A 144179-nucleotide genomic window follows, 5' to 3' on the forward strand; every position below is an offset into this window, starting at 1 on the left:
TGTCTTCTTTTTTAATTAGGGATTAAAAAATTAAAGGAGCTGTCTGAGATTACAAAGACGTAAATGAGTTGAAGTTGGGACATACCTCCCACTGACCGGGAGAGAGGGACAGCACCTGGAATCTGGGACTGTCCTGATGGATCCAGAACCATTGGGAGATATGTAGATGTCTTTAAACACTTATTGTCTGGGATGTTAGAGCACTAGGAGCGCTACAGCTGTGTCCACCCTTACCTCGGTTTGAGTTTAGTTAAAGGGGTTCACCAGAATGGCCACCGCTGCTATACTTTGTGCAAAATCCAGCCTGGCTGGATCTTCTAGTATTAGTGAAGCCAGCGACGTAACATGAAGCCCCCAGGCCCTGATACAACATCTGTACCTGGCCTACCAACTTTAATGTATTGTTTATAGTACTGGTCTCCACATATTGGGAAGAGAGTCCTTCTGGGCCCCCAAGGCTCCTGGGTATGACTACATCCTCTGCACCCCCTAAAGTTACACCTCTGAATGTAGTTATGGTCACCGCCGCAGAAATCTTGTCAGGCTGATACACAGCCTGAACAGAAACAAATGGGGTTAAGGCCAGCCTCATCTCCCCTCACACCCAAATCTACCTCCTGGAGCAGGGAACCCATCAAGGATCTTTAGCGGCCATTTTTACAATACCTATAGATGCGAAATGAACTCCAGGATCTTACTAATAGGATATGGGTATGTATCAGGGCTAGTACCCTGACAATTGGTTTTGGTTTTCCTTTTCCAACTTCTAATAAAATAAATTCAGCCACTTACCAGCAAACTCTGGACAGGCTGCAATTCATAACATAACCACTGGATGGCTACCTATAGACATAGATAGGATAGACATCCTGTGACTGGGTATCCCAAAATCATGCTATTTTTTTTTCTAAAGAAAAGCTGGTCATTTCACGCCACACATCTCAGCCTATGTTAAGCCAAGAGGCAAGGAAAGGAAAGACATGTCTTTATTCAGAAGACTATTATACAATTAAGTAACAGTGTGAAGCAGTCCAGGAAGTGACTAATGATCAGCTACACATCTGTCTGGCTGCCATCGCTCTGTGAAGTCCCTGCCTATAGCAATGATGTGTTATATGTTGATATAGATCCTCTCATTGACTTGTCTCTAGGTGAATACCACCTGAGGTACCTCCATAATCGGGTGTCAGACGCATCGTCATAACCCCTGGCAGATTTCCTTGCTACTTGCAGACAATGTTTCAGTAGAAACCTGAGGCGAGATAATAGCGTGCAGTTTGCTGGCACACAGCAGGAGAGAAATCTTGCCTGCAGCTCAGAACTGAGCCAAGACTCCAGCACATTTATCAGATTCCACATGTAAATCTCCAACCAAGGACATTTAGCAGCAAGTGATGCAGTACAGGACACACCCGAAACACGTTAAAACGGGCTCTTTTCTACTGCTTTCAGATCCATGGTACATACTGTACCGGATATGACGTTTTATTACATAAGATATTTGAAAAAAAAGTTGTAGAAAAAACCCGGCAGAAATGCATTGCTGGTTTTTTTCATTGTATTTTCCTCTGCGGACTTTCTGCCACTCTTATACCTTATGCCAGCGTTTCCGCAGGTATAATTGACAAGCTACGATTTTCAAGAACCCAGGAGTTTTTGAAAACGTTGCTTCTCCGCTGCAGATTTTTCCCTGCAATGTGTGGATGGGATTAACCAGGATCCCATTCACTTTGCTTGTACTATAAAATGCTGCGTTTTTTACAACGTGGGGCTTAAGCCTAAAGGGGTTTTTTTATGCCTATTACGGCCTCTTGCAAAGAACCGTAATGGTTTGTTACTATCCGCAATCTGTAAAAAAAACATGTCCGCATGTCATCTGCAATCACGGATCTGCAAAAAGGGTTGTCTATGTCGCAAATGCGGGCAAAAATAGGACAGGCCTCATAATTTGCGATCCTTGTATACAGCAAGAACAAAACTATGGTTGTGTGTATGGTACCATGGAATTGAATGGGTCCATACTTTAATAAACCACGGTCATGATAATCTGTCTTTAGGATAGGTCGTCAACCGAAATCGGTGGGGATTTGACAATCAGGGGCTATACCAATTGGCTGCCTCTTCACTACTTACCAAGCATCACTTCACTTTAAAGAGAAGTTACTTTGTGACCAGAACCCATCATATCAACCCAGCCCTGCAGATAGATAGGTTAACTCATCAATTGGTGTTTTCCTCTTCAGAATCAGTTTCTCCATGGACGGTTTCCTGTCCACATGACTCGTGAAAACACCACACGGAAAGCACACGGACCCGATTATAGTCTATGGGGTCCATGTGCTTTCACTGCTCACTGCTTGTCAATGTGGACTCCCCGAACGGATTACCGAATGCAGACGTGAACCGGGCCTAAGAAGAATTGTGAATTTCTTTTAACTAGGTGCTAAAGCCTGCTTAGTTAAGTACAAAGGCAAGGCAAACACCACATGGGAGTAAAAAGTGCTGACACAGTAAATTGTAAGGCGTGGCCACTCTTATTACACAGCTATGAATGCACGTCTAGTGCTGCCGGAATAGCAATAGCATTTAGCCTAGCATAATTGCATGCCATACTGTGAGATGCACTGGACATTGGCTAAATGCTAAAAATTACATTGATTTTTGGCAGTGCCTCACTGAATAGGAAAGAGCAGCCCGCTGTGCCTTTCAGTACAGGCAAAAAATGGACAGTCTGGGGTCTGGGAAGATCAGCGAGGAGGAGGGGGGGTCTATGGCTACACTTTCCCTCGACATACACAAAACATGATGTGAACACAGTTAAATTAGACATTACCAGAATTGATTATTTGGGATAAAAGCTGAAGCCTTGGACATCAACTCTGGAGACTTGTGACCGCCACCTAGTGGACATTTCTAGATAAGGATATTCCATGCTGAATCAAATTACCTTGAAGGTCTTCAGTTCTTAAATAAAGACAAACAAGTTTTACAAGTGTCAAGTTTCAATCTTGATTTTATCCCTCCTGAAGAACTGATGCAACGCCTGGGAATATTGTGCACTCTGTTTTAGGGTCACCGGTGTCGATAGATAATATGCATTTCATAGGCTGTCGTTCGGCTTGTTCTACCTGAAATGCTGGAGCTGGCATTATTCTGTTCGCTCCATTGGATGAGATCCCATAAGATCTGGCGCTGGTTTCAGATACTTTGCCAATATGTGTTCGAGAAGTACAGAGAAGGACAATGTCAACCAAGTAGACGAGGTCTATACGACTATGGTAAATTATTATAATCCACGTAGGTGTCAGAACAGGGGTCAATAGCATGAAATTAACTATAGCAACCAGTACCAGGCAGCTGCTACAAAGGCAAATAAAATTTTGTTGTGTGTGAAAATGGACTTAGACACACATGATGAAAACATTGTGGCTGGTTTATCAAGACGGGCGTTTTCCATACTAGTCTTGATAATCTCGGCCATTTCCATAGATCGATTTTTGTGCAGAAAAATATTGCATCATGTGCATGAGAAATAGAATTGTTCACTGGCTTTAATGCTCGACAGAATCCCATGGTGATTAAAAAAGACATTACAGAGCTCGGAAGCATCAAAAGAAATGCAATGGACAGAATAAGAGAATCAAAATTAGGGTTAGTTTAGATTAGAAAATCTATAGGTGTAAGGACAACTATAAACTATAATGTCCTCCTCCAGCTGCCACCAGTTTAATGCCCCCCTCCAGCTCCTCTCAGTTTAATATCCCTCTCCAGCTTCCCCCAGTTTAGTGTCCTCTTTGAGTTGCTCCCAGTTTAATGCCCCCCTTCAATTGCACCCGTGTAACACTAAAACCCCCACTGATACTCACCTCTCCTCACTCCGCTGCTGCTCTGTAGAAGTCTCTGTACCGGAGGCTTCAGGGAGCTGCAGGAACGATGTGAGTGACATCATCAACAGATGCTGGGGCTGGAGCATACAAGGGTAGAGTGGGGAAGCAGGGAGCAGACGGCTCCTCGTTCACCACTGTATTCAACTCATCTGTGTCCTCTGGATGCAGATGAATTGAAGTCAGAACATAACTTCCGCTGAGCGGGACAGGACCCAAAATCCGGGACTGTCCCACTGCATCTGACACGGTTGGGAGGTATGTGTAACTACATTACTTTATATTTCTAGCTTATCACATGTACCTACTGTAACATCTCTGCCTGTTCGGGTCTCTGCGCCACCCTCTGCTCGCGTGCTGCGGCGCAGGAGGTGTGTGCAGTTTGGTTCATGGCTTAAAGTTTTTGGTCTCACTGTGTGAACACAGCTCTAGTGCTATGATTGTATTTGTACCACAACCGTCTTCTGCTCCTCTAATGGTTAATCTGGCCTTGCCCTGTGATTGACAGCCTGCCTTCCTGTCAACTCCATGGGCGGGTTCTTCCTCCCTATTTAACCTTAACTCTCATTCACACCTATGCTTGCTATTGCCTTGTGCATACTCGCTCCGTACTGTCACTATTTTGCTTGCTTTCTTATCCTTGACCTTTGGCTTTCCTCACTGACTATTCTTTGGACTCCGTTTTGGCACTGCATCGCTCGACTGTTACTGACCCTTGGCTAGCTGACCTCTCTTTCTTGTTGTCCGTCTTGTCTCCGTTTTGTGTCTCACCTATACAGGAAGGGACTGTCTTCGTGGTTGCCGCCAATTACATAGGATAGGGCCTGGCAATAGGAAGGGACAGTTATTTATTATATTATTATATTATTATTGGGGGCTTCAGCTTAGGGCTCACTGTCTCTTGTGTCCTGTCCCAGGGTTCAAACAGTTACTGGAGAATTGCTGTCCTAGCAATTGCCTAACACCTACTCTGTATAGACGCGTTACTGAGCACAGTGTTGGATATTGGTGAGCTATAAGACTGTTACTGACTGTGATCTGATGTGCAGACTTGTTATGACAGGTTGTAAGACACCCTATAGTCATAGTCACACCACATAACTGCAGCCAAATACTGTGGCTGTGTATAAAAAAATGTCAAAAAGATTTACAAGAGATTCATGATGATTTTTTTAATGAATGTTTTTGAGATGACATCATAAAATAATCATATATCTTTAACAATATATCCCCTGGCTCCCAATTTTGCAAAGACCGGCCGATGCTGTGATGTGTAGTCCTTGCGATGCGATTTGTTTAATAAGGGACCAATTCTATAAAAAAAAATATGAAGGGTTTGTCCAGGGATTGGAGCAACCCCTGGAATGGCCAGGGAAGGGGCGAAATATATAAAAAGCAGGATCGCCTTTCCCCAGTGCTCCATTGTACAGTGCAGTGCCGGGGCTGAATTACCAGAAGTCCTGAGCCTCACCTGGCCACTGAGACCAATGGAGATGGACCGGTGATGTCACTCACGTATGTCACCAGTTCCATATCAGAAACCACTGAGGCCACTGATTGGTCTCAGCGATCAGATGAGCCTCAAGGCTTTCAGAAACGCAACTCCAGCACATGATAGAAAGAGTACTGGCAGCAGACAATGGGGCATCGGGGAGGGGGGGGGATATCATGAACAAAAGTCCGTGGTACACCCTCCCCTGGATTTATGTGAAAGGACAGGAGAATAATAAAATCATTTTCTCCTCTCCCTGCACTGTCAGCTGCTCCTGTTCTTCTGCACGCTGGTTAAAGTGAGAGTGTGAGTATAAGACCCTTCACTTTAACCAGTCATATCTCTAAATTTATGGACAGACATACTCTTGGTCTTGTTATAAAGCCAAGATCGCGGCTATAGTCCACACAGCTCCGGAGTTAGAGTAAAGCTGGGTTCACACGGGGTTTTTTGAACCCGTGTCACAATCCGGCTCAAAAAACCACCTCCCATTGAATTCAATGGGTTCCTTTTTCCGCGAGTGGTTTGGTCCCCCTCGGGGAAAAAAGAAGCAACATGCCCTTACTTGAGGTGGAATCCACTACATAGTCCTCGGCGCGAACATTCCCTCCCGACTAGGCCCATTCATTTGGGCCTAATACGGAGCGGAATGCTGCGACTGGATGCCAATGCACTGTATGCACTGCACCGGCATCCAGTCGCGGCTAGTCATTTTTTGGACCGGATTCTGAGGCGGCCTCCACCTCAAAATCCGGTCCAAAAAAACCTGTGTGAACCGGGCCTAAGAGGACCAGCCACCTCTCCTGATATATCTGTTTTAGTAATGGATGGAATAGTTTGAACACTGGGCATTGCCATTCTCCTTGTCATAGGGGTGTGTCCCTACAAAGTCTGTAGTATCAGCACTGATTGGACAGTGCCAGACTGTGTAGAGACACCCCCCTCCCCCCAGTTGGTTGCAGCCAGTTATTAATTTATAAATTCCAGGAAGAATAACGGAGGGACATCACTATGTAGATATAAGAAAAGATGATCCAGAATAGTTTTTTTTTTCATGAAGAATACAAGTATTTACTAGAACAGACTTGTCGGAACAGCAGACAGGTTCTCTTAAAAGCTCCATATCACATGACTGAGTGTGTAACCCGTGGGGGTTCTGATTTTTAACCAAGGTCGCTCAGATAACATACAAATGCCTTCTGTCTTACATTGATTTAATGGGCAGGTTCTGTTTACAGTCGGGTGAACCTCAGAAGATTTGTTTCGTCCTGTGATCAGATGAAGTAAATCCCCGGTTTTGTCCCAACTTGTTTGGATAGAACCAGGATTACATTTATAGTTGTGCTAAAAAGTTTACATACCCCAGAAGATTTTTTGGCCTTTTTTCAGAGAATATGAATGATAACACAAAAACTTTCTCTCTCTCCTTTCATGGTTAAGGGGCGTTCACACTACCGTCGGTGTCTGACAGGTAGTGTCCGCTCCTAGTGTCCGCTCAAAATCTGGCACGGACATTAGGAGCGGACACTAGCTGTGTCCATGACACCTGTCATTTATTTAAATGGGCATCGGGTGCGTTCTTTTGCACTCCGTGCCCTTCCTTCACTGTCCGCATGTAAAGATGTCCGACTTCTCAAGCGGACAGAAAAACCCTGATGCCCATTTAAATAAATGACAGGTGTCATGGACACAGCTAGTGTCCGCTCCTAATGTCCGTGCCAGATTTTGAGCGGACACTAGGAGCGGACACTACCTGTCGGACACCGACGGTAGTGTGAACGCTCCCTTAGTGGTTGGTTGAAGCCATTTATTGACAAACTTCTGTGTTTTCTCTTTTTAAATCATAATGACAACCAAAAACATCAAAATTACCCTGTTAAAAAGTTCATATACCCTGGTGATTTTGGCCTGACAACATGCCCAGAAGTTGACACAAAGGGGTTTGAATGGATACTAAAGGTAATATCCTCACCTGTGACCTGTGGTGTTATGTGGGCCAGGCTTGTGTCCTTATGTGTCGCAACGCAAGCCTCGGCTCAAGTGTTGTCTCTTCCAACATTGCAGATGGCCGACATCAGCAGGGAGTTGGTTGGAGCCCAGGAGAGGTAACACTGTTTTTTTTATGTTTGTATCCTCCCCTGGCTCTCCGAATATTAAAAGACCCCAGAGTATAATAATTATTCATACGTGGTCCACAATGGGGCACAATATTGTGTGCAAGGGTCACTATGGGGCATAATACTGTGCGCAGGGGTCACTATGGGGGATAATACTGTGTACAGGGGTCACTATGGGGGATAATACTGTGCGCAGGGGTCACTATGGGGGATAATACTGTGCGCAGGGGTCACTATGGGGGATAATACTGTGTACAGGGGACACTATGGGGCATAATACTGTGTACAGGGGACACTATGTGGCATAATACTGTGCGCAGGGGTCACTATGGGACATAATACTGTGTGCAGGGGCCACTATGGGACATAATACTGTGTGCAGGGGACACTATGGGACATAATACTGTGTGCAGGGGACACTATGGGACATAATACTGCGTACAGGGGCCACTATGGGGCATAAAACTGTGTACAGGGGCCACAATGGGGCATATTACTTTGTGTAGGGGCCACTATGTGGCACAATTCTGTGTGCAGGGGCCACTATGGGGCATAATAGTGCGTACAGTAACAGGGGGGGAGGAGTCGGTCAGGAAATAGGTGGGGTCAGGAAGTAGGTGGGGGGGCTCATGTTAAAAGTTTTCCACAGGACCCCGCCATTCCTAATCACACCACTGGATTCAAGCAACCAGTAGCAGAAAAAGGAACCCATTGAAGTCAATGGGAGGCTTTTTTTTCAGCGCTGAAATTCCACACCAAATTCCTCACCATTTTCCTCCGTGTGAATAGACCCTAAGTTTGTCCGAGATGATTCCCACATTGTTCAGTTGAAAATGGAAAAATTTGGAATATTTGAGTCGAACCCACCTTGTTGTGAATCGCTTTGCTCGTCATCTCTAATTCCAATCTTTTCCGATGGATCTGAATGATTTATTCCATAATGGAATGGAGCAGAGCATCGAACCCTCTCAGACGGCACAATTGGTCGAGGACATGACGTCTTACTGCTACTTTTACTTATCTAACAGCTGGAGAGAATCGGTATAGAACGTTACTGATAATTCTCGCTGCGTTTACCTAGTAATGAGTCAGAGGTTTACACAAGTTGCAGTCATCGCCATTTCTGCCTATTCATTCTAATCTTGTTTGCAGATGTTTTCAGGCAATTTGCAGGACACTCTATAAGGGCCTCTTAGCACATAATAATGTATCCAAACACCAAAAAATTGGTTTGAAAAATTCTCCTGACAAAGACTTGCGTCATTGCGATCCCTGGCGCGTCATTGCTGCCTATGAACAGGTCATGTCATTATAAGCTGCATTTACCTTTACAGGTGGCGGAGCTTTGTATGGCGGTATAACTGACTGGTAGATTTGTTAAGAATATATTAGAACAGGCTGTTATATCTCCAATGGTAATGCCGTGTAATTACCTTATATTCAGTTCTGTGATATAATCTACAAGTAAGATGGAGTTTCATTAATTTTTAATGGTGACTATTTGTAATCCCGGGCACCTTCAGTAATTCCCTGGAATCCGTAACTTTAAAGGGAATACGTTGCACAAGTAATTTCATTTAAAATAAATATAATTATTATTATTATTATTCTAATATTTATGTACATATAGTATAGTAAATGTAAAATTTACATATTATATACATAAGCCTCTGCCTGCAACTTCGTCTGCGACTTGTTGGCGTAAATCATCCGCCTATATTTAGCAAATTGCTGCCGTCGATGGTTTGCCTGCTTCGGCATTTCGGCAGTTGGTAAGCTGTCCTACTGCCGAACTTGTTCCTCACACCATGCCTGTGATTGTTCCGGCATCTCAGCAGCTCGCTGGGACACCACATTAATGAGCATGTTCTTGGCGTTCATGATCCGCATGCTCCAGCGTTTCGGCAGCTCTCAAGTTGGCCTGCCGCTGAACTCGTTCCTGGTGCTGTGCCCGTATTTGTTCCGGCATCTCAGCAGCTCGCTGGGATGCCATATAATGAGCGTGTTGTTGGTGTTGATGATCCGCATGCTCCGACGTTTCGGCAGCTCTCAAGCTGGCCTGCCGCTGAACTTGGTTCTTGCACTGTGCCTGGGATTGTGCTGGCATCTTAGCACCAAATTTATTGCTGCTGTAAATGTGGGAGGGTCAATGTCCCTACTAGTGACGACATTCAAAACCCCTCCCATTTCCCCCTATATAGAACTGCCTGTGCCCAATCTGATGAAAGGTCCTCTTTAAAACTGAAACCAGCGAAGAGAAAAGTCCTCCTTGCTGGACATCTCTCCAACGATTTTAGACACAGTCTCTAACGCAGATGTGAATCCAGCCTTACTTATATAGCACCAACATATTCCACAGCGCTTTACAGACATTGTCTGTCATGGTCCCATAAACAAACTACATTCTGTATCAATATGTCTTTGGAGTGTGGAATGAAACTTGGGAATTATAGATGACAGGTAGCAGAGTTACATGGTGGGGAATTATAGATGACAGGTAGCAGAGTTACATGATGGGGAATTATAGATGACAGGTAGCAGAGTTACATGATGGGGAATTATAGATGACAGGTAGCAGAGTTACATGAGGGGGATTATAGATGAGAGGTAGCAGAGTTACATGATGGGGAATTATAGATGAGAGGTAGCAGAGTTACATGAGGGGGATTATAGATGAGAGGTAGCAGAGTTACATGATGGGGAATTATAGATGAGAGGTAGCAGAGTTACATGGTGGGGAATTATAGATGACAGGTAGCAGAGTTACATGAAGGTGAATTATAGATGACAGGTAGCAGAGTTACATGAGGGGGGATTATAGATGACAGGTAGCAGAGTTACATGAGGGGTATTATAGATGAGAGGTAGCAGAGTTACATGATGGGGAATTATAGATGAGAGGTAGCAGAGTTACATGATGGGGGATTGTAGATGACAGGTAGCAGAGTTACATGAGGGGGATTATAGATGACAGGTAGCAGAGGTACATGAAGGTGAATTATAGATGAGAGGTAGCAGAGGTACATGAAGGTGAATTATAGATGACAGGTAGCAGAGTTACATGAGGGGGGATTATAGATGACAGGTAGCAGAGGTACATGAAGGTGAATTATAGATGAGAGGTAGCAGAGGTACATGAAGGTGAATTATAGATGAGAGGTAGCAGAGGTACATGAAGGTGAATTATAGATGACAGGTAGCAGAGTTACATGAGGGGGGATTATAGATGACAGGTAGCAGAGGTACATGAAGGTGAATTATAGATGAGAGGTAGCAGAGGTACATGAAGGTGAATTATAGATGACAGGTAGCAGAGTTACATGGTGGGGAATTATAGATGACAGGTAGCAGAGTTACATGAGGGGGATTATAGATGACAGGTAGCAGAGGTACATGAAGGTGAATTATAGATGAGAGGTAGCAGAGGTACATGAAGGTGAATTATAGATGACAGGTAGCAGAGTTACATGGTGGGGAATTATAGATGACAGGTAGCAGAGTTACATGAAGGTGAATTATAGATGACAGGTAGCAGAGTTACATGAGGGGGGATTATAGATGAGAGGTAGCAGAGTTACATGAGGGGGATTATAGATGAGAGGTAGCAGAGTTACATGATGGGGAATTATAGATGAGAGGTAGCAGAGTTACATGGTGGGGAATTACAGATGACAGGTAGCAGAGTTACATGAAGGTGAATTATAGGTGACAGGTAGCAGAGTTACATGATGGGGGATTGTAGATGACAGGTAGCAGAGTTACATGAGGGGGATTATAGATGACAGGTAGCAGAGGTACATGAAGGTGAATTATAGATGAGAGGTAGCAGAGGTACATGAAGGTGAATTATAGATGACAGGTAGCAGAGTTACATGAGGGGGGATTATAGATGACAGGTAGCAGAGGTACATGAAGGTGAATTATAGATGAGAGGTAGCAGAGGTACATGAAGGTGAATTATAGATGAGAGGTAGCAGAGGTACATGAAGGTGAATTATAGATGACAGGTAGCAGAGTTACATGAGGGGGGATTATAGATGACAGGTAGCAGAGGTACATGAAGGTGAATTATAGATGAGAGGTAGCAGAGGTACATGAAGGTGAATTATAGATGACAGGTAGCAGAGTTACATGGTGGGGAATTATAGATGACAGGTAGCAGAGTTACATGAGGGGGATTATAGATGACAGGTAGCAGAGTTACATGAAGGTGAATTATAGATGAGAGGTAGCAGAGGTACATGAAGGTGAATTATAGATGACAGGTAGCAGAGTTACATGGTGGGGAATTATAGATGACATGTAGCAGAGTTACATGAAGGTGAATTATAGATGACAGGTAGCAGAGTTACATGAGGGGGGATTATAGATGAGAGGTAGCAGAGTTACATGAGGGGGATTATAGATGAGAGGTAGCAGAGTTACATGATGGGGAATTATAGATGAGAGGTAGCAGAGTTACATGGTGGGGAATTACAGATGACAGGTAGCAGAGTTACATGAAGGTGAATTATAGGTGACAGGTAGCAGAGTTACATGAGGGGGGATTATAGATGACAGGTAGCAGAGTTACATGAGGGGGATTATAGATGACAGGTAGCAGAGTTACATGGTGGGGAATTATAGATGACAGGTAGCAGAGTTACATGAAGGTGAATTATAGATGACAGGTAGCAGAGTTACATGAGGGGGGATTATAGATGACAGGTAGCAGAGTTACATGAGGGGGATTATAGATGAGAGGTAGCAGAGTTACATGATGGGGAATTATAGATGAGAGGTAGCAGAGTTACATGGTGGGGAATTATAGATGACAGGTAGCAGAGTTACATGAAGGTGAATTATAGATGACAGGTAGCAGAGTTACATGAGGTGGGATTATAGATGACAGGTAGCAGAGTTACATGAGGGGGATTATAGATGAGAGGTAGCAGAGTTACATGATGGGGAATTATAGATGAGAGGTAGCAGAGTTACATGATGGGGGATTGTAGATGACAGGTAGCAGAGTTACATGAGGGGGATTATAGATGACAGGTAGCAGAGGTACATGAAGGTGAATTATAGATGACAGGTAGCAGAGTTACATGGTGGGGAATTATAGATGACAGGTAGCAGAGTTACATGAAGGTGAATTATAGATGACAGGTAGCAGCGTTACATGAGGGGGGATTATAGATGAGAGGTAGCAGAGTTACATGAGGGGGATTATAGATGAGAGGTAGCAGAGTTACATGATGGGGAATTATAGATGAGAGGTAGCAGAGTTACATGAGGGGGATTATAGATGACAGGTAGCAGAGTTACATGAAGGTGAATTATAGGTGACAGGTAGCAGAGTTACATGAGGGGGGATTATAGATGAGAGGTAGCAGAGTTACATGAAGGTGAATTATAGGTGACAGGTAGCAGAGTTACATGAGGGGGATTATAGATGACAGGTAGCAGAGTTACATGAAGGTGAATTATAGGTGACAGGTAGCAGAGTTACATGAGGGGGATTATAGATGACAGGTAGCAGAGTTACATGAAGGTGAATTATAGGTGACAGGTAGCAGAGTTACATGAGGGGGATTATAGATGACAGGTAGCAGAGTTACATGAGGGGGATTATAGATGACAGGTAGCAGAGTTACATGGTGGGGAATTATAGATGACAGGTAGCAGAGTTACATGAAGGTGAATTATAGATGACAGGTAGCAGAGTTACATGAGGGGGGATTATAGATGACAGGTAGCAGAGTTACATGAGGGGGATTATAGATGAGAGGTAGCAGAGTTACATGATGGGGAATTATAGATGAGAGGTAGCAGAGTTACATGGTGGGGAATTATAGATGACAGGTAGCAGAGTTACATGAGGGGGGATTATAGATGACAGGTAGCAGAGTTACATGAGGGGGATTATAGATGAGAGGTAGCAGAGTTACATGATGGGGAATTATAGATGAGAGGTAGCAGAGTTACATGATGGGGGATTGTAGATGACAGGTAGCAGAGTTACATGAGGGGGATTATAGATGACAGGTAGCAGAGGTACATGAAGGTGAATTATAGATGAGAGGTAGCAGAGTTACATGAAGGTGAATTATAGATGACAGGTAGCAGAGTTACATGAGGGGGGATTATAGATGACAGGTAGCAGAGTTACATGATGGGGAATTATAGATGAGAGGTAGCAGAGTTACATGATGGGGGATTGTAGATGACAGGTAGCAGAGTTACATGAGGGGGATTATAGATGACAGGTAGCAGAGGTACATGAAGGTGAATTATAGATGAGAGGTAGCAGAGGTACATGAAGGTGAATTATAGATGACAGGTAGCAGAGTTACATGAGGGGGGATTATAGATGAGAGGTAGCAGAGGTACATGAAGGTGAATTATAGATGACAGGTAGCAGAGTTACATGAGGGGGATTATAGATGACAGGTAGCAGAGTTACATGAGGGGGATTATAGATGAGAGGTAGCAGAGTTACATGAAGGTGAATTATAGATGACAGGTAGCAGAGTTACATGATGGGGGATTATAGATGAGAGGTAGCAGAGTTACATGTGGGGGGATTATAGATGAGAGGTAGCAGAGTTACATGAGGGGGATTATAGATGACAGGTAGCAGAGTTACATGAGGGGGATTATAGATGATGGGGAAAACAATTCCCCATCATGTAACTCCAGTACCTGTCAAGAAAAATATAATTCACAAGACAGAAAAAGTCTCCTCATGGTACAGTAATAGGAGTGTATCACTGAGGAATTATACATGACAGGTAGCAGAGTTACGTTATGGGGAAATTCTTTGAAATTTCACATATTTATCCATAGGAGTTATGGTTATGCCATGAAAAAATAGAGCTTAAATTGCTGATTATTGGGGGTCTGAATTCAGAGAACCCCCTCCCCACTAATCCTGAGAGCTTTTACTCCTTTTGTTAAGGTAGCTGCAGTAAACGCTGTCATTGACTTCAATGGGAACCCCGGATCAGTGCTGTACTTCAGTGATTTCCAGCGTTTCCATTGAAATGAATCAGGAGTTCACCTGTATACACCACCGCTACATTCACAGTGGGGATAAAAGAGCCCCCGTTCTCAGAATTGGGGGGGGGGGGGGCTCAGCAATTTATCATTTAGGATAGAGGAGAAATATTCTTAATACTTTAAAAACTTATTTTTTATTTTAAACTTTTGTTTTTTTACTTTTTTCAGGTGGACCTATGAGTATTTAATGGGATCACAGTCATTACTGACGGATCTCTGTTGTGTAATACACTTCAGTGTGCAGGGTACAGGCAACTTAGTATGGACTCCTTGTGGGGCATTGTCATAAACATTTTGGGCTAAACACATTTTGCAGTCTCCTGAGGGTTCGTCATTTCTAATTTAAGATGAAATCCGATCAATCTAATAAAAATTCAGCTTTATGAACTTCCTCGAGAGCAACGGGATAGTGACAGAGCCATCAGACAGATTTTTTTCCTGAACAGCACAGAGCAGCCTGCAATGTATGAGAATCCAGGCAGACTACAGAGTAAAATGATTTAGAAAATTTTTAACATGTATGACAAAGGGTTTAGCCCAAAATACATGCACTGCAATAAAAAAGATTCACAAAGGAGCCAATAGGCAATGTATTATTTTCCATGCATAGCGCTGTCCTGTAACTGCGAGTGATGCAGGTAGGGGTCCTTGTGCGCGTTGTATTTCTGCCAGCTTTGGTTGGTCCTGTATTTACTCAGTACTTCTAAAAAAAGTCTGGCACAAGAGCGCTGCTCTGGGGCACAGTTAACCATTAATCACAGCAGGGAGCGGTCCTGGATGGTAATGGTTTACTTTCTCTTTGTCGTATAGGGTGTTACCTCTACAGCAGACGTTTGCTTTACATAAAGCAGTTAATAGACGCGCTGTAGAAGAGTCGCACACACCCTGTGCAGGATGGCGGGTATCTGACCAGCCTGTCCGCCACTGTACAACATATTACAATGCCAGGAGTGAAAGACTGTTAAATCCATCTTCCTGTTGGCTCTCCAGTTCAGTGTTTACTTGCATAGACCATCTTACAAGGATCTCCGCTCTTTTTATAGCTTCCTAAATCTTCTACAACGGTCCTATTAAGTAAAAGTTAAGAATTGTGGTGTTATATACATATATAACACAAATCCAAAGGGAAGTTGTCACAGCACCAACCATTGGGGAGGTACGCGGCGCGATAGCACCTGGAGAAAACAACAACAAAAAAAAAACTCTTCCAGTATCTTAAGAAAAAGATGGTGGTTCTTTAAAGGGATTTGATCATTAAAATCACATTTTTTCTCGATCACATGTAGGAATATTCTTAAGAAAGGTTATTCTTCTCCTACCTTTAGATGTCTTCTCCGTGTCGCCGTTCGGTAGAAATCCTGGTTTTCGTCAGTATGCAGATGAGTTCTCTTGCAGCACTGGGGGTGGGTCCCCAGCGCTCAAACAGCACTGGGGGCGTCCTCAATTCTGCAAGAGAAATCTCCAGCGCCGCCTCCATCTTCTTCAGGAATGGCCTCTCTGCACGTCTTCTTCCGGAGCTGGATTCAAACTTCTACGCATGCGCATTCGGCTCTGCCAGCGGGACACGGCTTCATTGACCCCCATTGCCCAGGTTATATCACCACTAGCCAGCTACTTTGCAAGTACAGAGAAATGAGGAAGTTTTGGCTTTGGAATTACCAGAGCTGATGCTATTGGATAGAGCTGGTGGGAAACGCTCCCGGCCAGAAGGAGGTCAATCCCGAAACAGGACAAGTGGCAAGACTATCCAGGAGAGTGACACCACCCCCATGTCTATTGATTGGTAATCTGCATACATTCAGCGCCATAGTTAATTTTTTTTTTTACCAAACTAATTTACCCGTCTACATGACATGGCCAGGACAGATTTGTATCCACTATTGCAATAAAGGCCAGCAAGCAGACACCTTAAAAACCCTTTGTGATACAGAAAGTTCTAGTGAATCTCAATAAATTAGAATATCATCAAAAAGTTCTGGACTGTTGCTCAGTGGTCCAAGGTGTTTTCAGATGAAAGTAAATTTTTCATTTCATTTGGAAGGTCCCAAAATTTGGAGGAAGAGCAGAGAGGTTGCACACAATCCAAGCTACTTGAGGTCTAGTGTGAAGTTTCCACAATCAGCGATGGTTTGGGGAGCCATGTCATCTGCTGGTGTAGGTACACCATGTTTTTTTTTTTTGTTTGTTTTTTTAGTAGATTGTGAGCCCCACATGGAGCTCACAATGTACATTTTTCCCTATCAGTATGTCTTTGGAATATGGGATGGAAATCCATGCAAACACAGGGAGAACATACAAACTCCTTGCAGATGGTTTTTTGCCCTTGGTGGGATTTGAGCACCGGGGCTCCAGCACTGCAAGGCTGCAGTGCTAACCACTGAGCCACCGTGTGGCCCCAATGGGTCCACCATGTTTTATCAAGACCAAAGTTAGCGCAGCCGTCTACCACTTCACTTCATGCTTCCCTCTGCCCACAAGCTTTTTGGAGATGAAATTTTCATTTTCCAACAGAACTTGGCGCCTGTCCACACTGCCAAAAGTACCATGACCTGGTTTAATAACCACAGTATCACTGTGCTTGACTGGCCAGCAAACTCACCTGACCTTAACCCCATAGAGCAGGGGTAGGGAACGTACGGCTCTCCAGCTGTTGCAAAACTACAACTCCCAGCATGCATACTTGCTCTGCTGTTCTTGGAACTCCCATGGAAGTGAATGGAGCATGTTGGGAGTTGTAGTTTCACAGCAGCTGGAGAGCCAAAGGTTCCCTACCCCTGCCATAGAGAATCTATAGGATATTATCAAGAGGAAGATGAGAGACCCCAGCATCCATGTCGCATTGATGCCGCCATCCATGAAAAAGGAGCCCCCACCAAGTATTGTGGGCATTTACTGGACAGAATTTCCATTTGGCCACTTTTCATTATACAAATACAATGATCTATTTGCTAAAACTGGATTTCTCCTTTAATTCCATTGTCACATTCCTACTATTTCCTTGTATACTGTAAAACAGTGTGTTTAGTATAAAGATAAAAAAGCAAAATCTGCCTAAACCTTTCACTTGGCTGCAATGAGGAAGGAGAAAAATCGAGTTTTATAGAATATGTTTACCCACAAAATCCAATTAGTTGAATACATCAAATCTTCTGCTTTCTATCTGAAACCCTCTCCCGGCTGTGTGAACCTGCTGCTAATAACTACGCCAGCTCCGCGCTCTTACTTTACTTGACTGCATTCTCTTCATTAAAAGTTTTCCCCTCAGTGACCTCTACTGGTGAAACTCCCACACACAAATCACACGAAACTTCCTTCTCAAACCAATAGCGTCTTTTTTTTTTTTTTCTTTCTTCATATTCTTTAATCAAAAAGTTTAGTTGACGTGAATAGCTGGATATGGGGAAAGCAGGAACTATCATTTTCAGCATGAGCAGATTGCAAAGTTAAGTTTGAACCCTACAAAACCAAGGTTCAGCTAGGCCTCCATCTTCTGGCCCACCACCTCCAGATCATGAAAATCCTATGACATGTACAGAATGGTGTCACAATCCACCGCCGCCTCTGTATAAAGATATACTACCTATATCGGAATACAGCAGAGACTGGATTTGTTTATGCAGAGTACGGGGTACATGATGACATCAATGTTTGCAGGTTCTAATTGGAGGAAGTTGACAACTTTGTTGTTGGACGACATTGTCTATAGTGTAAGGGTCGGACAAACGGGCACAGCCTAAGGGAGGCCCCACATGACGGTGTGCGTCTGGACGGCAGCCATTGGTGGGTTTGGATGTTAAGGTGGGACCTTTTCAAATGTAGTTGTGTGGTGGACCTTTAGGAAGAAAAGCTCATGAACAGTAACGGCGCACACAGTGAAGAGAGCATTGGGGAACAACGTCTGGGAACGTTATTTTACATGTGGATTCATATATTGTATGTGGTTAGGTGGGCAGTCACGGCAGCTTGGCGGGGGTCCTCGGAGTTGGGCAAGTAGGATGTGGTTGGTGGGGGAGCTTCAAGGCTCTGGACTCCCCAATGAGTGGCATTGATATGCTCGAAATATTTAGATTGGCCTAAAATTGGGGAATCTTTTAAGATGGGATTCCTTCACCTGGTAAAGGTGACATGGTGCCTCCAAGCTGGGTGAATGGCTGGAGGTAACTAACAACAATGGGTAACAGGCCAGCTTGTGGACTTCAAGGACTTCCTTAGACATGGCGATGCTCAGGGAATTTGTTTAAATAATTTGTTGAACTAAGTTATATGTCTGTTTGTAATAATGATGGCTGCTGTGGCCAATTTAATCCATCCAAGTTTGTTGAGTTTTTATTTAGGTACAAGTGGTGTATGTGGATGGAAGAAGGACTAGGCGCTACGGTGTCATGGAATGTCGTCTCTAGCCTGATAGCAGATGTTGAAGGACAATAAATTAGGTAAGTAATATTGTACTTAAACCTTTGTTTCCATGTACATTAAGTGGCTTATTCTGTGAGCTGAGTGTGCGTGTTTATTGTTGAGTTTGGAGGAATAGTTTTTAGCTAAAATAGTGTTTTATGTTTAAAAAAGCGAGAGTGAGAGCGCTTCTTTACAAGCCTCGCCGGGTCACTTGGCAATAGGCTTTGGTCATATGGAGATGGGGTTATGAAGGGGTTGGATTTTAGTATTTGGCAGGTACTTTGCGGTGTGGAAGCCGGAGGTGGCCAGACCGGAGGACGTGTGCTCCCTGAAGTTAACATAGCAACGTCACCTAGAGTCATTTTTGTGGTGCAAAGCATCATGGTGGAGAGCCTGCCTTCTCATCAACTGTATGGATGGGAAGGCTCTGCGTTGCAATAGTGAAGTGGAAATGGTGAATCGCTAGACACCGAGGCTGGATACTTTGAGTTAGGCCACACTGCTATAGTAACTAGAGATGAGCGAACACTAAAATGTCCGAGGTTCGAACTCCATTATAGTCTATGGGGGGAAATGCTCGTTTCGGGGGTAGGCAAAATTCGATAACATTATACTTACCAAGTCCACGAGTGACGGTCGGGCTGGATCCTCCGTGCAGTCTTCTCCCGGCGCAGCGTTCCCCCGTCTTCTTCTGGCTGAAATTCACTCTGCCTAGGCATTAGGGCCTAGGCAGAGCCGACTGCGCATGCTAAGACTAAGGCCAGTCCACCACCCTGCAGACTGGCAAAAAAAAAACAACGGCCCGGTCAATACAAGTGGCCTGACAAGGGCTTTGCCGGATGACTGCAACAAAAAAAACTGCGTTTCCGCAATGTGGGGCCTCAGCCTAATAGAGTTTTTTGGAGGCTGATTTTGGGGCAGATTCAGCGTCAAAATCAGTGCCAAAAAACTGTGTGCACTGACCCTGAGGCTAAGGAAACGTAGCTTTTTTGTAGTAGATTTTGCTGCATTTTTTTTAAGCCAAAGCCAAGAATGGCTACAAAAGGAATGGGAAATATATAGGAAGTTCTTATATTTCTACCTTCAGCTCAATGCACTCCTGGCTTTGGCTCAAAAAAATGCAGTAAAATCTACAACAAAAAAGCTGCGTTTCTGCAATGTGGGGCCTCAGCCTAAGGGTGAGTTCACATGTGCGTCCGGATTCCGATCAGGGATTCTGTCCCCGAATCTGCTTGAAAACATGGAGAGAAAAGTCCTGGAAGAAAGTCCAGGAAGAAAGAAGTCTTTGCAGCAGCGAAGACTGGTGAGCAAGGGACATGGGAATACCCTTTTAAGACTTTTCCTTAAAGCATTGCTTTATCAAAACTGCTTTGTTTGGCCGCTATCTTAATTTATTCACTTCATTGTTTACACTCCGTTTCTATGGCCCTTGGGATTATCTGCTCATTTGTCAAGTGATGTAGCTGCCTGCTCTCAGAGGGGGAGGGAGGGGCTGGGAGCAGCTCTGAACTGTTTGAGAAGCTCCGCTACTTAAATGACACAGATAGGGAAGGTGAGAGCTCTGGGATTTCTGAGCTCTTATCAGTCGGTTTAATTGAATTTGGCTGATAAGGGCTGAGATAGGGAGTCCAGTACCTCTGTATGTAATGCAAACTGACTCAAATCCATCTCTGTTACATCAGCTTCACACTGTGGTAATTCATTTACAACCAATCCCGTGCAAGTGAAACCCCGCCCACCTATGTGCCGAGAAAAGCAGGAAGTGAAGAGAGCACAACAGCCTGCAGGTTAGTGAACAAGCGTCATGGGAATACCCCTTTAAGCTGGGGACAATCTCTGCTCCCCATTGAATACAATAGAAGGCAGAATCAGGGCAGAATCTTCAAGTGATTTTGGTCCGGAATCCACCTCAGAATCAGCAGCAGCTTCCACCATGTGAACAGACCTTTTGGCTAAGGCCCCACATAGTGGAGTGCAGCAAAAAAGTGCTCCAGGAAAACAGTAGCGGCAACACATTGCGGATTTTCCCACATTGCTTTTCACAGAAGGTCTTCAGAGGTGTCCTCAGAGAACTTTCCACTTCTATTATACATATAGGGAAACTGCCCGTGTTTCCGAGGTATAAATGAGACTTGCTAGAGAACCTGTATGACAGAGAGCCAGACCGCTGCTTTACGCTAGGACCACACATGCATTTGGGTTTCTGTTCAGGGGTCCACTTGGGGACACCCGAATAGAAAATTAATCCGCTTAAAAAAGCGGATGCCCGCAGAAACCCGTGGACCCCATAAACGACAATGGCGTCTGCCAGATTTCCGCCTCAAGAAGAGTGAAAAAAAACGGCGAGAGAAAAACGCTGAATGGCGTGAATGGGGAGCAGAATCCCCCACCGGAGAGCTAGCGCAGGTGTGAACCTAGCCTTAGTGGTTACACATGGACACCAGCAAACCCTGAACTGAAACTGGTGCAGGACTTTTCTCTCTCGTGACGATTTTCAACACTTTCTTTGGCGGAGCCTTTCATAGTGACTCCAATGGAGAAGTGAACCTAGCCTTAGCTATTTCCTAATTTTTTTTTTTCCTGGCTGGACAATCCCTTTAATGCACTCACTATTCTCGAGGTAGAACTATTCTGTTTTAAGCGTTTTATGTATTTTTATATACTTACACCTGTTAAATACCATAATCTATTACATAAAGGGATATGAAGGCGTTGTATACATAATCATAATAATTATCATTTTTATCCGCAGCCTTGCAGAGCTGACTTCCAAAGCGAGGAGCAGATGTTTAGCTATTGTCTTGACCATCATACCATCTTAAAGGTACAACCTTTCTTGGTTCAGCTGGGCATTCCCCTTTAATAAAATATATATTTAGAAGTAGCCTATAAAAATGAAAAAAAAATAAAATAAAAATATATATACATAAAATTGCTGTTCCTGTGTTGCAGCTTATTAGCAGCTAAGGGGTTAAATATCAAGTAAGACAATCGGGCACAATCCTGGTTCCATCTGATGAGGTCACAAGTAATGGTTCCCATGGAGATAAAGAACAGCGCTGATGCAATGTGGAGGGGGCGGATATTGAGTAGGAGGAATTGAACAACATTAAATTCATCTATCAGGGAGTTGTTATGTAGGAGTGCGGTAACCTCCCACATCTGTCAGGGAAACAAACTCACAAAGCCATTCTGAAAAAGTCATTCCTCGCTACGATCACTTACAGAATGGGCCCAGGAAATAGAAACTTTACCCTGAAAGGGAATGGGGGCATGTCACATTAACTGGGCATGTGTTAGATGAGAGACTGAAGAAGGGGGTGCAAGTGTGTCCAGTATATTTACAACTAGTGGGCCGGAGGTTAACACGTATTTACTGGGTTTCGTCACCCAGTACCATTGGAGGGTGTCAATTGGAAAGCAACTGGGCAAGTACAGGAGAAGCAATGCCCTTAGTGGTAATCTGTGTGTAGATAACCACAATCCAGCCCCAATTTATTGAACGTATCACACGACTTGTTACGGGATTCCATCCGAATTTTTGCCCTGTTTTCTGACTCTTGGCACCCCCACGATCAGTCACTTGTCCCTCTGTGGATAGGGGATAAGTGTCTATAGTGCAACAATCTCTTTAGTATGTCACCAGAGTCCAGTATACCAACCCTGGCACATATTGACAAAAACGGTGATATCTCAGCAATGTAGGCCGCGATTCACAAAGGCAAACAACATTTGATTCAGATGCATTGTAGTTCCGCAACAGATGGCGCACCGAAGGTTACCTACCCCTTCCATAGAGTTGTATTTTGTTCTAACTTCAGTTAATTTGACCCCTGGGAGGTCTGTGTGTTGTTGCCAAAATACAAACACTTATATGCAGCAGTTTTTTGGCTGTTTGAATGTGGTCTAAGGAAGGAAACTTCCTCTCTCTGTGTGATTGAGATGTACTACGCCAATCAGGAGCAAATACAAAAACTTACGTTGCTGTTATCTCTCTTCCTTTCTCTGCTGCTACATAAAGCGATGTTGCTTTAATAAAGTACGTCAGTGCACTTCCTCTTCAGCTAAGGGGGCGTTCACACTACCGTCTGTGTCCGACAGGTAGTGTCCGCTCCTAGTGTCCGTTCAAAATCTGGCACGGACATTAGGAGCGGACACTAGCTGTGTCCGTGACACTTGTCATTTATTTAAATGGCGATCGGATGCGTTCTTTTGCACTCCGTGCCCTTCCTTCACTGTCTGCTTGTAAAGATGTCCGACTTTTCAAGTGGACAGAAAAACCCGACATGTCGGGTAGGGTCCGCTCCTAATGTCCATGCGAGATTTTGAACGGACACTAGGAGCGGACACTACCTGTCGGACACAGACGGTAGTGCGAACACCCCCTAAGAGAAGAACTAGCACCAACATTGTGTGTCTGGTGTCATTGCCTTACTGCTAGAACTTAGCTTTACTAATTAGGGCGATGACAGTTACCCAGGATTAATGGTCAGTTGGTCGTCAACACGGCCTCTGACTTCATCACCTCCTTCTCTGGACCTAATGTAAGCCATGGCTTTGCTAGATGCAAGTGTGGATTTCCTCCTTAGGGTGAGTTCACACGGAGTAAAGTGAAATGAAATAGCGCCGCGTATACGATCCAGGCTCCCATTGAAATCAATGGGAGCGTATAAGGCCCGCAAAAACTCACGCGGCGTCTACATGCCACATCACACAGCACTTTACTCTGTGTGAACTCACCCTTATCATGGTTGTCCACACTGCATTACAGCTGGATGCTGTATTCTTAGCCAAACCAGTTTTCCCTACGCTGTGCTGAGGACATCCTATCAGGTTGAAACAGCGCTGTCCACAGCTGGGATTCTGTTCCTTTTAGAATAGATTTACTGGTTTAGCTAAACCCTGCATCATAGCATAAGGCTTGTTGAAAAAGTCATGCATGATGTTTAAGAGGGCTGTCCCTAGAGGGCAGCAAGCAGAGGCATTGTTTTGCCTAATTACATCCTAGAAAACAGATTTGCATATTTCTCATAGTTTTGGTGCCACTGTTGCACACAGAAAGTTCCACCAAATTTGCACTGTGTGATCAAGGCCTTTGAGCAAGAATGTAATATTTTCTACAGAATTAAGTGGCAGTATAAACACTATAACACCAGATAAATGGAAATATTCTTATGACAAGAAGTTGCATATGTAGAATTTTATATGAGTTTTATCAACTTATTAAGACAAGTTTCTAACGGCGCATTTCATTAGCATTAACAGATAGAAGATTTATGCATTGTTCCTTCACAACTGCAGGAAAGGAAATGTGTTAAAATGTCTGCTGCCTTTATTGAACAGGACTGCTTAAAGGGATATGGTTACCGGTTTCATTCTATTTTCTGAAATCTATCAGAACATTTTTGGAGTGTTCGTCGTAGGCTCCGTTCCCACGGAGTAACGCGCCGCTCATTCTAACATGTAAACACGTGTCAGAGTGAGGCGCTTCAAAACAGATCCCAATGACTTCAACGGGTGCCAGTTTACGCGCGCTACCCATTGAACTCAATGGGAGGCTTTTTTACCTATTGCTTTCATTGTGTAGTGCACGTAAGCCGGCACCCATTGAAGTCAATGGGATCTATTTTGAAGCGCCTCACTCTGACACGTGTTTACGTGTCAGAACGAGCGGCGCGTTACTCCGTGGGAATGGAGCCTGAAACACAGGCCATGTTTCCTAGAGTACCACATCTTTGTTTTATGACATCATGACGTGCTACTCTGAAGACTGTCACATTCTTTGGAGGAGAGCTCACTATCAGAAATGTGTCCAGTCAGTGGCAAAGCTACAGAGGACTCAGTGGCTACTGTATATTTGGTACTCCCATTGATCTCAATGGGTTTTTCAAAGCAGAATCTGCCTGAAGAAAGGCCAGGCGCTTTTTTTAAAATTCTTTAGCTGAAAAAATCAACTACTGACTCTCATTGTAATCAATGGGAGATGGTTTTGAGGCAGATTCCGCCTCAAAATCCTTCTTCAAGAAAACTCAGTCTGAACTCACCTGTAGGCTAAGGCCCCGACTGTGGAATGCAGCTAAAAAACGCAACGGAAAAAACGCCACAGAAATGAGTTTTTTCTGCATTTTTCTCTACGGTTTTCCTTCCCTTATATAATGTATAGGGTAAATGCAAGCTTTTCCGAGGGTAAAATTGCCATGCTGAGTTTTTTATCAACCCATGGTTTTTTTTTTAATTGCAGCTTTTCCACAGTGTTTTTTCCCCGCAATGTGTGGATATAATAAGTCAGCATCTCATTCACTATGCTGGTACTGTAAAACACAGTGTTTTTTTTCAGCTGCATTAGGCCGGTGCTCCATTTTGCCAATACGCGGCCGTAGCGGAAACACTGCGTATTGTAATCCCATCCACACATTGACGAAGAAAATCTGCAGTGGAAATACTGCCATTTCAAAAGCAGTCACTTTTTTATAAATCGCAGCATGTCAATTACACCTATGGAAATGCTGGCGGTTTCCATATGGGTATAATGAGACAGAAAGTCCTCAGAGGAAAACTCTGTGGACTTTCTGTGAAAAGTGCTGCGCAAAAAAAGTGATGCGTTTCCCCCGCAGTCTTTTCCGCACCGTTATATGGCTGTGGTTCGCTACGTTGGGCGTTAGCCTTACAGTGGTATTAGATGAGCAGGTTTGGCTACGAAACACACCTATCAATGCTTGCTCTGCCCTGGGCTAATCACACAGGCTGATATAGAGTAGAAGCAAGGGGAGTGATCGCTATAATGATAGCTCACCCAGTATAAACTTTCTTTGTCCATAGACAGCAGAACCCTTAGGGTAAGTTCACACAAGGTTTTTTGGACTAGAACCTGAGGCGGAGGCCACCTCAGGTTCCAGTCCAAAGTACGGGTAGCTGCGACTGGATGCCGATACACTGCACTGGGATCCAGTCGCGCACTCTGCTCCGGATTAGGCCCAAATGAATGGGCCTAGTCGGGGGGAGGGAGCGTCTTCAGCTGATGTCGCGAGGCGAATCCACCTGAAAGAATAAGCATGTCGCTTCTTTTCTCCGGGAGCTGGAACAAACTTTTCTTTTTGGTCAGGATTTTGAGGTGGATATGGCCTCAAAGTCCTGACCAAAAAACCCCTAACTAGACAGAGTGATTGCGTGATTGTCGGCCATAGTAAGCATGCTGAGTAACACTTAGATGAGAGTTCATTCCTAGAGATGAGCGAACACTAAAATGTTCGAGGTTCGAAATTCGATTCGAACAGCCGCTCACTGTTCGAGTGTTCGAATGGGTTTCGAACCCCATTATAGTCTATGGGGAACATAAACTCGTTAAGGGGGAAACCCAAATTCGTGTCTGGAGGGTCACCAAGTCCACTATGACACCCCAGGAAATGATACCAACACCCTGGAATGACACTGGGACAGCAGGGGAAGCATGTCTGGGGGCATAAAAGTCACTTTATTTCATGGAAATCCCTGTCAGTTTGCGATTTTCGCAAGCTAACTTTTCCCCATAGAAATGCATTGGCCATTGCTGATTGGCCAGAGTACGGAACTCGACCAATCAGCGCTGGCTCTGCTGGAGGAGGCGGAGTCTAAGATCGCTCCACACCAGTCTCCATTCAGGTCCGACCTTAGACTCCGCCTCCTCCGGCAGAGCCAGCGCTGATTGGCCGAATTCCGTACTCTGGCCAATCAGCGCTGGCCAATGCATTCTATTAGCCCGATGAAGTAGAGCTGAATGTGTGTGCTAAGCACACACATTCAGCACTGCTTCATCACGCCAATACAATGCATTAGCCAGTGCTGATTGGCCAGAGTACGGAATTCGGCCAATCAGCGCTGACTCTGCTGGAGGAGGCGGAGTCTAAGGTCGGACCTGAATGGAGACTGGTGTGGAGCGATCTTAGACTCCGCCTCCTCCAGCAGAGCCAGCGCTAATTGGCCGAATTCCGTACTCTGGCCAATTAGCGCTGGCCAATGCATTCTATTAGCCCGATGAAGTAGAGCTGAATGTGTGTGCTTAGCATACACATTCAGCTCTACTTCATCGGGCTAATAGAATGCATTGGCCAATCAGCGCTGGCCAATGCATTCTATTAGCTTGATGAAGCAGAGTGTGCACAAGGGTTCAAGCGCACCCTCGGCTCTGATGTAGCAGAGCCGAGGGTGCACAAGGGTTCAAGCGCACCCTCGGCTCTCCTACATCAGAGCCGAGGGTGCGCTTGAACCCTTGTGCAGCCTCGGCTCTGCTACATCAGAGCCGAGGGTGCGCTTGAACCCTTGTGCACACTCTGCTTCATCAAGCTAATAGAATGCATTGGCCAGCACTGATTGGCCAGAGTACGGAATTCGGCCAATCAGCGCTGGCCAATGCATCCCTATGGGAAAAAGTTTATCTCACAAAAATCATAATTACACACCCGATAGAGCCCCAAAAAGTTATTTTTAATAACATTCCCCCCTAAATAAAGGTTATCCCTAGCTATCCCTGCCTGTACAGCTATCCCTGTCTCATAGTCACAAAGTTCACATTCTCATATGACCCGGATTTGAAATCCACTATTCGTCTAAAATGGAGGTCACCTGATTTCGGCAGCCAATGACTTTTTCCAATTTTTTTCAATGCCCCCAGTGTCGTAGTTCCTGTCCCACCTCCCCTGCGCTGTTATTGGTGCAAAAAAGGCGCCAGGGAAGGTGGGAGGGGAATCGAATTTTGGCGCACTTTACCACGCGGTGTTCGATTCGATTCGAACATGGCGAACACCCTGATATCCGATCGAACATGTGTTCGATAGAACACTGTTCGCTCATCTCTACTCATTCCCAATAACTGCCAGTAGAATAGCCCTTTACACAGGTACAGGATGCCCCCATGGACCTCTCCAAGTGTCATACAGAACTGTAATAATCCACTTTATACATAATGTTGCTATGAAGGTGGAGTATTCCTTTAATATGGCTTCACAGCCGAGGTTTCTGCTTGATTTGATGTTTTATTATAATAAATGGATATAATATCAGAAGCATATAAAAGCTTTGTTACCTTGTGATTCATCCGCATAGAAGCTTCTACACATCTGACAACGAGACAGGACTTCCCGGAGTAGTAACCGGACTCTCTCCAACCGCAGACATGAAAAACACATTAATTAGCAGAGATGAAAATTTTATGCGGGGCTCATGGGTAATATGTATATGTGGATAGTCAGCGGAGCTTCACATGGGTGTCACTGAGATAGTGTCTGAATCCTGTGGGCTACCAGAAATGAATCCTCAGCCACAGATATCAGATTCTATCCTTACAGAAAAGCCAGCCACAGTCCTACTCCGAATAGCCACTGAACGTCTATTTTATCTTACTAACTCATATAGGGCCAACGGAGATATAACTTGAAGATCCTGAGCCCCAGTGCAAAACCTGTAATGGGGCCCCTAGCTTGTGCTCAGTGGCATAACTAGGAATGGCGGGGCCCCGTGGCGAACTTTTGACATGCCCTCCCCCCCCCCCCTGACCAACCCCCTCCTAAGCATTCCTGCGCACTCTATTATACCCCATAGTGGCCCCTGCACACAGTATAATGTCCCATAGTGGCCCCTGCACACAGTATTATGTCCCTTAGTGGCCCCTGCACACAGTACTATGCCCCATAGTGGCCCCTGCACACAGTATTATGTCCCTTAGTGGCCCCTGCACACAGTATTATGCCCCATGTTAGCTCCTGCACACAGTATTATCCCCCATAGTAGCCCCTGCACACATTATTATCCCCCATAGTGGCCCCTGCACACAGTATTATGTCCCTTAGTGGCACCTGCACACAGTATTGTATCCCATAGTGACCCCTGCACACAGTATTGTACCCCATAGTGGCCCCTCCACACAGTATTATCCCCCAGAGAAGCCCCTGCACACAGTATTATCCCCCATAGTGGCCCCTGCACACAGTATTATCCCCCATAGTGGCCCCTACACACAGTATTATCCCCCATAGTGGCCCCTACACACAGTATTATCCCCCATAGTGGCCCCTACACACAGTATTATAACCCCTAGTGGCCCCTGCACACAGTATTATGTCCCTTAGTGGCCCCTGCACACAGTATTATGTCCCATAATGAACACCCATAAACAATTATTATACTCTGGGGTCTTTTTAGACCCCAGAGTATAATAATCGGAGACCCAGGGGGAGAAAAACATTAAAAAAACCTCTGTTACTCACCTATCTCCCGGCTCCTACACTGTCGGCCTCTGAAGTAGTCCATCTTCAATGACGTCAGACATCACATGACCCGGGATGCAGGCCCGGCTCATGTGACATCGGACGACTAGGCCGAAGCCTGCACGGATCGTGGAGAGGTAAGTAACAGTGTTTTTATGTTTCTTACCTCTCCCGGTCCGCCAATCATTATACTTGGGGGTCCGAAAAGACCCCTAAGTATAATGATAGCAGCGGTAGCGGCTGTCACCGGGCCCCTAATGTCCCGGGCCCTGTGGCAGCTGCCTCTGCTGCTATGGCGGTAGTTACGCCACTGCTTGTGCTGTATAAAATAATGGTATATTTTATGTCGCAGAGGGACTTTTGGGGTGTCCTTTGATTAGGGCCATCACAGCACTTTACAGATATTGTCAGTCACTGTCCCATATAGACAGCAACAGCAAGGACCTAGGTCCGTGGCAGGGAATCCATGCTCACTGGTAGGCAGAAGAAAACCGGGTCGACAATTCCAAGTAGAAAAAACCTTTTAATGGGGTAAGTATTAAAACAGAAAATCACGACGCGTTTCAGGTCACCTAAAAGCCCTTTCTTAAGTGCAGAGCAACAGGTCACGTCGGGTCAGATGTGTCAAGGACGTGAAGTATATAGGATGTGTAATCTACATTCCCTATTAGTATGTCTTTGGAGTGTGGGAGGAAAGTGGAGTACTTGGAGGAGGAAACCCACCCAAACACGGGGAGAACATACAAACTCATTATGGGCTAGATTTGAACCCGAGGGCCACCATGCTGAGCGCAAACCAGTGGCCTACAGAAATGTATTTAGTATAGAATATATTCATGGTTATAGAACTGTCATATAGGAGGGAGAAAAGAAAGTCAGTACACTCCCATGGGACATTCCCATTTGTTGTTCAAGAATTTTCGTCACCTATTAATCTTTCTTTTTGACATACAGAAAGGGTATATTCCAACAAGCCTGCAAATTCTATATCCAAAATGGATTAAGGATATGTTATGTTTGCAGAACAACCATGTCTTATCGCAGAAGAACATATTCACTGGAGCAGAGGAGGGAAGGATGTGTCAGTCAGTATGGTAATGGAAACAAAAACAGGGGACCCAGGGGATTATGGGTAATAACAATTACCACTACTTTAGTATAACTATTCCAATGTGATGACCTGCAAGGTCAAGCTTGGCCTCACTGATCCAGTCAAGCCGTGTTAGAGACCTTAGTATACCTTGATATACTGGTTGCTTTCCTAGGCACTAGAACAATGTAATAAGAGTTAAATTTTTTGTTAGCTATAATGTGACTGGGTAGACATGATAATATATATATATATAGATGGCACTCTGTTGCCCTCTACAGGAAGTAAAAGCCACAGCACCAAGAGAGTAAAATCCGAGGATGTAGTTATCTTAGTGCCAGGCAGTGTCAGACTGGCCCACCAGAGTGCTAGAGGATTCTCCACTAGGCCCAGGCTCTAAAGCAATAATGGTCCGGCAGAAGACTTCTAAATTTTAAGGGTATTTTTTACAATCTGATATATAGTCTTATTTCCTAAGGTCTGTTTCTTACAGGTTGTTGTAGGGTGGGCCCATAGAATCATTTTATCTGGTGCTCCCAAGGACTCTGATCCAACACTGGTGTAAATGGTCACTTACACTAGGTTCAAACCAGTATTGTGCTGTCTGTCGTTGGGGTCTGTGGGGAGACCCAAATGACGGAGCCCCAAACCGCTGTTTGAGTGGCTACACCGGACACCTTTGGGTGTCCGCCATTTCAAAACTGAAACTGGCGGAGGGAAAAGTCATTGTATACTTATACATAGCAATTTGTTATCCAATGGGCATGATGGGAGAGCAGGTGGATGAAAAAAAGGTAAGGTTAATGTATGAATTTCTTTTTACTAGTCTTAAAGGGGTTGTCCCATCACAAGGATCCTAGCTATACTGCTTATTAATGTGGATGTAAGACTTTTCCTAAATACATTGCTTCAGCAAAACTGCTTTGTTTGTCCACTATCTTACTTTATTCAATTCTTTGTGGCCACAGCCCTTGACTTAGCTGCTCATGAGTCAAGTGATGTATCTGCTGCTCTCAGGGGGAGGGAGGAGGGGCTAAGTGCAGGGGAGCGAGCCTGTGTATCTAGCTATTCCTGTGTCTATACCACGTGACCTAGCTTCCTGCTCTCAGATAGAGGAGAGGAGCTGCTTTCATTTCTGAACGTCTTCTGTTCTCCCAGTTATCAGGCTAGTTAATTCAATTGTGTTCATTATGGCAGAGACAGGCAGTCTCTGTATGTAACACAGAATGGAGTTGCTCCTGCCTGTACTTCATAGTCCAATATTGTGCATATAGTGTTGTTTGAGGACCTTTGATGACATCACAGGCCCTTCAGCCGCCCCATAGGATCACGCTATGCGGTGGGCGGAGCTACATGATAAATTTGGGGGTGGAGCTAAATGGCAGGTTGCATGTGAAACCCCGCCCACCAAATGACACTAGAAACCAGGAAGAAAGAAGGTTTTACAGCAGTGAAGACTGGTGAGTATGCGACGTGGGAATACCCCTTTAATCTAAAATTCCATAAGACAAGGACCAATGTACCCTAGTAAGGGAAAGATTCCACGGATGGGCTTTTTATATTGATGACCTACCCTCATCAGATTGGTGGGGGGTCTGAAATTTGGCAGCCCCTCTGATCAGCTGTTATTAGCTGCCCCCAAGACTGTAACTGTACAGTGTATAGAGCTGGAAACAGACAGCTTCATATACAGCAGAAAATTGCTGCAGGAAAAACAGCAATGTGTTTACGTGGCGGTTTTCCCCCCAGCACTTTTTCATTGCGGCTTGCTATGTGAGGCCTTATTCTGAAGCAGTTAAAGAGGACCTTTCATCAGTTGGGGCACATGTAATATACAGCTAGAAAGCCGACAGTGCACTGAATTCAGAGCACTGTTGGCTTTCCCGTTCTGTGCTCCCGGTGAAGAGCTATCGGTGCCGTAGCTCTTCACCGTTAGAAGGGAGTTCCTGACAGTCTGTCAGGAACGCCCTTCCTCACAGCAGCGCCTATAATTCTTGTGAATGCAATTGCATTGAATTCCTGAGGGTGCTGCGACTGAGACTTTTAGTCGCAAAAAGACTTAGATGTGCTGGATTTTTTCACAGTCACAGGACCCTTGGCGTCATAATGCAGATCTGTTACCGAGAGACCACCATTTAGGTGTGTGGAGTCTTATTAAGCCATTTTGCGCTCCACTGTGCAAAGGAACATGGGAAGAATATGCAAATCTGTCTTCCATGATGTAATTAGGAAGACAGCTGCATGACTGAGGCACTGTCTTCCTAATTACATCATGGAAGACAGATTTGCATATCCACCACTTCTCTGGAATGCTCTACCCCGGACAATCAGATTAACTCCCAATTTCTACAGTTTCAAACGCAAACTAAAGACACATCTTTTCAGACAAGCCTATCCCAATTTCTAACATAAACCCTTCCGTACTATAATTAGAATCCCCAAAATGTAACCCTTCTCTGTCCCCGCTCCCACATTACCCCATGATATGATGTCTTTTCAGGCTAACTTTAACTGTCCAAGCTCCATCCACGTTACAGGACACCACTAGTGACGGCTCATAAAGTTTTGTTTGTGTAATGACAGTCACCTCTATTACAAAATGTCTGAATACTGTATAAGCAATACCGCCCCTGCTACCTCTTGTGTCAAACCCTCTACCTCATAGATTGTAAGCTCTTGCAAGCAGGGCCCTCAGTCCCAGTGTGTGAAGTGACTTTCTTTGTTATGTATCTTTCTGTCTGCATTTGAACCCTACAAATTGTACAGCGCTGCGGAATATGTTGGTAGCCCTAGTCTATTACTGTCAGCTGGCTATATACTATTTCTTTTCAGGACATGACCACTAGTTCTTTCCAGTGATATGAGATGGTTCACACAGAGCCAGCAATTTCATGACTAATAAGGAGCAGGACCTTCCTCTAAGACCTTTTCGGTAGTCTGGAGTAAATGTACTAGTGTGACCCCTGCCGGCCACTATCCTCCCATGTCACGTGACTCTGGGTTGATGACGGAAGTGACGAGTAAACATGAGCGACTAGCACAGAAAACACATGGTCCTCCTCCCGTGCTCTGCTGGTATACAGGACTGCACGGGTATCTTCAGGTGATGTCGTTGGAGAAGCCCTCGGCGTAACTGGAGACATATAATGGACGAGGAGGATACGGTGAGTTCAGAGTAGTGACGTCATAAGGACGCGCCATGTATTGAGTCACGTGTTTATGTGTCGGCTGTACTGATGGAGCGCAGAACGTGTCCGTGTCTCAGTATAGTATATGTGCTGTGTTGTATCGTTCTGTAGAGGACAGTTGCTCGTTTGTGGTTTATATTACACTGCAGGTGATACTGCCACTACTCGATATACAGCCATAGAGTGCCCCTGGAAATAATGAGTGACATAGAGTGCCCTCATAATAAGTGTAGAGGACCCCTTTAAGACTGGTCTCCTGCCATGGAATTCTCATGAAAGAACAAAGCTCCCAGTTTCCAAATAAAATATTACAAATAATTTGGCCTTGCAGAAGTGATCAGAAAACACAAACTCACACGAAGGAAAATATATATATATATATATATATATATATATATATATATATATATACACAGTGGCGGACAAAATGTAATGATTGTAGCGAAAATGATTTCTTGTCTTTTTCCATTTCTATCCTCTTCTCTCCTGACGGGTATTTGGCAATTTTGTACATGATGTTTTTTCAGTCGATTTCGTAGTATGAGGTACATATCATCTGCAGGGACTCAATTTATACGCGTCACATATATTTGACAAAATCCACCGGTGGTGCATTTTTTTTGGGGGGCCGCCGCCATTGTATATTATTATAATATGTGTGTATCTAACACTAGGCTCACATCTGAGCTTCCAGATTCTGTCCCAGATTCTGCATAAAATCGTCAGAAAGAAAAGTCCCATAAGGAGGAAATTGGTGGAAACCTGGTGGTCTCCATTATTTATAGTCTATGGAGTCCACGGGTAACCACTTTTTATCATTGGCAAAAGTCATTTTTAACTAATCACATCTTTGTATAGCCCTTAGGCTATTCCACACAATCTTTTGTATGTAAATCGCCTCAGTAGTGTTTTAATAAGTCCGTTTTTATTCATAATTAGGCCCCAGCGTGCACTGGAAGTTGTCAGCCAGCTCTCCTCTCTATGCTGTGTGCTATGTATAAGAGCAGCAGCCTGTGCTGTATATACAGAAGACAGCGCACGGAGAAGCTAATTAGCCAGTGGTGTAACTACCGCGGAGGCAGCTGCACCAGGGCCCGGGACATTAGGGGCCCGGTGACAGCCGCTACTGCTGTGTTTTTTTTTTTCTTAATAGGCTGTTACCAGCTGGAGTCCAGCCGGTAACGAGCCCTATTTACTTACCAATCCTGGCAGGGGCTGAGATCGGTAAGTGACACCGCGGGTCCTGCAAAGACTATTATTATACTGGGTGGTCTTTGCAGACCCCCGAGTATAATGATTGGAGCCCCGGGAGAGGTAAGAAACACAAAAAACTGTGTTACTTACCTCTCCAGGCTTCGGCCTAGTTGTCTGACGTCTATGACGTCACATGAACCCGGTCTGCTTCCCGGGTCATGTGACGTCCGGCGTCTTTGAAGAAGGACAACGGCAGAGGCCGACAGCGTAGGATCCGGGGGACAGGTAAATAACAGCAGTTTTTTATGTTTTTATTCCCCCGGGTCTCCGATTATTATACTCTGTGGTCTGAAAAGACCCCAGAGTATAATAATTGTTTATGGGTGTCCACAGTGGGACATAATACAGTGTGCAGGGGCCACTATGGGGGATAATACTGTGTGCAGGGGCCACTATGGGGGATAATACTGTGTGCAGGGGCCACTAAGGGACATAATACTGTGTGCAGGGGCCACTGACGAACATAATACTGTGTGCAGGGGCCACCGAGGGACATAATACTGTGTGCAGGGGCCACTATGGGGGATAATACTGTGTGCAGGGGCCACTAAGGGACATAATAGAGCGTGCAGGAATGCGGATGAGGGGGTTGGTCGGGGGGGGGGGGGGGGCTAGTCAAAAGTTCGCCACGGGGGCCCCGCCTTTCCTGGTTAGGCCACTGTAATTAGCATATGAATAAAAACAGACTCAATCAAACACTACTGAGGCAATTTACATAAAACAGGCAGGGTTTCTGTGTTTTGAGTCCTCATGTAGACCCTAAGGACAGAAACCCGAACACTAGTGTGAACCTAGCGTAAACCTTATGTGTTTCTGTAATTGTATTCATTTCTGTTGAACTAGGGGAAAATTTGCAAATTACTAGTATTACCCCGGCCAGCGGGGGTCATACTAGTAAATCTATCTCAGACTGCCAAAAAGGTGCTAAGGAAAAATGGCTGCTCCGCTATATAAACAATGCTACCTCCTATGTCACCCCTGCTACATCTTGTGTCACCCCCTCTACCTCATGGATTGTAAGCTCTTGCGAGCAGGGTCCTTACTCCAATTATGTGCATTGATTTATTACTCTATAATGGCTCATTTTGTTGAATACTTTAACCCTACGATGTGTAAAGTGCTGTGGAATATGGTGCTACATAAATAAAATGTATTATTATTACAGATAAAGCAGCACATTTTTGGCGCATTTCTTGGTGCAAACAGATGTTTGCCAAATTTACGGCATTTTTGCACCAAAAAACTGGCACGGTAACTTTGCCGTTTACTTTAAAGGGTTGTCTGGCTCCAAATTGATTTTCATACTGATGACCTATCCACAGAGCTCTCCAAAAAGAAAGAAGATGGATTAACTGGTCACATTGATGTAACAAAAGATTTAGGATAATATCAGTTATTAAAGGGGACACATTGATTTGTGATCTGTGGGTGTTCCGCTACCTGGACCCCACACAGATCAGCTGTTCTGGCAGCCTCCAGGTGCTGGAAGCTGCTAGTGGAGTGCACACATCACCGTTCCTATTCGAGTAATAGTAGCAACGCTGTAATTCCCTGGAACCACTATAATGGACAGGACGGCTGTGCGGCCCCAATTACTTGTGTAGGAGCCGTGCTGTACATGCTTCGGCACCATTAGGGTCCGTCACGTTTTTTGGCACGTTTTTTACACGTGTAAAAAATGTAATTGAAGTCAATGGGAGTCTTATTTTTACACGTGTATTCTTTACACGTGTATTGTGCCAAAATGAGTGCGCATTTACTCCGTGTGAATGGACCCTAAGGGCCCGTTCCCACGGAGTAACGCTGCGCTCATTCTGGCATGCGTTTACGTGTTAGAGTGAGCGTTTCAAAACGGAATCCTATTGACTTCAATGGGATCTGTTTAATGCGCGTAACACATTGAAATCAATGGGTTAAAGAGCCTCCCATTGATTTCAATGTGTAGCGCGCGTAAGACGGAACCCATTGAAGTCAATGGGATTCTGTTTTGAAGCGCTGACTCTGACACGTGTTTACGTGTGAGAATAAGCGCAGCATTACTCAGTGGGAACGGGCCCTAAGGCTGTTAGAATGGCTGATCTTGTCATGTTCTGAGTTTTGGACCCCCACAGATCAAATTTTGATGACCTATCCCATGGATAGGTCAATAGTATGTAGGATCAATCTAGGGCTGGACAACCCCTTTAATAACTGTGATATCCTCAATGTTCTGTAACACTTAAGTGAATAGTTAATCTGTATTCTTTCTTGTGGGAGAGTTGTGTTTTTTGTTTTTTTAAGCAATTGTCTCAGAAAAGGACCCGTTTTCCAATTTTGTTGCTGCAAGCTATACATTGTCTACCAATACGTATTTGGACCCCTATGGTAGTAGAATAGAAAAACAACATTTATTCCTATCCAATATTTGGTAGACCCCAGCAGATGTTTCCTTACGGATGGGATTGATGGACACAATACTCCCGGATGCCTGGTGACACTCCTGGTGTATGTGAGCCATCTGTTGGGTGCGGTTTCTCTGGTCAGCACTCGTCGCTCTCTATCTCCCAGTTTCGGGGGTCTGCCGACTCGGGGCACATTCCAACAATCACCATTCACCTTCCACTTCATAATCACATAGGCCACTGTCGATTTTGGGTAATTCAGTTCGCTTGCTATGTCCCTTAAGGATCGACCATTTCTGTGGTACCCCACAATTACCCCTTTCTCGAAATCGGACAACCCCACACTTTGTGGCAACTTGCATGCGACTAATGCCAATACTGTTTCCTATACAACAGTGGAAGACGAGACGTACATCATGACAGCAGATATCTTCATTTCCATGAGTGTCCAAATACTTATTGGTAGACAGTGTATAAACATAGGTGCCATTAAAATTACTGTAATACCTGCACCACTCAAGCGGTCACTTTAATTTTCACTAGACTGTCTGAAGTCTCTTGACTATTTCAGTATGATCAGTAGTACATATGGATTTTGCTGCAAAATGTCAAATATCACAGCTGTGCTGGTGTCACTGTCACATCTTCTGTGCTAAAGTATCTGAGGGCAGCATAAGATGATTTTGAACTGGGGGGGGGGGGTGTATAAGTATCTTTTATCATCATTATAATATCAGAACTTCTCTCTGTCTTTAGAGATCCTATAAGGAGCCATGTCCTCAGTGTACAGAGATTCACTGGGGTATCAGTGATGAAGGCAAATTCTACTGCAAGAACTGCCACACCGTCATAGAGGTAGGTGCATTAAATCCCGTGGAAAGCTTCTGTTAGCCCAGTTTTGGTTTCAGTTACATAGATGCATAGTTAACATATTGTTTGATGTAAAAAATAGATGCAAATGGATGGCCATTCATATTATTGGAAGTCAAATCAAAAAATTGGATCCATTTCTGTCCGTTTTATTATTTTTTTTTGACGGACACCAAAGCATGGTATATTGTGATAGAACGGATTCTTTTTTTTTTTTTTTTCTTAAACTGATGTTCATCTGATTGAATCCATTAAACCATGTGAGACCACTGTGAAACAGAAGAAACACTCACTGGAATATTGCTGGTTCTTCAGTCAGCTGATCTGTGGGTGTCCTAGGTATTGGATCCCCCCCAATCAACTATTGATAACCTATTTTAACCACTTCAGTACCAGGCCAATTTGTGGTCCAGGACCAGACACATTTTAGGTTTATTTTGTATGTGCCGTTTTGAGGGCTGTAACATTTTTCTCGTGTGTCTCAGTCAACTAATTTTTGCATCTTTTTTCGGGGACACAGAGGGCTTTATTTTTATTATTTTTATTTTCAAATGTGTTTTAATTTTTTTTTATATCCAGGAAAATATAAACAAAATAGGAGGGAAATTGTGTCTGGTTTTCAATTTATTATTATTTTTTTTATTTAATAACACAAAGTGTCACTGAAAAACTTTATAATATAGTTTTGCCTCTCTGTTACGGTAATTTTTATTTTGTATGGTGTCGTTGGGGGTGGGGCTATAACCTTTAATAACGGCGTTTTATTAGTGTATTATTTATTTATTTTTTATATTGTTATTTTATTTACATTTTTTTTAAAACTTTTTTATTATATTTTTATTTTATTTTGTTTCCAGATTGTGTCCCCATAAGGTGATAAGTGACCTTTGGGGACATCTGATCACTTTTGTTTTTGTACTGTAGGCTGATTTCTCCTATAACTGAGGCTGCTACATTTAACCCCAGATACAGGAGAAATCCAGCCTTCTGCACACTGTATACACAGCTTACTGAGCTGATCTGGGGTCCTGTAGGACCCAGCAGCTTTGCAAGACTCTGCTTCCGGCGGATCACCAGCGATTGAGATGGCAGGGGAGGTAATAAATCTTTCCTGTCTTCTCTCTGTGAGCTCCGGCTGAAGTTACAGCTGGCTCCCAGTGAAAGCAGCTGCACGATCTCCGTGCAGCTGCTGTGTTCTGACTGGACGTACCAGTATGTCCTGTCAGAACATGGCAACCACTTCCCGGACATATATAGTCTATGGGCAGTCCGGAAGTGGTTAAAGATCGGCAATAAGTACATAAATTCCAGAAAGCTCCCTTTGCGCCTAAAGGGGGTGTTATCTCAGTGTCCTCTCAGAACCCCTTCCTATAACCTATATGTAGCCTAATAAGCCATTTACAGTATGAAGGTGTTTATTTGATGAGACGCTTCTGCCTGTTTTAGGCTCTGTTGGTGGGTATCCCAATGTAACGTTCCATTATATGCCACTGCATTGGCATAAAGTAGGGGGCCTATGGTTATGTTTGTTTTATGAGAACAAAAAAGGGGGAGAACACTGAGTGTGCTTATAGTGTAGATGAGTTTGCAATGAATGTTGGAAATAAAAATATACAGAGAAATGGACCAGTTGGTCCCTCACCTTCAGGTGTTGTGAATGAGTTACAACACCAATAGAAGCATAGAGGTTGAGGTGGCTGCAGAGTCCACAGACTGGTCACCAAGGACAAGACGGTAATGGAAGGAAGGAGGTCAGTGGCTAGAGATGGACATCTGCGCTCTCTGGTCCACAGATTGGAGTGTCGACAATGTGACCTTCCTTTGGTTTATGTACTTGAAGATTAACCTATGGGACATATCCAGTGTGTTCACACAGTGAGAACAAAGGCTTATATTTTCATCAGAATTGGGAGACTCTAAATGTATAAAATTTACACTTCTAAAATTGCCCTAATCCCGTTCTAGTGTGCAAAGTGTTACTTACCCCGGATACTGATAAAAGTGCGACTTGGCACCATTGCTTTGATTTCACTGTATATTTTTTTACTTTTTTTTTTGCAGAAAACCAAGGAGCTTGATGAATCTGAAATTTACATCTCGCATGCAAAAGTTCAGTCTATTAACAGGGGATTAAGGAAAGCGAAAAAAAAAGGTAAGTACTAAGGCCGGGATGTTATTGACTTACAGGTAATGCAAAAAATCCATATAGAACATTCACCTAGAAAGGATGTAAATTTGTTGAACAGCCACATATTAGATTTACAACTGGAGTCGTAGTAAGAGTGTAGCTATAGGATGCCGACAGGCTGTGGTTCCTGAGAGACCGATAAGGAACACTGGTATAATACATTTCCTATTGTAAATGGGTATAATCTTACCTATACACAACCTTGGACCCCAAGATGTGCAGTGTTGGACTTTTTACCCTTAAAGGCACTTTCCCATTAGGACAATTTATCCTATATTAACAGGTTAGGGCAGTGATGGTGAACCTTTTTGAGACCGAGTGCCCAAACTGTAACCCAAAACCCAATAAATTATCATGGAGTGCCAACATGGCAATTCAACCTTAAAACTCTGTGGATCCATAATTGCGGACCCCCAAATTACAGTAGTATGAATGGGGCTTTACAGAGCTTGCACTGAAAGGTAAAGGTCTGTACACAGTACAATCTGCCCCACAATGGCCCCCACACACAGTACAATCTGCCCCGCAGTGGCCCCCATACACAGTACAATCTTCCCCGCAGAGGCCCCCATACACAGTACAATCTGCCCCGCAGTGGCCCCCACACACAGTACAATCTGCCCCGCAGTGGCCCCCACACAGTACAATCTGCCCCGCAGTGACCCCCACACACAGTACAATCTGCCCCGCAGTGGCCCCCACACACAGTACAATCTGCCCCGCAGTGGCCCCCCAAAGGATTATTCCTTTATACTCCACAGTAGCCCCCTCCCCACACAGCATGAAATGTTCCACAGTAACCCCTCCCCACAGAGCATGAAATGGTCCACAGTAGTCCCTCCCTAGACAGTACACACACAAATATACCTATCTGAAGGGCCGCCGGGCTTCCTCTCTCCTATTCACTGCGGGTGCGGATTCCCCGTTACTGAGCAATTCTGGCGACCGCACAGGTGCCAACAGAGGGGGCTCTGCGTGCCATAAGTTTGCCTTCACTGGGTTAGGGGATAGGTGTCTGATGGCTGGTGATCTCCCCCTGGGACCTTCAGTGATCACACGGCCTGATCTGTGATGAATTACAGCTTGTGCATATGGCTCACCTTAGATTTCTGTCCTCTTTACTTGTGTAAATCGGTGGATTGTCAGGAGATAAATATATTGCGTTAGACATATATGATGTGTTTATGAATGGCACTTTTTTCTTATTCTCTGTTATTGAGGATATGTTTCCATTTATTGACATTCACATCCTTTCTCTTCTGTTCAGAATGGGGCTGGGAGTGGTACATCTGCGAAGGCTTTCAGTTTATTCTGTGCAAGCAAGCTGAAGCACTTGAAGCTTTGGGACTCGGTCCCAACATTAAGGTATTTCTAAGACTTCACTACTAGATATATTCCTTGCTAAAAACAATATGTCCCTTGTGTTGGGTGCTATCACATGCATTTATCAGTTACAACTGACATACCGTGTTCACACACATTGTAGTTCATTCACAAAGCTTTGCACTATTCTTCCCTGTACTCTGCAAGTTATAGAAGAAAAACAGTACCTCAGTCATTGTGTGAGAAACCCCAGGAGATAATAGCAGAGAATCCCTTTAATGGCATCACATTGTGACCTTTGAAAAAAAATGGGGATTGTTCAAAATGTCCATCTCAGGGGATCCCCAGAGATCAGCTGTCATCTGTGGGGTAACCTGGCAGTAAATGTGCAGAGGACTCCCCTCTACTGGCTCACAGCTACTTATTAGAGTATATAAGAAAGGGTTTCCTAAACTGAACATCCCTGTTGATCCCTTCCTGACTTCTCGGCCTGGTCCGTGGTGTGATCTTTGAGGACCTCTGCTCTAAGGGTCTGGTCCTCAGTTTACCTGCCTTTACAGGACATAGACAGCCCTATGCTGCTATGAGTGCTTTCTCTGTAGACATGTGTTTGGCATGCATTTTAAGCCACCCTCCTTTCCCTCTAAACCATTTCACAATGTTCAGTGAGGCACAAGAACTGTCTAAGACACAACATAAGTGTGATGCAAAGCCTATGTGCAGGTTGGTACAAATAGGGCCTGAATTCTGATACATTTAGCTTAGTAGATCTCCCCAGTACAAGTATATACTCGAGTATAAGCCAAATATTTAAGCACAGTTTTTGTGCTGAAAAAGCCCCCCTCGGCTTATACTTGAGTCAAGCAAAAAAAAAAAAAAAAAATATATATATATATAATTTTTTTTTTTTTTTTTGCGGGTGATCTATGACCAGCCGCAATAGTAATGTATAGAATCTCCCGTAAAATAGTGGTTAAAAAAAAAAAAAAGCTTTAAAAAATATAATAAAAAAATAAAATAAATAAAGGTTCTAAATCCCTCCTTTCCCTAGAATACATATAAAAGTAGGAAATGACGGTGAAACACAAACACATTAGGTATCCCTGTGTCTGGCAGTGCCCGGTCTACTGAATTATATGGTATCTGCAGTGCTCCTGTTCCGTCAGGAAGGGGTTAATAGGAGCACTGCAGATACCCTATATTCAGCCAGGCTGAATTCCACGTGGTGGAAAAAAAACCTCTGTCCTCAAGCTCAGGGAAGGGGCAGACAGACAACCAAAACACCCCCTCCCCTTCCCAGCAACCAGCAAATACTGCACCCAAAAACCATTTTAATTTTTGAAATTTTCCAGTAGCTGCTACATTTCCCCCCCTCGGCTTATACTCGAGTCAATAAGTTTTTCCAGTTTTTTTGTGGTAAAATTAGGGGCCTCGGCTTATATTCGGGTCGGCTTATACTCGAGTATATACGGTAATTAAAAGTGGACAATAGATATGTTAGTTGATCCCATAGACCCCCGTAACATGTATAAAGGGCAGAAGGCATTAATGGGATGTTATTTGTGTACCACAGGATAATGTTATGTGTAATCTGTGGAGACAATACCTCCAGAAGACCGAGCATGCTTACTGCAATAAAACCACTAGTAAAAGGTCGCGACTATGCCTGGTATGTACATGGCTGGACTTCATCCTCCTGAATATATAGTTATGTCCACTTAGTATTAATGCTTGTTTTTGCCCCAGGATCTTGAGAGCAGCGGGGCCTCCTCCTCAGAATTGGAGAGCGAGCCTGAAGGTTGTATTACTGGTGTCACATCTGACTCTGATGTGGAACGGGGTTCTCAGAGCAGTCTTGGTCTTCCTCCTTCAGGAGGATATTCAGGAACTTCAGGTATATTTCCATCTTCTTACTGGCTGTTCTGTAAAATTGCAAAAGAGAAGCTACAGTTATAGGGGTTAACCAAGAGTAATGAAGCTTATCAGTGTATTCCCTGTACTGGTTAAGCTTCATTACTAATATACACGTCGGTGCCCTGGGTCCCGCTTATTACTTTGTGGAGGGCAGCTGGAGAGGTTGGAAGTCTTGTTCCTCTGGCTTCCCTGATCATGCTCTGTCTCTCAATCACATTACTCACTCTGTTGTACTCAGTAGACTTGTGGCCAAAGTAGATAGGAGTCGGTAATGTCAGTGAGTTGGAATGGCTGCCGGAGAAACAAAGGAATAAGAGTTTGATCTCCCCAACAGCCCTCCACATAGGTAATAAACAGGGCTCTGGGGAACAGCTTATGTATTAGTAATAAAACTTAACCTGTGCAGGGAATACTATTGTAAGCTTTGAATTACCATCAAGACCACCCTATAATCCTACAGTGTCGATCTAGAGGAAGACAGCAATCCCCTTATAAGACAAATACCAGTTGCCCGATATTAAGGGAGAAATTATTTTCTGACTCTATACGAAGCAATCCAAATAAATCCCTGGATCAATGACTCGTCTCTAAAAATCTAGTACCATAACCTGTCTTATTATATTTCTTAAGAAAGGTCCAGGCCCCTCTGAGATGCTTTAAAGGATTATTCCCATCGCCACCAAATGGTGCATTTTTTTGCTGTGGATTTTGATAAGGAAGTGCAATAGATTTGCCTCTTTGCATTCCAAATTGTGAAATTCCCAATGCAAATGCACAACACAAAATCGTCGTGTACAGATTGTAAATATCCCCTATTGTTCAGTTTCTGCATCAGGTTTTTTCTGTAACGTGTGAATGTGTTTTGACAAAATTGTATCCACGTTACAGGAACTGTAAAATTCAGTGTTTTTCACTCAAATATTTCTGCAGCAGCAAAAATGCACAGCCCAAAAGTATATTCCAGTAATTTCAAGTTGTCCCCTATCCACCGATCAAGGTAACACAGGTCCTGCTTGCCCCTTATGAAAGGAAGGGCAGGTCGTGCATGCATGTTACTGCTCCATTCACTTCTATTGGACTGCTGGAGATGGTACTCCTCCTCTCTTCTGCAGTCCACCACTGTGGAATAGTGCACCCTGGTGCTCCATTTATACCCTTGCTTGGTTGATGTCTCCAGAATCGTTTTCCAACCAATCAGCAAGCTTTATACTGAATAATGTCAAATTCCTGGAATACCCCTTTTAAGCTGCCTCTTGAATTCAGAGTATCCCGTTTTCTTCTCTGATTGTAACACTGACTTTTACTTTTGTTGCCTTTAGATGCTGAAAGTGCAACTTCAGTGCAGTCGGGGTCCGTAGATGGATGTCTATACATAAAGAAAACACCCTCAGAAAATAAGATGACCATGCCGATGACCCTGGCATTCTGCTATCTCTCATTACTGTGGGTTAGGGCATCAGTCACACTGACTGACTTACTGAGGTAAGAGACAAACGTGATTCCCGTTCACAGTTTTATATTGTCATTTACTTTGCCCCATATTTCATCTGTTGCTTTAGTCTTTTACACAAGTTGTCATATAACACCTCTTTAGGGCTCTGTGCCAGTAGTTGCTATTGATGCGTGTACTGGGTCGAGTGGAAAATTTTCGGCTGTGAGTGATCCGCCTAGGTAGGATCAAGGGCTGGCCCTATACATTAGATAGCTGTTGGCTGAACCAGCATCCAGCTGATGATCTTCCCTCTTGAACCCACTATACACACACTGAGTACCCGTAATTGGATCTCCAATGGTCGTACATTTCTCACCTATCCTGTTTATAGGTGATAAATGTTGTTCCTGGAGAAGATCCCTTTAACTCTATACCACACCATGATGTAATAGTACATCATGGAAGGGGAATAACTTCCAACACCATCACGTACCATTTTGTCATGGTAATGTCACCCGCTCGGCTTCTGTAAGAAACAGCTGACACCCACGTGTAATACCCGTGGATAGAGCTGAGATCCGATTGCGGGTGTTAACCCTTTAGATGCCACCATCAATCATGACTCTGACATCTAAGGATTTTTCCTAATAACCTGGTATCTGTATGGCCTCCAGCGCCATCTCCAGGGTGGCTGTGATCCTTATTATGCAGCACGGGGCTTGATCCATGGCTACAAGTCTGCGATAGCCTCGTAGGTTGGGTTAGTAAGGCTTGTGTAACGGCTGTTATACATTGCAATACAGGTCACTGGTTTATGTCCCCTATTGGTACTTAAGTATAAAAAATAAATAAATAAATCTGCCATAAAATACCCTTATTCCCATGTATGATGTTAAAACATAGTAGATGGCGATGTAGAAACAATAGATTTTTTTGCTCAAATGGATTTTTATTCTGCAAAATTGCAAAGTTGCAGCGACCCATAGAATAAAGCTAACATATTATGGATGTTGTATGACAAAGGGCAGACAATTTATTAAGTTTAAAAGCAATGCTAGAATTACCGGGGTTTTTTTTAGTTTTTTTTTAAAATATATCCCCTTCCTCCCAAAACAGTTTGCAAAATTATTAGTTATAGTCATCCCAAAATGGTGTCATTAGAAAATGCATATCATACCACAAAAAAACAAGCCCCTATATGGCTACATTACCAGAAAAGTAAAAATAGTATAGCTTGTACCATACAATAAAAATATTGCCAAATCTTTAGGACAAAACTGACTGCAGCAGGAAGGGAATGTTTCAGCTCTACGAGCGTATGTAAGGGTACACCCCTGATTTAGTGCTTACGAGGGAAAAGACTCCATTGGTGACCCTTTCCCCAGGATAGAAGCTACTGGCAAAATAATAGTAAATTTGGTGTTCTCAAAGCACTCCGCCCAGCTTACATATTCGCTTTTCACCATCCCCTTTGCATTCATGTCTGGTAAAACTAGTGCTCACTACACCCCTTGATAAATTCTTTGATGGGTGCAGTTTCCAAATTGGGGTTATTCCCTAGGGGATTTCACTTATTGGTACCTCAGAGTCTCTGCAATCATGACATGGTGTCCATATAGGAAACATGTAAATCTGCACTCCAAAAGCCACATAGCGCTCCTTCTAAATGTCCTATTTTTCATTAAATACTATGAAAAAATGTCGATCAAAGTTTACCACTAACATGAAGCGCAAAATCACTTGGGTACCACTATCGCTTCTCGGCCTTTTGGCTAAGATCAAGTGTAGTATCTGTTCTTATCAGAAGCAGAAAGTAGGTGAAACTGCCGGAGAGCGCGGTCCGGGACCGGCCCTGGCAGGAGTAGACCGAAATCTGTGGAGGTAGGAATGGAGAACCACTTGAGGCGTGTTGATGGGGGGTGTGGTCAGTAAGCCGGCTCCGCCAGTGGAGGTGATGGACCCACTGTAGGGGGCTGGCAGAACGCCACTGACGCTGTCAACACGACCACCAGGGGGACAGGATGCTCCCTGGGGATCTTACCATGGGCCGGGGAAGCGCTCGAAGGTCTCTGGTGTCGTGCCCTGGGGGTTGAGTGGCCCCCAGGGTGCCTTAAATCACTGGGCGTGGGAAACCCACTGATTTGGGCACATTGCCTGGCACTAGAATCACACCTTGCAGAGCACACACTCCTTTATGCCTGGTTTTCCAGCATAGGAGAATTTTTATAGATCTGGCGGTAAACCAGGCTCGTATGGGCACTTTACCACTTATATAGATGTTTTTCACTTTCTTTTTGTCACTCGTCACCTTTTTTGTGTGTCAACGAAGGGATGCTGTACCCTTTTGGGACGCTTCCTGACAGTTGTCTGGAGACGAGGCCTGTAATGGGTCTCTCTCCTCTGTCAGTTGACCTGTCCTGGGGAACCGGGGCAGGCGCAGACCTCTTGCCTGAGTCAAGGAGTATCTGGTAGTCCTGAGTACCCTCTTTGGTGGCAGCCCAAGGGGAAAACGGACGTTGGGGACCTCCTGCTTCGGCAGTTGGTCCATTGGTACTCGACCCCACTCGGTCACCTTTTGGTCCTTGTGGGGAAGAGTTAGTCAGGAACCTCCCTTCCCTTTAGGGAAAGGGTGTGTTTTTTGGCAAGCATCCTGGGCATGTTTTTTTTAGTGTGGCACCCACGCTTTTTTCGTGCACTTGGTGTTTTTGATTGGCACAGACGGAGACCTTAAAAAAAAAAAAACAAAAAAAAAAAACTTGGGTACCACTAACATCTCAAAATCACTTGTGTATCACGGACAGAAGGGTTATCGTATGGATCAGTATTTCTCTGTTCATTTGGCAGGTTGGTTTTCTACCATCACATCCCATACTACAACCCACAAGAATGCTTCCCAGAGACAACAAGAGTGTATGGACCAGACATATGGATCTTCGATGTTCAGGTAGGTCTTGTAAAACCCTTGTATGGGCTCTGGTGTTCACCAAGTTTTTAGTCTGAGGGGTACATGGCTCTTCTAAAGATCCTTTGATGTGGTTTTTGTTTTTATAGAAACTGTCACCGTATAATATAGGCAGCATGTTATGGAGCAAGGGGAGCTGGGCAGATTAATGTAAAGTTTTGTGGGAAAAAATTGAGTATAACTTGTTGATAGAGATCCTTGCTCTGTTTGTGTTATTGAGTCCAGTAGGTGGCCCTTGAAGGGTTGTACAGCCCCAAAAGGTACAAAAGTTTTTCACACTGATGACTAGAGATGAGCGAACAGTAAAATGTTCGAGATTCGATATTCGTTTCGAGTAACCCTCAATATTCGACTATTCGAATCGAATATCGAACCCTATTATACTCTATGGGGGGAAAATGCTCATTTCAGGGGTAGGCAGCATTTGATCAAATTATACTTACCAAGTCCACGAGTGAGGGTCGGGCTGGATCCTCCGAGAAGTCTTCTCCGTGCAGCGTCCCCGCGGCGTCTTCCGGCTCTGAATTCACTCTGCCAGGCATCGGGCCTGGGTGGAGCCGACTGCGCATGCCCGCACTACAAGCGGACATGCGCAGTCAGCTCTGCCCAGGCCCAATGCCTGGCAGAGTGAATTCAGAGCCGGAAGATGCAGCGGGGACGCTGCACGGAGAAGACTTCTAAAGGTAGGAGAAGAACCAGCGTTGATTGGCCGACTGTATAGCATTCGAACTTTGAACTTTTCCATTCGAATAGCGAGTGGTACTCGATCGAGTACGAGTATTTTGAATACCGTAGTAATCGATCGAATACCTACTCGATCATCTCTACTGATGACCTATCCACATATGATCTGATGGGTCTGACACCCAGACCCCATCTAGATTCAGCTGTTCCAGCAGGATTCAGGCGCTGGATGTTACAACAGATCCTCCTCTTACAATAGACCATCCATACGTTAATCCCAGAAAACACCTTTAATTTCTTTTAGATGGAGGAGATTTAATACATGGTTATAGAAAGCAGATATTCAGTCTAATGTGATTACATATTAATAAAGAAAGAAAAAAAAAAGCAAAGGGTTAAATAAAAGAATAGACATGTTCTGTAAAAGCGTAGTGACCACCAATGGCAGCCATTTTCTCAGTCCTCTAAGAGGTATGTTCACCTATTTTACAGTGATTTATTAGGAATAAACTATTTAGGAATCCAGTGTGAAAACCCCTGTAGGAGCTGACATACATGTGATATGGTGATCATAGATGTGTGGTAGGCCAAGGTGTAACTGGGGAGTGGTTGAATGGACTATGAGGTCTGTATTGTTATGGACACTTATCCCCTATCCACAAGACAGATCGATGGAGTCCCCCAGTGATCAGGAGGGTAGGGGACCAAAACTCTCAATAAGGCCTCCTTGTGAATGGGGTGCCAGTGCCCCCATCCTTCTGATCATTGGGGATGCGGGTGATTGAACACTTTTCCCCGGTCCTGTGGATAGGGGAGAAGTGTCCATAACATGAGAACCACTTTAAGGGAATGTGCCATGTGGTCATAGTCAGCCATTGACAGTCTGCCTTGTGTGAGGGTGCATACAAAGATCGCTGCCGATCACTAAGTAGCCCCGCCCACTGGACTCCTAAGACCTGAATGAGCAGAGCTATAAATGACAAGTTATGACTATGTTGGAAAATATTCAATATATCAATCTTGTCGGTTCCTTCCTCTGCGGAATAGAAAGCCATTTTGTGTCATGCGTTCACTTTAAAAGTTTGATAGATGTGGACAGCTCTTACAATGGTATATACTGTACTAATATGGAGGAAAATAATCTTCAAATATAAATGAATTAGGTCTTTGTTCACATCTGTTGTATTTTCTAGAATTCTTTAGGAGCCCAACAGATATTTAAAGAGTGTCAATTTTGCAAGAATGTTTTTATATGGTTGCCTATGGACAACAGTTAGTTGTATAGTATATACAGGACAATACAGTTAAAGCTTACATCAGGAGATTGTAATGACCTGTAAGCCGAAAGTGAAGTGGGTTCTCCAACACTTAATTCCTCTGGGTTCCAATGGAGAAAAAAACACAGGTTTCTAGGCTGGTTCTGACCCGATCATGTGATCAGAGCCAGTACCTGGCACCAGAGTCACTGCACCTCCTCATTTCTCTTCCATGTAGGTTACCTATATTATGGGGACTGGCTATACTATTCTAATGATGTATTCATCCAGCCCCTATAGTACAGGTAAGGCCGGCCAGGTTCACATCTGCATCAGAGTCTTCGCCGCAGATTCATTATTAAAACAGTGGAAACCTGGTGGACCCCTTTATAGTCTATGGGGTCTGTGGGTTTCCACAGGTAACCATTGTTTTATCAGACGGGCTGTCAGTCGCTTGGGTCCCAGACGAACGCAAACGACGGAGAGCCCAGCTCTAGTGTGAACTTACCCTAACTAGCTGTGAACGTGCAAGCCAAAACACAATGTGAATAGAGCCTCAAATATACGCCATCCTTTCACCTTTTGGAATATTTCTAGTCTAACAGGAAACACAATCCCTGATGACCATATTATTAGGGTAAATATTTGCTACATTGTAGCTGTCAGCGTTTATTTTGTGACTTTTGACATTTTGTGACAGTTTTTCGCATTCTTTCATTACTTTGTGTTGATTTTTGTCTTCGGTGCGAGTGACAGGCGCTTTATGGCGTCTTCTGCTCTTTTGTTTTATGGCTGTTTTATTTGTCCTTTATTCATGTACTGCGCCCACTCATGTACCTGGGTGGAATGCAAATATTAAATGGAGGATGTAGACACCGGTGACAGGTAGAGACTTAGAAGTATCTGTGCTTCATTTATCTATAGTTTCTACTGTGAACTGTCATTTTTATCAAAAACCTAAACAATAGTACTTAATGCTCAACTACGTAACCCTCATACAGGTGGTTTAGGCTCTATAGACATCATATAGCCACAACTCAGAAGTTTCGTCTGTGACCAAGAGATGCTGCAAGCGTCAATCGATTGTCTTTTCACATGGCGATGCTTTTCATGCAGTGTGGAACTCAAAACTAGTTTGGGATCGTAAAAGGGAGAGAGAGAATGAGATCAACAGGTTGGTGATAAGTATCTGGTGGGACCCCCAACAACCCTGAGAACAGAGCAGAGGCTGGAACTACCTGAGCACTGCTCCATTGTTCAGTGGGGGTCCAAACAATCAGACCCCTGCTAGTCTTCATATAGGGGCGCAGATCTGTCAGAAATTGCCTGACTTTCATCCAGCAATTTCAGTTAAAGGGATTCTACCATTAAAATCAAATTTTTTTTCTCACTAACACGTAGGAATAGCCTTAAGAAAGGCTATTCTTCTCCTACCTTTAGATGTCTTCTCCACGCCGCCGTTCTGTAGAAATTCCGGTTTTCATTGGTATGCAAATGAGTTCTCTCGCAGCACTGGGGGCGGGCCCCAGCCCTTACACAGCACTGGGGGTGTCCCCAATGCTGCAAGAGAACTCTCCAGCGCCGCCTCCATCTTCTTCAGGAACAGCCTCTTCATGCGTCTTCTTCCGGCGCTGATGGTCAAACTTCTAGGCCTCGGGCAGAGCGACTGCACATGCCCGCGGCCACAAGAAAAATGGCCGCTTACACATAGTTTTAGTCCATGGGGTCCTTTGGGCTCCGTTTGTGTCTGTCATAGAATGGACCCGTTATTCGGTTCTTTTGGTCCAGAAGAAGGTAAATACAGATGCAGGTGTGAATCTCGGATAAGTAAGTCAGCCTTATTATCCTAAATACGTCTCTTTTACTTATTAATTTTTTTTCCGTAAAAACAAAGTGCTTTTAACCCATAAAAGATTTTATTGTAGATCTTCTGAGAGCGCCACAAGCCTAGTCCTGTATACAGCCTGACATGTCCTCTCTGCTGACATGAAAAGGACTTTTCATCTTGTCGCTGTAGTCTTACGTCTCCATACACACCCTCCCTGGGAGATGTGCTTTTAACCTACCCAAGGTCTCTCACATCTCTTTGGAGATTATTGGGCTTAAAATAAACCCTTGTGCTTTTATCCGCACGTGTCTATTGTGTCTTTATGACTTAGGAGAAACAAGTGCTTTAAGAAAACTTGATTTATGATGGGTGGAGGCGTAAAGACAGAAAACCAAGGAAAAGTGGATGGGACACAGACGGCTAAGTGGACACCATTTCTGTCCTGAATAAAGACACTGCTAGAGATGGTTGCCTTGGATTGGAGTCAGGTTTTTTTGCGAGAGGACAATGCAGCTTTGTAATATACCTTGTCCTTTTAGCTTTGATATAGTCTCATGGTGTGGTTATGCCTTGGTTTTTGTCATGCCATTGTTTTCTGCTTGCTGCAAAACTGTGACAAACTGACCTAAAAACACATGTAGTTGTCACTGTGGAGCAAAAACTGTGACACGATCGTATGGTGGTGTACACCCTTAGTTTATAAGTAAGAAACATCCCAACACCTGCTAGTCAAACCTTCATAGCACTAATGAAAATTATAATATTATATATATATATATATATATATATATAAATATATATATATATATATATATATATATATATATATATATATATAATTTATTTATATTTATATACTAGCAGAAGGACCCGGCTTCGCACGGGTATATTTCATTTGTGTAGTGGCCCCATAAGAATTGTCTAGTTTTGCACTGGTGTATTTTGCATATCATTTGTGTGTGTGTCCGTAAGCATCTCATTTCGGATATCGGTGAAAAACCTGCGATCCGTTGTTATGGAGACCTGGAGTAAAGTTGTGTGTATGTGACCTTGAGTAACAGTGTCATCCACAGCGCCCTGCCCCTTTAATCCTGACCTAAAGCAGTGAAGAAAAATGGCTGGGTTGCCATGGAAACCTGGAGTAAAACTCTAATATGTGGTACTCCTGTGCAGAGCCGTGTATCTAATCTTCCATTGTGTGGTATTGTGTGCAGTGGTGCGTATCTAATCCTCTGGCTTGTGGTACTGTATGAAGACATACGTATTTAATCCACCGGCGTGTGGTACTGTGTACTGACTTGTGTATCCAATCCTCCGGCGTAAGGTATTGTGTGCATACGCGTGTATCTAATCCTCTGACGTGTGATACTGTGTGCTGACTTGTGTATCTAATCCTCCAGCGTGTGTTATTGCGTGCAGACGCACGTATCTAATCCTCCAGTGAGGTATTGTGTGTAGACGCATGTATCAAACCTTCCCTGTGTGGTATTGTGCGCAATAGCATGTATCTAATCCTTTGGTGTGTCGTATTGTGTGCAGTGGCGCGTATCTAGTCTTCCATCGTGTGGTATTGTGTAAAGACATATGTATCTAATCCTTCGGCGTGTGGAAGTGTGCACAGACGTGCGTATCTAATCCTGCGGCATGTGTAACTGTGTTTAGACGTACGTATCTAAACCTCCGGCGTGTGGTGCTGTGTGCTGACATGCGTATCTAATCATCTGGTGTGTGGTACTGTTTGCAGACACGTGTATCTAACCCTCCCCGTGTTGTATTGTGTGCAGTAGTGCATATCTAATCCTCCACCGTGTGGTATTGTTTACACTGGCGCGTATCTAATCCTCCATTGTGTGGTATTGTGTAAAGACGTGTGTATCTAATCCTCCAGCGTGTGGAACTGTGCGCAGATGGGCGTATCTAATCCTGCGGCATGTGGAACTGTGTGCAGGCGTGTGTCAAATACTGCAGCATGTGGTATTGTGTAAAGACGTGCGTATCTAATCCTGCGGCATGTATAACTGTGTATAGACGTACGTATCTAATCCTCCGGCGTGTAAAACTGTGTGAAGACGCGCGTATCTAATTCTCTGGCATGTGGTACAATGTGTTGAGGTGTGTATCTAATCCTCTGGCATGTGGAACTGTGTGCAGACTCGCGTATGTAATCCTCCAAACATGTGGAATTTTGTGTGTAGATGCATGTATCTAATCCTGCGGCGTGTGTAACTGTGTGCATTGGCACGTATCCAATCCTCCAGCGAGTGGTATTGTGTGCAGTAGCGCATATCTAATCCTGTGACGTGTGGTGCATATCTAATCCTCTGGTCAGCGTGTGGTACTGTGTGCAGACGTGCGTATCTAATTTTCCAGCGTGTGGTATTGTGTGCAGATGCACGTATCTAATCCTCCTGCCGGCGTGTGGTACTGTGTGAAGATGCGCGTATCTAATCCTCTGGTGTGTGGTTCTTTGTGCAGACACGTGTATCTAATCCTCTGGTGTGTAGAACTGTGTACAGACACACATATCTAATCCTTTGGCATGTGGAACTGTGGGCAGACGCGTCTATCTAATCCTCCAGCGTGTGGTACTTTGTGCAGACGCGCGTATCTAATCCTCTGGTGTGTAGAAATGTGTGCAGACGCGTGTATCTAATCCTCTGCCATGTGATACTGTGTGCTGACCTGTGTATCTAATCCTCCAGTGTGTGGTATTTTGTGTAGACGCATGTATCTAATCCTCTGGCATGTGGAACTGTGTGCAGACGCGTGTATCTAATCTTTTGGCGCATGGTACTTTGTGCAGACACGTGTATCTAACCCTCTGGCATGTGGAACAGTGTGCAGACGCGCGTATCTAATCCTCTGACATATGATATTGTTTGTTGACCTGTGTATCTAATCCTCTGATGCGTGTATTAGCTTGGTTATCAGTGTTGGATTATACATGTGCAGTGACTGTGTGTATTGCAGTTGGAATATGTGTGAAGGACTTGCAGGTTTGTTTTGGATAATGGGGGGTCAGGGTCTTGGGAAAGCTGTATCTCCAGAACGGTACGTCCGAGTGAGTTGGGTTCTCGTCTTAAACCTTCCTGGACACCTGAAGTATCTGTGTGCCAAATTTGGTGAAGATCGGTCCAGTCGTTTGGTCACGCATAAAGAACAGACAGACAGACAGAAATTCATTTTTATAAGATAGAGAGATATAATCACAGAGTGGGCCATAAGTATGGATACATCCAGATATGGATACACCCAAGGTCTCCGGATCTCACATCCCTTGGACTTTTATCTCTGGGGCCATTTGAAGGCTATGGTGTACTCCGTGAAGATCCAGGATGTGGGGCACCCTGAGCACATCCTTTAGTGGGTTACTGTCGTTGCTACATGTCACAAATGTATCAATAACTCGATAATGAATAAAGCTACATTAAACATCCGCACGCCATTGTTTTTCTTCTGCAATTCTCCATGTTTTTGGTGTGTCGTATGACCCCCTTCCTATTGAAAAAAGTAAAGTTGAATCCAAAATGGTGGCTTTGCAGATGGCCGCCATGGGCATCACCCAGCCTCGAAAGTTTCCACTTCTACCACGTACTAATGTATATTCCCCCCCCCCCCCCCTTATTTTTATCCTGATCTGAAAACATCTTCTATCTATCTATTTATATACCTGAGGTATTATTAAATGCTATGTTTTATCATTTTCATTGGTGCTTGGTATGATTTTTGCCTAATCTGATGATTAAAGGGATCCTATCATTAGAATCCCTTTTTTTCTCACTAACACGTAGGAATAGCCTTAAAGAAGGCTATTCTTCTACCTTTAGATGTCTTGTTCGCACCGCCATTCGGTAGATATTCCATTTTCCGTCTTTATGCAAATGAGTTCTCTCACAGCACTGGGGGCGGGCCCCAGCGCTCAAACAGCAGTGGGGGCATACCCAATGCTGTGAGAGAAATCTCCAGCGCCGCCTCCATCTTCTTCAGGAACATGCCTCTGTCGTCTTCCGGCCTGGCTTTCAATCTTCTACGCATGCCCAATTGGCTCTGCCCAGCAGAACCAACTGCACCTGCGCAAGGCCATTTTTTTGTGGCCGCTTACTACAAGAGCTTGCATAAGCGGCCATAAAAAAATGGCCGCGCGCAGGTGCAGTCGGCTCTCCCGGGCAGAGCCAATTGTGCATCCGTAAAAGCCAGGCCGGAAGACGATGGAGGCGGCGCTGAAGATTTCTCTCGCAGCATTGGGGACGCACCCAGTGCTGTTTGAGCGCTGGGGCCCGCCCCCAGTGCTGCAAGAGAACTCATTTGCATAAAGACTGAAAACAGAATATCTACGAAACAGTGGCGCAGAGAGGACATCTAAAGGTAGGAGAAGAATTGAGCCTAGGAGCCTTAGCGAACTATGGGTTGTCTCTTCCCAATATGAGCAGACCAATACTATTAACTGCACATTATAGATGGAGGGCTGGTACAGATTTTTCATTGGGACCCTGGAGCATCATATTACACCTGTTTCTTCTCAATTTTAACACGGCGCTGTCCTCGTTGCCTAAAGTTGTGAAAGTTGTGACGTTCCACAGACATCTATACGTTTGATCCTCAGGTTTCCAGGTTTTGCCCACGCTGGGTAATATAGCTGTCTAGTCAGTTGATGAAAGGCTTAGACAATTGGAGCTGATCATGATCTAAGTGTAGTCGAGGTTTTAAAAGGGCATTAAAAACATGAAAAAAAAACCTTTGAAGCCTCGTATGGCAAATAAAAGCATATCCAGGTATTAAGAGACAAAAAGCCAATATAACGCTGAGCTATTTCCTGACTAATGGATGATAAATAAAGAGAACGGGAACAAAAGGATCCTTTATGCCATGTATTTCAGGTCGCAGACAATGGAAATGGGTCTTGGCTGTGAAGGTGCTGTGCAGCCGGTGTGTAGGTCAGTTTGCATAGCTATGTGTTCTTTATTATATCATCTATACATCGCCTCCTCCCCAACATGGTGCCCAATCTATTATGTGCCGTCTGACTAGTGATCTGTATACAGGCAAACTATACTTTAGTCTTGTCCCTCTATGCTTACTTTGTTTGCCTTGGCATGGTGACCTTCAGTTTTAGCGCACATGAGCTCTCAGACCCCATGCATACAATGAAATCCGGGCCGGGGAAATCTGTCTGTTGGCCAGTTTCCGTCGGGATATTGGGCAGGGACTATAGATCACTATAAAGCAAGGTTTCCTGACTGGTTTGGGCCAGGTCATCCATCCAATGTATGGACTGTATTTTTCCTTGTGCTTCTGGACTTAAGGAATGGGATATATTAAGCAGCAAGTGAACAGTCTGTTCTTGAGGTTGATGTGTTGGAAGCAATAAAAATGGAGGAGCTGAAGGATCTGAGTGACCTTGACAAGAGCCATATTATGAAAGCCTGAACATCTCCAAAATGGTAGGTCTTGTTAGGTGTTCCTGGTATGTAGTGGTTAGTACCTATCAAAAGCTGTCCAAAGAGGACAACTGGGGAATGGGTGACAGGGTTATGGGCACCCAAGGTTCGTTGAAGCAGATAGGCAGTGAAGGTTAGCTAGTCTGGTCCTGCTGAAGGGCTCCTGTAGTGGACATTGCCACTAAAAGGTGGTGACTATCTTAGAAAAGTTGTAAAAGACCATGATGGACAGCAGAGAAAGAGATTGCATCAAGGGTGCACTATGGGAAGAAGGCGCTGATGGAAGCAATGTGATGCTTTGGGCTAGGAAATTTTGGTTCCAGACATTCATATGAATGCTGTGCTATGTTCTCACCTACGTTCGGGTTTTCGATCTTTGGATCCGCGTGAGAACCCGAAATATGGAAACCCAATCTGCTTGAAAAACGGTTATCCACATAAACCAGCGGACCCCATAGACTATAATGGAGTCAGTCAGGTTTCCATCCGGATTTCGCCCTAAAAAAGGGGAAAGAACAATACTTGCTTGCAAGACTGAATCGGTGAACGGAATCCAGGTGCAGGTATGAACTTAGCCTTACTATGTACCACCTACATAAAATTTGCTCATTGGTTTGAGGAACATGAGAAAGTGTTCAGGGTGTTGACTTTGCCTCCGAATTCGCCAGATCTTAGTGTGGCTGACCTGTTTTCTTCTGGCACGCCCTCTCTGCGACATCATCTTCCGATTCCGCTTCTTCTGGCTTTAAATGGCACGTATGCCATTGGTGAGAGCAGCCGACTGTGCATGTCTGTGGCCATTTTCCTGTGGCCGCTTACACAATATGATCATGTGTGCGTATGCATGCCATTGGAAGAAGACTTCGCGGAGAGGGCTTGCCAAAAGAAGACAGAGGCCGTCACTGGAGATTACTCTCGCAGCGTTGGGAACGCTTCCTGTGCTGTTTGAGCGCTGGGGTCCGCCCCCAGTGCTGCAAGAGAACTCATTAGCATACTAAAGAAAACCGGGATATCTATGGAACGGCGGTGCAGAGAAGAATAGCCTTTCTTAAGGCTATTCTTACGTATTAGGGAGCAACATTTTCATTTTAATGGTTGAATCCCTTTAAGCAGGTGGCTGATGGGTGTATATTGCATTAGTTCAGCTTTGTTTGCGGAGTAGATGCACCGTGCCATGGTTATGAGCTCTAATTCTTATCTCTATGTATTTTACCATGCTTCTTCCCAGGAGTCTGGGTAGATCGTGTCCCTGCGTACAAAGACGGCACTAAGCTATAAGATTATTATCCTTGTTAAATATTTACACCAGTATAAACAGCGGGAGGCCTGAGAAAACATGCCGGGATGTCTGATGAAATGATAGGCCAGCATAAAGGAGCCCTGAAAGCCTGGAATATTCCTGAATCGCTGTCATTTGCACAGTAACCAGACACCCATGCCCCGTACCCACCGCCAGACGTCGCAGGTCACATGACATAAGACTTCGTGTTTGTTCTCCAGCTGTGGAAAATGTATGTGACCAGGGATCTGTCAGCATTGGGCACACGGCGGCTGTTTGCAGGCCAACATCTAGCGTCTCAATGTGGAGTCGTCACTGAGTGATCCTACGCTCTCCATGTTTTAATATATTTGTCTTTAAGAAGAGTGGTTATCTGTTTCTTCAATTACAAGTGGGAGTTTTTCCGTGGATGATGCTGTTGTGGACTATCTGAGGAACTTGTACAAACTTAAAGGGATTGTTCAGTTTTAGATAATTGTTATTGTCTTTTTTTACTATTCAGAAAAAAAGGATTCCCATTATAGTGGGTTTCGAATGTTGAGGACCTAACCTAAGGGTAGGCCATCAATAAATATCAGTTTGGTAAAGGTCTGAATTCTGGCACCCCCACCAATCGGCTTAGAAAGCTGACTTAGCTCCATACAGCGTGTAGTGGTCAGAAATGGTACTGCAGCTCGTCCTGTTCATTTATCAGAATTGTTAGGGATTTTTTTCACTACACAACCCTTTTCTAGCACTATCATCGTCATCATTTTGCAACTCCGTACTACTGGAATGAACAGAGCAGAGTTGCAATGCCGTACACAAACCTATAGGTGTGGCATTGCTTGAAACACTTTTGTAATCTTGTATAACCTCTAGAAATTACATATTGTTGACATCCTTACGTTCAGTCATCCATATCTTATTGCTGGGGTCCAACACCTGGGACACACATAGATCCGCTGCTTGGGTGAGGTTGATGAAGTCATATTCATTTGTAGTCTGTCTGTAGCTCAGTACCATTCAAGGCAATGGGGCTGAACTGCAATACCAAACACAGCCCTATACAAAGTACAGCACTGTGGTTGGTATTCATTGTGCAGTACTCACCCAATCTCTGCAGTTTCTTAAAGGGGTTTTGCCATTAAGGACAATTCTCGCCGACCCACAGGTATCAGTTCTGTACTGTAGTGGATAAACGGAACCACTGCAATTTATCCTTCAAGCAGAGGAATGGAAGCTAATGTGCAATAACCTGGTCTGGCCACTACACAGAGAACGGAGCTGTCTGCTTCCTGTTCCATTCTCTTCTGAGAACAGCTGATTGATTGGGATGCCTGGTGTCAATCCCTCACCAATCTGATACCGATGACCTATCCTTAGGATTGGTCAACAATATTTTTAGGCTGGAAAACCCCTTTAAATATCATCCATTTTTCGTCTGTTCAGTTTTTGAGTAGGAGCATTCCTGTCATCATGCAAAGCAGCAATGGGGACATCCCCAGCTTATGTCTATTGGTGGGATGACCCCAAAGCCAAGGGTATCCAGGGATAGCGATTAAAGGGATCCGATCATTGGATACCCTTTTTTTCTAACTAACACGTAGGAATATCCTTAAGAAAGGCTTCTCCGCGCCACCGTTCCGTAGAGATCCCGATCTTCTTTGGTATGCAAATGAATTCTCTCGCAGCACTGGGGGCAGTCCTCAGTGTTCAAACAGCACTGGGGGCGTCCCCAAAGCTGCGAGAGAACTCTCCAGCGCCGCCTCCATCTTCTTCAGGAACGGGCTCTCTTCGCGTCTTCTTCCGGCGGTGGCTTCAAACTTCTAGGCCTCAGGCAGCCGACTGCCCATGCCTGCCGGCCACAAGACATTGTCCGCTTACGATACTGTGTAAGCAGCCATTTTCTTGTGGCCGGCAGGCATGTGCAGTCGGCTTTGCCTGAGACCTTGAAGTTTGAAGCCAGCCTCTTTGCATACCGACGAAAACCAGGATTTCTACGGAACGGCGGCGAAAAAGACATCTAAAGGTAGGAGAAGAATAGCCTTTCTTAAGGCTATTCCTACGTGTTAGGGACAAAAAAATTGACTTTTAATGATAGGATCCCTTTAATCCTTGACAACTGGAGAAGGGGAAAAAAATTATGATACTCCCCTGTCCCCGATGCTTCCGGTGTCCTCCTGGCACGTTCCGGTCCTTCTGTTCCAGCGTCTTCTCACAGGTCTCTTCCTGAGTCCCGCTGAAGCTGCTGAATGGCCTCAGTAGTCACATTTTTGTCTGGACAATCCCTTTAAATTGCACATCAGGCTTGTTATTTGGGAATGGATTATTGGCGCTGGTACTTGAGATTGCCGGCAATGAATTATCTGCACATCAGTGCCCTAAAAACCTCGGACCGCCTTTTATCTCCTTAATCTTTGTGGTATTTTTAAGACGTCTCTGATATGTATAACAATTACACCACTTCACGGTTGTTCCATGAAAACACACCACTAGGGGGCCTCAGCTGTTTGTTGCTTAGAAACACAGGTGAATAGCAGCATTGAATAACCTGTATTGTTATGTATGAGGACACCGTCCAAAATTGTTTTCCTTGGTCTTTCCACAGGAGGTGCAGAAAATAAGTGAAAAGACTGAGGCTAGGTTCACACCTGCGCCTTGCTCTCGGTTATTTGGGTCCGCTGAGGGACCTGACAATGAAGAGCCCGACTGCTAAAATAGCAGGTACCCACGGACCCCATAGACTTTAATGGCGTACGCCATATGTCCGCCTATTTATACTGATACCATCGGAGAGAAAAGTCCTCTGTGCAAACGGAGGGTGTGAACTTACCTTTAAACAATTCAAATATATACAGTAATCCTACTAATATTATAAATGTGAAAGTTTGTGTTTTTGGATGTTTGTGAGTTTGGATGTTTGTTCCTCAATCACGCTAAAACGCCTGGACGGATTTGGTGGCAATTTTCCACAAACATAGTTTTCCCTTAGGATTGAGTCACAGGCTACTTTTGGTGCCACTAAACAACATGGCTTCGTAGCAGGAGACTCACAAAAGCAGGACTCCTAGCCCCAGCTATAGACTCACACACACTGCCTGGCATTTCCTGCCTCAACCTGCCTGCACACTCCTTACTGTCACCTCAGGAGTAGCCCTCACTCTACGCGCACACAAAACACATCACATTGTCTGTATCACTACATACACAACACATCACATTGTCTGTATCCCTACATACACACTCACACACACTGCCTGGCATTTCCTGCCTCAACCTGCCTGCACACTCCTTACTGTCACCTCAGGAGTATCCCTCACTCTACTCACTCACATTTACATATAGCTTTCCACTATACAACACATCACATTGTCTGTATCACGACATACACAATACAACACATCACATTGTCTGACACAATACAACACATCACATTGTCTGTATCACAACATACACAATACAACACATCACATTGTCTGACACAATACAACACATCACATTGTCTGACACAATACAATACAACACATCACATTGTCTGTATCACAACATACACAATACAACACATCACATTGTCTGTATCACGACATACACAATACAACACATCACATTGTCTGTATCACGACATACACAATACAACACATCACATTGTCTGTATCATGACATACACAATACAACACATCACATCACATTTGCTAGCCCACCAAACTTTTTAAAGCACTTTTACAGTTTCACACGTCTGTGTCCGCCCAATTCTCAAATCACCGCAGACGAAGTCGCGGGTAAAAGCTAGTCATTTATAATAATACATTTTATTTATACAGCGCCAACATATTCCGCAGCAGGTTACAAATTGTAGTGTACATGTATAGACAAAATGACATTACACAGTAATACATCAATTCACACAGTAGGGCCCTGCTTACAGTCTATGAGAAGAGGTAGCAGGGGCAGCATAGTAGGTAGCATTGCTTATACAGTGTAGCAGCCATTTTTTGACTAAGGTTACTAGGTTGACTATAGTTGACTATGGTGGTCTCTCCCCAAGGAGTGACGATATCCCCCTAACCCTGTCTAAGCCTCTCACCTCTACCAGGTTAGTGTTCTCTACACCGGGCTGACGAGATGCAATAACATCAAAACGGCCGTCCTCGGTTGAGAGACTATACCTGGTAATAATCCCAGCATCATTGCAAAACAAAGGCCTCTTGGAAGGTCGAGCATGATGCTAAAGGGAGCAGCCTTTATTGGGCTATATCACTGAAATTCTGTCTTCCTAATTACATCAGGGAAGACAGGCTTGCACATTCCAGTGAGCGCCCCCTTGCAAAGTGGAGTGCTAAAGGCTTAATAAGTCTCCACACACCTATATGGTGGTCTCTCCCCAAGGAGTGACGATATCCCCCTAAGGTTACTATAGTCATACAAATAAGTAAAGCTTTATGAGCCGTCACCAGCCGTGTCCTTTTATGTACAGATCCAAAGTGTCTGGGGTATACACGGTTACATTCCCATAAAGGCATCATGTCCCGTGGGATAATGTGGGGGTGAACAGAGGAGGGTTAGGTTTAGGGAGCGTAGCTGCAGAAAGGTTTAGATGTGATAGGCCTGCCTGAAGAGCTGTGTCTTTAAGATGTGCTTGAAGCTGTAGAAATTGAATTCATCTGATTGTCCGGGGTAGAGCATTCCAGAGAAGTGGTGCAACTCAGGAGAAATCTTGTATACGAGCGTTCTGATAATAGAGGATGTTAGTCTTAGGTCAGAATGGAGAGCACGGGTTGGTTGATATAAGGGAGGAAATTTAGGGAGGTGCAACATTATGGAGAGCCTTGTGGATGAGGGTAATAATATTTGTGAATAGGCAGCCAATGTAGTAAGTGGCACAGCCTGGTGGCATTGGTGTAACGTCTAGACTGATAGATGGGCCTGGCCGTTGCATTCGGAATAGATTGTATAGGGGAGAGTTTAGTGAGTTATAGTCGTCAAGTTAAGACCGAATCAGGGTGACAATAAGGGGGTGAAGGAACCTTCAGAATATAAACATGTGACACCTAGGGGAGTTGATCAAACATAAAAACAGTGTTACTCACCTCCCCTGTGGCCCGACCTCCGGCACTGCTTCCCGTACTCCTCCGACTTCCAGAGGTGACGTCTGGGACCAGCGCTGGACCACAGGGGAGGTAACACTGTTTCTTATGTTTCTTCACCTCCTGCTAATTCTACTCCGAGAGTTTGAAGAGACTCCAAAGTATAGTTGTAGTTCATTTGTAAAGAACTCCCAAAAAATTTTGGATTAAAAAAAATCCCACAAACATTCATTTCCTGAACCCAAAATTGTTAGGAAATCCCCATGTATGTGAGATTCTTACATTTTATTAGTGTAGGGGACATTATTCTACATGGGGGCCGCTATGTCACTGTTCTCTGTTTCCTCTCTTGCTTTTCCTCTTTGGGGCTTTTTCTTAGTAGAGAAAATCTTATTTTACCAAAGCAGGATCCTAAAATGCAAACCGTTTTCTGTATATTCTCTCTCTATCCATTTCCCTTACGGTGGCGCTGCAAGAGAATGAAGCAGCTGCTGTTTAGTTCCCCTGGAGAGCACTGGAGGGTCCCAACAATACAACAACCTCCAATGATCGCAGAATGGGATTGTAAGGAGTGGGCGACCCTTCCATGTTCTGTATTCCTTCTTCCTTTGCTTGTCCTGCTGTTCTTGGTGTGCGCACTACTTCACAGTTACATAATGACACATATGTTTTTTTTTTTCATATTTACTGCGAATAATCTGAATTTCCAGTCCTTGCAGACAGCAGGTATTTCTTCTTCATACCCGTATAGCATGTGCTGTTGGCGTCACACATGCATGCACATACAATATATGATGATATGACTGGAAGCTTTCTCTTGCTGGTTCTGGACTTTCCAGTTTTTTGATGAACTCCTTTGTCTCGAACATATTTCATTGAACCGTAACCACAGTAATTGTTTTCCTAACAGAGAACTGTCCAGTTTTACACATTTCACGAGCCGGACTTGTAGAACCAGCAGCGTAAGTGATTGTGATGAATGCCGTGCCTGAGCAATAACTATATACTGTGCTTAAGGGGTTAAACAAGTGCCAATTCTCAGTCTAGTACATCATAGGGGAGAGTTACATGTCTGCAGATCTTTAGCTAGTTATCATTGTAAAGATCACTCACAGAAGTGCTACCATCCTGAGAGTCCCTTGGACCCAAGCTGCAGTTTATGGGCACATTGGCCATAGGTAATCATTATCTGATCAGTGGGGTCTCATACTTGGACCATGCAATAATTCGGCTGCATTCAGTGCCGTTCCACTGTATACCAATGTACTCCAGCTTCCAGTCCAGGACCAGCTTATTGGTGCAGGGTCTGGGTGCAGACCCCTACCCATCAGATACTGATGACCTATCCTGTGGATGGGACATCAATGTAAAAACCACTATGGGGCCAGAAATCCCTTGAAATAATAAAATTGTGATTGCCACTAGAGGGAGCTTTCTGTATTCAGGTTCTGCAGTATACCCAGTAATGACACAATATGCAATAAGCTCCCGCTAGTGGAAACTGCAAGCGGCCATATTGCCGTGTTATAAATCCACACTCTACAAATCTCCGAGCACTATAAAGATATATCAGAAGGAGGATGCTGACTGTAATGGTCTATATGGAGTCTGCCATACAGTAAAGGTTACGCTGGCTTACAGGCTCTGTAGGTATTTGGAATGTTTATGAGACATGATAGAAATGTTGACTAGCCTGTTCTGTATTATTGTAAGTGCAGTGAACTCTGCGCTATTCATTGTACCTTTAATTCCTGTCTCAAAGGAGCAGCCCAGTTCTTACGTATAACATTGAAAGACATCCGTCAATTGCAACATAATGATGGTTTCCTTCTGCATCCAGGTTTGACCCTCAAATCATCCAGTGTTAAATGTGTAGGGATCTCCTTGAGGATTACATTAAGCTTGGTTTCATTGCTAGGTCTCATGCAGACTGCTATAAAGAAATTAAGTGATCAAAGATCCCCTATATGTGCATTGCTATGACATTGCACTGGGGCTGCAGCGTAAAAGCGACGCGGACACGGTTTTTCCCACCACATTTTTCACGGAAAGTCCACAGAATTTTCCTTTCTGCTTCAATTATACCTTTTGGGAAACTGCCAGCATTTCCGTAGGTATATAATTGACGTGCTGCGAATTCCAAAAAACGCAACGGTTTTTGAAATCGCATAGTGTCCGTTGCAGGTATTTTTCTGCAATGTGTAGATTGGATTAGCCAGAATCCCATCCACTTTACAGGGACTGTAAAACACCAAAGTTTTTTGGCTAGGTGTCTGTGCTGCACCAAAATCACGGCGTGTGGGGCCCTGCCATCTTTGGGGCTGGTGATATCCTATCCCTAGGATAGGTCATTAATAATAGATCAATAAGGGTCCAAAACCTGAGACCCTCAGCCTTTGGGGAAATACTTCGGCCTCCTCCCTAAATACTGAATATCAGACATTGTGCCGTACATTGTACAGTGGTTGCACTTGGTATTCCGACTTGGTCCTGTCTATTTGAATGGGATTAAGGCGCAAACAGGCCATTTGACCAATAGGCGTCACTGTTCTGTGAAGCAGAGGCCGGGCTCACCCGAGAGCTGCAGCTAATATTTGGGGGTCCAAGGCATCAGTTTGTTTTTATCACTGTATATACTGTTCCTCTGTTATTCCTCCTAAACGTTTATGAGTTAATAGACAACAGGGTGTTAACTTTGATCTGGTGTCCCTACAGAGTCTGCCCTCTTAGCTCTGATTGGGCAGTATGAGAGTTTGCAGGGACACCCCTTCAACTGGTAACTCCCAGCTCTCAGTATAGTCATAAATTTCCAGGAGGAATAACAGAGGACCAGTATTGCACAGAGGTCTAAGAAAATACGCTCCAGAATAAAATGCACATAATCACTAAAAAAGACATGTCAGAAGAGATTTCAGATCCTCTTTAAGGCTGAGGCCCTATGTTTGGAAAAGCTGCTTATTTTGTTGCAGATTTTGCTGCGGTTTTCAAGCTATACCCTAGAGTGACTACAAAAGTAATGGGAAATATATTTTATACTTCGCCCTTCTGCTCAATCCACTCCTGGCTTTGGCTACAAAAAAAAAAAAAACACACCAAAATCTGTAACAAAATACACAGTTTTTCTGTAATGTTGGGCCTCAGCCTAAATCTATAACTAGTGGTGGTCGCTGCCCAATGTCTCCTAGTCAGTGAGCACAATATTCACGTAGTCCCCAGCTGGCTTCTTTCCATTGACGGTGAGTTTCTGTGAAATGCATTTGGTAAGCCCACTGTCGGCATGGGCGAGGCGCTCCCTTTCCATAGTAGCAGGAAGTAGGTGTTTGGGAAGCTCATTGTGCTCAGGTTATACTTGGGAGTAATCTCTTGTGTAACAGAAACTCTAGCTTGTCCTTACCTGTCTCAGGTATGACCTAATCGAGAACACAAAACCCGGCTACATTTTGTGAGATTTCTATAAAACAATTTTTCCCAGCATGTCACAGGGCATATTCTGCTTTCAGCTCCGCCGGTTCACTATAGAATTACCATAGTACAGCTCCATAGGCCTGTGTATCTGCAGTCTATAGCCTGCCCTTATGGGAAGGACAAAAGCTCATGTGTTTTTTTTTATTTTTTATTCTATCGTTTAGAAAGCAGAAATAAAGCAGGTTGTATTCTGTCTATAATATCCTCAATACACATTGTCCCGAAATACAGCTGTTCACTGAAAAGTCTGAGAAAGTAACGCAGAGGCAATGAATAACCGGGGGACACAATACCATACAAGAGATCAAATATGGCAAATCATATTGTGGCCTACCGTATGGGAACGTGTAGAGCCAAAGCCTTCATCATATACTGCCCTTACAGGGCTCATAGCAATGTATCAGGACTCTATTGTAACAAGCTGTGCACCTGTTACAGCAGGACATGATCTGCATGGAATTTCAGCCACTGACGGTGTATTCACACAGGGTTGTATTCGCAAATTTTGGTTTATAGCAATGGTTACCACAAAAGCACAGCAGAACTGCAGTTCTACAATTGTGTATTGGTGAATCACAATTTGACCGTATGGTGTGACTATACTCCAAGTATGTGTGCTTAATATCAAGAGGAAAACTCAAAAACCGTAAGGAACTGATGATCAGAGTGGATACAATTTTAGAGAGGTTGTCCAGTTTCAGACCAATATTAAGAGGCACATATATGTGTGTGTGTGTGTGTGTGTGTATATATATATATATATATATATATATATATATATATATATATATATATATATTCTGTATCAATTCCTCAATTTTCTAGATCTCTGCTTGCTGTCATTCATTGTCCTTAGATATGGTCCATTCTCCTGATATGTAGTCCATGGTCATGTGCTCTATACTCCATGGTCGTGTGACCTACAGTCTATGGTCGTGTGATAGATACACAGGTGCACAGCTCGTTACAGTCACAGCATAGTAATCAGACATCTGCCTGGTAATGAGCTGTGCAACTGTGTGTCCATCACATGACCATGGACCGTATATCACATGACCATGGACCGTATATCGCATGACCATGGACCGTATATCGCATGACCATGGACCGTATGTCACATGACCATGGACCGTATGTCGCATGACCATGGACCGTATGTCGCATGACCATGGACCGTATGTCGCATGACCATGGACCGTATGTCGCATGACCATGGACCGTATGTCGCATGACCATGGACCGTATGTCACATGACCATGGACCGTATATCATATGACCATGGACCGTATATCGCATGACCATGGACCGTATGTCGCATGACCATGGACCGTATGTCGCATGACCATGGACCGTATGTCACATGACCATGGACCGTATATCACATGACCATGGACCGTATATCACATGACCATGGACTGATTTTTATCTACTGGGAGTAAGCAGAGCAAATGACAGCAAGCAGAGATCTCGAACACCCTGAGAAAATGATACAGAAAGTATATTGGAAAATTGTACAACTTTTTATTAACACAAACAATCACATTTGTCTCTTGATATTGGTCAGTGCTGATGCAGCATCTGTACATGAATAAGGCACAGGTGCAGATTAGGGTGAGGGTAGCGCAGGCCCCCTTACACTGGTCATTTATCAGGCCAGTTACCGGCAATGACGGGCGCTCCTAGGACTGTCTCTTCCCAATCTTTGTCCTGCTCAGTCAACCCTTGTGACGGGTGCTTATGGTGACAATAGCCCTTAATAGGACTTAAAATAATTCTTTAAATTCTGTTTTTATATTGACTGCATCTGCATTTCAAACCTGCAGTTGTGCGATGGTCAAACCCGGTTACAGTGCAGTGTGAATAGAGACCAAGTCAATTGTGCAAATATTGCAGAGCTTTTCCCATTCACTTCCATTGAAGTATGAGTCATCCAGACAAAAGTTAGGAAACTTGAATCATGCAAATCATTTACATGACCCTTCTCTGGATGATAAGGAAGTCAAAAATGACAGAGCCAGTGAAATATTCATTGTCATATCGTTATAATATTACATTATTTAAAGGGGTTGTACGGGACTCCAGGCTGTTTTTATAATGATAACCTATCAGGATCTGCCATCAGTGTCTGATCAGGGAGCCGACATCTTGACTCTGATTCAACGGCTATTCTGGCTGCATCCAAATACTACACTGGTTGTAGATGTAGAAGACATTGTTCGATGTATAGCGGCCATGCTTCAGTACCGCAGCTCTGCTCCCATTTAAACTGCAGTCAGTGACTTCTGTTTCCATCAGAGTAGTGGGTTCTGGGTGTTGCGCCCCCATTGTCAGGTCCTGGGAATACGTCATCAGTATGAGAATTGTCCAGAGTCCACCCTAAATAATTGATAACCTATCCTTTAGATTCTTTGTAGCCTGATTCTGTAGTCATGCTCTATACCAGAGGTTCTCAAACTTATTTTGTCTACCGCCCACTTCAAGAATTAATTATTTTCTAGAGCCCCCCCAATTTTTTTTTACTTTACTACATCTTAAGAATCACAATCGCAGTCATTATGTTAATAATTAAATTATGTGTGTCATGTGAAAATAAGACTTGGATTTACCTTGTACGGAGTTTCCTAAAGGACCTGGCTCCTCTGCCCTCAAGCAGCCTGCTCTATATAATAAAGCTTTATCCTAGTGAACAGAGAGACCAGGTCCTTTAGCCCAGTAGGATTTAGACTGCTTTATATAAGAAAGCAGCACTTATTCCACCCCCCCCCCCTCTATCTCACAGCAGGGAGCTAGGTGATGTGTATGTGATGTGTATGTGTGGTGCAGACACAGGCTGGCTCCGTACACTCAGCCCCCACACAGCAGGGAGCTACGTCATGTGGCTCCCTCAGCAATGAGCAGAGGGCCAGGTGCTAGTGTCCATAATGAAGTGAATAAAGTAAGATAGTGGACAAACAAAGCAGCTTTGCTGAAACAGTGTATTTGGGAAAAGTCTTAAATCCACATTAACAAGCAGTATAGATAGAATAATTGTTATGATACCATCCCTTTAAATTAGCCATCGCCCCCCTAAACCGCTTCAACACCCCCCAATCTTCTCTGTGCCCTTTACTGCCCCCCTATAGGCCTCCAGCGCCCACAAGGGGGCGTTATCGCCCACTTTGAGAAAGACTGCTCTATACCATGGGTGGTATTCAATTTTTTAGATCTGTGGGTTTCGGTAGGTTGGGGGAGGATATTGATGGCTCCAATGATGGACCAGAAGAGGGCAGCCTCCGACCCTGCGCATGAACTGACGGTGGGGCAGTCAAGCGCCGCGTGAGAGATCCATCACAGTGTCATATCTGTATATATACTCATATGACGGAACATGAAAATGAAATTCAGGACAGACATGTGAACACTGCCTTATTGACATGAAACGAAGAACATTTACAAGTTTCCTATTTTTACAGAAGTTCTGTCTGCACAGGCTGAGTACATAATAATCCTAATAAAAGCTGTCCACTGAGTGGGGTCTGGCGGCAATAAGGCGCACCATTCACCCCACCCGGTTACTGACCTGTGCTTACATTGCATTAGTTGACATTGTTTCCAGCAGGCTCATTACTCATACCTGTCCCCTGATCCTGGCAGGCTGTCTCTCTAGTAAATGCACTGCTTTATTACAGGGCAGGTTTTTTTGTTATTAGCTGTACCCGTCATTGAAAAGCTAAGGATTATGTGGCGTGGGTGTAGATTATAAGTATAGGCACTAGGTGTAGCCTCCTTACTTGACAGGTACATTAATTTGTTCTTAAAAGTGTCTTCTTAGAATAAGAGAACTGATCTATCAGAGAACGCCTGCAAATCTGCACCTGGGACCCCCTCTAGAAGTCATCTCTAGCCTTTGCTTATGTAGCTCTGGCGAACTACAAGTCCCAGCAAATGAGATCTTCTATAATTGATTTATACATGGATACAATTAGATCAAAATTGTTACAGTGTTATCTAAAAAATTCAAAATACTGGTCCTAACATTAATCCTGACCCCTGTTTCTTTTAAGACTCGAACGTAGATGGTGTCCGTCTCTTCTAACAATTCAGACAGCTATATTATGGCCTCAAGTTATCTCAAACACAGGCCGAATGACCCAAACCAGCTGCAGCACAGAGCCCTATGAGGCTGCTAGTTTGGATTATTAGATACGTGGCTGGGATGGGATTATATGCCATGATATGTCTATCTAAACTAGCCCTTAGAGTGACGTAGTGGAGTGTCACATTCAATATGCAGCGTGGTCTACAGGCAGCATGTTATACAGCAGGAGGAGCTGAGCAGATTGATGTATAGGTTTGCAAAAAAAAAAAAAAATCTGTATAACTTGTATTTTATTGATCGAAACTTCAGTTCTGATCTTAGGAGTCCAGTGGGTGGTCTCACTAATGGCTGACGGCATGTTATAGAGCATAGGGAGGTAACCTGCTTGGTCTATAGATTTGTGGGGGGAAAAAGTCAGTATAACTTGTATTTTATTCATCTAAAACTCTGTCTGTTCTGGATTTAGGAGTCCAGGGGGCGGTCCTACTAAGGGATTGACAGCATTCCCTGTGTATAGTATACATACAGAGATACCTGTCAATCACCAAGATGAACCGCCCACCTGACTCTTAAAACCCCAAACTAACTAAGGTCTATATCAGTAAAATACTAGTTTTTCTGACTACTTTCCTACAAAACTACCATGATTGAGCAGGGCTTCGGACATGGCGACCACATCATATGTCCTCATGCTTGATTGATTGAACCAATGTATGTATTTCTGGTTTATGTGTAACTGGGGTATGTATTAACAGTGTATGTATTATGAAGCCTGGTACACATCTGCGTTCGGTATTCTGTTTGGGTAGTCCGCATGGAGACAAACGCATTGACAAGTGGTGAGCTTATACAAGCACATGGACCCCTTAGACTATAAACGTATCCGTGTATTTTCCGTGCGGTCTCCACATGAGTCATGCGGAGAGAAAAGTACACTTTCCTCTCCACATGACTCGTGCGGAAACCGCGCAGAAAACACACGGACCTCATTATAGTCTATGGGGTCTGTGTGCTTTCAGTGCTCACCGCTTATCAATGCGTTTGGTATTCTGTTCAGAAGTCCCCATGCCGACTCCCCGAAGGGAATACCGAATTCAGATGTGAACCAGGCCTTACTAGTGTATATATTTCTGGGGGTATCACCGGGGTAAGCATTATTAGTGTATGTGTTACTGGGGTATATATTACCTGGGATATTTGGATAATACATCATAAATTATAATGTGACCAGCATTGGACAGGAGGTTCAGATATATTTTATCTCCTGAAGGCAGACCTGTGCAATCCTTTTATGTATTCTTTCATCCTACTAGTTGATCATTGGCTTTGGTTTTGTTAGTATTTTGTTACCTTTCGATGACTTTACTTTAGATATGTTATATTATTATCCCATTCAGTGTTGACTGTTTTCCCGCTACCGTTAGCAATTCTTTGCTTTGTTCCTTTACTTCTTCTTGTACCGTTATGTTGGATTGTAAGTAAAATACAAGAGTGTTTAATGGACTCTTATCTTTGCAGAACTTCCCAGCATACAATGATATTCTGAAGTTGACATGTGACCTCGGACGATTATTACAGTTACCTCGATTCCCTCCAATAATCGAGAGCTGCTATTACCATCCCAATGTGCTCTGTATGAAGTATCTGATGGAAGTCAATCTGCCAGGTATGGCTTATTTTTAATGATGACTTTCGCTCATCCTCACTGTCTCTATAGATATATTGTACATTCAGGAGTCTGGAAAAGCTACTTGACAAGGCCTATAGGGGCAACCAGAATGTTTTCATTCAGTTAGATAAAGCAGACCCTTACACGTTAGATGTATACAGCCGATCTCAGAGGGGTCGTCCACCCACCTAATATGTATGAAGAGCCCCCTAACTTACCCCATGATGCCATATATGTAGGATCTCACAATGGCTATTGTGGACATAAGCTACCATGTGACAATGGCTTATTCCCCTATCCCATTTAGAACACATCACTCACCCGAGAAGTCAGGATTGATATGGAATAAGCAATCGGCCATGGCTATCTAATCTATATGGCCAGGCTTAGAATTGGCTGAATACAATTTTGAATGACAATCGAAAAGAGAAAAACGTTAATAAGGGAAAAATATTAATAATTTTCAGTAAGGAAAAGTGATCTTAAATGTATCTGCGTGAGACTGTCACCTACAACGATGTCTCAGCCTCCTGTCATGTGGTTACGCAAGTACCTGCATATGATGTTAGTCTGAGATATAGGAGTAATGTGGGTGTCTTTGGCCGTAGTGCACAGTGCCGCACCATTGAATTCGCTTGACAGTGATGACAGGCCATGTACAGAATTGTAAAATCTATTTAGTTTTGTATAGAGAAATCTTAATGTTGCATGGTTACATTATTAAGCATTTGGAAGGTCATACCATCTTGCAATCCTGTTTGGCAAGGTCCAATTGCCATTGATGTAAGTAGGTCACTACTGAAAGACCCACTCATTTCTTAGCCTTCTTCCTCTGTCTTACCACTTAGATGCCGTGGTTGCTTTTGACTCCAGCATCTAAGGGGTTAAATGGCTGGGATTGGAGTTATTTCCAGTTCCAGCTACGTCAGCTGTAGGCTACCATGGTCATCTGTGTGTACGGTACTACCCGTATACCAAATTTTGTGATTCCCCCTGAAAATGGATGAACAAGTTACAAACCTTTTCCATGTCAGACTCCTTTGACAAGGGTGACTGTAACTTCCAAGTGCAAAAGATTTCCAGGATGAACACCATAATGAAAGAGATCTAAGGAAAGCTGTCTGACAACATTCACTAGTATTAGGCGCAAGTGGAAGCGCGACATCTTATGTCACGTGGCCATATGACATAAAAGATTTCCATTTTTATTTAATACAGTTTAATAAACCGCAATGCAAACACATTCTGCACGCTCTTCCGCATTGAGGGTTCTGGGAATTTTCCCGTCCTGCGAGCCCCTCGGGCAAGTTGGTTCTGCCCTCTAGCAGAGAATTGTTTTGTTTTGCGCACAGTCTATGTAGTACCAGTGCGAATGGATATTGCAAAGTATGTACAGTAGTAGTAGAGATTCTTGTTAGACTGGAAATGTAGGAATGGAAGCAATTTTTCTTACAGTGAGGAGATAAGTGATAGCCTGCATGTTATGCTTGTTTACAGCACACATTGGTCAGCTCTTGAGTGACAAACAGGTTGTTCAGCTCCTGACATGTTATATATGATCCCCATGGGCCATTACCCCAATGTGACTGATGGCGCGTCCATGGGAGTCTGACATATTGTTGGTAACCTGACCGTTTCCTTGTCCTTGAAGAGTGTATTATATTTGTTACAAACCTTTTTCTAATAACATTATTAAAATAATTTTAAGAATTGACCCCTTTGGCTGTCTGCTAACATTCTTTCAATAATCCTACAGTATATGCTTAGAAAATAATACTTAAAGGGGCTTCTCCACGGAGTCTGTTATAAGTTACTTCCTCCAGGGTTTTTAGGCCCCAAGCCTAGGGGTTCTGGAATGGTTCTGACCTTGGACCATGTGTTTGGAAATAGCCGCCCACTCCTAAGTCACTCTGCCTACTGTAACTACATTAGGGAGAGTGTGTGCCTACATAGGCGTTCGGAGACTTACAAGTCATTCCTGCTCCGCTAGGGATTCTGGGTAAAAAATATGCAAATCTATTCTCCAGGATGTAATTAGGAGAACAGTGCCTCTGTATGCTGCCCTCTAGAGACAGCCCCCTTAACATCGTGCATGATTCAGTTAATAAGCCTATTGACATGATGTGGAGTTTATTGCCAAATTAGTATTTCTATTCCAAAAGGAACAGATTCCCAGCTATGGACAGCGCTGTTTTGGTCTTTTGGACCTCCTCAGCATAGAGCAGGGATACTAATTTGGCAGAGTGAGAGACTATAGACCAGGGTCAGGGGATAATCATACACAATAGGGAGAGTGTGTGCCTACATAGGCGTACGGAGACTTACAAGTCATACATACATATAGAGGCACTGTTCTCCTAATTACATCCTGAAGAATAGATTTGCATATTTTTTACCCAGAATCCCTAGCGGAGCAGGAATGACTTGTAAGTCTCCGTACGCCTATGTAGGTACACACTCTCCCTAATGTGTACGATTCTCCTCTGACCCTGGTCTACTGCCAAGTTAGTATCCCTGTGCTATGCTGAGGAGGCCCAAAAGACCGAAACAGCGCTGTCCATAGCTGGGAATCTGTTCCTTTTGGATTAGAAATACTAATTTGGCAATAAACTCCACATCAGTTCAGTAGGCTTATTAACTGAGTCATTCATGATGTTAAGAGGGCTGTCCCTAGAGGGCAGCATACATAGGCACTGTACTCCTAATTACATCCTGGAGAATAGATTTGCATATTTTTTTACTGTAACTACATGCCACATTCAAATAAACCCTGAAAAACGTGGATGCAAAAAAACGGATGAGGCATCACAGATCTCTCTCAGACTTCAGTTAATGGAGGCATCCATTTAATCGGACAAAAATAGAACATGTCGGAGACACCATTGAGGAGCATATTTGGAGTAAGGCCCTTTTATGCAAAAAAATTGCTCTACAGACCCTGATTGGCACACCACCTTCCACATTGTGTGAGTGGAGTGATGTGGGTTAAGGGGTCTCCACGTCAGCCCGATTTATTACACCTCACAACTCTTCATAAATCTCCGGTTCCCTGCACTAAAGAGAACTTGTCGGGTCGAACTGAGACACTAAATCACAAAGAGCATGGAAAGGCAAAGTGATTTGGGACATTAATTCCCTGGTCCATAAGGTCCAAATTGCCCTGTCAGATTCCCATAAGACTTGTGTACAATTCTGGCAGAAGCCACCTCCATCAAGGCATTTTCCCGGTAGCGACCATTGCAGGGAAAATGGAGTATTACATGGTGACCATTCAGATGAATGTTCATGTAATACAAGTACAAATCCAATCCACAGAAATGGGAGCCGCTACTATTTCTTCCATGGTGTCTATATTCCTTAAAAGGTCATATTTAAAAATGAGTCTCCTTATGAGACATCCGCTTTTAACCAGCTGGTCTTGAGACCAATGCTTTATATAGAAATTATATTATAATGTGATGTGAAGATTATTATTTCTAATAGATTTGTATTGGCCTTCATGACTTCAACCCGACCATGTAGGTAGAATTCAGCATACACTCGATGCCTCACTTCAGCTTTGATATAGAAGTATGTATTATACTGTAAATTGGGAAGCTGTGACATCGTCGCTGTCATCCAAGTGCGTGAAACCACCAAGGCGCACAGTCTAACACCGCAAAGGAAGTCTCCAAACATTCCTACCCCTGTAGTAAAGCCACAAGCAATATTAAGCAATAATAAGATTTCTTCATACTGGTTTTACTTGTTTCAGTGTTCCTAATTTTTTTTATATTTTTATTTTTTGCTTTTTGCCATGTCATTTTTTTAATATTTACTTACTATTCTATTTCTTGATCAGATGAGCTGCATGGCTGGACTTGCTTTGTGGCAGAGAAGACCAAGCTGGACGAAGCAAATATTTTGACATATAATCCTCGCCGCAAAAGGAAAAGATTTATCCCATATGACATACAAGCTATGGCTATAATAGTAGTGGTTCTCAAGCTGATATTCATCCTCGATGATGAAAGTGAATGGTAAGCCACAAAAAGAACACAAGAAACTTTCAGTATTGTTTAATCTCAGCTTAAAGGGATTGTCCAGGAATTAGATGAAGGGTCCTGGGAAAGGTGTGACTTAAAAAAAAAAAAAAAAATACTCACCTCTCCCTGGCACCCACATACATCACCGGTCCTTCTCCAGTGACTGGTGAAGCCTCTGGTTCTTCTCAGCGGTCACATAGGGTGAAAGACTTATAGGGACTGAGGCAGGGACAGGATAGTATTAGAGATGAGTGAGTACTGTTGGGATCAGCCGATCTGAACAGCACGCTCCATAGAAATGAATGGATGCACCTGGTACTTCCGCTTTGACGGCGTCCGGCCGCTTAACCCCCCGTGTGCCGGCTACGTCCATTCATTTCTATGCGAGCGTGCTGTTCGGATCGGCTGATCCCAACAGTACTCGCTCATCTCTAAATAGTATGTTTTGGGGGGGAGGGGGTTAACGTTACACTTGCTCCAGGCCCTCCATATTTTATCCAATTCATAAACAAGTCCTTCAATGACCGTGTATAGGAGAGCTCATTCTTTTTAGTCGGTACCATGTAATGCTTCATTTCTCCTGTGGTGGCGCTGCAGGGTCAACACATAGTCAGGGGACTCCTATAGCGAAAAAAGACAATAGGGACAATTCATAGAGATTGGCGTATGATGTCTGCAATGGCGGCACATGCATCGGGCATATTCTCTGCGTTTCAATGACAATCTACACAAGGTTATTGCTGGTTTAGATTTTTTTTTATCGGCAGATTTTCTGCCTGCAAACGTATCTGAAGGCGCTGGTATAAAGATCAGCTTGGTCTGGCAGAACAAAAATATTAGTAAAAAAATACATTTCAGTAAAAATGAATGAATATAAACTAAGACTGTTTTACTGTATTTACCAGAACTACTAAGAATAATTATTTACTGTCTTATTCTAAGTAAGAAATGGAGAGATTTATCAATAGTGGAGCAGGTTGCCCATAGCAACCAATCAGGTTGTGGCTTTCATTTGAAATTAGGCCCCTGATAAATGAGAGCTGGATTCTGATTGGTTGTTGTAGACATCAGCTCCTTTGCACCAGGCCGCTAAACCATTGGTTACACATGGAGCCTGGTGGACCTCATTGACCATAAAGGGGTGCGTCAGGTGTCCGTAGTCTATCAGCTGACACCGGCAGATGTGAATGTGAATGTAGCATTTATTACGACTTGCATTTTATATGTTAGTCTTAGCAGGAGTGGTACAGAGATGCCGCTAGTTATGGTCAATCCATTGAGCCACATAGGCCACGCCCTTCCCACTAAGCCCTGCCCCTTTCGCCCCAATCTTACGGAGATGGACTTTTCATTTGTTTTGTTGTTCTTTTTTCAATAATGATTAACATTATTAACTGGAGCGTACCAAATTTATTAATAGGCTACATGTGTCTAATAATATTAATAATATTATTTTGGATTTTTCTTCTACCGTTGTCTTTATGACTATACACTCACCGGCCACTTTATTAGGTACACCATGCTAGTAACGGGTTGGACCCCCTTTTGCCTTCAGAACTGCCTCAATTCTTCGTGGCATAGATTCAACAAGGTGCTGGAAGCATTCCTCAGAGATTTTGGTCCATATTGACATGATGGCATCACACAGTTGCCGCAGATTTGTCGGCTGCACATCCATGATGCGAATCTCCCGTTCCACCACATCCCAAAGATGCTCTATTGGATTGAGATCTGGTGACTGTGGAGGCCATTGGAGTACAGTGAACTCATTGTCATGTTCAAGAAACCAGTCTGAGATGATTCCAGCTTTATGACATGGCGCATTATCCTGCTGAAAGTAGCCATCAGATGTTGGGTACATTGTGGTCATAAAGGGATTTACATGGTCAGCAACAATACTCAGGTAGGCTTTGGCGTTGCAACGATGCTCAATTGGTACCAAGGGGCCCAAAGAGTGCCAAGAAAATATTCCCCACACCATGACACCACCACCACCAGCCTGAACCCTTGATACAAGGCAGGATGGATCCATGCTTTCATGTTGTTGACGCCAAATTCTGACCCTACCATCCGAATGTCACAGCAGAAATCGAGACTCATCAGACCAGGCAACGTTTTTCCAATCTTCAATTGTCCAATTTCGATGAGCTTGTGCAAATTGTAGCCTCAGTTTCCTGTTCTTAGCTGAAAGGAGTGGCACCCGGTGTGGTCTTCTGCTGCTGTAGCCCATCTGCCTCAAAGTTCGACGTACTGTGCGTTCAGAGATGCTCTTCTGGCTACCTTGGTTGTAATGGGTGGCTATTTGAGTCACTGTTGCCTTTCTATCAGCTCGAACCAGTCTGGCCATTCTCCTCTGACCTCTGGCATCAACAACGCATTTCCGCCCACAGAACTGCCGCTCACTGGATGTTTTTTCTTTTTTGGACCATTCTCTGTAAACCCTAGAGATGGTTGTGCGTGAAAATCCCAGTAGATCAGCAGTTTCTGAAATACTCAGACCAGCCCTTCTGGCACCAACAACCATGCCACGTTCAAAGGCACTCAAATCACCTTTCTTCCCCATACTGATGCTCGGTTTGAACTGCAGGAGATTGTCTTGACCATCTCTACATGCCTAAATGCACTGAGTTGCCGCCATGTGATTGGCTGATTAGAAATTAAGTGTTAACGAGCAGTTGGACAGGTGTACCTAATAAAGTGGCCGGTGAGTGTATATTGAATTCAATAGGAAAACACCTTAAAAGTAAAAAACCATACACAAAGAAAAAACGCCATATTTGTAAGGTTCTCCTTAATATTTTATTGAATTACCTGTAAAGTCTGGCTACAGTATTTTGATGGCCCTTTTTTACAATAATAAACATTTGTTTTATAAAAAAAAAAAAAATCCGCCAAAAATAATATATATATATATATATATATATATATATATATATATATTATATATATATATGATATATACGGTGTGTCCGTGTGTGTGTGTGTGTGTGTATATATATATATATATATATATATATATATATATATATATATATATATATAGCTATATATAAATCCATAGTATTTAGTGTGCTTTTCTTAGCATGAGCATATCCATAGTAGTTAGTGTTTTTCTATTAATCTAGGGGGCGCTCTAACTTCATTTTCATATTTTTCAGGCAACTAGCAAAACTTGCTCGAAAAACAAAGCCGGCGGAAAACGGTACGGAGCGATGTCCTGTCTGTGCGGTTCATGCCACGGGTGTCTAGGAAAAGATAACTGCACTGACCCCTGCTAAATTCTAAAGGGTTAAACATCTGGCACTCAGTGGAATATTACTGTCTTAGTAGTATATACCAGTTAGTTCCAGTCATAGGAATACATTGCCTCTGGTTATACAGCAAATGGTTGGACCACAAGCTGCAAAATGAGGGCCAACCATGGCGTTCATGACTTTGCTGAGTGCGTTTAGACTGGAGCCACGTCCCACAAGCAGGGACACAGTTGTAAGATAGTCAGAGGCTGTCAATCGAGTGTACACGGGTGGAAATTCAAAGCTAGAGACAGAGCCTTTGAAGAGTCAGGCTCACCCCATTGCCTTATTTGCATATCTGTAGAGACTGCTCTTTTTACGGAAATAGTGCACCTATATGGCTATGTAAAGGTATGATCGTGCTCAGCATAATGTCACCTGCAATGTACTGTGGCTGGTTATATATGGATTTTTATGGTGAGAGTCTCCCTTCAAAGGGATCCTATCATTAAAACGCAATTTTTTGTGAATAACACATAGGAATAGCCTTAAGAAAGGTTATTCTTCTCCTGCCTTTAGATGTCTTCTCCGTGCTGCCGTTCGGTTCACATCCCGGTTTTCAGCAGTATGCAAATGATTTCTCTTGCAGCAATGGGGGCGGTCCCCAGCGCTCAAACAGCACTGGGGGTGTCCCCAATGCTGCAAGAGAAATCGCCAGCGCCGCCTCTATCTTCTTCAGGAACGGGCTCTGCATGCGTCGTCTTCCGGTGCTGGGGGTCAAACTTATAGGCTTCGGGCCTCTATGAAAACCGGGATTTCAACCGAACGGCGGCGCGGAGAAGACATCTAATGGTAGGAGAAGAAGAATAGCCTTTCTTAAGGCTATTCCTACGTGTTAGTCACACAAAATTGCTTTTTAATGATAGGATCCCTTTTAAAGAGGACCTTTCATGTTTTCTGACATTGACGGTATTATACACTACTAGAAAGCTATCACCGCGCTGAATTAAACACACAGTCAGCTTTGCTGGTTTGCACCCTGGTATCATAGTTTTGGCACCGATATCTCTCCACTGTCAGATGGGCGGGCCTTACAGCTCATAATAATCGTTTCTCACAGGCTGGTGATGACACTAGGGTGTAAGGCCCACCCTTCTGACAGTGCAGTGATATCATGGCTGATATTAATGGCACAGATATAACCAGCATCAGGTAACATAACAGCTAAACTAGCAATGCACTTAATTCAGCACACTAGCTTACTAGTGGTATATAATACCGCTGATGTTACTTGAAAGATCCTCCTTAGGACCAACTATGCTTGCCCACAAATCATTCAGCCATGTATAGTCCATATGGCAGTGTGTTCTGCAATCTCCTATCAGCTGTAAAAACCTTCAAAGTGCCAGTGCACTGTACAGCTTTCACAGCATGTTGAGACTTGTAGTCTTAGGCCTTATTCACACGATAAGATATTCCTTTAATAGTCCCACAATGGGGAAATTTCAGTGATACAGTTTCATAGATGGTACAGTAGTATATAACAAGAGAGAAACACATAGAAGCTCATGGCAGATAGAGAAATCCTAGGAATCATAGCAACTAAAAAAGAAAGAAACACAGACACACTGCAGGATCATTTAGTTCTCTGTGCAGATTGATGTTAATAATAATAATTATAATAATAATAATAATAATAATACAGCCGACTTGGTTGTAGGACACGAGGAGGGGGGTCACAGCATGTGGATATAACAAGCAGAAATTTTTTGCAGAAGTGGGGGACATAAGCAGCTATCATGATAACATGTGGCAGTTCCTTTGGTAGGTGGTGAGATCTCCTGCTCACAGCTGATAGTTCGGTATCTTGCATCAGCACTATTGTCCTTTTAACCACAAAAAATGCCCCAAATGTCCTTCATCACAAGCCCTCCTCCTCCTCCTTACCACTGTGTTCTACTGCCCCAAGGAAGTCAGAGACCATCCAGGTATACATGGTGCTGCTCTCTTGCCAAGCTTCCATAACTCCTGGGGTAGGTGGGTGATGGTAGGTTCCCAGGCTGTAACAGAGTCCCACGTGTCCACAGTAATAGAAAGAAATACCAGTCAGCTGTAGCATATTCACACATCAGCAATTGACGCCAGAAATCATCTCCTTGAACGAAGAAGTCCGCATTTCCATGTAGGTTTCTCTTCCATGCCGCATGTTGAGCCATGCTGTCCTAGCTGGGGGGATGGTAACAGGCACATGTGGAAACCAGCTGAACCAGGTCTTGAGTCCATGCTTTACAATGGAAACAAAAGGAACAAAAAACTCCACAGGGTCTTCCATTCGATTTATAGTTGCTAAATTCATAGTGCTAGATTGCTTGGTTACCGGATTCTTGAAGATATAGAGAAAAAGAGTGAAAAAGGAAAGAAAGGAAAGAAAAAGTTTGCTCCCAGCTTGGAGCACTGCATCAAAGGCAGCCAGCCTCTCAGGGGGCGGCGCCTAAAAGGTGAAGAGTCTGTGTGATGTGATGTGTTTTTGGTTTTTTTAGAATAGCCATCACACAGACACTTTTAAAACCTTTGAATGTCAATGGATCTATTCACTTGTCCATCAAAACCCAACATTATCTACCTGTTCTCTTTTGATGGACATAAAGATAGGCTTGTGAATAGCCCTATAGACCTGAATGGGCTTCAAAGGACCAACCGTTTTTCACAAAAGTTAGGTTCGTAAAAACTAGCTCTGGCGTGTGAAGAAAGCCTTAGGCTATGTTCACACAGAGATTTTTTGAGCAGATTGTGAGGCACTTTCTGCCTCATGTAATGTCTGGAGTCTGCCGTCCATTCATTTCACTGGTAGGCAGGGGCTCACAGATATAAAGCAGCAGGATGCCTTTTTTTCTGGTAGATTCTGTGCGCTAGGCCAAAAAAATGCTTCAGAAAAGTTGTGCAAACGTCCTTCAAAAATATCATTGAAATTTACTTAAAAACAGATTTTTATTTATTTATTTATTTATTTATTTTTTTTGGGGGGGGGCGCTTGGCAAAAAACTCTGTGTGAACATTCCCATACAACAGCTCCCTGCTATGACTTGTGTTTAGAGCCTGGTGACTCGGTGAGTATCACGGTTACCAGGCTTTTAGATGGGATTACGTGAGTCATATATGGCTACATTACCTCGCAGGCCTTTGTTTCTTGATGACATTTGTCTGCTTTCCATGGGTAGGACAATATTTGCCTTGCCTCAAATTTTTTTTTTTCTTTCCGCGCGAGTCAGTACTAATACCTCCTTCGTTTTGTCATTTCAGAAGCCACAATATTTGATTTCCGAAAGTGGTACACGACCATGAGATCATGTATGGATGAAGCTCACAAGAAGCTAGAGGAGGAACAGGCCAGGTGTTTACCTAGTTTCTGGTTTGTGTAGGATTGTGGATGTCTTTGAAGTGACTCCTCCAAGATGGAAGGATTGGAATCCATGCCCCTAGCGCTGAAAGATGGCGCTAACCAAAAATATGCAAAATTAATTTGTCATATTTTTTTGTTAAAGAGAAAATTTTTTGGAAATGGGGCTCAGAAAAAAGGAAACAATACTCACCTTCCCTATCGCCCTTCCAACCCCACGCATCCTGTTCTAGTGATGCCTGGATCTTTCCTCGTCTCTACTTCCTCCTGGTTCATCTTGACACACAGGAAATGCTGCTCAGCCAATCACTGGCTGAGGTGGTCACTGCTGAGTACTGTGATTGGCTGAGCAGTCCACTCCTATGTGAAGTGGAATCAGGAAGTAGAGACCAGCTGGGACATAGTCAGCATTGGAGGGGGAACAGCCAGGAATAGGTGACATGAATATTGCTTCTTCTATTTTCTTTTAACCCATTCTGGGCCCTTTATCTGAGATTTCTCCCTTTAATATATAAGGTAACACTCCACTTACGAAAAAAAACAACAACAAAAAAAACATACTGTCATTGTCACATTGTCCCCTAGACTTCAGATGAACAGCTGATACTTTAAATTCTCCAAATCTCTTTTTCAAGCCTCAATGCTTGGCGCTTTATTCACTGCTATGGGGAAGCGAGAATTCAGTCCCAAAAGCACCATAACGGTGAATATAGTTACATAGTAGATGAGATTGGATAAAGTCATTAGTCCATCAAGTCCAACCTATAACCCTACAATCCCTACAGTGCTGATCCAGGGGAAGGCAAAAAACCCCATGAGGCTTAGGTCAATTGCCCTATTTCAGGGGAAAAAATTCCTTCCCGACTCCAATCTGGCAATCAGTATAAAACCCTGGATCAATGTGTCCTTTAGGAAGACTTTCGGTCCCCATCCTCATAATCACCACAGAACCTGGCAACCATTTTCCCCCCTCCCCCAAGTGTACCCAACTACCACCGCTGTGTTACAGAGCATTCACAGAGGGAACTTGTCCAATTTGGAGACACTGATGTCATGAACAGAAAAAAGAATTTAAAACTTCACTTTTATTAATAAGTGAAAGAGATTGGGCAAAAAATGTATTTAAAAAAATGAGGGCAACACGGTGGCTCAGTGGTTAGCACTGTAGCCTTGCAGATCTGGAGTCCTGGGTTCGAATCCCGCCAGGAACAACAACCTCAAGGAGTTTGTATCTTCTCCCCGTGTTTGTGTGGATTTCCTCCCATTCTACAAAGACATACTGATAGGAAAAAAAAAAGTACATTGTGATCCCTATATGGAAAAATAAAAATAAATAAATCCAGGAACTCGCCGCATATGTTAGCAGTATATGTATGGATATAATTTGACCTAGCAGCAAGTGCGGAGGGGCTATATCCAGCGTATATGGATACAACCCTATACCTATAAATAAACTCAACTCCTTCATCCACAATTGAATGCACAACCTAACACCGAAATAGCCTCTAAGAACTGAATGAGCTGATGTAAAAATGTGAGGCCGGTGTCCCTCCTCCTTGCCCTGAGGCTACTGGCCTAATGCCATACCAACAGGGCTTAGAGGAGAGGTACTCGGCTGTCAGCTCAGTAGGAGGCCAAGTCAGCGCTGTTATCAGCATCATCTACAGAAACTGCAAGGATTTTTATTATACATTTTTTGCCCAAGATATCAATCTATTTTTTTTTTTTATTCTTTATTAATAAAAGTGAAGTTTTTAATTCTTTCTGTTCATGGCATCAGTGTCTCCAAATTGGACAAGTTCCCTTCTGTGAATACTATTTGAGTTTGGGGACTAATAATCGTTTGAGTCTGTGAATTGTGTTACAGAGCACAATACAAGGATAGACAACTTGGCTTTCTGTGGTATCGCAGTTCATTCTTATTCAAGTAAATTGAGTTGGCTGCAACACCAGGCACAACCTATAGACAGTAGCGGCACTGTTTCTGGTATTAAAAAACAAAAACATTTGTCCTGGATTTGAAAAACAAAGAGTCAAGTTCAGCAATTTTCTAGTAAACTGTGTTTTAAAGGAGTTTGCCCCAAAAAACAACTTATTGACGTATTGCCTATCCTCAGCATAGGGAATAAGAGGCTCTGTGCCTATGTGACCACTGCTTGATTCAGACAGGAATGGTGGAATCCCGTCCGTGCCAATCTGCATTTTATTTCCTATCTTTATGTTTTCCTTCTAATTTCAGATTTGCCTGGAGCAATGATATAGTAATGTCTTATACTCAGAAGTCCAGATCAAGGATTATGAAGAGAAAACGTAAGTGCAGATTGTTTGTAGTCAATGCAGTTTTATGGGGGTAATGCTTGTAGGATATATAGTGCTTGCTCTAGGCGGTGATGGGGATCTGTACACTATAAAGAAGGCTTTATTTATCGACAAACACTTACTAATATATGGCAGATGCTGTTCTGTCTGTTATTCTGAAGTGCTGTGATGTGTTCTTGTGTCAGTCAGAAAAGTCAGGCAGTATACTGTATATACATGAACTTCTTCCAGTTGTGGGAAGCAGCAACAAATCCCACTATATAGGTATATAGGTATACAGTGAGATGACAAAGACGGTATACTGTTATATAGCGGCCTACAAGACCCTCCACCACCCTAAATGAAGCCCTGTGAAACAATTGGCAAACCTTAGACATACACATCACTGTCTGTGCCAAACCTAGGCTCAAAATGTGATGTGAACAAGGCCGAAATCAGATCTTTGGGTATTCAGCTGATCTGTTTTGGGCACTACTGTATCCAACACAGTGCCATACATAATATGGGGCTGTACTAGGTTAGCCAAGTTACATGGGCAAGCATGTGGCATTGTTTGGGTAGTGCAGTGTAGGGCCTGTGCTGGCATTGGCTTAGACCCCCTCTGTCCTGTTGATTATGGAAGTCTCCAGGGTCCTAGTGCTATTAATCGCGTACAACTGGGTGCAGCACACTGACAATGGTGGTAGTCAGTGGCACATGTATTGTATGGGTTTGGAGGTACTGTTTAAACATGACCATCTCCCCTCTATGATTGTACATTCAGAGATAGCTGATCACTGATAGCTCCGCCTCCTTGACTACCTAACATAGAGCAGAGATTTCACTGGATAAATGACAAGTTATTCTGAATCTTTTTCCACAAACCTATACATCAATCTGCTCAGCCCCCCTTTCTCTATAACATGCCGCCTGCAGATTAGATTGCATTTTACATATGACAGGTTCCCTTTAAATGCAATGTAAAGAGAACCTAATTCTGGGCTTTCTCCATATGCTTCATCTGTTTCTCCATATACTTCAACTGTTACAAAACTACAACTCCCTGCAAGCCCTGTCTGCAGCTATAAGGGCCAGGGGTGTAACATCAATCTCCTGGGCCCCAATGCAAAATCTGCAATGGAGTAAGTCACTTGGGGAGTCCTTTAGGGCCTGGTACCCCTCTATAGTGATGCCACTGATCAGGACCTGTGGTTTTGCAACAGTTGGACACCACCATTCTAGATGATGAAACGGTGCCCCTCTTGTTTCTGGACAGAGGCTGGTATTGCACTACTGTGGCTAGACGGGGTTGGGCCTCGCCTATAGAGAATGGATCCAATGTTTGTTTTTGGTTTGCAGGTAATTTTTCACACATCCGTCTAGAACATAGAGATTACTGTCACCCGGGCATAACAAGGGGCAGATATCTGTAATAATTGGGCTGCTGTCTCATGAATGGCATCTTTTGTTTGTGTCCACACAGGGATGGCAAAGAACCTGCAGAATCAGTTTAGCAAGCTGGCTGGGGCTGCACCTGACGCTGGCAATCGGGGCCCGTCAAGTTTCGTGTTTAACTGGCAAGAGCAGAACACAAGCACAATCTGTTTTCATGGTCACAGCCTGGAGGGAATTGCGCAAAAAGACAAAAAACAGCTCCCCAACTGGAGGAAGAATTACTGGCTGAACTCCGTGAAAAAATGCACTAATGTGTAAGACCTTCATAGAATGAATACCTAGTAATTGTTATCATTGGCAGATGGCATTCCTGAAGGAAATGAGGGCAGTTTATTAGCGCCCATAGCCCCTGGAATAATGGTTTATTGTCCGTTTTAGTATCATGCGGGTCTTTGGTATAACTGTGGGACCACAAGTCTCAGAATGATATGTCAGCAGTGGGGAGGACAGATACATGCAAAGCAGACAGAGCGTCATCTGTAACCTTACAACAGTGACGCAGTGGCTAAACTAATGTGAAACAGACTACTAAAGGGGTACATAGGGTTTCCTCCCGCCATGAGCCACAGCAACAAGTGTAGTGTAGTGGAGCCAAACCATTCATGTACAGTATTATGTGACCAGCCATTCATTTGAGTGACTGCTAAGTATGGCCCAATTTACATTAAAGGGGTTGTCCGGGATAAATTAAAACTTTACCCCTAAGCTAAACCCCCTCCCCCCCTTGACTTCTAATTTACGCCCTTTAAAAAAAAATTATATTTTTTTTCTGATTTCTTGGTGACGTTCTGTTGTGACAAGAAGCCACCAACACTCCTTTCCCCAGCACTCTCATACTCACCAACACTCACTTTTTCTTCTTCAGCTGGTCGTTGCATCCTTTACAAGGAGCCAGCAGCGCCTGCGCAACCGAACAGCGGCAGAAGCAAAAAGAAGCGGCCTTCTATTGCGCATGTGCGGCTTCTGCCAGAGTTCTATTGCACAGGCGCCAGTTCTCGATTCCAGATGAAGAGGCAGAAGTGAGGACAGCAGCACCTCAAAGTCTGATGGGGTGGGAAGGGGGTGGGGGACCGAAGTAGGTAGATAGGGCTTTTGTAGTTCACGGGCTAGCTAGGGAAACGGGGGGAGGGATTTTGAGGGGGGATCTGAGTGAACTGCAATGCATCATGGTAGCTGTAGGCTAAGACAGCAGGATGCTATGGGTGTAAACAAACACAGGGGGCACCAGAGAAACCCAGAAATTACTCAAAACACTGCTAAAGGTATTAGGGTGCACTTATTAACCCATTGATAGCACTAACAGACCTTTTTATTTTTATTTTTTAATTTTGCCTGGAAAACCCCCTTAAGTTTTCTATACCCCTGTATAGCGGGATACATCACCCATAGGCTCCATTTGTTTAAAAAATGGGTACTGTGCTGTATATATGTGTGTGTATATATATATATATATATATATATATATATATATATAATTTTTATTTTTTTTACTTTTATACTTTAATAATCGATTTTTTTGCAGTATACAGACTCTCTTTTGGTTTCCATGTCTGGTATAAGGGGAGACCTATGGACTCCATTGTGTGTGACTAGGTCTTATACATTTTGTTCTCTATGTTCTGTCCATCTGTATTCTGCAAATCTGGAACGTTCCCTTTTCCCTGTTGCTTGGATCTGTTCATGTTGTTGCTGAATATGGGAGAATGGCTCTTCTAGGTGGACTTTACAATGGGTGAGGAATCGGTCATAGAATCCCGCAGCAAGATCATCCTGCACAAGTCTCTACTTCCCATTGAATACTATAAGGGGCAGATTCAGGACCGAATTTGTCATTGATTTTGAAATTGAATCCACCTCAAATTCAGCTCCAAATTATGCTGTCAACATACCCTTAAAGGGAGCCTGTCAGCATGAAAATTGGTGTCAAACGAATACAAAAAAAGAAGCGAGATTCTCATTCTTCAGGCTGAGTCTCCTCAAGACACTCCCTACTCCGGACTAGGCCCATTCATTGGGCCTAATCTAGAGCGGCATGCATGGTTGGATGCCGGTGCAGTGCATCGGCTTTTAGTCGCGGCTACCTGGCTACCTCCGCCTCAGTTTCCGGTCCAAAAAACCCGGTGTGAACTTACCCTAAAGGCCTCCTTGTGAATGAAGCGTCAGTGCGCTTGAATGACTGGTGCTCCATTCACTTCTATAGGGCTGCCGGGTATGTAATCTCCGGCAGCACCCACAGCCCCATAAAAGTTAATGGAGCACAAGCGCCGCACTAGTGCTCCATTCACAAGGAGGCGGAGCAGCAACCTGAACCAATGATGAGAGAGGAGGTGTGTCTCAGACTACCTCAGACTCGCTGTAGGCACTGTAGCTAGACTGTAGTCACAGATCACAGCTCTGTCCTAACAACTCTGAACCTAAAAGCAGCCAAGGAGCAACGTCTGAGGAAAAATAAAGCCAGTAATCCTATCCTGGAGGTGCTGAGCTCCAGACTGGACAGTCACTATAAGCTTGAGTCATCCCCTTGCTTTACACTTCCACAATGTGCAGTTATTTCCCAAGACTCTAGCAATGCTATACTTTATAAATAACAGCAGTAACCTGATTGCAGATAGGATTTTTATCGCCAGTCCCTCTTATGTTACATCCCTCATTATCTAGTGACATGTGCAACGTATCATTACCGGGAATTCGTTTGTTCGCTGCCATTGTCTTGATTTAATGCATCAATTCATTAAGAAAATGACGATATTCAGGCGTCCCTGCTGTTCTCAGGCTCCTGCGTGAGGGGGACTTTGGTCATGTCGTGTAATCTAGACCAGCTTCTTTCTGGGGCATCATTTTCACCCTTCTTGACACGAAACACCCCTGTGTATGGGTTACATTACAGTGTGAGCCCTATCTAAGAATGGCATTGAATTGTGGGATTAAAACTAGAATGCAGAGGCCTGGGTGCTGCGTGTCACAATGGAGGCCCAGACACTGTTACAGGCTGCAGATTAATTTCCATCTTCAGGACAAGCCACAGATTTTTTTATTTTTTGCACAAAGGCAAAGTTTGTGTCATGCAAACGGGTAGTCGAGTTATGAAGAATAAACAAAGCCTCAGCCGACGATGGACGCCAAGACAAATAAGGAAAATGAAAAAGCATCAGTATTCCAGATTTTTTTTTTTTCTGCTGTATGTCATTTATGCTTAGAAAATATACAGGGCTCCTTTTTTCCCCGCTAACAAAAGGTGTTGTGTTCAGGTTGTGCACTTGTTTTGATTTCCTGTCCCTCCATTTCACGCCCATTCCTGCTGGATTTCCAGGTAAGCTCAGTGTCAGGTGCGTATGGATTATGGAGTGAGCTTTGAGAACAGAGAAACTTTTTGGTTTTGTATATTAACCTGTTCCATGTCCCCAAACTGCCTTTCCATTTAGGATTCAGGAGTGAATCTGCACCCCGCACCGTTTTGGTGCCAGGTCACATATACAGACCATGCAACAGGGAGGGAGAAAAGCTTGGTGGCATTATAATTAGTGTTGAGCGAATAGTATTCGTCGAATACCTCGCTCCCATAGGAATGCGTGTTAGCGGCTGGCAAATATTCACTGCGCGTAATCCCTTGCTGTTCGGCCGCTTACACGCATTCCTATGGGAGTGAGGTATTCGACGAATACTATTCGCTCAACACTAATTATAATGTAAAGTTGTCCCATAAGAAACAAGCCCTTCACATACTGTAACTCCATTTACAGGAAAATCAAAAAGTTATGGCTCTCAGAAAACAAATTATTTTGAAGCGTTTTTATTGTGCACATAAAATATAAAAAAAACTATTTATATTGGGTGTCGGGATAACCGGCTTCACACCTGCCTCCGTTCTCCACTTTGCAGGTTTCCGTCTTCTGCTCGAGAAACTTGATAGGAGACAGAAACCGGCAGTCAGTTTTCAAACCCATTCATTTGAATGGATTTGCAAAGTGTCCACCTGGGAGCATCTTCTGCCTCTCTACGGCGAAAACGGGGTTTTTTTAATCGGATACAAAGTCAGACGTGCAGGACTTTGTGTCCAGTTAAAAAACAAACGGTTTTGCTGCAGCAACCAGAAGATGCTCATGGGCGGACACTGGCTGCCGGGTTGTGGACCCGCCCTAACAGGTTATTTATGCTGCATGGAGAGCAACACAAAATTTAGAACGCAGAAAACAATGGCGGAATTATTTCTTTCCTATTCCACCCCAGAAAGAATTGATATAAAATGTAATCAAAATGGTGCTATTGAAAAATACAACCCATCCTACAAAAAACAAGCCTTAATACAACTCTATTGGCAATAAAAATGTTATTTTGAGGGTCATACAAACATTTTATGACCAAGCTCTCCAAGATTTTGGAGCCTGCTTTCTACACTCTAGTTGACATTTGACTAAAGCTGACAACTATTCCTCCTTCAACTGGTCTTATTCCCCAAAACAGATGGACACTTGGCTCACTTGTGCATATATTAGTTGAATGCTGATCTAACCTGCCGACTTAGCCAAAATTAACCAACCATCTAATGTATATAGGGTATCCAAACTGTCCCGCAATGGAAGATTCAGGGAAAGAAAGGTTGGGCATGTTGAACTCCAACATGTCCGATCCTTTGTCCAAATGAAGATAAGCCACTGCCAGAAGTGTCTGCAGCAGCTCTCCATACTGACAACTTATGCATGCAGTATGGAGAGCTGCTGCATACACTTCTGGCAGTGGCTTATCTTCATTTGGACAAAGGATTGGACATGTTGGAGTTCAACATGCCCAACCTTTCTTTCCCTGAATCTTCCATTGCGGGACAGTTTGGATACCCTATATACATTAGATGGTTGGTTAATTTTGGCTAAGTCGGCAGGTTAGATCAGCATTCAACTAATGTATAAGTCCACCTTAAAGGGGTTGCCTCATTATCATCATAGCCTCGGCCTTTTATGACTGCTCCTTTGCTTTTACTACTTCTGCATTGAAGGGGCATGATATCTCATGTTACCTATTCTATTTCTCTCCCAGTTTATCAAATCGGGCCATATACGGTAGTTAACTTAACATTTTTGTATACATAGGAATTTTATATATAATTTTTTTTTTTTTTAAATCTTCAAAAACTGGAACAAAATATATGTAGCTCCATTCGAGTACTGCTACAGCACCTCCTATGTGAGCACAGGCTGACAATGCTAATTCAGGTTCTCGCTCTTCTAATGGCTGAAGACTAGTCCGACTGGACAGTTTACAAGTTTAGACGACCAAATAATAAGGTTTATCTCAGGACACTTTTCTTCTATACTTGTTTAAACAACTTTTACTTGATAGCGCGGAGAGCGAACGTGCCGACTGGAAATGCAGCTTAAACCAGAACTACTGGACTGATGACCGATGGCTTATTATGATGCAGTGGAAGTCCTGAAAAATGCAGGTTACATAGTTATTGCCAAAAATGCAACGCATATGCTTGCCAATTTTTTTTTTTTTTTTTTGTCATATTCGACATCAAGTTACTATACAAGCCTGTAGCCATAGATGTGCAATGCTTCTTCACTTCCAATAGGAATGTGTTGTATGGCAGAAAGAACAAGGCACCAGTGCTTCCATTCCTGATGGCTCTGTTAAGTCTCCCTTTTAGTGGATAGAATGATGGGCCAAACGCTATTTAGTACACGGACACCTACAGGGTTGTCAACTTTTTTTCCCCGCTAGGTTCACACTATCGCCGGGTGTCCATTGTGCTGGTCCGTCAGAGGAACAAAAAAATGGACAGCTTAAATAGTAGCCCAAGGTACCCCATTGACTTGCTTAAAGGACTTTTTCACCCACTAAGCAAGTGAAGCCAGCCTCAGCTAAGCACAGACCACCGAAATATGTTTCCATTGGCATAACCCATTAGAATATTCCCACCCTTGCATGCTGGGTGGTACAGTTGCCTTGGCACACCGACCAGACTCTTTTGTTGTCTACATCACAAGGACTACCCAAGAGCCCTCTCTTTTCCCCAAGTGTCTGTGAGTTTTTGGCTGGTCCTTGGTCAATTCTCCCCGGGATTCTTTTACACAAGCCAAAAGATATTGCGCTTCTCCACTGACACTTGTTGTTTTGCAGGGTTTGCATATCTTGCTATTATTAGAAGTTTACAGTAGTTACTATTTCATGTATCCCGCCCTTTATCGATGCCGATGTTCGGCGTGACCATAGGGTGTTATTGTCGCAATGTCAGATGTCAGGCTTTACCTGTTTGTCTGAATTCTCTAGAGAAGCCATTAAAGTTAAAAGTCCAAAGACTAGGACATGACTTACTGCTATGGGCCCCACTGCTTGTTATTACAGCTTCTTAACTCCTTCTTGCCGCAGGCGGTTTACATTTTTGACTTCCCACCTTCCAAAGGCCGTAACTTTTTTTTTTAAAAAAAAAATTCCAGTCACAGAGCCGTACGAGACCTTAATATTTGTGGGACACATTATACTTCGTATTGGTACCATTTAATATTCTGGGAATCTGTAAAAAAAAAATCTGAATGGGGTGGAATTGGAGAAAAACTGCATTTATGTGACTTTCTTACTGGCTTTGTATTTATTGTATTCACTGTGTGGTCAAAATGATATGTCACTTGTATTTTACGGGTCAGTACAATTCTGGGGATACCAAATTTATATAGATTTTTTTTATTTATTTTTTTCTTAAGTTGCCATATTCTGACCCCTGTAACTTTTTTTATATTTTCATGTGTCTTTTTTATTTTTATTTTTTTGCAGAGCCAGGTGAATTTTTTTATTTGTATTCAAAAAAACAGAGGTTTGGCTCTTTTGATTTTTTTGCTCCTGCGATGGCATTCACTGTATGGGAAAAATGGACATTTGTAGGCCAGATGTTTTGGGACAGGATAGGGAGATCTAATATGTATGTGATTAACTTTAAGTACTTTTATTGACAGGTGATTTGAATTTTTAGTTCTGTATTTATTTATTTCCTTTATTTTTTTTCACTGTAATTTTTAGACCCCCTGGCGGTCTGATCACTAATACGATGCATTACAATGCCAATGCAGTGCTAAATGGCAGTACTTTTATTACAGGCTGCAAACATTCAAGGGTGGACTTACACTGTAAAGGGGTACCGTATATACTCAAGTATAAGCCGACCCGAATATAAGCCGAAACCCCTAATTTTACCACAAAAAACTGGGAAAACTTATTGACTCGAGTATAAGCCGAGGGGGGGGAAATGCAGCAGCTACTAGAAAATTTCAAAAGTTAAAATGGTCGGAGTTTTTGGGTGCAGTAGTTGCTAGGGAAGGGGAAGGGATGTTTTGGTTGTCTGTCTGCCCCTTCCCTGAGCTTGAGGACTGAGTTTTTTTTTTCCCCCACCTGGATTTCAGTCTGGCTGAATATAGGGGATCTGCAGTGCTCCTATTAACCCCTTCCTGATGGAACAGGAGCATTGCAGGTACCCTATATTCAGTAGACCGGGCACTGTCAGACACAGGGATACCTAATGTGTTTGTGTTTCACAGCCATTTTCTACTTTTTATATGTATTCTAGGGAAAGGAGGGATTTACAACTTTTATTTACCGTATATACTCGAGTATAAGCCAAATTTTTCAGCACAGTTTTTGTGCTGAAAAAGCCCCCCTCGGCTTATACTCGAGTCAAGCAAAAACAAAAGCTGTGCTGAAAAATTCAGCTTATATTCGAGTATATACGGTAATTCTACAAAAAGTATTTATCATCTATCCATAGAATAGGGAATAAATAGCTGATCGTGAGGGTCAGGCAGCTGAGAATGGGTGGTGTTCTCCTCCCATTGTGAATGCAGGATGGGAGCCATCTGTGCTCCCACTCACTTCAAAGGGAGTGCCAGAGATGACTGAAGTATAGTATTCTACTATCTCTGGCACTTCCATTGAAATCACTAGGTGCACTGTTGTGTCCTGTCTTGCATGGGCAAGACTACATTCAGTATAAATTCACAACCTTCAGATCGGTGGGATCTCAGCGGCCAGACCCCCCATGATTGGCAATCTATCCTCTATTTATGATTAGAGTATAATCTCATTTTGTAGCATAACCGCTTTAAAATGATGCCCCACGTTGCAGGTTTTGCTGCTGTTTTTTGAGCTAAAGCCAGGAATGGTTATAAGGAACGGGAAATATATAGTAAATTCTTATACTACTTCCCTCTGCTCAATCTACTCCTGGCTGTAGGTAACATAAAAATAACAAAAATAAATATAAAATAAAAATAACATAAAATAACAAAACGCAGCAAAATCTGCGCAAAAAAAGAGCTTTTTTTGCAATGTGGGGCTTCGGCCTTAGGAGGTTTATCTTTGCTCTTACAGCTGTATTACATGTCAGTGGTATGTACTATTCTAAACATACCTGATAACAACACTACTAATGCGTTTCTCTTCCACCATCATAAATTTTACTGGAATTGTTTGTGGGTCATAATTCTCGTCAATTGGCTTAGATTGACCTCATCCTATAAAGCCAATAAATAGAATATAGTCAAACTAAAAGTGAAAGACCAACCGTATCCTTGCACATGTAGCAACAGGTCACTGATACAATCTCGTCCTTTGCATCTAACGGCATTGATCGGTGAAATCCTGTTACTCATCTGTTGTGTGTAGACGTAACCTACCAGCTAATGCCAAGTATGCCGGTGATTTCTACAAACCTGCTTGGTAATAGCTACTAGCTTTGTCTTTCCCGTGTTTTTTCTCTTTTGTGTGTCATTACACATCTACCGTGACACTGTTGGTTGAAGAAGTGTAAACACAGTTTTGTGTTACAGCGCCTTTGTTGTGTAGGTAAATTCTTCTGCATGAGGAGGAACCTTCCAGCACTTGGTGAAAGCTGATGCCTCCAAGGATCACGGCTTGTGTTTGGTGCACACCCACCGCTCTCTGGCAGCCTCATCTCATCTTGATTTCTCTACTGGTGTACGACTGGCGAAATACTTAAAGGGAGTCTGTCACCAGATCCCAGCATATTAACATAGCCCTGCAGATAGATAGGTTAGCGTCACCAGATCTCAGCATATTAACCCAGCCCTGCAGATAGATAGGTTAGGGGTCACCAGATCCCAGCATATCAACCCAGCCCTGCAGATAGATAGGTTAGCGTCACCAGATCCCAGCATATTAACCCAACCCTGCAGATAGATAGGTTAGTGTCACCAGAACCAGCATATTAACCCAACCCTGCAGATAGATAGGTTAGGGGTCACCAGAACCAGCATATTAACCCAGCCCTGCAGATAGATAGGTTAGCATCACCAGATCCCAGCATATTAACCCAACCCTGCAGATAGATAGGTTAGTGTCACCAGAACCAGCATATTAACCCAGCCCTGCAGATAGATAGGTTAGCGTCACCAGATCCCAGCATATTAACCCAGCCCTGCAGATAGGTTAGTGTCACCAGAACCAGCATATTAACCCAGCCCTGCAGATAGATAGGTTAGTGTCACCAGAACCAGCATATCACCCCAGCCCTGCAGATAGATAGGTTAGTGTCACCAGAACCAGCATATTAACCCAGCCCTGAAGATAGATAGGTTAGTGTCACCAGGTCCCATCATATTAACCGAGCTCTGCAGATAGATAGGTTAGTGTCATCAGAACCAGCATATTAACCCAGCCCTGCAGATAGATAGGTTAGTGTCACCAGAACCAGCATATTAACCCAGCCCTGCCGATAGATAGGTTAGTGTCACCAGATCCAGCATATCATCCCAGCCCTGCAGATGACCCTAACCTATCTATCTGCAGGGCTGGGGTGATATGCTGGTTCTGGTGACACTAACCTATGTACAGGGCTGGGGTGACATGCTGGTTCTGGTGACACTAACCTATCTATCCGCAGTGCTGGATTGATATGCTGGGTACCACCCATCTACAACTTGTCCTCTATTCTACACTACAAAATGACCCTAGACAATCTTATGGCAGTCCCATGGACATATGATATACAGCATTGCTTCTATTGGAAGACTATCTCTCTAATATAAACTCTACGATAGGCCTTTCGTCTTATTGGGAACCCTTTGGGTATAGAATACAGGAAAAAATACAACCAACCATGATCAAGACCTTATGCATACTTATATATAGAGAGAGAATCTTCTTGTAGAAAATCACTCCTCAAAAACACATCTTTCTCTTGAAATTTAATGGTCTTGTAAAGAATTTTTACTGTATGAGCCCAAACGGCCCTTCTAGTTGTCCAAGGTAATTTACTGCTTATGGTTACAAAGCCGCCCGTGCCTTTTGTTGTCTTTCAGGCTCTAGAAAAGACAGATAAAAGACATTGATGGTTGGCTTGGTTGCTATGGATCACTATGTTAGTAAATATCCCTCGCTGAGTTTCTTGTATGTTACATGAAGGTACAAGCGGCATTGAATAGACAGGTATAGCGAGTATCTGTAGTGGAGCCAGGCTATTATGTACTTGGAGCCAAACGTCCCGCTCTTCAGGAGTCTCATCACCATCTCAATGACTACACAGGTTGCTTCTCCAGGGCTAACAACAAAGAACAGAGAGTAGCCATTCACATTCAGTGGGAAACAAGTAACCCTGTAGACAAATTAACATAAAGCTGTCCATTTACTTTAGAGGCATGAATGCTTTATACGGGAGAGCACCCACGTGCCTTAAGAACATTGCCCACCTTTGTATTCCCTGACTTCTGGCACTGTGCAAGAGTTGGCTGGTCCTGCTGGAATCGCCGGTGTAGCCATCATCCATCTAATGTATATGGCCAGCTTTATTCTTCGTAACCAGCTGGTACTTCTAGCTCTTCTTAGTGTCCAGTAGTTGGGGAGCGTTAAACACCTCTTTTTTTTCCACATCTCTACCTCCCATTGCAAACAATGGGTGTAATCTGGCCCAGATTCGGGGATCTGTCCCCAAGTCTGCAGCAAATTCCGCCACATAAGTGTCGAGCTTCACCATGAGACAAACATTTGGTGCCAATCAAAATCTGTAGACCAAAAACAACTTGCATCGTGTGAGGAACAAATATTTGGCACGTGCATCAAAAACCTTACAACTTACTGCCGATAATAAGCAGACACAACGCATCTGTTTGTTATTGAGGAGACCAATATGTGGTGCACAATGGGAACTCATGGTAAAGAAGTTTACTTCATTTTAAACTTGGCCGACGTTGCACAGGAAAATTTGGGCCATATGGTTCTTTTCTGTTCCATAAATGTATCTTGAGGTTAGACCTTTCGAAACCTCGCCCATTCTGGGGCATTTTTTTCAAAGGTGTTGAGCCTATCGAATTTCTGGTGCCCACTATTCATAAACATGTCATATATGCCGTGCACCACAAATTTTGGCGCAAATGTAGACAGAAAATTGTCGAACTTGTATTAATAAATATGCCGCATTGAATGTGAAACCTAAAAATATATCCCGAGACTTATCTGTGCCCATTGGAGGATCAAAATCCTCTTCAACTTTGGGTAGGTCATCAATATATTAGTCCTGTAAGTGTCCTCCCCGCAAGGCGTTGTAGATGGCGGCCTCCATGTCAAACCGATCTGTGCAAGGTCATGAAGTTCTAACCAGTTTTTCTTCATTTCTTCTTTTCTGACAGTTTTTGTAAACACTGGAGACACTATGATGAGTCTCAATTCCCGAGCAGCTATCGCTTTGTCATATCTCTATTCGCCCTGGTCTTGAGAGTTGAACCCTGTCTCATCCATTATGAAGTCTCCTTGGTGGAGGGAAAACTTTTCAAAGAGAAGCCAACGAAGAAGAAAAGGAAATCAACACGTAGGAAGAAAACGCTTTGATATGGAGATATCACTTTGTACAAGAAAATGGGGTATATTTGCCATAGAGTCAGCCTGTGCTGCTGCCAAGGAGCCCCGATTGTGGCTCGGGGGTCCTACAATGTAGGCAAACATTGGCATAAGAAAATAAAGGTTTATGGAAGGGAGATTGTGAAGGACCAAGTTTTTTTGAAGAGATGTAACCAGTGCAAGATGTGGGACTCATTTTTATCTTATATTGGGCCCCGTGGGCTCTGTGTACGCTCCTGCAGACTTCTGTACATCCGTTTTTCAATAAATTGCATCCTTTGCACAGATCAGAATCCAAAGTGTCCCTTTATCTGTGCCTAAATGGGACAATCAATACTGAGGACCAACAGACTGCAATGACACCAAGCCATAAAGTATCATGGCCCAGAATTCTGGGACTATCCAGTATCGATGTCGACTTATTTTCAGCCATGTTTTTGGTTAGCATTGACTTGGGCATGATGCACAATCTGAATGTAGACATTATATATTTTATACTAATTGAGCCAAATATTGATACATGTGATTTTTTTTTCTATTCTGATTATACATTTTTTATTCTGTTTTCTGTACATGTTTATGGGACGGCCTTCTTGCCAGAGTTACTGTTAATAACACTTAGAGATTTGCTTTACAGCAGCTATGTGGACCATGGACACAACTGTCTGGAGATGTCCACTGAGTTCTATTGGAGAGTGTTGTGGGCATGCTCTGTGATCTGTGCAGAGGTCATGAAGTATATAAGCTATCACATCATCTATTGTGAATAATGGATCCTGTGTTATCTATATATACATGATACCATCATTGTACTCCTGCGTGTGCTTATAAGGAGGTGATGTATGTAGATGTCTAATGGCCTTATATTGAGGTCTACTGTTCCCCTCTATGAGGTCTACCAGACGATCTACAGTTTAGTTACCAATATTGATCATAGATCACGGTTTCTTTGTTTTTTTGTTTGTTTTTTATAGTTTCCCCCTATTTCTACTGTATTATGGGGTATAATATGCCTTTCTTGTCTCATATAAAGCCTCAATTTGAAACCTGCAGAAATGAGTGGGACGTGCCAAAAAATTGTAGTCCTTGTTTCCCGAAAACAAATGTAGAAGCCCAGTAGAGTCAAAAAGTATCTAATTGTTGATAGAAATCCACCAGTGACTACAAAATAAGGCTCCATGCACAGAACCATGTGCTTTGTCCTTGTGCGGCTATCACACTGACCCATTCGCCTCTATGGCCGTATACACACACTTGTATATTGCCGTAGGCTGGGGTATGCAGCAGTGAGCCTGGGACAAAACTCAGGACAGGTCTAGATTATGTGAATGGCTCCATGGAGGCTCGGGCAACACACAGATATCATCCGTGTGCCATCCGTACCATAGGTCATGTGCATGTACCCTAAGACTGGTCATGGTTGGACTGGGAAGGTCGTCCACTTAGACGATACTGCCATAAGTCCAAATAACAGTTCCCCGATCGATCTCTGCCATGAACTGTGACCTTAGGAAGAGTTTCAAGAAAATGGATCTCTTTGAAGCAGGTATTGATAGTATAAATTTACATTTGATGGATATAGGTGTGGTTCCTGGCTTAAAGGCAGTGCGTCACTGGAACCCAACATATCATCTCAGCCTTCAGACAGATAGATTAGAGTCCCCTGAATCGAGCAGTATATTCCCGGTGTGAATTGCCGTCTCTCTTACTGGGATATTGCCGTTTTTGTCAATATGCCAATGACCTCTTTGGAACAATGGGTGTGTTACCACTTAGCTCTTTGGAGCAATGGCAGCCCCCTCATTGCTCCAAAAAGCAAATTTTTGCATATTGACAAAAAAATTTATATCTCGACAACAGAGGCACCAATTCACAAAGGGAAAACACAGGTGACCCTATGCTATCTATCTGCAGGGCTCTAGTGACAGACTCCCTTCAATGACTTGTTGCCCAGTACCATGGTAGTCGGTCACTAATGGCAGTGCTCCATAATGATTTCATCGATTGGCCACCATAATCCTGTGGAACTAAACAACACATTGGGGCAAATTTACAGTTGTGTTTACAAATCGACTTTGTTTTTGGCAAAAATTTTGACCCAAAGTTCTTAAAGTAATAGAATACAATGAGGTTATCAGATTTATCATCCAGCATGTGACACCTCTGTCTCATTTTCAGACAGCCTGGGTAAGTTTACACTGGTAATCTCTTAGTACATATAGCCATTATCACAATGTCTCTTCCTCTGTCATTACACAAAATCCTCTGATTTCACTGGGTTTCGTTGTCATACTTGGAGAGGACTTATCGTCTCTTCTAACTTGTCTGTTTTTAGTAAAGATTTGCATTCCCCATGAAATAAGAATTTTGGTGCTTATTTTCTTCGAACTTTGTGTTGTGCCACCCTCCTGTTATTCCTCCTGGACGTATATGACTAAATTGACAACTGGGCGTTACCATTCCCCTTGTCCAATCACATACCCTATTAAAAGGATTATTCCCATCTTGTACAGTAATAACTTATCGCTAAACCATGCCGCCATTTTATGGGGTTCAATCTCGTCGACTGCTGCTACTGATCCTGAGAATAAAGGGGCCGCAGCGCTGTGCAAGTAGCTTCACTTGAATGGGGCTTTGTTTTTTTTTTCTTTTTTTGCACAATGGGTGCTGTGCAGGGATGGAAGTCTAAACCAGCGCCTCTTTATTCTCCAGATTGATGGGGTCCCAGAGGATGAGCCCCTGTGGATGGTATATCTTAGCATCACAGTGGGTTCGGGCGTTATATGTGGAATACAAACAGTTAAACCAGGGTACAATATGCCCATATAAAGTGAAGCTAAAATGCTCATTACAATAAATTCCATAAAACTAAACGGTGCGGCCCAGGTGTGCTGATATAATCTGAGCATATGTAACTGCACTGTATGAACACGACTGTACCTCATGTAATCTGATCTCCGCCAGGTGAATAAAGGGGATTTAGCTGACAGTTATGCAAATGGTTAAAGCTTAGAGACTTCCTTAGCAATGCCATGATATGTCCAGCGTTGGGATGCCGTATACCATAGGACGCATTTAGGTTGCTATGTCTTGATGGGTCAGATCCGTACATGTGGCAGGAGTGAGGCCTACACGATATGCAGGTGTATTGTTGTGGCTGGTTAGTCCATACTGTCCTTGCTATCCTCTACAATGGCCTAAATATAAGGGAGTAGCCAAACCCAAATGTATAGTAGGAGATGGTTGCAGCCCTAGTACTACAGATGGATGGGCAGGGCCGGGATAGTAGGGTGTATTCCCGCAGCCCGCTGGCTGACATTTGCCCACCTGCCGTAAGGTTACAGTCACTTTGTAATGTCTCCCTTGCACCTGTCTTGTACAAATACTTGAAGGTGTTTAGAAGATTTGTTTGCAGAGCTCTCCATTCAGTGTCAAAACAATTTGCGATGCTGAGATAATCCTTTATCTTTTCCCACAGACCTCTTGTCAGTCAGATCCATGTTCTTCTCACAATAGCTCAGTGTAGCGTGTGATATCATTGAGGAGTGGTAGGATCTCACTGGGGTGTAGACGGAGTCTGACAATAGCAAGGAAAGCTGTTACATGTAATGTTGGCCATAGTCGGATAGCTGAACGCTCATGTATCAGACGGCTTTCTCACCCAACACCCCCATACAAATATACATTGAGCTCGGATGAGCAGATGCCTGTTCTGAATAGAGATGGGCGAACAGCTTCAACGCGAGTCGGGTTCGACCCGGATATCCCAAATTGTTCAGTTTAATGGTCACCAAGACATGGATTGTGATCAATTATATACAGTATGTGGAGTCACAGAGGAGATAAAAAAAAATCTAAAACATTTATACTCTCCTTCCTTCACCATTTTTGGGCCTCCTCTTGGTGTCCATCGCTCTCCTGGTGATACCATGTGTCCAGGGTCACTGCTGACATCATGAAGCTTGTCATGCCCATGCCACTGCTGAGGCCCAGCGGTGACCTAAGGTGCACGATGTCACCGAGAGAGAGCGCCAGATGCTAAGAAGTGAGGGAAGAGGAGTATAAATGTTTTTTTTTACTTTTAACACCTTCCCTGGGCCTCCATCTATTATATTCAGGGGCCTGAGAGGACCCCAGAGTATAATAATTTTGCACACATGTATCACATTGAAAGGAAAGCAATAGGTAAAAAACCCTCCCATTGAGTTCAATGGGTAGCGTGTGTAAGCCGGCACCCATTGAAGTCAATGGGATCTGTTTGGAAGCGCGTCAACACATGTTTTTACACGTCAGAATGAGCAGCGCGTTACTCTGTGGGAACGGAGCCTTAGTCTAATGCCCAAGTAGCGAAATGAAGCCAAAAATAAAAAAGTTGTGTCAGAACCACAGCGTCTTTCATTGCATTTTCTCCAAGTTTTCCTCTGTGGACTTTCTTCCCCTATTATACCTATATGGAAAACGCCAGAATTTCCGTAGGTCGAATTGACTTGTTATTTTCAAAAAGCAACCATATTCCGCTGCAGATTTTTTTAGCCAGAATCCCATCCACTTTGAAGATACTGTAAAACGCAGGATTTTCGCAACGTGGGGCCCCACATAGAGGGCATCAGCCAAAAAGCACTGTGGGAAAAACTGCGGTGGAAACGCATTGCGGTTTTTCCCTTTCTGCTTCAATTATACCTATAGGAAAACTGCCAGTGTGTCCGTAGTTTTGATATGATGCGATTTCTAAAAACGCAACGTTTTTGGAAATTGCAGCATTTCTGATGGGTGGGGGATTTTTCTGCATTGTGTGGATGCCATTCACTAGAATCCTATCCACTTTGCAGGGACTGTAGTTTTTGCTGCAGCGTTTACACTACATGGGGCCCCAGCCTTACCCCTCGTTCACATCTGTGTTTATTCCGTTCCCATGCAGACTGCCTGAACGGGCTACCAAATGCGCTGGCAAGCGGTGTGCAGTGAAAGCACATGGACCCCATAGACTATAATGGGATCTGTGTGCTTCCTGCACAAATCATGCGGACAGGAAAGTAGATCACAAAGTACTTTTCTGTCCTGTCCGCATGTTCTGTAAGAGCACACGGACCCTATTATAGGCTATGGGGTTCATGTACTTTCACTGCACACCGCTTGCCAATGTGTTTGGTATTCCATTGGGGGGTGGGGGGAATCTCCATGCGGACTCCCTGAACGAATTACCAAACGCAGATGTGAATGAGGGGTTAGGCTGGCTTCTGTCCAGCTACGACTACTGTGCAGTGATGTTCTCTGTGTTATATAACTTTACATCTCTATCCATCTGGAATTAGAAGATGTCGCAGGTTTCCAGATTGTGGAGCACTGAGCACTTAGCTCCTCCAGGAATGACTATTAAATGGGCTACTTTATAGGGAGTTGCCTGTAATTGCCTTGATACCTGGTCTCGGCACACGCCTTCCTCCATCAACAACCCCATAACGTGTTGACTATTAAACACTGGGTGTTTTTCTTTTTCTTCTGACCTGGGAGAGGAGACGTTAATGAAGGACAATCACCAGCCAGCAAGGTGCGGCCGCTGTGTCTAAGCAGCCAGAAATGGTGGATCGCCCTCGGGCAAGGGTGTCCTCTTTAACCCACACAGCTGGAACAAGGCCATTAATTACAATAATACTCTATCATGTAGCAGCTATCTGCAGGGGACAACACAACAAATCATTGGGATGTCAGTGCAGGGAACCTACTGGATCTGCACTTTGTCTGCGTAGCCACGTCACAACTTCACCTTCAGAAATCTTTCACCATACAGGTGTCTTTAGAGCAAAGTTGGGCAATTTTTTTTAAGTAAAGATCACATTCCCGGACCTATCTGCCCATCAATGTCAATGTATCAGTGGGAAAAAAACAAACAAACCTCACACAGAGCTGTCAAAACAAGGCCAAAAGTCGTCTCAGTCGGGATTATTGTGGCGTTTTTTTCCTGCATCACTTTTCCTCTACGGACTTTCTGCTTCAAAATTACCTATACAAAAATCGCCAGGTATCTGTAAATGTAATTGACATGCTGCGATTTACAAAAACATGACACTTTGTGAAATTGCAGCATTTCCACTGCAGATATTTTTCTGCAATGTGTGGATGGGATTAGCCAGAATCTTATCCACTGTGTAGGTAATGTAAAATGCCACGGTTTTTGTCAAGGCGTTTACACTACATGGGGCCCTTAGCTTCAAGAAATTTTCCGTTGGGTAATGTGAAATATAGCTGTTCTTTAGGCGCATTTTTTTTTCTGTGGACCTTTTTTAAAATCTGCTGCTGATTCCTCTCAAAATTCAATTCAGAGCACCATAGGCCCTGGACTTAAGAAAACTACCCCCCCCCCATACCATAGCAGCACTCCATGCAGTATAATGTCCCATAGTGATCCGACACACAGTATAACATCCTATAGCTGCCACTTCACACACTATAATGTTCCAGAATGGCCCTCCATGCAGAATAATGTCCCATAGTGGTCCCATGTAGTATAATGTCTTGCAGTGGCCCCTGCACATAGTATAATGCCCCATAGTGGCCCTTCCACACAGTATAATGTCCCATAGTGGCCCCTGCACCTAGTACAATGCCCCATAGTGGCCCTTCCAGACAGTATAATGACCCATAGTGGCCCCTGCACCTAGTACAATGCCCCATAGTGGCCCTTCCAGACAGTATAATGACCCATAGTGGCCCGTCTACACAGTACAATGTGACTGAACACTACATATTTAGGCTTTGTCACCCATGATCTACTTTTATACTCTGGAAACTCAGAGTATATAAATCTGAGGCCCAGGGGAGGGTGGAAAACCTAATCAATTTTACCCATCTTCCCTATGCGTATCACCTTCGGACTTCTTCCGGCCTCCTGAAGAGACTTGTGATTGGGCATCAGCGGTCTTGTTGGTGTAACGATTCATGCGTATGTGTATCATTACACTGGCATAACCCATGTGAACACTGAGGCCCAATCACAGGTCTTTCTGGTCCCTGAAGTCATTCAGGAGGTTGGAAGAAGCCCCAAGAATATGTGCCAAAGCCATGGAGAGGTGAGTAACACTGTTTATTATATTTGCTCACCTCCCCAGGCCTCCTCTTATTATAATCTGGGATCTGAATGTGGGGTTTGGATTTGATCCATGAGAATCTCTTGAGGTTTGCCCAAAACATACTCTCCTCCACTAGACTTCAGTGCTCTGCAGCAGTAATCAAATTTATCTTGGGTTCCAATACAGTTGAATACAATGTATCAAAATTCGGAATGAATCCAGCGTCACCGGGAAAGCACACATTTCACACATATTACAGTGTACCCCTGCTGTGTAACCTGTGATGGAAAGTCAAAGTGGAGCTTTAAATTTCCACTATGGGTATTCCTAGCACCACAGTACCAACTGGGAGACCAATGGAAGGCAGCAAACGTCCATTGCTCTCTCCCATTGAAATCGGTGAAATCTGCCCCAAAATCAGCTCCGAATTACTCAGTGTTGACTTAACCCACTGATGGCGAACCTTTTAGAGACTGACAAAAATACAAAAATACACGTGTAAAATGTAGTTAGCCATTGAGTTCAATGGCTTTTTTTTTTTAATGCGCGTCTAGGGTTGAGCCGATCTTCAGGATCGATTTTAAAATCCAATTTCCGAGCAATTACCAGCCGATCACGATCGTGAAATTTGCTTGATCGCTGATCAGAATCCGATCTTTTCAAATCCCGATTAGAGATGAGCGAACACTGTTCAGATCAGCCGATCCGAACAGCAAACTCCCAAAGAAATGAATGGAAGCACCTGTGACGCTGACTTTGCCAGCGGCCGGTGTCACAGGTGCTTCCATTCATTTCTATGGGAGCGTGCTGTTCGGATCGGCTGATCCGAACAGTGTTCGCTCATTTCTGATCCCGATCGCTCAACCCTAGTCAATGCTTCTCTATGGGAAAAGTCACTTTTAAGGTTGAGCCGATCTTGAGATTTCAAAATCCGATTTCCATTCATTTTCCAGCCAATCCCAATCACTCAACCCTAATCCCCACACAGTACAATCTGCTGCAAAATGGTCTACACACAGTATAATCTGTTCTACAGATGGGCCCTGAGTACCACCGTGGGCACACATGCTATAGGTTCGCCACCACAGACCTAACCTAAGGGTGTATGGCACTCCAGATGGCTCATTCACAAGTGTCCTGGTTGCCTAGGATCTCCTAGGTCATACGTTAGATATGGTAGATTTGAAACCCATAGAAACCCATTACCCTTTCTGAGCATAGTGAGTTGCGTAAATACTAACATTATTTGATGGGCGCAGAGAGAAGGGTTCATGTTATGGCAAAAATACATAAAAATACTGGCCTCGCCCCAATTCATGCAACAATTATATTGATTTTAGAGAATTCTAATTACATTTTGCATGAGGCACAAAACATTCGATCTCTGAGGAGACCCAAAGCTCTATTTGCCACATAAAAAGACACCAGTATTATAAATGGCCTGAACTAGGTGGGGGGTATTCTTCCAGATTTTGCATTGGGCCCTAGGAGCCTCAGGTTACGGCTTTGACAACGCATTAGATCCAGACAGTTGCCTAGAAGCAAGCTCCACTTTTGGCAGGTGACAACACCAAAGATATCTGTGACTAATAAAGTCTTATTTCAAGGTGTCTCTGGCATTGGGAAGGTCCTTGTATTGACACGTGTTACAGGATACGCCTCATTAAAGTCTTTCTTAAGTGTCATGGTCCAAATATTTGCAGCCAACAACTGAGCAGGGAGTGGTGCCCAAGAGAGGGCCTCATTGATGGGAGCCATGTAGATTGAGATGGTACGGGAGCACATAAAAAAAAAGGATGACATACCATTCACTGGTTGTGGTATAAGAGTCCATCAGGGTGACTTTAGGCCCACGTATCCACCGTATCACACATGGAGTTTCTTATTGTGTGATACTCTTTGGTCAGATTTAGGCCTCATGCGCACAAATGACTAAGATAAGATAAGATAATCCTTTAATAGTCCCACAATGGGGAAATTTCAGTGATACAGTTTCATAGATGGTACAGTAGTATATAACAAGAGAGAAACACATAGAAGCTCATGGCAGATAGAGAAATCCTAAGAATCAGAGCAACTAAAAAGGAAAGAAACACAGACACACTGCAGGATCATTTAGTTCTCTGTGTGAAGTGATGTTAATAATAATACAGCCCGACCGTGGTTGGAGGACACGAGGAGGGGTCACAGCATGCGGATATAACAAGCAGAAAACATTTTTGCAGAGGTGGGGGACATATGCAGCTATCATGATAACATGTGGCAGTTCCTTTGGTAGGTGGTGAGATCTCCTGCTCACAGCTGATAGTTTGGTATCTTGTATCAGCACTATTGTCCATTAACCACAAAAAATGCCCCAAATGTCCTTCATCACAGCCCTCCTCCTCCTCCTTTCTTCTTACCACTGTGTTCTACTTCCCCAAAGAAGTCTGAAGCCATCCAGGTAGACAGGGTGCTGCTCTCTTGCCAAGCTTCCATAACTCCTGAGGTAGGTGGGTGATGGTAGGTTCCCAGGTTGTAACAGAGTCCCACGTGTCCACAGTAATAAAAAGAAATACCAGTCAGCTGTAGCATCTTCACACACCAGCAATAGACTCCAAAAAACATCTCCTTGAAGGAAGAAGTCCGCATTTCCATGTAGGTTTCTCCTCCTTGCCGCATGGTGAGCCATACTGTCCTAGCTGGGGGGATGGTAACAGGCACATGTGGAAACCAGCTGAACCAGGTCTTGTCATTGTCCATGCTTTACAATAGAAACAAAATACTCCACAGGGTCTTCCATTCGATTTATAGTTGCTAATTCATAGTGCTAGATTGCTTAGTTACACGATTCTTGAAGATACAGAGGAAAAGAGTGAGAAAGGAAAGATAGAGATTGCTCCCAGCTTGGAGCCCTGTATCGAGGCAGCCACTAAGGGCGCCAGGAAGTAACAGGTGTGCAAAGGACTATATGTGCTAGCCGATTTGTAAGGAGCAATTGTGAGTCTTCCGGTTGCCCTTGAAGGTTTGGATTATGGAAACAGTCTGGTTTGTTGGGCTACCAAGTATTGGGAGCATGGGAGAAATTTTTGAAGATAGTTGTGTGAAGAGCAGAACAGAAGAAGAGTGAGGAAGGAGGGCTTGTAAGGGAATATAGACACCGCATTTCCAAAATAATTCTGTCATATATTTTAGCACATCTCTTGCACTAGTTTGAGATAAATAAAATTCCGACTAGCTAGACAAGTGGGCATAGTTTAGAGATGTGACAAAATGCACCAAAATTTGGGTGTAAAATTCTGGATGAAAATAAGCCAAGTAATAGATTAGATTGAAGTCTAATGATACCCCAAGATTTATCATCCAGAATCAGCTACTTTGATAAATCCGCCTGAAGATTGAGCATGATGCTTATTTTTTTCACCACGTAAAAACATTCATTCAATGGGAGGCAGATTTCAAGCTGAATTTGGTGCTGATTTTAAAGGGATTCTATCATTAAAAATGCTTTTTGTTTTTTTTTTTCTGAATAACACCTAGGAATAGCCTTAAGAAAGGCTATTCTTCTCCTACCTTTAGATGTCTTCTCCGCGCCGACGTTCGGTAGAAATCCCGTTTTTCTTCGGTATGCAAAAGAGTTATCTCACAGCACTGGGGGCGGTCCCCAGCGCTCAAACAGCACTGGGGGCGTCACCAATGCTGTGAGAGAACTCTCCAGCGATGCCTCTATCTTCTTCTGGAACAGCTTCTCCCCGCGTCTTCTTCCGGGGCCTGGGTCAAACTTCTACGCATGCGCAGTCGGCTCTGCCATCGGGCCTTGCGCAGAGCTGACTGAACATGCATGCGGCCATTTTTTCATGGCTGCTCACGCGCATGCTCGCTGAAGAAGTCGCGGGGAGAGGCCGTTCCAGAACAAGATAGAGGTGTCACTGGAGAGTTCTCTTGCATCATTGGGGATGCCCCCAGTGCTGTTTGAAAGCTGAGGACCGCACCCAGTGCTGCGAGAGAACTCATTTGCATATTCAAGAAAACCCAGATCTCTACCGAACGGTGGCGTGGAGAAGACATCTAAAGGTAGGAGACCAATAGCCTTTCTTAAGGCTATTCTGACGTGTTAGAAAATAAAAACAATTTAATGATAGGATCCCTTTAAGGATCCAAATTCAACCATTTGATCATTCTTGGATTTTCCAGTTTATTTATAGTGATGACCTATCCTCAAGATCGGTCCTCAGTAAGAGATTGGGGGTGAGGAGTACTAACACCTGGGAACCCCGCTGATCAGCTGTTTGAAAAGGGTGCCGCACTCATATGAATGCTGTGACTCCTTTGTTGTTTGCAGTGCAAGCTGTCTGTTTTATAGTGGCCGTTTGATGCTACAGCCTTGTTTCAGTCACTTTTAGAGGATATAACTGCGTCTCACAGCTCCTATAAAACAGATGATGTGCGATGTAAACAGTGAAGGGGTCACGGCACTCACACCTGAACCATGGCCCAATCAGTAGGAGATGAAAAACAATGCCTTTCCGTTGCTGCTATATTGGGCTCCTTTTATAGTGCATGGAGCCTTTATTGTAACTTTGCTTCCAAAGCGATGCAGAAGTATACAAATTATCGTGGCATGTTATATCACACCCGATATGTAAGGATACGTAGCATTTGTACATACTATATGACATCTGACACGATCTGCACAGTAACCTACATATATTGGTGTACTAAGGAGCTGTACAGCCTTCATGCAGTGACACAACAGACGTGGCCCTGACAACATGCTGTATAATTTCTCATTTATCTGCATATTGCATGTTAGATTCTTTCTGTTATAGTACCGTAGCTGTCAGCACATTTGCAGCAGATGGGAGTTTCCATTGCTGTGCAGAGACTACATGCAGAGGATTTCACAGTCAACTTTCTGATTGGTCTCAATTAAAGCCTTTAATGAGCTTAGAAAGCTCCCTGATCCCTCTAAACACTGTGACAAATTAGATCCTCCACCCTGCACCCACTGGGGAGACCGGTTATAATGTACAGTATGGAAACCACACCGAGCAGTCACAGTACAAGCATTATACACACAGTGATGTCACCTTACAGGTACAACAAACACAGTGATGTCACATTACAGGTACAATAAACAGTGATGTCACAGTACAGGGATAATACACACAGTGATGTCACAGTACGGGGATAATACACACAGTGATGTCACAGTACAGGGATAATACACACAGTGATGTCACAGTACAGGGATAATACACACAGTGATGTCACAGTACAGGGATAATACACACAGTGATGTCACAGTACAGAGATAATACACACAGTGATGTCACAGTACAGAGATAATACACACAGTGATGTCACAGTACAGGGATAATACACACAGTGATGTCACAGTACAGGGGGTAATACACACAGTGATGTCACAGTACAGGGATAATACACACAGTGATGTCACAGTACAGGGGGTAATACACAGTGATGTCACAGTACAGGGATAATACACACAGTGATGTCACAGTAAAAGGATAATACACACAGGGATGTCACAGTACAGGGATAATACACTCAGTGATGTCACAGTACGGGGATAATACACACAGTGATGTCACAGTACGGGGATAATACACACAGTGATGTCACAGCACAGGGATAATATACACAGTGATGTCACAGTACAGGGATAATACAGTGATGTCACAGTACAGGGATAATACACAGTGATGTCACAGTACAGAGATAATACAGTGATGTCACAGTACAGGGATAATACACAGTGATGTCACAGTACAGAGATAATACAGACAGTGATGTCACAGTACAGGATAATACACACAGTGATGTCACAGTACAGGGATAATACACAGTGATGTCACAGTACAGAGATAATACAGACAGTGATGTCACAGTACAGGATAATACACACAGTGATGTCACAGTACAGGGATAATACACACAGTGATGTCACAGTACAAGAATAATACACACAGTGATGTCACAGTAGAGGGATAATACACACAGTGATGTCACAGTACAGGGATAATACACACAGTGATGTCACAGCACAGGGATAATATACACAGTGATGTCACAGTACAGGGATAATACAGTGATGTCACAGTACAGGGATAATACACAGTGATGTCACAGTACAGAGATAATACAGTGATGTCACAGTACAGGGATAATACACAGTGATGTCACAGTACAGAGATAATACAGACAGTGATGTCACAGTACAGGATAATACACACAGTGATGTCACAGTACAGGGATAATACACAGTGATGTCACAGTACAGAGATAATACAGACAGTGATGTCACAGTACAGGATAATACACACAGTGATGTCACAGTACAGGGATAATACACACAGTGATGTCACAGTACAAGAATAATACACACAGTGATGTCACAGTAGAGGGATAATACACACAGTGATGTCACAGTACAGGGATAATACACACAGTGATGTCACAGTAGAGGGATAATACACACAGTGATGTCACAGTACAGGGATAATACACACAGTGATGTCACAGTACAGGATAATACACACAGTGATGTCACAGTACAGGGATAATACACACAGTGATGTCACAGTACAGGGATAATACACACAGTGATGTCACAGTACAGAGATAATACAGACAGTGATGTCACAGTACAGGATAATACACACAGTGATGTCACAGTACAGGGATAATACACACAGTGATGTCACAGTACAGGGATAATACACACAGTGATGTCACAGTAGAGGGATAATACACACAGTGATGTCACAGTACAGACATAATACACACAGTGATGTCACAGTACAGAGATAATATACACAGTGATGTCACAGTACAGGGATAATACACACAGTGATGTCACAGTACAGACATAATACACACAGTGATGTCACAGTACAGAGATAATATACACAGTGATGTCACAGTACAGGGATAATACACACAGGGATGTCACAGTACAGGGATAATACACACAGTGATGTCACAGTACAGGGATAATACACACAGTGATGTCACAGTACAGACATAATACACACAGTGATGTCACAGTACAGAGATAATATACAGAGTGATGTCACAGTACAGGGATAATACACACAGTGATGTCACAGTACAGGGATAATACACACAGTGATGTCACAGTACAGGGATAATACACACAGTGATGTCACAGTACAGGGATAATAAGCGCAATGATGTCACAATGATGTTATTGCTCGCTGTAATGTTACAGGTTAGGCTGAAGAACCAACTCAGTCTCTAGTCTCAGGTGTAACATACAGATTTTCCCATGAATCTTCAGTTGACTTAAGTCATTTGAGTACAATGGATGATATCTGTTTCCGTTTTCTTCAATTTACATCAGAATAAAGCACACTGTAAGTTCCAAAATACAACAGACAGACTAAGGACACAGTGGAGGCTCCTCTGTAGGTGCCGCAGTAGATTTAGCCAAGGCAAAAACTGTTAAAAAAACCACCTGGTTTTCGCAGCAGCTTTACCGACAATTTCCCTGGACATTGGCTTGGCTATAATAGACATGTTGCAGGTTCTACACCCTCAGTACAAGACACTCTGCGGTGCAGGTTTTTCCTGCAGTGTGAAGATCGCAACAAATTTGTCCCTTTGACTACTGTATATTGCTATATCAAATATGCCATGAGCAGGTCTCTATTGTGTTGGGTGTGGCGTTCCGACAAAATAGTGCAGCATGCCCATGTACCCTATGGCCCAATCAGTCCTTTGGTGCCACCACATATTGTAATAAACAGTATAATGTCCCTTCAATGAATCCCACACAGTACCATACACAATTGATAACCTCCACACAGTATATTGGACCCTAAATGGCCACCATACAAGGCTCTCTTTGGTGGCCCCTTACAGCATAATGCCCCTTGAGGCATTAAGTACAGTAAATTAACCCCTCAGTGACCTTCACACATTAATTACCCTTCAGTGGCTCCAATACAATAAAAGGGCAAAAAAGTTTATATCTTCTCCCATTCCCCTGGAGCAGGTCTCCTTTGTACAATGACATCCTACCTGTATATAAGCCACCAGCAGCCACACAAGGTAAATGGTGGAGCAGGAAGCTGGAGTCTCTGCAGACAGAGTTGAACTCAGGACAGCACTTGGGAGAGATGCCAACTTTTCTAGAAGTATTTTTTAAGAACCGCCTGGAAAATTTGGGAGAGTTGGCAAATATGTCAGGAACTTTCTATGGTCTGGTCCCAGCCATGATGTCCTTATTTTGGGCAGGTTATCATCAGACCATACAAAGTTCCTGCATTCACGGTCATGTCCATTGGCAACCTATGAAGACAACAGATATCACCACTGAGATAATGAGAGAAAATCTTTAAAACTCTGCAACATTTTAATGATAAAATGTTTAACTTTGAGTTGTCTACAAATGTATATATGGTTATGTGCACTGGAAAACCCCTTTAACTCCGGCTGTAAAGATTTTTTTTGTACATCCCTTTAAGACGTTATTTTGCCAACTCCATGTAATCTCTATATTCCAAATGATCATGAAATCCTTTGATATAGTAAGAAATCTTTTTCCTTCCTGATATTGATGATTTTATAACCCTGGATGTTCATTATTTCACTATTCTGCTAGATTATATATCAGCAACACTACCTGAGGCCACCACCATGTTGAGGACTTGGGTTCTCCACAACCCCCTTCTCTTTCTAAATTTCCCTTTTCGCCCACCCCCACATTTTTAATTACACCTTTTCCATCACTATTTACCGCTGGGGATCCCTTGGTAATCCTATAGAGCCGAAATGAGGCGGCTACACGTTAATTTGGCTCTCATCTTTTTAGACTAAGAGAGGGGGCCATGCACTGCCAGGTCTACTACATATGACAATTGGAAACCAAATAAGTTCCAGGTCCTTGCAGTAGGATGGGACAGTCAACCAAATTTGATTTTCCATCTTTAATCCAGATCTGATTCTACTCATTGGATTTGGGCAGAAGGGTAACCCTATAGGATGATATCAGAGATCACTTTGAGCAAACGTAACCAAAAACAGAAAACAAGGCATTGCGTGTACAGTCAATCTCTGGATTAAAGGGCCGACTTGTTATTGCTCAGTCTTATCTATTATTTCCCCTTCATTCTATCTTTTCTAGAAATCTTATGTAGATCTCAGACCTGATCACAAGATGTTTAGTAAGTAAACACATAGTGTGACCTCTGCTGTGTATGGAATAACATATTACTCCGCCATCCTATGACATGCCCCATTCCCAGGCACACAACATGTTTAGCAAACCCATTGAGGCGGATCTACTAATGTGTTTGCACCCGGAATGTGGCACAAAATGTTGCATCTAGTTTAGGCTTCATTATCAGACTACTTGGCAAGTGGTGGAGGCAAAGATGGAGAGGAGGTGTAGGCGGTGTATATATGGTTAGACACACTGTGCTCGATCTATCATACAGCCTGAGCCACATGGATATATCTGGCACATTTTCAGACCCCATCTTACTGCGTTATTGTATTTATTTTATAATTCATTCCCATTGTAATTAATATTTGTAATTAATTAGTTATTATTATATTAGAATCCAGCTGTAAATTCAATTAATCAATTAATAACACAGTTGGGTTATCCATATAATATCTTGTTATTACAATTAGGTGAGGGCAGAGGCGTAGCTAGGAGTTCGGCACATGGAATATATCCAATTGGGCCCCATATCTGGATATACCGATCACTTTACAGTGACCGTATAGCGGTATATACCAGCTCTATCCAGAGCTCTGCAGACAGTGTAAGTAAATACATTACAGGAACAATGTTGTGACTTACAGGTGACGTCTTTGACTGTAATCTTTCACATTTCTCGTCTCTTCCATCTGGACCGCTTCTTCCAGCTGGAACCTGTCTGTGTAAAGTTTCCATCACAGACATATTTGGCTCCTCATCTTTGTCACCACTTGACACTAGATTCACACCTGCCCTCGTGTTTTCATTTATTGCATCCACTTGGGACCCGAAAAACGGAAACCAAGTCTACTTAAAAGGTGGTGATGGGGTCTACCGGGTTTCCGCCTGAAAATGCAGAGAAACACCGTATTTTTCAAGTGGAATGGGGGACAAAATCTCCGAACAGACTCTGAGCACTGTTGTGAACCCAGCCTGACTCACATTTTCCTTTCCTATAGAAAGTACTGAGATTGGTTTGTTCAAAATATTCCAAATTGTTTGTTTTCTTTTGAAACTGAACAAATAGAAATACATCTCAGACAAACTAAAACAGTCTGAAGAGACCCAAAAAAAATGTCACTTTCACTTTCACATAACTTTGGCTGTGTTTGCTTTAGAGAGAGAGAGAAATTGGATAGATAGGTTCCTAGGAGCCCTGACAGTGTTCTACACTATGTTTTATAGATAGGTTCCGAGGAACCCTGACAGTGTTGTACACTATGTTTTATAGATAGGTTCCTAGGAACCCTGACAGTGTTCTACACTATGTATTATAGATAGGTTCCTAGGAGCCCTGACAGTATTCTACACTATGTTTTATAGATAGGTTCCTAGGAGCCCTGACAGTGTACTACACTATGTTTTATAGATAGGTTCCTAGGAGCCCTGATAGTGTTGTACACTATGTTTTATAGATTTGTTCCTAGGAGCCCTGACAGTGTTCTACACTATGTTTTATAGATAGGTTCCTAGGAGCCCTGACAGTGTTGTACACTATGTTTTATAGTTTTGTTCCTAGGAGCCCTGACAGTGTTCTACACTATGTTTTATAGATACAGTTAGGGCCAGAAATATTTGGACAGTGACACAATTTTCGCGAGTTGGGCTCTGCATGCCACCACATTGGATTTGAAATGAAACCTCTACAACAGAATTCAAGTGCAGATTGTAACGTTTAATTTGAAGGGTTGAACAAAAATATCTGATAGAAAATGTAGGAATTGTACACATTTCTTTACAAACACTCCACATTTTAGGAGCTCAAAAGTAATTGGACAAATAAACATAACCCAAACAAAATATTTTTTTTTCAATATTTTGTTGCGAATCCTTTGGAGGCAATCACTGCCTTAAGTCTGGAACCCATGGACATCACCAAACGCTGGGTTTCCTCCTTCTTAATGCTTTGCCAGGCCTTTACAGCCGCAGCCTTCAGGTCTTGCTTGTTTGTGGGTCTTTCCGCCTTAAGTCTGGATTTGAGCAAGTGAAATGCATGCTCAATTGGGTTAAGATCTGGTGATTGACTTGGCCATTGCAGAATGTTCCACTTTTTTGCACTCATGAACTCCTGGGTAGCTTTGGCTGTATGCTTGGGGTCATTGTCCATCTGTACTATGAAGCGCCGTCCGATCAACTTGGCAGCAGTTGGCTGAATCTGTGCTGAAAGTATATCCCGGTACACTTCAGAATTCATCCGGCTACTCTTGTCTGCTGTTATGTCATCAATAAACACAAGTGACCCAGTGCCATTGAAAGCCATGCATGCCCATGCCATCACGTTGCCTCCACCATGTTTTACAGAGGATGTGGTGTGCCTTGGATCAGGTGCCGTTCCCTTTCTTCTCCAAACTTTTTTCTTCCCATCATTCTGGTACAGGTTGATCTTTGTCTCATCTGTCCATAGAATACTTTTCCAGAACTGAGCTGGCTTCTTGAGGTGTTTTTCAGCAAATTTAACTCTGGCCTGTCTATTTTTGGAATTGATGAATGGTTTGCATCTAGATGTGAACCCTTTGTATTTACTTTCATGGAGTCTTCTCTTTACTGTTGACTTAGAGACAGATACACCTACTTCACTGAGAGTGTTCTGGACTTCAGTTGATGTTGTGAACGGGTTCTTCTTGACCAAAGAAAGTATGCGGCGATCATCCACCACTGTTGTCATCCGTGGACGCCCAGGCCTTTTTGAGTTCCCAAGCTCACCAGTCAATTCCTTTTTTCTTAGAATGTACCCGACTGTTGATTTTGCTACTCCAAGCATGTCTGCTATCTCTCTAGGACCACCACGGACCTTGCTGGATCTTTTTGTGTTGAGGATTTTCATGTGTCTCGCTCCAAGCCGAGGGAGCAGTTTCCCGGGCAGAGTCAAGTCGATATACACCGATGGTCATCAATTAGCCGCAAGGAATCACGAGTCATATTTGGGCTGAGTATCATCTTTATTTCTCTTTCAATTTTTCAGTCGATTTATATTATGACAGGTCCTCTCTATAAGTCCTGATCATTAACAGATACTTACAAAAGGTTTTCATACAAGCCCTAAATAAATAAAGCCATGTTGGAATCTGTCGGCTGCAGCAACTACCCTGATTGTTAATGGTTTCCACATAGGAGATTATTTTTCCAAAGTAATACTAACAATATAAAATGCAAGATCATACAATAACTGTGTAAAGTGAATTAGAAGATGAACTTCCTTTTTAATGTCTATAGAAATTCTCAGTCTCTAGTCTGAAGGAGTATGAATAAAACAATGCAAACATTACAAAGCCCTGTCTAAATTCTGATGACTGTGCCAAGTGCACTGATCCCCAGCCATGATGATGCACTGTGTATACAGCTATGTACAGTAGTAATGACCTTTTAATTTCTCTTTCTATTTATATATTACTTTGTGTGAATCTGCAGAAACCTGACCTGAGGATTTGCTAGACCTCACAGTTGGTCAACAAAATCCTTCCACGTGGTTACACTAGATAAAAAGAATGTGACAATAAAATGAATTAAATCTCTAGACAGAATTGTATCCAGGACCAGGTATGTATCAGCTTGTTGCCTTTGGTTGTAACCAATATTGTTCTCATTCACTGACAGCAAGCAAAGGTCTCGACAGTATAAGGCCTCATGTATATGGCCAAGTGTGACCTAAAGCTCTTCCTATGCCCCGTTCCATTCCAATAGTTATAGAGCAGATCCTATCCTGACCTGTGAAATCAGAACGGAACGCACACTCCCTCCCCAAATGAAGTCAATGGAAGACAGAAGGCACTTGAATGTTATTCAAGTGCATTCCGTTAAAAATCGGACCCTGCAAACTCAGGCCTTAGAAAGTTGTAGAACTTTTCATATATACAATGATAAAAGGGTCAGACAATTTTTTGCTGCCAATGGTCTAAAATAACATATGAAGTAATACCCTTACTAATCCCTAATGTTGGCCTGATGATGCTTCCCTGGTCCCCTGACAGGGTATTTATATTGGGTCACAATGACATGAGGGCGCCACCGAGGCCAGAGATTGGTTATAGTGGCCACATTTGCTGCTAACACATCATTGCTAGAGCTGGGTGCACAGGAGCGGCAGGGCAGGGGGTTGGTAAGGTGAGACTTAGTATTTTGTTATTTTAGACCAATGTAGCTGTTTTGGAAAATACATGAGGCTGGATAACCCCTGTAAGGCTCAGGCTACACATTGAGGAAAAGTTGTTTTTTCTTTTGAAGATTTTGCTGCGTTTTTTTAACCAAACCCAGTAGTGGCTAAAAAGGAATGGGACACATATAGGAAGTTCTTATACTTCTCCCTTCTTCTAAATCCAATCCTGGCTATACCTCAAAAAGACGCAACAAAATCTGCAACAATAAAAGCTGCGTTTCCATAATGTGGGGCCTCGGCCTAAAGAAACTTGTAATATTGATATCATTTATCTTTAGTATAGGTGGTCACTGTTAGATCAGGGCAGGTCCAACATCCAGGACCCCCATCATTCAGCTTTTTGAAGAGCCTACAGTATTCGGACCAGTTCACACGGAGTTAACGGGCGCGCATTCTGGCACATATACACGTGTCAGAATGTGAGCGCTCAAAACAGATCACATTCATTTCAATTGGTTGTTACGGGCATATAACGCGCGTAATTTTGCGGCAGCATTCAAATGAATGTGATCTGTTTTGAGCGCTCACATTCTGACACGTGTATATGTGCCAGAATGCGCGCCCGTTAACTCCGTGTGAACTGGCCCTTCAGGTGAGTGATATGGCCTCTTGCCCTGAATATCAATCACAGTGCTGAACATTACCTATAGGCTGTGCTTGGTATTGTATCTCATCCCCATTCACTTGACTGGAACTGTGCTTCAAACAGGCCACGTAATGATTGAATGTGGCATCATTGGTCTGTGACGTGGAAGCAGCGCTAACCCAAACTCCTCCACAACTTTGAGCAGCTGATCTATGGAGTGGAGATCCCACCAATCAGAAATCGCTGACCTATCCAAAGGATGGGTGCTCAAAATTTAACTCCAAAAAAAACCCCTTTGAGGCCGGGACCCCACAGGACGGAAACACTGCAGGAAAAATCGCAGCATTTTACAGTGACTGCAAAGTGGATGGGATTCTAGCGAATCCCATGCCCATTGTGCAGTAAAAACCGTGGTGCGGACACAGCATGTCAATTATATCTACGGAAACACCGGCGGCTTCCCCGTAGATATAATTGTAACAGAAAATCCGTGGTGGAAAACTCTGTGAACTTTCTATCTAAAATGCTGCAGGAAAAACCGCAATGTGTTACCGCCACAGTTCTTCACGCATCACTTTTTCGGTGGGGGACATCCCATGTGGACTTAGGGAGCCTGCACATGGAATTACGCTCCGCTCATTATGAACGTAAAACCGTTCAGAATGAGCGCATAAAAACCAGATCCCATTGATTTCTATGGGTGCCGGCATACGCGCATATTACATTGAAAGCAATAGGGAAAAAAGCCTCCCATTGATTTCAATGGGTAGCGCACGTATGCCGGCACCCATGGAAATCAATGGGATCTGGTTTTTACGCGCTTTACGTTCAGAATGAGCGGAGCGTATACTCCGTGTGCAGGCTCCCTTAGCCTGTCCTGTTTTGATAAAACCAGAAACTACCTAGAAATTTGTTAAACAAACCTATACTTTTTCATTGACAAACAGATGTAAGGAAATATTGTAGCAAAATCAGACTACAGCAAATTTTTTTGTAGTTTGTTACCATTGAGACACATAGCCAGTGGTGTAACTAAAGTCTTGTGGGCGCCAGTGCAATCTTTTGTCCGGGCCCCCTACCTCATCCCTACTAGAGATGAGCGAACAGTGTTCTATCGAACTCATGTTCGATCGGATATTAGGCTGTTCGGCATGTTCGAATCGAATCGAACACCGCGTGGTAAAGTGCGCCATTACTCGATTCCCCTCCCACCTTCCCTGGCGCCTTTTTTGCTCCAATAACAGCGCAGGGTAGGTGGGACAGGAACTACGACACCGGTGACGTTGAAAAAAGTAGGCAAAACCCATTGGCTGCCGAAAACATGTGACCTCTAATTTAAAAGAACAGCGACGCCCAGCTTCGCGTCATTCTGAGCTTGCAATTCACCGAGGACGGAGGTTTCCGTCCAGCTAGCTAGGGCTTAGATTCTGGGTAGGCAGGGACAGGCTAGGATAGGAAGGAGAAGACAACCAACAGCTCTTGTAAGAGCTAAATTCCAGGGAGAAGCTTGTCAGTGTAACGTGGCACTGACGGGCTCAATCGCCGCAACCCAGCTTTCCCAGGATCCTGAATGGAATACACTGTCAGTGTATTCCCGTATACCCGATATATACCCCGATACCCGTTCCAACGGTGTGCCCCCCCACCTTCACCCCAGAAATACCCTGCAAGTCCCCTAGCAATAGAATTGGGGCTATATACACCCACAATTTTTACTACTGGTATACAGTGCCATTGTCTGACTGGGAATTCAAAGAATATATTGGGAATACAAATACCCTCATTTCTTGCTACTGCCATATAGTGCCAGTGTCTGACTGGGAATTCAAAGAATATATTGGGGTTACGTGCACCCACAATTTTTACTACTGGTATACAGTGCCATTGTCTGACTGGGAATTCAAAGAATATATTGGGAATACAAATACCCTCATTTCTTGCTACTGCCATATAGTGCCAGTGTCTGACTGGTAATTCAAAGAATATATTGGGGTTACGTGCACCCACAATTTTTACTACTGGTATACAGTGCCATTGTCTGACTGGGAATTCAAAGAATATATTGGGAATACAAATACCCTCATTTCTTGCTACTGCCATATAGTGCCAGTTTCTGACTGGGAATTCAAAGAATATATTGGGGTTACGTGCACCCACAATTTTTACTACTGGTATACAGTGCCATTGTCTGACTGGGAATTCAAAGAGTATATTGGGAATACAAATACCCTCATTTCTTGCTACTGCCATATAGTGCCAGTTTCTGACTGGTAATTCAAAGAATATATTGGGGTTACGTGCACCCACAATTTTTACTACTGGTATACAGTGCCATTGTCTGACTGGGAATTCAAAGAATATATTGGGGTTATAAATACCCTCATTTCTTGCTACTGCCATATAGTGCCAGTTTCTGACTGGTAATTCAAAGAATATATTGGGGTTATGTGCACCCACAATTTTTACTACTGGTATACAGTGCCATTGTCTGACTGGGAATTCAAAGAGTATATTGGGAATACAAATACCCTCATTTCTTGCTACTGCCATATAGTGCCAGTTTCTGACTGGGAATTCAAAGAATATATTGGGGTTACGTGCACCCACAATTTTTACTACTGGTATACAGTGCCATTGTCTGACTGGGAATTCAAAGAATATATTGGGGTTATAAATACCCTCATTTCTTGCTACTGCCATATAGTGCCAGTTTCTGACTGGTAATTCAAAGAATATATTGGGGTTACGTGCACCCACAATTTTTACTACTGGTATACAGTGCCATTGTCTGACTGGGAATTCAAAGAGTATATTGGGAATACAAATACCCTCATTTCTTGCTACTGCCATATAGTGCCAGTTTCTGACTGGTAATTCAAAGAATATATTGGGGTTACGTGCACCCACAATTTTTACTACTGGTATACAGTGCCATTGTCTGACTGGGAATTCAAAGAATATATTGGGGTTATAAATACCCTCATTTCTTGCTACTGCCATATAGTGCCAGTGTCTGACTGGGAATTCAAAGAATATATTGGGGTTACGTGCACCCACAATTTTTACTACTGGTATACAGTGCCAATTTCTAACTAGGAATTCAAAATGCGCAAGGCTCCCGGAAAGGGATGTGGACGAGGCCGTGGGCGAGGTCGGGGGTATGGTTCTGGGGAGCAAGGTAGCAGTGAAGCCACAGGGCGTCCCGTGCCTACTCCTGTGGGGCAGCAAGCATTGCGCCACTCCACAGTGCCAGGGTTGCTTGCCACATTAACTAAACTGCAGGGTACAAACCTTAGTAGGCCCGAGAACCAGGAACAGGTCTTGCAATGGCTGTCAGAGAACGCTTACAGCACATTGTCCAGCAGCCAGTCAGACTCTGCCTCCTCTCCTCCTATTACCCAACAGTCTTGTCTTCCTTCCTCCCAAAATTCCGAAGCTTTACAGAACAATAACCCCAACTGTCCCTGCTCCCCAGAGCTGTTCTCCGCTCCTTTCATTGTCCCTCAACCTGCCTCTCCACGTCACGATTCCACGAACCTAACAGAGGAGCATCTGTGTCCAGATGCTCAAACACTAGAGTCTCCTCCATCTCCGTTCGATTTGGTGGTGGATGACCAGCAACCCACCCTCATCGACGATGATGTGACGCAGTTGCCGTCAGGGCATCCAGTTGACTGGCGCATTGTGCGGGAGGAGGAGATGAGACAGGAGTTGGAAGAGGAAGTGGTGGATGATGAGGACACTGACCCGACCTGGACAGGGGGGATGTCAAGCGGGGAAAGTAGTGTGGATGTTGAGGCAGGTGCAGCACCAAAAAGGGTAGCTAGAGGCAGAGGCAGAGGTCAGCAGCTTAGGCGAAGCCAGGCCACACCCGGAATCTCCCAAGATGTTCCAGTTCGTACCCAGCCCCGAAAAACTCCCACCTCGAGGGCACGTTTCTCGAAGGTGTGGAGTTTTTTCAAGGAATGCGCCGAGGACAGATATAGTGTTGTCTGCACAATTTGCCTCTCGAAATTGATTAGGGGCTCTGAGAAGAGCAACCTGTCCACCACTTCAATGCGCCGTCATTTGGAATCCAAGCACTGGAATCAGTGGCAGGCAGCAACGGCAGGACAAAGGCCGCCTGCCGTTCACGCCACTGCCACTGCCTCTGCCACTGCCTCTGCCTCTGCCACTGCCACTGCTGACTGTGCTGGCGATGCACTCCAGAGGACGAGCCAGGACACCACTTCATCTGCCTCCGCCACTTTGTTGACTTCTACCTCATCCTCCCCTGGTCCTGTCTTATCTCCTTCTCCTGCACCATCAAAGGCACCATCAGGCGTTTCTTTACAACAACCCACCATCTCTCAGACATTGGAGCGGCGGCAGAAATACACTGCTAACCACCCACACGCGCAAGCCTTGAACGCCAACATCGCTAAACTGCTGGCCCAGGAGATGTTGGCGTTCCGGCTTGTTGAAACTCCCGCCTTCCTGGACCTGATGGCAACTGCGGCACCTCGCTATGCCGTCCCTAGCCGTCACTACTTCTCCCGGTGTGCCGTCCCCGCCTTGCACCAGCACGTGTCACTCAACATCAGGCGGGCCCTTAGTTCCGCGCTTTGCACAAAGGTCCACTTGACCACCGACGCGTGGACAAGTGCATGCGGACAGGGACGCTACATTTCACTGACGGCACACTGGGTGAATGTAGTTGAGGCTGGGACTGCTTCCCAAACTGGCCCGGTGTACCTCGTCTCCCCGCCTAACATTCCTGGCAGGGACACGAGAAGAACACCCCCCTCCTCCTCCTCCTCTACCGCCTCCTCCTCCGCCACCGCCTCCTCCTCCGCCACCGCCTCCTCCTCCGCTGTTAGATTGACCCCAGCTACGAGTTGGAAACGTTGCAGCACTGGCGTTGGTAGACGTCAGCAGGCTGTGCTGAAGCTGATCAGCTTGGGGGACAGACAGCACACTGCCTCCGAGGTGAGGGATGCCCTCCTCGATGAGACGGCAATATGGTTTGAGCCGCTGCACCTGGGCCCAGGCATGGTCGTTTGTGATAACGGCCGGAACCTGGTAGCAGCTCTGGAGCTTGCCGGACTCCAACATGTTCCATGCCTGGCCCACGTCTTCAACCTAGTGGTGCAACGTTTCCTAAAGAGCTACCCCAATGTTCCAGAGCTACTGGTGAAAGTGCGGCGCATGTGCGCCCACTTTCGCAAGTCGACAGTAGCCGCTGCTAGCTTAAAATCTCTCCAGCAACGCCTGCATGTGCCACAACACCGGCTTTTGTGCGACGTCCCCACACGCTGGAACTCAACGTTTCAGATGTTGAATAGAGTGGTTGAGCAGCAGAGACCTTTGATGGAATACCAGCTACAAAACCCTAGGGTGCCACAAAGTCAGCTGCCTCAGTTTCACATCCATGAGTGGCCATGGATGAGAGACCTTTGTGACATCCTACGGGTCTTTGAGGAGTCCACAAGGAGGGTGAGCTCTGAGGATGCGATGGTGAGCCTTACAATCCCGCTCTTGTGTGTTCTGAGAGAATCCCTGATTGACATCAGGGATAACTCAGATCACACAGAGGAGTTAGGGATAGCATCCGATCCGTCACAGCTGGAGAGTAGGTCCACACATCTGTCCGCTTCACTGCGTTTAATGGAGGAGGAGGAGGAGGAGGAGGAGGAAGAAGAGTTGTCCGATGATGTGATGGTGATACAGGAGGCTTCCGGGCAACTTCGAATCGTCCCATTGTTGCAGCGCGGATGGGTAGACATGGAGGATGAGGAGGAAATGGAGATTGAACTTTCCGGTGGGGCCAGAGGAGTCATGCCAGTCTCCTATCTGAGAGGGTGTTCAGTGCAGCCGGTGGCATCATCACTGACAAGCGCACCCGTCTGTCAGCTGAGAGTGCCGACCGGCTCACTTTGATAAAAATGAACCACCACTGGATAGAGCCTTCATTTTTGTGCCCACCTGTGTAAAGCACCCCAACATGAAACTCCATGTCTGTACTCAACCTCTCCAATTCCTCCGCATCCTCATACTCATCCACCATAAGCGTTGCACAATTCTGCTAATACTAGGCTCCCTCCAACATGATTTCCCCCAACTCTGCTGGTTAGAGGCTCCCTCCACCCTGATTTCCACCAACTCTGCTGGTTAGAGGCTCCCTCCACCCTGCTTTCCCACAACTCTGCTGGTTAGAGGCTCCTTCCACCATGAATTTGCCCAAACTGGGCTGTTTAGAGGCTCCCTCCACCATGAATTGGTCCAAACTGGGCTGGTTAGAGGCTCCCTCCACCATTAATTGGTCCAAACTGGGCTGGTTAGAGGCTCCCTCCACCATGAATTTGCCCAAACTGGGCTGTTTAGAGGCTCCCTCCACCATGAATTTGCCCAAACTGGGCTGTTTAGAGGCTCCCTCCACCATGAATTGGTCCAAACTGGGTTTTTTAGAGGCTCCCTCCACCATGAATTGGTCCAAACTGGGCTGGTTAGAGGCTCCCTCCACCATGAATTGGTCCAAACTGGGGTGGTTAGAGGCTCCCTCCACCATTAATTGGTCCAAACTGGGCTGGTTAGAGGCTCCCTCCACCATTAATTGGTCCAAACTGGGCTGGTTAGAGGCTCCCTCCACCATTAATTGGTCCAAACTGGGCTGGTTAGAGGCTCCCTCCACCATGAATTTGCCCAAACTGGGCTGTTTAGAGGCTCCCTCCACCATGAATTTGCCCAAACTGGGCTGGTTAGAGGCTCCCTCCACCATGAATTGGTCCAAACTGGGGTTTTTAGAGGCTCCCTCCACCATGAATTGGTCCAAACTTGGCTGTTTAGAGGCTCCCTCCACCATGAATTGGTCCAAACTGGGGTGGTTAGAGGCTCCCTCCACCATTAATTGGTCCAAACTGGGCTGGTTAGAGGCTCCCTCCACCATTAATTGGTCCAAACTGGGCTGGTTAGAGGCTCCCTCCACCATGAATTTGCCCAAACTGGGCTGTTTAGAGGCTCCCTCCACCATGAATTTGCCCAAACTGGGCTGGTTAGAGGCTCCCTCCACCATGAATTGGTCCAAACGGGTTTTTAGAGGCTCCCTTCACCATGAATTGGTCCAAACTTGGCTGTTTAGAGGCTCCCTCCACCATGAATTGGTCCAAACTGGGGTGGTTAGAGGCTCCCTCCACCATTAATTGGTCCAAACTGGGCTGGTTAGAGGCTCCCTCCACCATTAATTGGTCCAAACTGGGCTGGTTAGAGGCTCCCTCCACCATGAATTGGTCCAAACTGGGGTTTTTAGAGGCTCCCTCCACCATGAATTGGTCCAAACTTGGCTGTTTAGAGGCTCCCTCCACCATTAATTGGTCCAAACTGGGCTGGTTAGAGGCTCCCTCCACCATGAATTGGTCCAAACTGGGTTTTTTAGAGGCTCCCTCCACCATGAATTTGCCCAAACTGGGCTGTTTAGAGGCTCCCTCCACCATGAATTGGTCCAAACTGGGTTTTTTAGAGGCTCCCTCCACCATGAATTGGTCCAAACTGGGCTGGTTAGAGGCTCCCTCCACCATGAATTGGTCCAAACTGGGGTGGTTAGAGGCTCCCTCCACCATTAATTGGTCCAAACTGGGCTGGGTAGAGGCTCCCTCCACCATTAATTGGTCCAAACTGGGCTGGTTAGAGGCTCCCTCCACCATTAATTGGTCCAAACTGGGCTGGTTAGAGGCTCCCTCCACCATTAATTGGTCCAAACTGGGCTGGTTAGAGGCTCCCTCCACCATTAATTGGTCCAAACTGGGCTGGTTAGAGGCTCCCTCCACCATGAATTTGCCCAAACTGGGCTGTTTAGAGGCTCCCTCCACCATGAATTTGCCCAAACTGGGCTGGTTAGAGGCTCCCTCCACCATGAATTGGTCCAAACTGGGGTTTTTAGAGGCTCCCTCCACCATGAATTGGTCCAAACTTGGCTGTTTAGAGGCTCCCTCCACCATTAATTGGTCCAAACTGGGCTGGTTAGAGGCTCCCTCCACCATGAATTGGTCCAAACTGGGTTTTTTAGAGGCTCCCTCCACCATGAATTTGCCCAAACTGGGCTGTTTAGAGGCTCCCTCCACCATGAATTTGCCCAAACTGGGCTGGTTAGAGGCTCCCTCCACCATGAATTGGTCCAAACTGGGGTTTTTAGAGGCTCCCTCCACCATGAATTGGTCCAAACTTGGCTGTTTAGAGGCTCCCTCCACCATGAATTGGTCCAAACTGGGGTGGTTAGAGGCTCCCTCCACCATTAATTGGTCCAAACTGGGCTGGTTAGAGGCTCCCTCCACCATTAATTGGTCCAAACTGGGCTGGTTAGAGGCTCCCTCCACCATGAATTGGTCCAAACTGGGTTTTTTAGAGGCTCCCTCCACCATGAATTTGCCCAAACTGGGCTGTTTAGAGGCTCCCTCCACCATGAATTGGTCCAAACTGGGCTGGTTAGAGGCTCCCTCCACCATGAATTTCCCAAAACTTGGCTGTTTAGAGGCTCCCTCCACCATTAATTGGTCCAAACTGGGCTGGTTAGAGGCTCCCTCCACCATGAATTGGTCCAAACTGGGGTTTTTAGAGGCTCCCTCCACCATGAATTGGTCCAAACTTGGCTGTTTAGAGGCTCCCTCCACCATGAATTGGTCCAAACTGGGGTGGTTAGAGGCTCCCTCCACCATTAATTGGTCCAAACTGGGCTGGTTAGAGGCTCCCTCCACCATTAATTGGTCCAAACTGGGCTGGTTAGAGGCTCCCTCCACCATGAATTTGCCCAAACTGGGCTGTTTAGAGGCTCCCTCCACCATGAATTTGCCCAAACTGGGCTGGTTAGAGGCTCCCTCCACCATGAATTGGTCCAAACGGGTTTTTAGAGGCTCCCTTCACCATGAATTGGTCCAAACTTGGCTGTTTAGAGGCTCCCTCCACCATGAATTGGTCCAAACTGGGTTTTTTAGAGGCTCCCTCCACCATGAATTTGCCCAAACTGGGCTGTTTAGAGGCTCCCTCCACCATGAATTTGCCCAAACTGGGCTGGTTAGAGGCTCCCTCCACCATGAATTGGTCCAAACTGGGGTTTTTAGAGGCTCCCTCCACCATGAATTGGTCCAAACTTGGCTGTTTAGAGGCTCCCTCCACCATGAATTGGTCCAAACTGGGGTGGTTAGAGGCTCCCTCCACCATTAATTGGTCCAAACTGGGCTGGTTAGAGGCTCCCTCCACCATTAATTGGTCCAAACTGGGCTGGTTAGAGGCTCCCTCCACCATGAATTGGTCCAAACTGGGTTTTTTAGAGGCTCCCTCCACCATGAATTTGCCCAAACTGGGCTGTTTAGAGGCTCCCTCCACCATGAATTGGTCCAAACTGGGCTGGTTAGAGGCTCCCTCCACCATGAATTTCCCAAAACTTGGCTGTTTAGAGGCTCCCTCCACCATTAATTGGTCCAAACTGGGCTGGTTAGAGGCTCCCTCCACCATGAATTGGTCCAAACTGGGGTTTTTAGAGGCTCCCTCCACCATGAATTGGTCCAAACTTGGCTGTTTAGAGGCTCCCTCCACCATGAATTGGTCCAAACTGGGGTGGTTAGAGGCTCCCTCCACCATTAATTGGTCCAAACTGGGCTGGTTAGAGGCTCCCTCCACCATTAATTGGTCCAAACTGGGCTGGTTAGAGGCTCCCTCCACCATGAATTTGCCCAAACTGGGCTGTTTAGAGGCTCCCTCCACCATGAATTTGCCCAAACTGGGCTGGTTAGAGGCTCCCTCCACCATGAATTGGTCCAAACGGGTTTTTAGAGGCTCCCTTCACCATGAATTGGTCCAAACTTGGCTGTTTAGAGGCTCCCTCCACCATGAATTGGTCCAAACTGGGGTGGTTAGAGGCTCCCTCCACCATTAATTGGTCCAAACTGGGCTGGTTAGAGGCTCCCTCCACCATTAATTGGTCCAAACTGGGCTGGTTAGAGGCTCCCTCCACCATGAATTGGTCCAAACTGGGGTTTTTAGAGGCTCCCTCCACCATGAATTGGTCCAAACTTGGCTGTTTAGAGGCTCCCTCCACCATGAATTGGTCCAAACTGGGCTGGTTAGAGGCTCCCTCCACCATGAATTGGTCCAAACTGGGTTTTTTAGAGGCTCCCTCCACCATGAATTTGCCCAAACTGGGCTGTTTAGAGGCTCCCTCCACCATGAATTGGTCCAAACTGGGTTTTTTAGAGGCTCCCTCCACCATGAATTGGTCCAAACTGGGCTGGTTAGAGGCTCCCTCCACCATGAATTGGTCCAAACTGGGGTGGTTAGAGGCTCCCTCCACCATGAATTGGTCCAAACTGGGCTGGTTAGAGGCTCCCTCCACCATTAATTGGTCCAAACTGGGCTGGTTAGAGGCTCCCTCCACCATTAATTGGTCCAAACTGGGCTGGTTAGAGGCTCCCTCCACCATGAATTTGCCCAAACTGGGCTGTTTAGAGGCTCCCTCCACCATGAATTTGCCCAAACTGGGCTGGTTAGAGGCTCCCTCCACCATGAATTGGTCCAAACTGGGGTTTTTAGAGGCTCCCTCCACCATGAATTGGTCCAAACTTGGCTGTTTAGAGGCTCCCTCCACCATTAATTGGTCCAAACTGGGCTGGTTAGAGGCTCCCTCCACCATGAATTGGTCCAAACTGGGTTTTTTAGAGGCTCCCTCCACCATGAATTTGCCCAAACTGGGCTGTTTAGAGGCTCCCTCCACCATGAATTGGTCCAAACTGGGGTGGTTAGAGGCTCCCTCCACCATTAATTGGTCCAAACTGGGCTGGTTAGAGGCTCCCTCCACCATTAATTGGTCCAAACTGGGCTGGTTAGAGGCTCCCTCCACCATGAATTTGCCCAAACTGGGCTGGTTAGAGGCTCCCTCCACCATGAATTGGTCCAAACTGGGTTTTTTAGAGGCTCCCTCCACCATGAATTTGCCCAAACTGGGCTGGTTAGAGGCTCCCTCCACCATGAATTGGTCCAAACTGGGGTTTTTAGAGGCTCCCTCCACCATGAATTTGCCCAAACTCTGCTGGTTAGAGGCTCAATCCACCCTGATTTTCAAAACAAATGTTGGTGCCAACCTCAACTTACTACAAGGGCCAAATTCACTGCTGGTGACAAGCTCTCCTCACTGCAAGTGCCAAATACACATGTTTCAAGGTGTTTTCCTACTGTCAGAGAGGTGGTATTGAGTGTGTAAAGTGTGTAGTTGTTAGGCTGTGATGTTGGGGTAATAGAGGGTCTTTGGTGTGTTAGATGCCCCCAGACATGCTTCCCCTGCTGTCCCAGTGTCATTCCAGAGGTGTTGGCATCATTTCCTGGGGTGTCATAGTGGACTTGGTGACCCTCCAGACACGGATTTGGGTTTCCCCCTTAACGAGTATCTGTTCCCCATAGACTATAATGGGGTTCGAAACCCGTTCGAACACATGAACATTGAGCGGCTGTTCGAATCGAATTTCGAACCTCGAACATTTTAGTGTTCGCTCATCTCTAATCCCTACGGTGAATTCTTGATAGTGATGGTTATGGGTGGTAAGGAGTTTAATCCACCTTAGTGTGGTTAGGGGGATCTGTGGGTCTCCTTGGTTTATGGGCCAGATGGAAGCTGCAATCTCAATACTGATACCAGTGCTTATGGGCCCCCCTAAGGCTCCTGGGCCCCTGTGTGACTGCACCCTCTGCACCCCCTCATGTTACACCCCTGCACATAGCTCTACATAGGAGCAACAGACACAAAATGCTAAGCCTCCACGTTAAGGCTACATGACCATATATTGTACAAGTAGCTGATCCGTGGTTGAACAACACATGGAAGACATCTATGTACTGTCTGTGCCTCCACAAACCCATTTTCTGCATCTAGTGAGCCTGGGCCACAAAATGGCCAGGTATAGGATCTGTCCTGAGTTTTGTCCTGGACTCACTTCCGCGTACACAGGTCTGTGATAATACACAGGTGTGCGTATTGGGCCATAGAGATGAATGGGTCAGTGTGTTAGCTGTGCAATACACCCACATAGCATATGGTCATGTGCATGTAGCCTTGCTGTGAGAAAGTCTTGCGATTTGGATTGGTTGCAGACAGACAGGTGCCTACAGAATTAAGGACACGTAATATTTAGCTGTGGGTCCCTCCCTTATTTATATACACATACTTTATGGCAACCAATCATTTCCATCATGAGATAGCGTTCTTTCATGATGGTGTTATATATGACACAGAGTATAGTCAGTTAGCTTTATGATGATACGGGTGAACTACATTGTATGGTCGCTCAATTTAGGGATTCTCCACTTTCTGGTTTCTGCATGGACACCCCTGACTTGTGTAATTGTTTCATATGTTCATTAATATGTATAAGGACTATAAACATTAAATAGGCATCAACAACAATTACAGACTTTACACCAATTTAACGTTTGACAGATTCCAATTGTGTATCAATCAACATTAACCTCAATTATTTTACTGTCATTACATAAAGTACAAGGTATGAAGTCAGACCCGAAAAACTGGCTCCTATAATAGAGGCCTGACGAATGGCGTAACTAAACAGAACCTGTCTGCCCTATTGTCACCATGTTGTCACACATCCAGGCGCGAACATGAAGCACAAGAGTCGGCTGACCACTACCATTTGTATACGCTTTACATTGATTTTCCACGATTCATCTCAGGTTCTGTATACTCTACTATGGATATCATAACGTACGTCTACAAATCATGGCGCTGTGATCTATGTATGAATTGGATCTTCATAGACAAGAACTTAAGCACATTAGTGGTAAAAGATCCTTCAGAAACCCCGATGTGTAGCAAAATACTTCTGCGCCTAACATCCATAAGCTGCAGCTTTGCCTTGGATGGGTCAGCAGCAGCCAAACCCAGTCATGGGGCCAGAGCTTGAGGGACTTGGAGGCCCATTATGATACTCTAAACATATGGTGGTTATAGTAGACCAGAGGTCTACTCTGTCACCTAAGGCCATACTTGCCAATTTTTGGAAACTGTCTCCCAGGATATCAGACAGTGACATGCAACAATTTTTGGGAGAGTATAAACTATTTCTTTCCAATAGACCACACAGTGGTGTAACTAAAGTCTTGTAAGCCCTGATGCAAACTTTGCTGGAGCCCCCTACCCATTCCCTACAGCATACTCTTGATATCAACAGTTATGGGTCCTGTAGCAGTGTTTCAAATACTTGCAAAGGATACAACTATAGTACCCGCAACTGAGGTTATCAAGAACACAGTGAGTGAACAGAGCAGCATGTAAACAACACTGGGAGCTGCATATTCAGAGAAACAGCTGATCTACAGGGGTCTTAACAGTCTAAGGGTGCATTCACACTACGGAACGCCAGCGTGTATCAGAGCCGTACACGCCGGCGTTACAGCAGGGTTGCCGGACACTTCCCATTCATTTCTATGGGAGCCGGCATGCGAGCGCTCCCCATAGAAATGAATGGACTGCTTTTTTCCATTCATTTCTATGGGAGCCGGCATGCGAGCGCTCCCCATAGAAATGAATGGACTGCTTTTTTCCATTCATTTCTATGGGGAGCGCTCGCATGCCGGCTCCCATAGAAATGAATGGGAAGTGTCCGGCAGCCCTGCTGTAACGCTGGCGTGTACGGCTCTGATACACGCTGGCGTTCCGTAGTGTGAATGCACCCTAAGAGATAAGTGTGAGGTCCAATACCCAGGGTCCCTGTTGATCAGCTGTTTGAAGGGACTGTGGTGATTTTGCGAGAACCGTGACCCCTTCACTATTTATATTGCACAGTATCCGTGACCATGAAAAGTAATTACAGCCTGTAATAATATCACATTGCCGCTATAAAACAGACAGTGTGCAATGTGAATAGTCAAGGGGCCCCACACAGTATAATATGTTGCACAGTGGCCCCCACATAGTATAATATGCTCCACAGTGCCCCCCACACACAGTACAATATGCTCCAGAATGGCCCCACACAGTATGGTAAGCGCTACGATGGCCCCCACACAGTATGGTAAGCTCTATGATGGCCCACACACAGTATAATATTCCACCGTGGCCCCACACAGTATCATAGGCTTCCATTAGCCCCTCCCCCTAGTATAATATGCTCTGGAAGCCTCAAGCCATGTCAGATGAACCCCATGAAAATTGTGAGTTTTGGCCCTCCAGTTCATTTCAGTGCTATTATTTTACATTGGGATCTCCTCCGACCCCAGTATATAATAAGTAGAGGCCCATGGGAGGTGCATAAAAATAACAAACATTTATACTCACTTTGCCTCATCTCTCCTGGGTATACTTGCTCCTCCTGCTCTTTCCAGCATCCTCTTCCATCCTCTCCTGCCTGCGACTGTGGTCTCACACCCCAGGGATCACTGCTAGGGCCTTTGATTAGGCCTATGTGGTCACCCTCCTTTACACAGATATGGTACCACCCAGTGGCGTAACTAGGAATGGCGGGGCCCCGTGGCGAACTTTTGACATGGGGCCCCCCCGACACCGAAGATCTCGACCGAGTCCCTCCTACGCATTCCTGCGCGCTCTATTATGTTCCATAGTGGCCCCTGCACACAGTATTATACCCAATAGTGGCCCCTGCACACAGTATTATACCCAATAGTGGCCCCTGCACACAGTATTATACCCAATAGTGGCCCCTGCACACAGTATTATACCCAATAGTGGCCCCTGCACACAGTATTATACCCAATAGTGGCCCCTGCACACAGTATTATGTCCCTTAGTGGCCCCTACAGGACTAAATACTGTCACGTCACCCGCTGACCGCTATACCAGGACAAATTGTGGATAAAAAATCTGGTCATGTGCATTACAATTTAGTAACTCCATGTGCCTCATATTAATAGAAGTTAACCCCATCATCTCCCTGACATTAACCCCTGTGTGCCTCACCATAAGAGTTACTGATATGTGAGAGACATGGAGGTAATAATAAAGTATCTTCATTATTATTACCCCCAAATGTCTCACATATCAGTAACTCTTATGGTGAGGCACACAGGGGTTAATGTGAGGGAGATGATGGGGTTAACTGCTATTACTATGAGGCACATGGAGTTACTAAAACACAAGTAATCCCCCCATATGCCTGATAGTAATAAGTACAGTAACCCCAGTACGTACCTGTGTAGCTTTAGTTTCATTTTCCTTCTTCCTCCAGTGCAGACGGCAGGAGCTCGGCAGGGATAAGCCCCGCCTCCTCCTCTCATTGGTGGGCAGAGGACAGCAGAGAAAGGGAGGGGGGAGAGAGGGGGAGCATCCTGAAGCGCTGAGAGGAGCCAGAGCTGCAGCTCCTGTGTCTCAGCCGTTGCTGCAGCTTCGGGGCCCCCTGTTGGTGGAAAGTATTCCACCAACAGGGGGCCCCGATCATTATACTCGGGGGTCCGAAAAGACCTCCGAGCATAATGATAGCAGTGGTAGCAGCTGTCACCGGGCCCCTAATGTCCCGGGCCCTGTGGCAGCTGCTACCGCTGCTATGGTGGTAGTTACGCCACTGGTACCACCACCTGTATGTGCTTTTGGACATCAGGGTCAAGTTTATGATACAGCATCCAGTTACCACACACAGTAAGGGTGAGTTCACATTGCTTCTCCTGGAAGTGTTTTTGAGTACTGCTTTCCATAAAGCTTCTGCTATGCCTACTCTTCTGGGCGTCTACAGGGCTCCCCATTTTCAGGAACCTCCCACATGTCCAGAATAGCTATCATCGATAACCACAGCCCGTGTACACTTGGAACCAGTCCATAACCTGTACCTACCACATTACAGCCTATGCATCACTATATATGATGTCATCCTTTATGTTTATCATTATATGCCCCATAATAATCTGTAAAATATGCTCTATACTAAGGTTGGTGTACTTTATTTAGGACGCCCACTGTGACTATGTTGTCCAGCGGCCCATAAACATCCAGAGCTGGACATGACCTTTGACCACCAACGTGAGCCCTATAAAAACAAGAACCATTCTATATATTGATGTAATGATTTTGGGACCTAAATATATAAGTAACCCTTGACTCCACCCACCCAACCACTATTATATATGACATGGGTTTGCAATTTCACTATCACTATACTATGAAAATCCTTATTATGGTCCTAAAATATGTGACCATGATGCTTTACAGCCAGACATTAATACTTCCCTCCATTGGGAGGAGTGACTCCTCTATGCCACCATGCCAATACATAATTAGTGGTCATTCATAACATAAAATCCCCTGAGATTACAGGACATGGGAATCTATTCAATGCTTTGGACAATCCCTTTTTGCCTTGATTATGCTGGTAAACTTGTTGACTCCTCCTGCAGCATCACCATAGGGAAAATGAAGTATTGTTGAAATCAATGCACTGTCCATACAATAGTAATATTAATAATAACTTTATTTATATTGCGCCAACATATTCCGCAGCACTTTACATATCAGAGTACACATGAACAGACAATATGAGATATTACAATGTGACAAAGAATTAACATGTAAAACAGTAGGAGTGAGGGCCCTGCTTGTCCGAGCTTACAATCTACAGTATGAAGAGATAGGGGACACAAGAGGTCAGAGGGCTTGTTTGGTACAATGGTCCAGCCATCTATCAATAAATAAGGTCATGTAACTGAAGCTGTATCTATCACTATACAGATACTAAGTGCAAGGAGTGCAGGGTAACTTCTAGATGGAGGGGCCAGGTTCTGAGGAGTAGAGGAGGAAGGATAGAATAGGATAAGAAATGTTACTGAAGTGTAGAACAATGTGATCAGGTCATGGGATAAGCTGTCTAAACATGCTGGAAGCTGCTGTAGTTGGGGATTAATCTGTCCAGGGTAAAGCATTCCAGAGCATCGGTGCAGCTCGAGAAAAGTCTTGGAGACGGGAGTGGGATATTCGAATAACAGAAGCTAGAAGTCTAAGGTCATTGGCAGACCGGAGAGGACGATTAGGGCAGTAGACAGTGACAAGGGAGGAGATGTAGGAAGGTGCAGAGCTATGCAGGGATTTGTGAGTGAGTGTGATAATGTTATATTGTATTCTGTGGTGGATGGGCAGCCAGTGCAGTGACTGGTACAAGGTAGATGAGTCTGTGTGACAGTAAGGGCGACTGTATTCAGGACAGATTGTAGAGGGGGGAATTTAGTAAGAGGAAGCTCAATTAAAAGAGAATTGCAATAATGAAGACGAGAGAGAATCAGAGCAACAATGAGGGTTATTGATGTTCCAACAGTGAGAAAAGAGTGAATTCTGGAGATGTTTTTGAGGTATAGGTAACAAGAGCGAGCAAGTGTCTGAATATGTGGGGTGAAGGTGAGATCTAAGTCAACTACAACACAATGGGTCTACTGCCTCAATGTAATAGTAAGACCACATATGGAAATGGAGATATCAGGGTTAGGTCAGTTAATAGATGGAGGGAACACAAACAGTTTTTGGAAGATTCAGTTTCAGATAAAGAGACATCATAATATTAGAGACAGCAGAAAGAGACAGTCACTTGTATTCTATAGTAGTACATGGACCATTGAACAGTTCTGGTCCTCCAGAGTAAGAGACTCTCCACTGTAACTAATACATAGGGGCCCTAAGTGGGCGACCACTATCTAACTCACAATTCCCTGAAAAGGTGTTATATAATAGTTCTTGTAATCCAGACAACCCCTTGAAGTGTTTGTATGAGCATGCAGATTCTAGCCAAGGTCTAGCGGTCTGGTTTTACCAGTTATTAGCGTAATCTGGAGTTACAGGTCCTGTTTTACTTGTAAGGCTGAAATGTAATATTTGGATCCAAAGTGGATTGTCTGTTCTGTGAACTTTATATGAACTTGTACAAACCAGAATGACTTCTTATGCCACTATAGCTGCCAGGTCTGTATCAGACTCTACTATTATTACCGTCAGTAATCTTACCATTGGTATTACTATAGTACTTTACAATATGGAAATACCAAGTACATGAGAAAGGCAATATAGATAATCTATTACTAAAATATCCACCAGTGAGACAAGAGAAATGGCAGTCATGAATAATTTTTCATAGAATTCTAATATACTGGCAGTTTTAATATAACAGGTGTCTTAAAGAGTCCATGTCAGATGTTTGGATCATTGGGGGTCTGTACATCACCTCAAGGTGAACCAATACAAAACAAAGGGGCACCGTGTCCAGCTGGATGCTTCTGACCTTTCGTTTTAGTAGTCTTAGTACCTGCCCCCCATTGATCATAACTTTTGACGTGTGACAGTGCCCTTTAAACGGGCCATAGTCTTGAGATCTTTCTCTGTAGAAAACTCACATCTCATCTAAAGTGTTCATACACATTAGCAATGTAGGGCTAGGGTTCCAAGACCCCACCAGTAAAGTTTATTCTGGGGGTCCACTATACAGCTACCTGCAAATATCACCTAGCACTCATTCATAAATTCCTAAAGTAACGTGGACGCACTTTCTTTTTTCAATAGTAGCTCGTGCCTAGTCGTTGTAATAGACAGTTTGTTTCCTGAGAGCCCTGTCAGTAACCTGCAGACTGGCACTTGCCTTGAAATAGGGCCAGTGGCGTAACTAAAGTCCTGGTGGCCCCCAGTGCAATCTTTTATCCGGGTCCCTCTACCTCATCTCTACAGCAAATTCTTGATAGTGATGGTTACGGGCGCTAAGGAGTTTAATCCACCTTAGTGTGGTTAGGGTACTCTGTGGGTCTCCTTGGTTTATGGGCCAAATGGGAGCTGCAATCTCAATACTGATGCCAGTGCTTATGGTCGCCTAAGGCTCTTGGGCCCCGATGCGACTGCACCCTCCAAGCTAAGACCTTAAATAGGACCTTCTTAGCTTTGTGAGCCAAGGATATGTGTTCATACAGCTGTAGACCTCAGCAAGATGAGCTGTGAGCCTACCATGGGCCATTGGTGGACTCACCTGCTCTCCTGTAGGACAGTCCAAGCTTGAATATAAAATATAATTTAGCCAAACCTATTTCATCGGTATAGCAATGTGCATGAGAGAGTCTCCATACTACTTCAAAGACAGATAGATGTCAAGGGAGCGAAGGCTTGGCATATTGGATTTCAATATACCCCAATCTTCATTCCCACATGAGATATGATGGTGCCAGAGCTAGGGTCTGGCAGTGGCTTAGCCCCTCTCATAGACATGAGGGAGCCAGGAGAAATAGGGGTCGTCTGACAGCTATCATGAGCCTATGAGCTTGAGCCTATCATGCCTTGTATAATTTTATCTGCTGCTTGAGGGACTTCAATCTAACACTGACTTAAGTAGGCAGGAAAGAAAAGTCTCAGTTAGGTAGTACTGAGATTAATATAGATGTTGTGCGAGACTGGACTGTAAATGTATTGTGTACAATGTTAGAAAGGGTTAGATATTACATATCCATTAATAAAAGTATACGTTTTCTGGATATTATTGACCTAGGTAAAGCATTCTAGAATAGTGGCGCAGCCCTGGAGAAACCTAAATACATAAGTGGGAATTAAAAAGAGGGGGATAAAAGTTATAGGTCATTAGCATAATGAAAAAGTGCTATATATGCAATGGAGGCGAGACATAGTGACCAGACCGACTATTCCTATGTTCAGCATTCACTGTGATGGAGAGGGACAGAACATGCAGTCCTTCTTCAGGATCCCCAGTGTCCCTGAGTTTTGGCTCACATTGACAGTGATATGGCCGTTAAAATAAAGCATCAACGCTCAGCCACTGATTTGCTGTATCGGTCACGTGCAGGCAGAATGTCAACAAAGACCGGGGACGCATATGGTGACTCTCTGCTGGATCCCTAGCCAAACAGAGAGGTGAGTATATAGCGTTTATTATTATAAGCCTCGGCACGTCATAAAAATATAAACTGGAACACCTTTAATAGAAACCCAATGGGAGTTATGCCATCTGACTTCACATGTAGGTAGGAATATGGAATTGTTGTGAGAACACACTATGGGAACATTAATTCCTAAATTAACACTGGCAGAGGGTCCATGAAATCCTACAAACGTTAGGTTGGATCACATGAGATTAATTATGAAAAGTCCAAAAACGTTTTTGTAATTTTCCCCATATCTATACCCTGAGACTAGTAAATTGGAACCATGATACAGTGACTATTCTGGTACCGGTGCACTGACAATTGTGAATATTCAGAACAGGTAACGTACAAGACACCACAAATTAGTGTCCAAAGTGCATTATGTATATAGGGTTCCAAGAACTAACTAGGACCGGGTTGTAAAGATGTTGCATGGGAAAATTTTGGCACTTGGCACCTTAGTAAGTTTACCTGCAACCCAATGTAAAACAGATACACCGTGATATCATCTCAGCTACAGCTATTTGTGCCTTAGACCCTGTGGTCTGTATCTATGGTTTCTGCTAAATACGACCTGCATAGTACAAAGTGGATACAAAGTGCAGTTAGATGGCCACACCAGTTAAAGGCCGTAACCACAACAATCCGCCCTGCCCTTAGGGGACGCCCCTGGCGCACTCACAGTGGTGACAACATAAACTTGTATGGGATACTAATACTACAAACAGACACACACTGGAGCCAGCAGGGATTTCAGGGCGATGACTATATGTCCCATTCCTTCTTGGCTGATAAGACATTAGATAATCTGCAGACGCATGTCTGTGAAGGAGGGTTGTAAATGTTAGGATACGTAAAAATTTGCATTTACACCTATAGGAATGCAAGTGACAGTAAACTAGAGTTCAGGCCATATTGTGCTTAGATATCAGGATGGGCTGTAAGAACTGAATGTCAGTTATACCCTCAGTATCAATTAGAGGGCGTTCACACTTGAGCCCCTATCTGCCCATAGTATTTCCATCCTAATCCCTGGAGAAACTGCATAGGGGACGGCTTGCTGGTGGTCAGTTTTAAAACCCATTCATTTGAATGGGTTTTTAATGCAAACCGCTGGTGTCCATATGCAGCCTCTCCGGCTGGAAACCATTTTTTGGCCGGACACAAAATCCTGCATGTCCAACTTTGTGTCCGTGCAAAAAAAAAACGGTTTCCAGTTGGAGAGTCTACATACGGACACATGCGGTTTGCTTTAACAACCCATTCAAATGAATGGATTTTAAAACTGATCGCCAGCAAGCTGTCACCTATGCAGTTTCTCCAGGGATTAGGATGGAGACTTGGCGGACAGACAGGGGCACAAGTGTGAATGCCCCCTTATGCTGCAGATTCTGTTGGCATCAGATTTGAATCATCAGATCCATAAAACCCCGTGTGCACTCAACCTCAGGAGGCCGCCTCAGGTTCCGGACCAAAATACAGGTAGCTGCGAGTGGATGCCAGTGCAGTGCATCGGCATCCAGTCACGCGCTCCGCTCCGGATTAGGCCCAAATGAATGAGCCTAGTCGTGAGGGAGTGTCTGCAGGAGGATGTTGCGAGGCGAATCCGCCTGAAAGAATGAGCATGTCGCTTCTTTTTTCCAGGAGCTGGAACAAACGGCTCTCGGAAAAAAAGAACTGACCGACTCTCATTGATTTCAATAGGAGGCGTCTTTTTGGTCAGGATTTTGAGGCGGATACGCAGATACACCTCAAAATCCTGACCAAAAAGCCCGCGTGTGAACTTACCCTTAGGGTCCATTCACATGGAGTTTTTTGGCAAGGAAAATTCAGGAATTAGGACATGGTTTTTTGGAGCGTTTTTTGAGGGCTTTTTGGTTTTAGTTTTTTTTCCTCCAGCACAGTGTATGGACCTTGAAAAAATCGCTAGCGATTTTTCTGTGCGGTTTTGGCCAATTCCGAGCCCAAATCCGCACCCAAATCCATGACGTGGATTTTCTACCTCCCATTGACTGCGTTGGTTTTTGCAGATGGAATCCACCTGAAGGAAGCTTATTTCCGCTAGCAGAAAAATTCCGCAAGTGGAAAAATAAAATGAGTGGAACCCATAGAACGCTATGGGGAGGCGTTTTTTCCATGTGCATTCAGTGTCAAATCAGCGCCCGAAAATGCTGGGGAATTTGGTGTGGAATTTCAGCACTGAAAAAAAGCCTCCCATTGACTTCAGCAGAAAAAGGAACCCATTGAAGTCAATGGGAGGCTTTTTTTTCAGCATGGAAATTCCACAACAAATTCCTCACCCTTTTCCTCCATGTGAATGGACCCTAAGGAATTTGAAGCAGATTTTTCTAGACAAAAACAGATGAGAATTTTGAAGCATAATTTGAAGCAGAATTTGGAGAAGCGTGCCACTGTATTTTGCCTTTATTGGAAAAGGTATATTTTCTGCCTCCCATTAATTTCAATAGGATTTCTCAGGGGGAATCTACCTGAAGAATGAGCTGAAAAAATCAGCTACTGCCATTGAAATGAATGGGAGGAGAATTTCAGGCAGAATATATGGCAGATTCCACGTCAAAATCTGCATCAAATTCCCTTCCCTTCATGTAAATGCGGCTGTTCCTGCTCTTTGTGCACTAATATCTATATACACCCTTAGGTGAAAGGAACAGAAGCAGAAATTTCTGTCCCAAATCTATCATGTATGAACATACTCTTACGCTTTCTGATCTATTAGGTTGCCTACATATGGCAATGTTATTGTGTCTTATAAAGTTGTGTTGTGACCTTTGGGTTCTTAATGACGTATATTGAGTAACTGCATTAATAACCAGGATAATGAATGGCTATTCTGGTCTTGTCATAGGTCAAAAGTTATTGGGCAGCTAATATCTACTAACTCTAAAATGACAGCCATGATGGATCCAAGACAATGCTTTAAAGCCTTGTCCCTTAGGACAACCTCTGCTTAGCCAGAGTAGAGAGTGGCTCCTTCCTTGGGGGACTCACGGCCGCCGGTGCTTCCCTTTCTGAGGAGGTGGCTGTGAGCAGGAGCCGGGATCAGTAAGTGAGGCTGCGGGCCCGCGAATCCCACAAACAGTATCCTTATTTCCGACCATAAGGGAGGTGAGGGAACATAAAAACACTGTTACTTACCTCTCCTGGGCTGCAGAAGGCTTCAGGCCTACTTGTGTGATGTCCCAGATGTCACATGGGCCTGGCTTGTGTTCTTATGCTTCGTGATGCAAGCCCTGGCTCAAGTGACGTCTGGTCCATCATTGAAGATGGCTGACATTAGCGAGTAGTGCACTGGAGCCCAGGAAAGGTAAGTAACAGTGTTTTTTATGTTTGTATCCTTCCCTGGGTCTCCGATTATTATTATATCCTGGGTCTGAAAAGACCCCACAGTATAATAATTGTGCATGGGTTGTCCAAAATGGGGCATAATAGTATGTGCAAGGGCTACTATAGGGTATCATACTGTGTATAGGGGCCGCTATGCAGCATAAGAGTGCGCTGAGTGGCTACAAAACGTGCTGAGTAGTATTCTGCATCGGCATCATTACACAGACCATTGCAGAGGGCAAGCAGGGGCAACAAGCGCTAGATCGTTGTGGCATCATTGTCCATTGGCAGCAGAACCATTATTAGACGGGGTGATGTGTTGCCAGACTATTATATAGGGCAGTTGTCAGGAACAAATGTACAATCAGATGTTCCCAACGATTAGGCACTAAATCGCCCTTTCTAATAGGGTCTTAAAGGGGTTGTCCTATCATGAACACTTATTCCCTATTCACAGGATATGGGACAAGTGATCATTTGCTGGGAGACAATCACAGGGTCCCCCAGAGATCAGGAGGACTCAAAGTCCCCTTAAAGCCTCATTGTAAATGGAGTACCAGCGTGCTTGTGTGACCAGTGCTCCATTCACTTTTATGGGGCTGCCAAGACTGTCATCACCCCCATGGAATTGAATGGAGACTGTTGCGCATTTCCACTGTGTATATTTTTCTTCAATGTGTAGACAGGATTAGCCAGAATCCCATCTTCTTTGCAGGTAATGTAAACACAGTGGTTTTTGCTATGGTGCTTCCGCCGCAGCCAAAACGGGGGGTTTTCCACAAGTTATCCCCTATCTATAGTATAAGGGATAACTTGCAGATCAGTGGTGATCTCGACCCCCACTGATCACGAAAGAGGGACTTTTGGAGCAACACGGTGGCTCAGAAGTGAGCACTGCAGCGTTGGAGTCCTGGATTCAAATCCCGCCAGGAACAACATCTGCAAGGAGTTTGTATGTTCTCTCTGTGTTTGTGTGGATTTCCTCCCATTTTACATACATACTGATAGGGAAAAAAATGTACATTGTGATCCCTATATGGGGCTCCCAATCTACATTTACAAAAATCTTTTGTCCCCCATTCTGAATGATGCGGTGGTCAAGTGAAAGTCTCCTGATGTCCCGATCTGAGTGGTTGGACCCCTACT

The 144179-nt window shown here is 44.1% G+C and overlaps 1 protein-coding gene and 1 pseudogene across 1 annotated transcript; both read left to right on the top strand.

Moving 5' to 3' along the window:
- Positions 1-33310: 33310 nt before the first annotated feature.
- Positions 33311-98766, top strand: TAF1B (TATA-box binding protein associated factor, RNA polymerase I subunit B). The gene is made up of 15 exons (XM_075269600.1): positions 33311-33421; positions 37837-37935; positions 40012-40102; positions 41406-41503; positions 43035-43130; positions 43208-43355; positions 44695-44857; positions 47652-47751; positions 72382-72529; positions 76374-76551; positions 79716-79759; positions 83091-83181; positions 85427-85497; positions 86969-87194; positions 98568-98766. The coding sequence occupies exons 1-15, from the start codon at positions 33404-33406 to the stop codon at positions 98764-98766; spliced, it is 1770 nt and encodes a 589-aa protein (XP_075125701.1). The 5' UTR covers positions 33311-33403.
- LOC142198739 (U2 spliceosomal RNA) lies at positions 46560-46708 on the top strand (annotated as a pseudogene).
- Positions 98767-144179: the final 45413 nt, after the last annotated feature.

This window comes from Leptodactylus fuscus, chromosome 3, assembly GCF_031893055.1.
Source record: "Leptodactylus fuscus isolate aLepFus1 chromosome 3, aLepFus1.hap2, whole genome shotgun sequence".
Taxonomy (NCBI): Eukaryota; Metazoa; Chordata; class Amphibia; order Anura; family Leptodactylidae; genus Leptodactylus; species Leptodactylus fuscus.

Bases quoted from the DNA above. Each gene is read 5' to 3' on its own strand.
- TAF1B (XM_075269600.1), top strand. The intron at 41,504-43,034 runs GTATTTCTAAGA...TGTGTACCACAG, and splicing joins GACTCGGTCCCAACATTAAG to GATAATGTTATGTGTAATCT. The intron at 83,182-85,426 runs GTGTTTACCTAG...TTCTAATTTCAG, and splicing joins CTAGAGGAGGAACAGGCCAG to ATTTGCCTGGAGCAATGATA.